General features: G+C 49.7%; 5 protein-coding genes across 13 annotated transcripts; 1 reads left to right on the top strand and 4 right to left on the bottom strand.

Moving 5' to 3' along the window:
• Nucleotides 1-3,720: 3,720 nt before the first annotated feature.
• Nucleotides 3,721-36,761, bottom strand: Catsperg (cation channel sperm associated auxiliary subunit gamma). 4 transcript variants are annotated; one of them, XM_059276451.1, is made up of 29 exons: nt 36,664-36,761; nt 34,197-34,480; nt 34,032-34,085; nt 29,348-29,492; nt 29,106-29,232; nt 28,860-28,956; nt 27,689-27,844; nt 20,453-20,624; nt 19,315-19,452; nt 17,453-17,512; nt 17,220-17,339; nt 16,666-16,716; nt 16,426-16,555; nt 15,139-15,250; nt 14,738-14,896; nt 14,537-14,646; nt 13,568-13,781; nt 12,636-12,698; nt 12,346-12,544; nt 12,132-12,250; nt 11,868-11,948; nt 11,729-11,785; nt 7,994-8,150; nt 7,749-7,812; nt 7,551-7,646; nt 7,239-7,328; nt 4,418-4,510; nt 4,210-4,309; nt 3,721-4,125 (listed from the first exon to the last, which is right to left on the bottom strand). In XM_059276451.1, exons 2-29 carry the CDS (start codon nt 34,467-34,469, stop codon nt 3,868-3,870), a joined length of 3,495 nt encoding a protein of 1,164 aa, XP_059132434.1. In that variant the 5' UTR covers nt 34,470-34,480; nt 36,664-36,761; the 3' UTR covers nt 3,721-3,867. The 4 variants fall into 4 exon arrangements, with proteins under 4 accessions (XP_059132434.1, XP_059132440.1, XP_059132449.1 ...); XM_059276457.1 differs by lacking the exon at nt 34,197-34,480 and having other exon boundaries at nt 36,664-36,682; XM_059276466.1 differs by lacking the exon at nt 4,210-4,309 and having other exon boundaries at nt 3,974-4,125.
• Nucleotides 36,762-40,697: 3,936 nt separating this feature from the next.
• Nucleotides 40,698-49,963, bottom strand: Kcnk6 (potassium two pore domain channel subfamily K member 6). The gene is made up of 3 exons (XM_059253386.1): nt 49,642-49,963; nt 42,047-42,442; nt 40,698-41,830 (listed from the first exon to the last, which is right to left on the bottom strand). The coding sequence occupies exons 1-3, from the start codon at nt 49,961-49,963 to the stop codon at nt 41,607-41,609; spliced, it is 942 nt and encodes a 313-aa protein (XP_059109369.1). The 3' UTR covers nt 40,698-41,606.
• A 96-nt stretch (nt 49,964-50,059) lies between these two features.
• Nucleotides 50,060-66,936, top strand: Yif1b (Yip1 interacting factor homolog B, membrane trafficking protein). 5 transcript variants are annotated; one of them, XM_059276402.1, is made up of 9 exons: nt 50,060-50,138; nt 56,456-56,647; nt 62,964-63,202; nt 63,281-63,385; nt 63,477-63,555; nt 63,667-63,724; nt 64,600-64,755; nt 64,829-64,922; nt 66,646-66,936. In XM_059276402.1, the coding sequence occupies exons 2-9, from the start codon at nt 56,593-56,595 to the stop codon at nt 66,799-66,801; spliced, it is 942 nt and encodes a 313-aa protein (XP_059132385.1). In that variant the 5' UTR covers nt 50,060-50,138; nt 56,456-56,592; the 3' UTR covers nt 66,802-66,936. The 5 variants fall into 5 exon arrangements, with proteins under 5 accessions (XP_059132385.1, XP_059132394.1, XP_059132412.1 ...); XM_059276411.1 differs by lacking the exon at nt 50,060-50,138 and having other exon boundaries at nt 56,360-56,638; XM_059276429.1 differs by lacking the exons at nt 50,060-50,138; nt 56,456-56,647 and adding an exon at nt 56,658-56,764.
• On the bottom strand, nt 66,924-67,710 carry C1H19orf33 (chromosome 1 C19orf33 homolog). The gene is made up of 4 exons (XM_059276439.1): nt 67,689-67,710; nt 67,452-67,564; nt 67,232-67,306; nt 66,924-67,095 (listed from the first exon to the last, which is right to left on the bottom strand). The coding sequence occupies exons 1-4, from the start codon at nt 67,708-67,710 to the stop codon at nt 67,003-67,005; spliced, it is 303 nt and encodes a 100-aa protein (XP_059132422.1). The 3' UTR covers nt 66,924-67,002.
• Nucleotides 67,711-75,519: 7,809 nt separating this feature from the next.
• Spint2 (serine peptidase inhibitor, Kunitz type 2) lies at nt 75,520-97,944 on the bottom strand. Of its 2 annotated transcripts, XM_059276386.1 has the most exons (7): nt 97,400-97,944; nt 82,473-82,643; nt 79,536-79,595; nt 78,571-78,624; nt 77,609-77,770; nt 77,330-77,368; nt 75,520-76,035 (listed from the first exon to the last, which is right to left on the bottom strand). In XM_059276386.1, exons 1-7 carry the CDS (start codon nt 97,503-97,505, stop codon nt 75,869-75,871), a joined length of 759 nt encoding a protein of 252 aa, XP_059132369.1. In that variant the 5' UTR covers nt 97,506-97,944; the 3' UTR covers nt 75,520-75,868. The 2 variants fall into 2 exon arrangements, with proteins under 2 accessions (XP_059132369.1, XP_059132374.1); XM_059276391.1 differs by lacking the exon at nt 82,473-82,643 and having other exon boundaries at nt 97,400-97,936.
• Nucleotides 97,945-101,494: the final 3,550 nt, after the last annotated feature.

Genomic DNA, 101,494 nt, shown 5'->3' with positions numbered 1-101,494 from the left:
CTGGTCTACAGAGTGAGTTCCAGGAAAGGCTCCAAAGCTACACAGAGAAACCCTGTCTCGAAGAAAAAAAATAAATAAATAAATCCCTAATTTATTTTGGAGAACGAGCTTGCCACAACACTAGTATCACTGGACAAAGTAAGAGAGATGGTTCTCTCTTTCTGTCGTGCAGGTTCTGGGGATCAAACCCAGGCTGTCAGCCTTGGCAACAAGTACCTTTACCTGCAGAGCCATCTCACCAGCTGGACTTTTCCAATTTTTATCTCAACATCCACTTCCTCCATTGGTACATAAATACCCACCCACCCCGAATTCTGAAACCCTCCCAAAAGAGCCCTGTATTAGTCTCAGGGTAGGGGCTGCTTGTCTCTGCCTCCCACCCTGAGTAGTGCTGGGGTTATAGGCCAGACCCTTGTCTCTGCCTCCCACCCTGAGTAGTGCTGGGGTCATAGGCCTGACCCTTGTCTCTGCCTCCCACCCTGAGTAGTGCTGGGGTTATAGGCCAGACCCTTGTCTCTGCCTCCCACCCTGAGTAGTGCTGGGGTTATAGGCCAGACCCTTGTCTCTGCCTCCCACCCTGAGTAGTGCTGGGATTATAGGCCAGACCCTTGTCTCTGCCTCCCACCCTGAGTAGTGCTGGGATTATAGGCCTGACCCTTGTCTCTGCCTCCCACCCTGAGTAGTGCTGGGATTATAGGCCTGATCATCACATTGCTTTCTGTTGATCCTTTCAGACAGCCAATTTCTTCAGAACTGCCATTGCCCACACGAGTAAAGCATTAGGTCGAGATTGGCCACCTAGCATCAGGAATGGGATATGACCGACTTAAACTTGAAACTGGGGCTCCTATCTCGGCACTGCCCTGTGATTGGTACAGTGGTGACCTTGAGATCCGAATCCATATAACCAGAGGGACAAAATGACTTTCGGCTGGATTTGTAGAATCCTCATCCCTTCGTTCTCCGGACAATATGGCATGCAAATCACAGCCGCAGAGGGTGAGGATGGAAGTCTTGAGGTCAGAGTCCACATTCAGAGGGGAAACTACAGAGAAACGGAACCAGATTTCTGCGGACACTGAGGAGTGTGGGAGGGAAACCAGTGATCTCAGAAAGCTGGGAGATGGAGGGAGGGCGAAGGATCAGGGTTTCGAAGTCATTCTTCGGTTACATAACCAGTTCAAGGCCACGCTGAGAGAAAGAAGGGGGGAGGGGCAAGCCATGGAGGGACTGGAGATATGGACTAGCCACTAAGACCACGTGTTGCTCTAGTAGAGGACCCTGTTTTTGATTTCCAGCTCCCACATGTCAGCTCACAACCACTTGTAATTCCAGTTGCAAAGGATCCCATACCTTCTTTTTTGTGTCCATTGGCACCAGGCCATAATGCATGTATCATATGTGGTGACATTTTGTTTGTGATCTAACAAATAAAGCTTGCCTGAAGACCAGAGTGCGGAGCTAAGCCATTAGTTAGCCATAGAGGCCGGGCAGTGGTGGCACACACCTTTAATCTCAGCACTTGGGAGGCAGAGGCAGACAGATCTCTGTGAGTTCAAGGCCAACCTGGGCTACACAAGATTGATACAGTCTAAAAGAGAAACAGAGTCAGGCAGTGGTGGCGCACACCTTTGATCCCAGCACTAGGGAAGTGGAGACAGAAAGTGATATGGCTGGGCAGAGAGAGGATTATAAGGTGGGAGGAGACACGAGCTCAGTCTCCTTTTGGACTGAGGATTTCGTAGAGGTCAGAACTAGTGGCTGCTGCTCTGCTTCTCTGATCTTTCAGCTTTCACCCTGATATCTGGCTCCAGGTTTTCGTTATTAGGATTCTTGCTACATGTGTATACTTGCAAGACCTCACACATACACATAAAAAAATCCTTTTTTACGAGAGAGAGAGAGAGAGAGAGAGAGAGAGAGAGAGAGAGAGAGAGAGAGAGAGGAGAAAATAAAAGCCAGGCTTAGTGGTGCATGTTAGGAACTCTGCATTCATGGAGCAGAGACAAAAGAAGCACCCCAAGTTTGAGGGCAGCTTGGTCTCCTCAGTGAGTGCTGGTTGGCTCTGCTGCACAGAGACCTGAGAGGGAGAGAGAGAGAGAGAGACAGAGACAGAGACAGAGACAGAAGGAGGGATGGAGGGAGGGAGGAAGAAAAGAAGGAAAGAAGGAAGGAGAGGGAGGGAGGGAGGGAAGAAGGAAAAAAAAAGAAAGGGATGGGAGTATTAGGATCATGTGATTAAATGTGCTTGCCACCAAACATGACCGATTGAGTTGGAATTTTGGAACTCACATGGTAGGAGAAAATCTATGACTGAGTTGTTCTCTGACTCCCACGTGTATACTGTGGCGTGTGTGCTCCCACCAACACACATAAATAAATGAGTGTAGTGAAAAGAAATCAACAACAAAAGCCTCATAAATTGCCAGTCGGCAGTGGCGCACACCTTTAATCCCAGCATTCGGGAGGCAGAGGCAGGCGGATCTCAGTGAGTTGGAGGCCAGCCTGGGCTACAGAGTGAGTTCCAGAAAAGGATCCAAAGCTACACAGAGAAACTGTTTCAAAAAAAAAAACAAAACAAAAGCCTCATAAATAACTACTTCTATGTAGAATACTCAGGTGCAGGTTTTACTGTTTGCAACTAGTACAAAATCCTTTCATTGGGGCTGGAGAGATGGTCCAATGGTTAAGAGCCCTGGCTGCTCTTCCAGAGGACCGGGGTTCCATTCCCAGCACCCACATGGCGGGTCACAACTGTAACTCCAGTTCCAGGAGATGTGACATCTTCATACCAATGCACATAAAATAAAGTTAAGTAAATTATTTAAAAAACAAAACAAAACCCACAAAATCCTTTAATTGCCCATAAGCCACTAGACAGACACTGGCACTCAAAATACATACTGGCTGTTACAACCAGGACACCAAATTATCAGAACGTGATGCAGGCAACAGAGAGAGAACCCAGTGTGGGTATTCAGCTTGACCTGAGTGCAGCCAACTGGAATGATGTCAGCCATAATTGCCTGTTTTCCGACAGCCATCCTGAATAGCTTCTCAGCAAAATCAGAGTGGAATTTGAAGCTTTACAATTGCTTCCCAGCACCAGTACCGGGAACATGCTTGACTTTTTAAATCATTTATAGTTTAAAGGCTCTTTCTTTTGTAGGCTAAGCCAGCCTGGAAGTACCTGAGTGACCCAGACTGGCCTCACATTCAGAATATTTCTGTTCCCTCAGGCTCCTAAGAGGTCAGATGACAGTTTGAGCCACCACACTAGCCAGCATTGTCTTGTTGTTTGTTCTGATGGGTTTTTGTTTTGTTTTGTTTGAGACAGGGTCCATGTAGATCTGGCTGGCCTGGAACTTGCTATGTAGACCAAGCTGGCCTCAGACTCGGAGTTCCACCAGCCTCTGCCTCCTTCCTCTGCTGGGATCAAAGATGCACACCTGGCTTAACTTCAGACATTATTAACGTGTGTGTGTCACACTCCTTTTTTGTGCATGTTCACACCCCATGCATGTTGAAGTCAGGACAGTTTCAAGGACTCAGTTCTCTCTTTACACCATAAGTCCTGCGACCAAATCCAGCCTGTCAGGCTTGGCAGTAAGCTCCAAAGTCTGCGCCATCTTGAAAACGCAGATTCTGGTCTTTTAATGGTAACTACAGCTTTACTGGTACAAACCAAGCAACACGTGAACCCTCCTGAAGACTCAGGGCTGATTCTGAAATTGAGGCTTTTATTTGGGTCTGAATGAGACATGAACATTCTAGCAAACCAGAAAATCCTGGGTAGGTGGCAGGCTGCATTCCCACTAGGAGAGGCCTAAGGGTGTACAAGGAAGGGTAAGGGTACAGATGAGAGACTCAGGCCACCACTTCCTTCTCTGATGCATTATCCACTCTGGAACCTGCAATGGAGGGGGCCTTGAAACTTGGCTCTGAGACTGTCTGAGACTGGAGGCTGAGGGCCGCACTGGAAGTGGCGTATGTGTAGAAGGACTCTGCTGCCATGATGTTGTTAATCTTCCAGCGTAATGAGACCCAGGCCTTCACTATGTGGGGCCACAGGAGGCAGAACAGGATGTAGAAGATCACCAGGCCCACAAACAGGCTAGTGGACACCTGCAAGCACAGGACACGTCATGGGTACACGGTGTTGGGTGAACCCCTGTCCACCCAGTAGGGAAGCCTTTGACTGCCACTCACAAGGACAATGAAGAGAGACCGCTTGGCGCTGAGTGGAAGCCCATGCAAATGCAGTATAAAGATGAGCTGGTAGTCACAGTATGAACTAGTGTCTACTCCTCTGATGAGGGAACGGAGTCCGGATTGGGTTAAGTAGTGGGGCATCTTCCCATGGAACAATCTCAAACTCTCCCCCGCCCCACACACAGAGGCTACATGCCTAGCTTACCTATTGCTCACCAACAACTTGAGGAAGAATTCAGGTGCAAAGATGCTTCGGGGAGTGATATCATGGCATGGGGAGTTCTCTAAACACAGCCACCTAGGAAGGAGTCCAAGTTTAGGCAGCTGCACCACTAACACTCCAGTAAGTGCCAGCTAAGTACAATCCATCTTCCGCAGGCTCTTTGTTCCTTTTGTAACACGGTGTTTCAGACTGAACTCATGAGAGCGAGCGAGGTGAGCTCTCGAACTGTGAGCCAAGCCCCACCCTCGGCCTTCAATAGTGCACTCCAGGCAAGTGTTCTCCCCCAGGCCTTCACTGGTGAATGCTAGGCCAGCGCTCTCCCACTGAGCCACACCCCCAGTCTGTGGTCTCTGCCTTCTCTTGCCTACTCAATCCACTGGAACAGTGATGCTGTCTGAGCACCTGCCCTGGAGCAGGCTGTTCACTCACTGCCCGCTGCCTCCCTGCCTCCACCTGCCAATCCACCCACATGTTGGGCTAAGCACGCACTGGGTGCCACCCTCATCCCACAAGCACAGTCTGAACACAAGCTAGGCACAAACTCACATCTTTTCTCACTTACTCCCTCTTGATTTTTGTTCAATAAACCTGAACTAAACACGGACTTGTTGGCTGACTTGTTCATTTGCTGCCTTGTGGTATCATGGTTTTCCTTTCATTGAATCAAAAACCGTTATCGAGCCCTTACATACTAATGAACTCATTCATACTAACGAACTTCATTCATTAACATCTCCATTTAACTGTCAATGAATGCTGACTATGCATTAATCTGTTCATTCTTCACTAAAAAAAAAAAAGGTTGTATTGTGTCTATTGTCTATTTAAGAGCTGTGCTATAGAGGAGAGAGACCGGTCCCTCAGGAGACCGTGACAGCTTAGAATGGTGAGGACCAAAGTGTAAGGAGATATGCAGGCAGAGGGTCAGGGAAGGGGGGGAGGTACAGGCAGAGGGTCAGGGAAGTGGGGAGGTACAGGCAGAGGGTCAGGGAAGGGGGGAGGTACAGGCAGAGGGTCAGGGAAGGGGGAGGTACAGGCAGAGGGTCAGGGAAGGGGGGGAGGTACAGGCAGAGGGTCAGGGAAGGGGGGGAGGTACAGGCAGAGGGTCAGGGAAGGGGGAGGTACAGGCAGAGGGTCAGGGAAGGGGGGGAGGTACAGGCAGAGGGTCAGGGAAGGGGGAGGTACAGGCAGAGGGTCAGGGAAGGGGGAGGTACAGGCAGAGGGTCAGGGAAGGGGGAGGTACAGGCAGAGGGTCAGGGAAGGGGGGGAGGTACAGGCAGAGGGTCAGGGAAGCGGGGGAGGTACAGGCAGAGGGTCAGGGAAGGGGGAGGTACAGGCAGAGGGTCAGGGAAGGGGAGGTACAGGCAGAGGGTCAGGGAAGGGGGGGAGGTACAGGCAGAGGGTCAGGGAAGGGGGAGGTACAGGCAGAGGGTCAGGGAAGGGGGGGAGGTACAGGCAGAGGGTCAGGGAAGGGGGAGGTACAGGCAGAGGGTCAGGGAGGGGGGGAGGTACAGGCAGAGGGTCAGGGAAGGGGGGGAGGTACAGGCAGAGGGTCAGGGAAGAGGGGGAGGTACAGGCAGAGGGTCAGGGAAGGGGGAGGTACAGGCAGAGGGTCAGGGAAGGGGGAGGTACAGGCAGAGGGTCAGGGAAGGGGGGGAGGTACAGGCAGAGGGTCAGGGAAGGGGGGGAGGTACAGGCAGAGGGTCAGGGAAGGGGGGGAGGTACAGGCAGAGGGTCAGGGAAGGGGGAGGTACAGGCAGAGGGTCAGGGAAGGGGGAGGTACAGGCAGAGGGTCAGGGAAGGGGGGGAGGTACAGGCAGAGGGTCAGGGAAGCGGGGGAGGTACAGGCAGAGGGTCAGGGAAGGGGGAGGTACAGGCAGAGGGTCAGGGAAGGGGAGGTACAGGCAGAGGGTCAGGGAAGGGGGAGGTACAGGCAGAGGGTCAGGGAAGGGGGGGTACAGGCAGAGGGTCAGGGAAGGGGAGGTACAGGCAGAGGGTCAGCGTGGGAAAGGCATGTGGGAGTCCAGAGAAGCCGGCTGCCCATCTGGAAATAAAGGGCATGGTTAAGCCCTCCTAAAGGAAGGAGCATGTGTGCCAAGGCCTGAGGACAGAGTAGAAGGCCCCAGACTTCCAGGAGAGCCTCCCTATACAAAGGCTAGCCCTCCTTGGGAAACACAAAGACAATTAATGTGACTGACTATTGGAAGCTTCTCAGAGGCCACAATGGGCCAGAGGGATGCCGGGAGACTTGTGCCAAGAGTGTGTCTGTAACCCCCGAATTTCAGAAAGCAGAGAAGGACAATCTTAATTTTGAAATGAGGCAGAGCTACCTAGTGAGACTCTGTAAAACAAAGCAAAGTAGCCGGGCGGTGGTGGCGTATGCCTTTAATCCCAGCACTCGGGAGGCAGAGGCAGGCGGATCTCTGTGAGTTCGAGGCCAGCCTGGTCTACAAAAGTGAGTTCCAGGAAAGGCGCAAAAACTACACAGAGAAACCCTGTCTCGAAAAACCAAAAAAAAAAAAAAAACAAAAAAACAAAAACAAAAACAAAAACAAAAACAAAGTAAAACCAACAGGCTAGGGGGTGCTGGGATGTAGCTCAGTCGGTAGAAAGCTACCCGGCCTAGCATCCCGGTGTGGTGGCGCACACCTGTAATCCCAGAGCTGGAGAGAAGGAGAAGAACAAGGGCATCCTCGGGTATGTAGCAAACTCAAGGCCAGCCTGGCAGACGTGAGACCTGAGCATCCAAACAAAAACGAACAAGGAACCTGGAGGGCAGAGAGCTCCCGGGACTCGTACTCACTCGATCCCTGGGCTCTGCTGCGACATTATGTAGAACTTCTTGTCCTGAGTGGTCCTTTCAGCCTTCGTTTTCCAGATGAGGCTATTGGTTCTGTGCAGACCCGAATAATGTCAGGGTGGGCTGAGCGCAACAGTCATCACCACCCAAGGGCATGGTCCTGGTGGGCGGTGCGGGAGCCTAGGCCTCACTGTAGGGGGGTCTGGGGCACTGGGTGGGTGAGGTTTGCAGTAAGAGTCCCCTGCTTAACCGGAAGTGGGAGAGGAGCCCCGCAGGCCAGACCCACCAACTGTGGACAGGGCCCCGAGGGATTACTTGTCCAGCGGGCTGTTGTAGCGGTAGATCTCCTCTTCTGTGTAGTCTCGGATGGTGTCCATTGTGGGACCTCCGCCCACCACCTTCAGCAAGTAACTGCAGAATGCAGAGGCAAATATGGACCCCTGTAGTCTTGAACCGTGCATTTCCCCTCTCCACTGGTCAAGTACTGTCAGCCTCCAGCCAGTCTTTCCTTACCTGCCTAGGAAACGGCCAGAGTCTCCCGTCACCATGTCTTGGACTAAGAAGAAAGGCTGAAACACTGTGGATTGTGAAGGAGAGGAGGGGAGGAAGAAATTAGTTTTGTCCAGAGAGGAGCAGGAGGAAAGTGGAGGGACTCAGGGTCAGAGCAGGTGATGGGCTGTGGCAAAGGGAACATGGGAGGGAAGGGAAAATGGCCAGGCCAGGAGGGCAGTGAACTTGGGAGGAGGGATGGGACACACAGTCACGAAAGAGGAAGCACGGCATCTCGGAGTTGGACACCACACAGTCGAAATAGTGTTTGTTTAGCTGCTGGGAGTGCAGAATCGTGTAGGTGACATCGAAGGCCAGGCGCTTGCCAGGGGGACAGCCGATTAACAACGGCACCATCAAGTGACCCTGGGTAGGAAAAAGGCCTGCTGCTGGGGGATTGCCGGATTGCCATGAAGGAGCAGAGAGAAAACCTCCCCTCTATCACACACTAGACTACCAGGCCCCCTCACCAGCACAGCTGGCCACATCGAAACCTGTAGTGACACATCCTTGCTGCCTGCCTGCTTTTTCTTCGCAGTGCTAAGGTTGGAACCAGGGCCTTCCTTGAGTGCTAAGCAAGCACACTGCCACTGAGCTACATTTCCAGCCCTTGTTTGTTTGTTTGTTTGTTTGTTTGTTTGTTTGGTTTTTCGAGACAGGGTTTCTCTGTGTAGCTTTGCGCCTTTCCTGGAACTCGCTTTGGAGACCAGGCTGGCCTCGAACTCACAGAGATCCGCCTGCCTCTGCCTCCCGAGTGCTGGGACTAAAGGCGTGCGCCACCACCGCCCGGCAGATTTTTTTTTTTTGGTTCCAGCCCTTGTTTGTTGTCAGTGTTTTTAATATTTTATTAAATTTTAGAATTTCGTAAAATATATTTTGATCATATTCACTCCCCTTAACTCCTTCCAGATCCAACCACACTTCCCTGCGCCCCTCAACTTCATGTTCTTTCTTGTTGCTTGAGACATGGACTCCTTGTGAAGCCCTGGCCAGTCTGGAAATTACGACATTGACCAGGCTGGTCTTGAACTCACAGAAATCCTCCCGCCTCTGCCTCCCAAGAGCTGGGAGGATTAAAGGTGTGCGCCACCAGGCCCAGTTTCCTTCGTTTTTGAGATAGAATCTTCTAGAGCCCAGGCTGTCCTTGAACTCTCCACCCTCCACCTCCCCAGGAATCAGTCACGTCCCACCACACCCAGCTAAACAGTATTTCTGATAAATGCCAAGGCCTGTGTAGCAATTCCTATGTACAAGGCATTGGGTGATGTTCTAAGAGCTTAACATATTTTCTTAAGCCTGTGTGAGTTGTATGAGCCCTATATGGTACAGACTATTACTATGCCTCATTTTGTTGTTATTTATTATTGTTTATTTGAGACAGGATCTCTCTGTGTAGCCCTGGCTATTCTGGAATTCACTTTTGTAGACCAGGCTGGCCTTGAACTCACAAAAATCCATCTGTCTCTGTTTCCAGAGCACTGAGATTAAAGGTGTGTAACATCATGCTAGGCAATATCCCCCATTTTAGAGACGGCAAGCCATGTGTGATGGCACATACCTGATGTCCCAGCACCTAGGAGGTTGAGGCAGGAGGATCTGGGATTTGAGGTCAAATCCCGGGGTTATATATAGCAAGACCCTGTCTCAAACAACAGCAACAACAAAAACAGATAACAAAAGTGAGGGGCAGCCGGCTGTGGTGGCTCAGCCTCTAACCCCAGCATTTGAGAGACCAATGCTGGAGAATAGCTGTTCAAGAGTTCAATAGAGTTCAAGGTTAGTCTAGGCCACACAGTGAGTTCAGACCAGCCTGTGTTACAGACTGAGACCCTGTGTGTGTGTGTTGCAGAGGGAGACTTGTGGGGGTTTGCACGGTAATCTCAGTACTTCGGAGGGGATGCAAGGAGGATCAGGAACTCAAGGTCATCCTGAGCTACATGGCAAGTTCCTAGAAAGCCTGGGCTATTTGAGACTGTTTTATCAAAAACAAATAGACGGGAAACTGGACATGGAAAGGCCAAGTTACTTATTCATTCGACAGAGCTGCACAGTAGTAAGGTACTGAAGCAGAGGGACAGGATCCACAGACTGCTAGCAACGCTATGCGAGGCCACTGATGTCTGCACCTGCACACCAACTTCTACTACATCCCACAGGTCTGAGTTTGGACTACAAGCCACCAAAAGGAGTACGTGATACCGGAGGGAAGTAGAGCCCAGAATGAGTGCCATGGGTCGGGGAGCCCTCGTGACATTGTCTTCAGAATGAAGGCACTCTCTAGGCCCATTTGGGGCTAGGTCATGACATCCAGAGATTGTGCCCTGAGCTTGGTGGGTGTAGAGTAAGCATCTCCCGAGCCAGACCAGTCACTTTGGATGAATAAGCCAGCACTCAGGAGGCTGGTAGACATCTAAAATTCAGTCTATACAGAACTCATCTTAGTTAAGGGACTTCCATGTCTCCCAGATGTTCATGTGGAAAAATTTTGGCCCTAGGCTATGAATGTAGCTTGACCCTATAGAACACAGGCCTAGGATTCACAGTGAGGTGCTTGAGGAATATGGCTCAGCTTCTGCCTCCTCAGTGCTGGGATACAGGCATGGTGGCAGCCATGCCTGCCTAGCTTCCTATTTCAACCCTTCAGAACAGATCCAGAAGGCTGGCACACAGCTCATCGTACAATCATGATTAGCGTGTGTGTGTCTCTGCATTCCTTCTCTAGCAACACAAAAAGGAATCCGGCTAAGGGGGCTGAATCAGGAGGGTCAATATGGCTTGAAGCTAGTCCACGTGGCAAAGTGAGACCCTGTCTCAAAAGGAAGGAAGGAAGGAAGGAAAGAAGGAAGGAAGGATGGAAGGAAGGAAGAAAAAAGGAAGAAAAAAGGAAGAAAAAAGGAAGACCATACCTAAAACCTATCTATTTTCTCCCCTAAATCTCAACTTTCTTCCCTTCTCCCTTACGATTCTGGAAGACACACACACACACACACACACACACACATCTGTTCCCAGCACACAGCTCCCTCTTACTCATCCTGTCCTCCGAGGAGTCTCTGCCCATCACACCCATTTCCCACTGCCTGCGGCACTCCAAACCAGCAAAGAGGAGCACCGAGTGAGTTTGCTGGTGGGTGGACAGGAAAGTTGTGGAGAACAAGGACTCTAGGACCTCTCCAGACTCTCCAGGCCTCAGTGGCTAACTGGATGCAAGGGGGATAGCACATGTGTAAGCAAGAGAAGAATCATAAAACAAAAGGTGAGAACAAAGAACATTTGAGAGAGAAAATGTAAAACAATGTGTGAGGGTGTGGGGGGGGTATCTTAGTGGTAGAGTGCCTGCCCACCATCCTCAAAGGCCTGAGTTCAATCTCTGGTACTGGAAATGGGGGCATGGAGGGGAGCAGTGTGTGCAAGGGCTGGCCATGTTCTCTATACGCTACACGTGTGTCAGTTGGGCAAAGAAGCCAATGGACATTTCCTTGCGATGAAATACAACTGTAAAAGCACACAGGCATGTGTGCAGCCTACAGAGCTGTGAGGACAGCCGTTTCAGAAACCCTTCCTGAGGGGTGGGGGCACGAATGAGGATCACAATGAGAAAGGGAAAATCTGAATGCAGGGACTGGAGACGTGGCTCAGAGGTTAAGAGCACTGGCTGCAACTGCAATTGCAGAGGACCTGGGTTCCATTCCCAGCACCCACGTGACAGCTCACAACCATTTGTAACTTCAGTTCCAGGGGATCAGATGCCTGCTTCTGGCTCTGCAGGCACCAGGTGCACACACATGGTGAACAGTCATACATGCAGGCAAAATACCCAACACATAAATTAAAAACATGAATGCATGTGTGGTGTTCCCAGGACAGCAACGGGAACCAACCCTGTGGCAACTCAACCCAGCCCTCTACTCTCAATGCCATACCCAGTACCCAAGTTCTAGTACTTGCGTGCTTGTCCCAAGGTATGTGGTCTGGAAGCATTTTCCAGAAGATCCCAACACCTGTGGGTAGGAGAAGGTGATGTTAGGAACCCAAGGGCCAGTGTTCTCTCCCCACACCCTCCCCCTCAAGCTTGGACCATACTTTGACCATCATGGAAGTCTTCTTGAGGTTATGTCCACTGATGCCCTGATCATAGCAGACTTTTTTGTCCTTGATTGTAATCTGAAGTAGAGGAAGGAGACTAAAATAAGGGGATATCCAAATCTGTCCTAGGATCCAGAGACACTCAAAGACCTGATAACTGGGCCTCAGAGGGGCTAATAAGAGCTGTGGTTTTCCACTGACTGTGCAGAGGACCAGAGGGACAGCGGCCAAGGCCCTGTAGCTCCTCTCTGGCCTTCTCACCTTGTAGAGCACTGCTTTGCGATTAAGAAGGACATCCTGCTTCACAGTTACGTCAAGGCATTCGGGATCCGCAACAACCACAGCCACTGCTAGCTTCTTCTCCACCTGGTAGCTGGAGCCTAGCAGGGAGAAGGGAGGGGCTTGATGCCTGGGATCCACCCCCGGAGGGTCCGGGACCCGCCCCTCGGTTGCCAATTAGGACCCGCCCACAGACCGGAGCTGGCACTGAGCTTGAAGGTGTCCTCATGCGCCGTCAGGAAGACGGTGAAGCTAAATGAGGTGCCCTTGTCCAGGAAGACCATCTCGGGCAGCCCATGGTCGTGCGAGATGTTGTAGAGCTTCTGGTAGCTGCTCATGTCGATGTACACGCCTTCCGCCGCCAGCCAGTTGCTGGACAGGTAGAAGTAGTAATCCTGGATGCACCGGGGTGGTCAGTCAGTGGATGCTGGACTGGACAGAGCGTCTCAGTGCTGCCCTCCACCAACTCCCAACCTGTCCACCTACCTTGTACCGTGATTTGTGTTCCCACCAGCGCCAAGTGGGATCGTGCACGGGGTCTGCGTAGGGCTGTGGGAGGGTCAGACACGGGGAGGTGACAGGGAGGAGACAAGACAGCTCTAGGACTGGGTTCAGTTCATAGCCCAAAGTAAGAGATACACACCGCAACCTGCCCCCAAAACTGGCTTCCTGTGTCTGTGTGAGCTTGTGGAAGCCAGAAACCTTGCTTGTGTTTCCAAAGAAGTCACACACACGGAGTTCTCACTGAAACCTGGCCTGATGGGACTAGACTGGCTGGCCCGTGAGTCTCACTGATCAAACCTGTCTCCACCTCCCAGAGCTGGGATTACAGGCCCAGCCCTCAAACACAGCTTTTTCTGTGGGTACTTCGATTTGTACTAAGTCCTCATGTTCTGTGCATCTCTCCCCAGCCCTGGATTTGTTTTGTTTTTTGTTTGGTTTGGTTGTTTTTTATTGATAAAAGGTCGCACTATATAGCCCTGGCTGTCCTGAAACTCACTATGTAGCCCAAGGCTGGCCACAGACTGGAGTTCTGTCTGCCTCTGCCTCTAGAGTGCTGGGGTAAAGACATAAAGGCTGTACCATCACACCAGGTGCCCGCCCCGCAACACCCCCCCCCCCCCCACGCAACGCCCTTTTTTATGGCAGGGTCTCATGAAGCCAAGGCTAGTCTTGAACTCCTGATCTTCCTGCCTCCACCTCCCAAGTGCTGGGATTATAGGCATGAGCCAGCAACTGTAACCTAAACTTGGCTTCCTGGCTTTTAACCCAAGGGTCTCAAGTCCAGCTCAAACCTGCTGCCTCCTGCCCCTTCACCCTCCCCACATCTTTGAACTTCAGGCTCCACTCTGGCTGCACTACCCCCTCAAGCTCACCCCTACAGAACAGGTCCCTTTCCAGTGCCCCCAGGTGCCCACCTTGTCATATTTGGAATGCAGCCACAGCAGGTAATAGACAAGGCCTTGATAGACAGCAAGTGTCTTATTATTGTGGAAGCCCAGGGATTCGGAGACCAGAGGAGGTGGAGCATGGTAGAGCTCTTGACGTGCAAGATGCTGTTTTTTGGGTAGGTCACGTAGACGCATCACCTTGAAAGGGCAGAGGTTGGTGAAGGAGGGCGTCCAGAAGTTCCTGGGCAGCAGTGGGCGATGAGCATGCAAGGGGAGAGAGATGCTGACTCCTGTGGAGTATCGGGAACGTCCCCAGACCTACGTTCACCACTTCTGAGGTGCTGATTCCCCAAATTTACCCTGGCTTATACCAAACTCAGCTCAGCCCCTTCATGCTCAGCAGCCTTTGGACACACTCTGGTGGCTGTCCCTCAGACATCCCTCCACATCTCCTCCCACTTGCTCTCCACTGGATGTCTTCTCCCCCCATCCCAGCCAGGTCCCTTGCCTTGCTTCTGCCCCCACCTCCAGCTGCTTTTCTGGCTCCACCCTCGGCAGATGTCCAGAAGTTTTTCTTCCCCCACACAGTCTCACTAGGTAGACCAGGCTAGCCTTGAATTGAAAATTCTTCTCCCTTAACCTCACAAGTGCTAAGACTGCAGATGTGGGCCATTGCTGGGGTCTGTCAGTCACTGAACACCTGGTCACTGTTCCTCCTTAGGGCCTTTACTAGTAAGGCTCCCTTGTCTAGACACCCTTTCCCACTTCCTCCCCACCCTCTCACTAACACTCCCACTTCCTCCTCACTAACCCCTTCTCCCCCTCTTGTCAGAGCGCCCCTCCTCCCTGCTGGCCCAAACCCTCCAGCTGCACCACACTGTTCCTTTGAGCTCTGTTCCATGCTGAGCATACCCATCACCAGCTTATCCCTAGGGCCGCTCTTGGTCCCACCCCTGGGCTGGGAGCTCTCAGACTTCATGGTCCCCATTTTCTCACCCTGTGGTCACCAGTGAGTAGGGGGTGTTCTGGTCATACAGCAGCAACTGTGCCACAGGCAAGACCCTCTTGACCAAACGTTCATACCCGGAGTCAACAAGGTATATCAGCTGGAGCCAGAAGCAGGCAGGTAAGCTGGTGGGAACCTCCTTGTAGCCCCAACCTGCTCCTCATCTCCACCCTACCAAGCCTTCATGGCACCTGATAGAGTTGCCCATCTTCATAGAAGAGGGTGACCAAGAACTCTTGGTCCGCAAAGAGAGAAGAGTGTTGCAGCTTCTGCAGGCTGAAGTAGATGTCCCAGCCTTTGGATGGGACCAGCCGGTATACATCGTAGCCACCTTCCAGAAAGTACCAGATCTGTGGATCCAGCGGGCATTATATATGGGGCTATGGTAAAAACTTCAACCCTTCCTACTATCCCACTGTGCTGTGACAGGCTTTGGAAAAGTCTCCTACCCTCTCTGAGTTCCAGGGCCCTGTTTCGGATAGGGCTTCTACTGACATTATTTTGGGATCCCTTAAGGGTGTTCACCCTAACAGGGCAGGAGGGATTGGGGGATGAACAAGGAGGGCTTGGGGAGAAGAGCATCGTAGCTCACTTCTTCTCTTTCTGTGACAAAAGCCATGTCTCCTTGGTAAGAGTTGACCATGTATTTGATGATGGAGTCCTTGGGGAAGTCGGCCAGATAAATGAAGTGTATCCTATTGTAGCTGTAGAGGCAGAGAGAGGGAGCTCAGAGGATGAGGACAGCCCAGTATCCTTAGACATCCATTTCTCCCATTGCAACCACAGTACAGCATGGGACTCACTGTCTGTCTGTCTGCTGGCACTGTAAACAATGGCAGAGGGGCCCTGTAACCCAAGGTTCAGTTTCCACCACTCCTTGGAGTGTCCTTGTGCCCTGGATCCCTATCTCCCCTTTTCTGATGTTTTTGGGACCCCAGGACTCAGCCCTCTGGCCTAGGATTCCAGTGAAAGCACCATCTTGCCTACAAATGAAGTCCCAATGGCAATGCCCTGGATCCAGACATGCCTGAAGCTGGAGCTTGATATTTCTAAATGTAAGTCAATAAATTCTTTGTGCTTAACTGGTTTTTGAATTAGGTTTCTTTCTTTTAAAACCAAATGGATCATGAAAGAGCAGTTTGCCAACTGTCCATGAAGATGGCATCGGGCCCCTGAGATCATGAAGAATAAGAGGATAGATGAGCAGGAAGACTTCTGAAGTGTCCCCGGGAAATGCTTCCTATTGCTCACGTGTTCAGTCCAGAAAGTTTCATTTTACACAAGGCTCCTCGAGTTGGGCTGGGGTGACTCATCAGAGAGTGCTTGTTTGTCACCAGTGGGGGGCTGGATTGTGGCTTCCCCGTGGACTACTTGCCTAACATGAGCAAGACCCTAACTGGAACAACAACAAAAGCCTGCTGAAGGCCCTGGAAGGGTGGCTTAGAGGGTAAGGGCATTTGCTGCTCTTACAGGTAGGTTCCAAGCACCGTACGGCTCCAGCTCCAGGGTTTCTAATGCCCTTCCTCCATAGATACCTGCACTCCTGTGTACACCACCACACAGACACACATGGGTACCATAATTAAAGTAAAATAAAACTTTACTGGGCATTATGGCATATGCCTTTAATCTCAAGCATTGGGCAGAGGCAGAGGCAGAGGCAGATGGATCTCTGAGTTCAAGGCCAGCCTAATCTACATAGTGAGTTCCAGGACAGTGAGGGCTACATAGTGATACCTGTCTCAAAAAACAAACAAAACAAACAAAAATTATTTATATAAATATATGTGTGTGTGTCACACACACACACACACACACACACACACACACACACACACACGCATGTGTCTGGGTCACTGGGGAGATGGCTTATGCCTACCTTTGCAGGATGAAGTTGCCCCAAATGTACAGCATATTGTTGAATGTGTTGAAGAACAAGCCCTTGGGTATCATGGCAGTTCTGGTATAGGTCTCTGTCCCATGTAGCACCAGGAAGTCCAAATCCTGAACTGACCATAGCAGAAGAGGAAAGGATGTAGTGGAGAGGAGTAACGGTCGGTCACCTGGGCTCTTCCTGGCCACTGCCCACCTGGAAACTACCCTCGCGCTCTGGTCCTACCTTCTGGGATAAACTGTGGTATTACGTAGAGAATATCCAGTTGCTGCGTCCCTAAAGGTAGGAAAACAATACCCTGAGAGCTGAAGAACTCTCAATGTCTGGAAGCACGGCAAAGCTACCCACTCTCCAACCTTCACATGAGACTCTGTTGGCAACTGGGCTTGGTCTATATGGCTGAGTTCCAGGACAGTTAGGACTACACGATGAGACCTTGTTTCAAACAAACAAACAAACAAACCCCACAAATCCCACCCATCTTAAAGACTCTACTGCTTTCCATTTAGGACTGACAGAATACCTTCCTTGACTTATTACATGTTTTGTGTGTGTGTGTGTGTGTGTGTGTGTGTGTGTGTGTGTGTGTGTGTGTGTGCAGGGCCTTCCAGATCCGGCTTCTCTTCTCCCCTTCAGCCTCCCCACTTGTCCTCTGTCTCCCAGACACACTGGCTTCCCCAGCTCACTCTAAGAGCTAAGAGTGGAGTGTTTGGGGTGGACATATGGTCCACAGTCCAGGCTCCTGCACATTCCCTCCTGACTCCAGGCAACCTGATTACCTAAGTTAAAGTTGAGTAGGTAAAAGATCTTAACTAATTTCACGGAGAGCGTCTCCACCAACAACAACAAGTTCTTCTCATCAGCGATGTATGTAGCCCAGTTAATGGAGCAGTTTGAACCTGTTGGGGAGAGCAGAATCTAGAGCAATCTAGACCCTGACTTCTTCCTCACAACCCTCTCACCCTTCTCAATGGCCTCCACCCTGCACCCCAGACCCCCCAAAAATGAGTACCCGGTAACTTATCACATATTGACCAGCTATCCGGCATCATCTTGAAGGACACACGACCATCTATGGATCAAATCAGGGTCCATGCTCAGGTCCTTTTTAGCCCACCACCACCTGTAGGGTTATCCCACCCAACCAGCACCCCATGGGGTCCCCACACCTTGAACCTCTTAGCCCAGGGATTCTAGGGGTTAGGCCAGCCTTCCATCTTTCTCATCTCTACACTTGGCCTAGGATCTTAGATCTGGTGATGTGACCAACAGAAGCCAATCAGAGTGCATGCTGTGGCTGGGAGTTAGAATTAACGAAGCAAGGTGTGGTGGTACACACTGGTGATATCAGCATTCACTCACTGGTAGATTCTGTACAAGTTCTCTAATGCTGAACCAAGCTCTGGCCCTGGTTTTATCTTTTTTAGTTCACATGGCTTCCAACTCTTGGTCCTTCTGCCTTAGCCTTCCAAGTGTTGTGACTGCATGTGCATACCACCGTGTCCAGTGTATTTATTTAATCTTTATATCAACCCAAAGAAACAGACTAGTATAGTATTGTCATCTGGTCCCATTTTACAGGTGGAAAAGTGAGATCAGTGAAGTCATGTTATGTCTCCAAAGCCACAGAGCTAGGGTCGCATGGAGCAGTCTGTGGAGTCTGTGTTATATTTAGTCATTATGGGATGCAATAATAGGGACTTATCGGCACTTTTGCAAACAAACGAACAAAAACCATAAAAAACAAACAAACGTGTCTTTCCAATGGGGCCTGGCAGATGCCTGATGGGGAACTAAAAAGAGACAAGCCCTGAGTGCTGGTACAGGCCTTTAACCCGAGGGGCAGACAGGAGAGTCTTCCTGAGTTTGAAGCCCACTTGGTCTACACAGTGAGTTTCAAGACAGCAAGTTACATACTGAGATCCTGTCTCAAAAAACAAACAAACAAACAAAAGAAATGAAATGAAAGTGTAGAATGATGAAGCACCTCTTCGTATGTTTCTTTGACTATGGAGAAATTTGGGTCAGATTCCTGCTTAACAATGCCTGTGAGCATGCCGATAACTTTTTATTTCATGATTTATTTCTGTTCTGTGTGTGAGTGTTTTGCATGCCTATATGTATGTGTACCACCTGAGTGCCTGGTGCTGGAGGAGGCCAGGAGAGAGCCTCAGACCCCGGGATGTGCTTATGAGCTGCCACATTTAGAATGTGCTCTAAAGTACTCTCGGCTGCTCAGCTGTCTATCCCTCGCTCTGCTTTTCGAGAATGGGTCTCACTGTGTAGCCCTAGCTAGCCTGGAACTCCCTATGTAGACCAGGATGGCCTCAAATTCCTACATGCTATGCACATATGAGGGGGTCAGAGGGACAGCTTGTGGTATTGGTTCTTTTCTCCCATCATGTGAGTCCCAGGGACTGAATTCAAGTCCTCAGGCCGAGCAGCAAAAGGGCCTTTACCCGCTGAGCCATCTCACTGGCCTTGACCTTTATTAATTTCTTTAGTATGTGAGTAGTCTCACCAGCCTGCTTTTGTGTTTCATTTTGAGATAAGGGTCTCATTGTAGCCTGGCCTGGCCTTGAACTTGCGATGCTCTACCTCCCTTTCCCAAGTGCTGGGAATGCAAGCATCATACCATCCAGCTTTGCTGACCTGATTTTTGAGTTGGGTTTCTGCCCTTTAAAGCCAAATACATCATAGAAAGTATCTAACACTGTTCAAGCTGGATCTGAACCAACGCATATCCATGTCCATACACATGGAACAATCCTGAGCCTGCCACCTCTCCTGAGGACACATGGCAAGGAACAGGAGCCCTAGGTGAGAAGGTGTAGACAAATGTCTCCTGAGCTTCCAGATCACATAGGCTTTTACCTGTAATGGTCCCGATGTGAATATAACCTTCATTCTTGCCAGTGGTGAGGGCTAGGATGTACTCAGAGCCATTGCCATTGACGAACACTGGGCACAGCTTCTTGATGCACTCGCTAGCCAGGACACGGACCCAGCTGCCTAGGGGGGCAAGCGTGCGGACTCAAAACCAGGTGGTCAGGCTGGTCCCTGGACCCCAGATCTCCTTCCTTCTAATCTTACAAACCTGTTACCTGTCCTCTTAGCCTGGAGCAACATTGCAGTGTGGTATTGGGGGGCCTCTAGAGCAACGCTTGTCATTTCTGTGACCCCCCCCCTTACCTCTGAGTTCTAGTCTGTTGTGACTGGCTTCGGTTTTATGAGACAGGGTCTTACACTGTAACCCTAGCTGGCCTCAAACTTCCTATGTAGCCCAGGCTGATCTCAAACTGTCCAGCTTCCTGCAGCAGCTTCCCAAATGCTGGTGTGTACATCAGGTATGTGTCATCACACAGGCGGCCCGTGAGGTCTAGGTGGGTTCACACTTCTCTTGTGCTCCCCTGGTTCTGACCTGAGTTTTGGGCAGAGTGAGGCAATTAAGAGACCCTTCCAGCTTGCAGCCACTAACAAAAAGGTTCCCTGGGGAGACTTAGGGACAGAGGAATGGACAGTTGCTGGGCAAGAATCACCATGAGTCAGCACGGAGACCAAGAATTACAGTGAGTCACTGGATAGATACACCTATGCCTGAAGCCAAGATGGCTCATGGGTTTCTCATTCAGGTATGCCAATAAACAGGAAGACCCACTTTTCTTGTCTGTTTTTTAGAGAGATGGGGGTGAGGCAGTTCTCACTAAGTTCTCCAAGCTTTCTGGAATCTAGTATGTAGCCCAGGGTTGCCCTAAACTAGAGATTCTCAAGTGCTAGGATTACAGAGGTGTGCAGCATCCCCCCCATGTGTCTTATGTACCTAGATCCACACAAACTTGCTCTATAGCTGAGGATGACCACGATCCCCTGGCCTCTGTGTCACGGGTGCTGGGATGACAGGTGTGCAGCACGGTGGTGCCTGGACTTTCTCCTCTGGTTATCATCCTCCTTGGTTTTGTTTCTCTAAGGCCCACAGCTAGCCCACCCCTGCACCCCGGCCCAGCTTTCTCACTGCTACTGTAGCTGCTGCCGAAGAGTGCAGAGTAACTGCCTGTGAAATAGTAGACAAGCTGGTTCTGCCGAATGAAGAGCGTGCTTTCCGTAGAAATGGCGTCATGGATGGTGGCTGAGAAGTTAAGTATGGGACAGTAGTAGGAGCCGACCCAGCAACTGTCAATGCTCAGCTGCAGGAAAGCAAAGACCAGGTGAGCAAGTGCTTGAGGCCTCGGCCTCCAAGTCCTGCCTGGGGTAAACTGTCCTTATTCCCCCCCCCCCCCCCGAGATGTGTTGTGGGATACTTGAACACTGTGTGAAGATGTGTTGCTGTGATTGGTGTAACAAAAAACTGAACATCCAATAGCTAGGGAGGAGAGTACAGGTGGGACTTCCTGGCAGAGAGAGAACTCTGGGAAGAAGAAAGGCTGAATTTGCCAGGGAGACACATAGAGGAAGCAGGAGGTGCAGTGTAGAAGAGAGGTAACAAGTCATGTGGCAGGACACAGATTAAAAAATATGGGATAATTTGAGTTATAAGAACTAGTTAGGAAAAAGCCCAAGCTAAGGCCAAGCATTCATAATTAGTAAGAAGGCTCCATGTCATTTGGGAGTTGGATGGTACTACAAAGAAAGACCCGTTACAGATGGTGCCCAACGTGGGGCCACATAGATCCACATAAGTCCTAAAAAAGCTTAAAAAAAAAGTTTTGAGCATGGAGTGAGACATGGCTTCCTGGCCTGGTGACCAATATCTCTCAAGTAGGCTTGGTGCTTGTGGCTTACAGAGGTGTGGCTCTTTTAAGAGGCCCTGCTATGGCCAGGTGGTGGTGGTGCACGTCTTTAATCCCAGCACTAGGGAGGCAGAGACAGGCGGATCTCTGTGAGTTCCAGGACAGTCTGGTCTATAAAGCAAGTTCCAGGATAGGCTCCAAAGCTACAGAGAAACCCTGTCTTGGAAAACCAAAATAAAATAAACTAAAGAGGCCCTCTTGCTATGTAGCAGAGCACCAAATGACATCCAACTGGTGGGAGACCAGATAGAAATGCCTGTGGCAACGCGGACACAAGTTTCCCAGAGCTGGGACGGTTAGGCGGGCCCAAAGAGGGCAGAGCCAGCCATCACCACCATGTGCTGAGCTAGCCACGCTGCAGAGGGCCTGACAGTTTAAGTATAGCCCAGGGAGTATGGACTTTGTATGGTGCTTGGCTAATTTTAATTTTTTTAAATGCTAATGAACAGAAAACGGCAAGGCTGAGAGACATTAGATTGTGAAAGGACCTGCTAAATTAAACCAACTTACATACTTTAGGAAGTTATGACTTCAAAATAAAAGTCAGGATATGTGTTGCATTATGGGAGAGGTTGTGCTTTTGGTTTCATGGGAAATGAAAAGCCACAGATTCCTTCAAAATTAATAAAGATCAGACCTGAGGAGACCTCCTGAGGATCTTGGCTAGACATAAGGGGAAAAGCCAAGAAAGACTACAGGACAGGTGACGTATATGGTGATCCCTCTATATGGGAACAGCTCTGAGACTGGATGAGACATGATAAATCTTGTTGGCTACAGAGTCCTCATGACTTATTATTACATGCCATCCTTTCATATAGATGGATAGAGATTTCTATTACTGTTCAGTTATGTAGTCCAAACGGACTTACAAAGTTGACAGATGCCTTTTACCTTCTCAAACATAGAACAGAGAATCATCTTTAGCTGATTTGTGCACATGTACATTCCATACTTCTGTTAATACAGATATGCATGTTACTTTTAAAAGTCAGTATTTTTTTTTTTTTTTTAAGGATCAAGACATCAATGATGAAGTAGCCCAGGTGACCCAGCCTCTCAGATGCCTCTGTTGCAGTTTCCTCAACAATCTGCATCCAGAACAACTTCAAAGCAGCTAGCTGAGGTGATCCAGCCTCACAGACTACTCCTGCCAGGACTTCAGATAAACCGTGTACTTTCTCATCACACAGAGACTAAACAAAAAATAATACAGCTAGCTTTCCCAGGACTTTGCCCATTATCCCAATTTTCTCAGGGTTCCCTAAAGATGCCATCACCCCCAGACCATAGGAAGCGGTCTAGAGAACATGACACCGATATTCCCAAGAGGTGGGGTGGGTGGTTTTTGGTCATTTGGTGAGTTATGAAGGTTTGTCATTGTTTGGGAGGGGTTGGTGCAAGTGGCAATTGGTCATGATCAGGGAGGAAACTAAGCAAAGGAGATTAGATTCAGGGATTTCGTTCTGAAAAGAAAAAAAGGGGATATAGGAATGATAAGAAAAAAGGATAGATTATTGAATCTACTTTTAAACTAAAAAAAAAACTACTAATCTCAAATATTTTACATTGGTATGGATTTTTGTATATTGATACAAATGTAAGGTTTTTGTTAGAACATACTGTATATATGTTTCTACTCTTTTTAAAGGTATTGTACCTATGCAGCTCATTTAAAAGTGTAATATAAAGTTTTAGTCCTTGAAAATTATTATTACAAACTATTTAAGATAATTAAGAAATGCAGGTTAGTAGTCAGCCATCTATAACAATCAAATTTGTGGCCATATTAGGTATGTTTTCAAGATCAAACAGAAATATAGTTTAGATAGATAGATGGTCTTCAAACACTTCAGAGATCTACAGAAAATGGCATTTGAGATGTTTTCATAACATAAGGCTTTTCATGACACGTCTACTCCTACAGCACCAATCTACTTCAAAAAAGGATGATGGACATCAAAGACTCTGCACATGGAATTTGCTTTCATTGTGGCAAAGTTAGACACTGTGCAAAGAAACTGCCCTTGCCTCAACTGCTGACAATATGTTGTCTAAACTGGACAAGTAGGCACAAAAAAGGTGACTGCCAAATTTGCTAAGACAAAGTAGGATAGTCTTTCAAAATTCCTGCTTCACAAAAAGGTCTGTCAGACATTCTAGGCCTGTAGGCCAAAGATGGATGCCCCAACATTGCTGAGGAATCTTGGGTGATTGTCCAGGCAGCCAGATGTCTCTGTTGTTTCTATAGTTTTGGAAGTTGTTTTCTCTGTACTTCCTGTTTATTAAGGTAATATTATATCCATCTCTGGTCTTTGATGGGATTAAAGACTAAATATTTATAGTTACAGTTTTACTTGTTACCAAATTAAAGAAAAAAACTCACAAAAGAGATATAAAATGTATAAGGTTAAGAAACATAAAAGCTTAAATTGTTTATCTAAAAAATGTTTTAAGGTCTAAAAGGATATTTTGGGACTGATAAGTTATGATAAAAAATGACTTAGGTATAAAACTTTGGACTCATCAAGATTGAATAGATAATTTCTCCAAATTTGCCAAATACAAATAGACTAGACATTGTAAATGTAATTCTTACCTGATAATTGTTCTTATTGTATATAGTTTTACTGTGTTAGAGTTAAAACCTTTCCTTTTTATTTATACAAAAAGGGGGAAATGTTGTGGGATAGTTGTACACTGTGTGAACATGTGTTGTTGCTGTGATTGGTGTAATAAAAAGCTGAATGGCCAATAGCTAGGCAGGACTTTCAGGCATTGGGAGAACACTGGAAAGAAGAAAGATGGAATTCCCCAGCAAAACACAGAGAGGAAGCAGGAGGTGTGGTATAGAAGAGAGGTAACAAGTCATGTGGCAGAACATAGATTAAAAAGTGTGGGATAATTTAAGTTGTAAGAGCTAGTTAGGAACAAGCCTAAGCTAAGGCCAAACATTCATAATTATTAATAATAAGTCTTCATGTCATTATTGAGAGCTGGCTGGTGGTACAAAGAAAGACATGGTCTCTCTGTGTAGCTCTGGCTGTATTGGAATTCGCTCTGTAGACCAGACTGGCCTAGAACTCACAGAGATCCACCTGCCTCTGCCTCCCATGTGCTGAGATAAAAGGCATTCACTACCACCACCTGGCAAAAGCTACTGTTCTAACTGCTTAGATAGCCACACTCCCCCAGTATGGCCAGTTTGGGTATGGTACACAACCTGGAGTTAATAAGTGTACAATGTATTCACACAATCCCTGTGCCTCTATCAGAGTTCTGCTCATATGGATAGAAAATACCCCATGTTGAGTCCAGAGAGACAGCTTAGTGGTTAAGAGTACTAGCTGCTATTATTTGGCTTAAAAGGGCTTATTGGGAAATGTTATCGTTTTTATTATTTTCTACAGAGAAAATATTTTCCAGTTTCAAATAACTCTGGACTTTTGAATTATAACCTGTTTTTATGTTCAAGCTATCTATGTATTATTTCTCTTGCAGTTGTGCATAAAATGTTTTTACATGTAAAAAAAGGACAAATACTATAGAATTGTATTACATGAAATATATCGGGTATACAAATTCACAGAGACAGAAAGATTAGACGTTATCTCAAGATGGAGAAGAAAGGAATATAGAGCAATGATTTCCTAAGTACAGAATCTCTGTTTTGTGTGATGGAAAAGCCCCACAAATGGACAGTAGTATCAGGATATAATGTCATGGATGTAATAAATCAATACAATTAATGTAACTAATTAAAAAAAAAGACTGCAAAAAACATTAAAAAAAAAAAAAAAAGAGTACTAGCTGTTCTTCCAGAGGACACAGATTCAATTCCCAGCACCACCTGGGACCTCACAACCATCTATAACTCCAGTTCCAGGGAATCCGGTGCCCTCTTCTGACCTCTGTGGGTAGATCAGTACACTTAACTGCTGAGCCATCTTTCCAGCCCCATGTGTGTTTTAGAAAGAGTGTTACTCTGTTGCCTTGGCTAGCCTGCAACTCACTTTGTAGATCAGGCTGGTCTCAGACTCACAGAGATCCCCCTGCCTCTGCCCCTTGAGTGCTGGGATTAAAGGTGTATGTCACTATTCCTGGTTCTCTCTCTCTCTCTCTCTCTCTCTCTCTCTCTCTCTCTCTCTCTCTCTGCATATATATATTTCATTTTTTATGTGTATAGGTGGTTTGCCTGCATGTAAGTCTATGCACCACGTGTGTGCCTGGTGCCTAGGGCAGGTGATATCCATGACTTCCAGGTCAGTCTCGTCTAAATATCAAGTTCTAAGTCAGTCAGGGTTAAATAATAAAACCTTGTATTTTTGTTGTTGGTGGTAGTTTTTCAAGACAAGGTTTCTTTGTGTAGCCTTGGCTGTCCTAGAACTAGCTCTGTAGACCAGGCTGGTCTTGAATGCACAGAGATCCGCCTGTCTCCCTCCAGAGTGCTGGGATTAAAGGTGGGCGCCACCACCACCTGGCATAAGGACCCCTTCTTACCAAAATAAAACAGAACAGAAATGTAATTGGCCAACAACTTTAAAAATATATTTCATTATTTTAAAGTGTGTGTGTGTGTGTGTGTGTGTGTGTGTGTGTGTGTGTTAGAGAGAGGGATGTAGGGAGGGAAGGACAGAGAGTTGATTTGTATGTGAGTGCAGTGCCTGTGGAGGACAGAGGCACTGGATCCCTCTAGAGCTTGAGTTGCAGGTGGTTGTAAGCTGCCTGATGTGGGTTCTGGGACCTGATTCTCCTGCTTAGCTACAAACTAATTGTAAGGCCAGTCTGTGGTGCCTGAGACCCTGACTCAAAAAACCAGTCAGGCTAGACCAGGACAAGAGCATCACCATGATTAATATTTTATATTGAAAGAAGTTGGGGTGGAGAGATGACTCAGCAATGAAGAGCGCTCGCTGCTCTTCCAGAGGAGCATGGTCAGGTCACCTCACCTCAAAAGAGGGGGCAGGGAATAAAAGAAAAGGAAAAGGAATAAAGAGGCAATGCTTAGAGGCCAGTCAGAGCTGCAGAGTGAGACTTTGTCCCAAAAACATAAACACAAACAAAACAAACAAAACAAGAAGTAAAACAACAGGCTGGGCTCTGGCTCGAAATGCAGCACTTGCCCAGGATATCCCGGGAGAGGCTGGACGTCACTTGGCAGGAGACTGCTTGCCAGGCATGCGACAGGTGCTGGATTCAATCCTACACACACACACACACCACACACACACACACACACACACACACACCACACACACACACACACACAACCACACACACACACACACACACACACACACACACCACACACACACACACACACACACACACACACACACACACACACACACACGAATTTGAACCTAGAGCTTGAGATGTGGCTCAGTGGTTGAGAGTTTGTACTGTTCTTGCAGAGGACTTGAGTTCCATTTCCAGGACCCACACTGGGTAGTTTGCAAGCACCTGTAACTTGGGCTCCAGGAGATCCAGCGCCCTCTTGTGGTCTGGAGTACTCACTCACGCAGATACATGCACATTTAAAAAAAATGGGTTTTCAGAACCAGGGAGGCTACATAGCAGGGGGGACCCTAGGATGACTGTGGCTTATAATAAGTTTTAGTTTTACTCAATCACTGGGCAAGCCTCAGTGAAACATTTCACTATTAGGATAAGAATTTGCATTGTATCAAGCTGATAACAGAAAAAAAATAAATAAAAATTTAAAAAATGTGGAAATAAGTATGGCAGTTTCTCAGAAAACTGGGAACCGGTCTATCTCAAGACCCAGCCATATACCCAAGGAATGCTCAATCATACCACAAAGATACATGCTCAACTATGTTCATAGCAGCACCTGTAATAGCCAGAACCTGGAAACAACCTAGATGCCCGTCAACTGAAGAATGGATTAAGAAAATGTGGTATTTATACACAATGGAGTACTACTCAGCAGAGAAAAACAATAACAGCATGAAATTTGCAGGCAAATGGATGGAACTAGAAAATATCATCCTGAGTGAGGTAACCCAGACCCAGAAGGACAAACATGGTATGTACTCACTCATAAGTGGATTCTAGATATAAAGCAAAGAACAATCAGACTGCAACCCACAGAACCAGGGAGGCTATATAGCAGGGGGGACCCTAGGATGACTGTGGCTTATAATAAGTTTTGGTTTTACTCAATTACTGGGCAAGCCTCAATCAAACATTTCACTATTAGGATAAGAATTTATACTCTATCAAGCTGATAATAGAAAAAAAATAAATTAATAATTTAATTTTTTTTCTTTTTTTAAAGATTTGAACCTGTTTCCTAGCAGTAAAATTTTTCTTCATTACCCTGTTGCTAGAGACTGGCTTATCTTTGGGGTCCCATTCTGTAGCCCCCGACTCCATTCGGGGCCTAAGAGCCAGCACTGTCCAGAGCCCAAACCCTGCCGTCTGCAGGCATCACTCACCTCCACCAGAGAAAAGTCTTGGAAATTAGTGTCTGAAAGCAAGATGGTCTTCTCATCTTCAATGCCCCCGAGGATGAGCACAGGTGAATGGTTCTGCGTGTACCACAGGGGTCTCGATTTTGAACGCTTAAAGTGATCACTCTTCAGAGCAAAGGTCTGTCAGAGGAGCAGAAATTCCATTCAGCCCTCCCCTGCCCCTCCATCTTAGCCGCAAGCCCAAGTCCTCACCCCGACTACAAAGCCTCTGCAGTTTGGGGGCCACCTCCCTAAGCTCGCCCTAGCCCAGTCCCATCAGGGGCCTCTTCCTTTCCCGCTCACCCCAGGGGCTTTGCACCGCTGTCTCCTTATTCCTTTCCTTCCTTTCATCCCCCTTTTCTGAGGTGAGGTGCACGAACCCTAGCAATACTAGCACATACTCTGAGCTACATCCTCATGATGAGGACACACTTGCCGCTGAACACACAGTGAACTCAGAACATGGGTGGAGGCTGGGATTTAGCTCAGTGGTCGAGTTGCTGGTCTAGCATGTACAAGGACCTGAGTTCAAGCCCTAACATCAGAATGATGGAAGAAGAGATTCAGCTCCTGGAAGTTGTCTTCTGACTTCCACATATATGCCACACGTGTGTCTCCACCACAAAATAGATGGATGTAACAGAAAAGCTGAAACGAGCATCTAAGGCCAGGCTCATATCTTTGATTCTAGCCCTTGGGAGGCTGAAGCAGGAATTTCACAAAGCTTGCCTGGTCTGCAGAATGAGTTTGAGACCACTGTGGGTTATATTGAGACCTTGTTTCCATAGGACATTACAGAGGGGCTGGTGAGGTGACCTGGCAGGTAACGGCTCCTTAAGTTCAAAATAATAATGGAATGAAAAAAGTGACATAAAATCCAATGAGACAATGGTGAACCTGTTATGATCCCGTGATTGTGTTTACCTGGAAAGCATGAGGATCTGCTCAGTCCCCAGCACCTGGGGTGTGTGTGTGTGTGTGTGTGTGTGTGTGTGTGTGTGTGTGTGTGTACCCCTCCCTTCCAGAGTCACTCTGAAAAAGGAACCAAATGGTACATTTAGGAAAATGGTACCTGAGACTTGGAGCTCAAGTAAGTGTCCAGCAGGGATCTGTGCTGGTTTGGGGGATACCAAGGCCAGGTGTGTCTAATTCGTACCTTCTCCCCTGTGGCAGCCGCCACCTCATATCCAATGGTGAAGATGGGGTTACCACTTACATCTCTCTTCATGTAGCCATTAATATTCACATAGAACCTGCAAGCAGGCTCCAGTGAGGAATGCCATGTCGGGGGTACTTCACAACCCACAGCCACCTTCCCCTGATCCTCCCTTTTGCCTCCCCTGCTTTCTTTCCACTGGATTCTGGGGGCTAGCATTCCTGAGTGTGCCCTGGGCTTGAATACCTTCTGGGGGGAATGTAGGGCCCCAAGCCATTGCTGCGGATGTCCACGCTCATAACCACGCTGCCGTTTTTGGTGGGCATGGGTACGTACCAGTTCAAGGCACACATGACCTCTGCTATGCAGAACCCTGCTGGTCAGATGGGGCACTGAGGCACTAGAGACTTCCAGAAGCCCCTACAGGCCTCAGAGCGCTCCCAGACATCCCATCTCCACTCACCACCACCACCGGCGGTCTGGCCCACCTGTGCTGCGCAATGGGGCAGCCTCCATTTGAATCTGCAGATTTTCAATCTTCCAGCGATAGAAATTGACTGGGTACTTGTAGCTGATCAGGATCACGGGTCTCAGTCCCATGAGGTGGCCCTTTCGGACCAGCTCCTCATCATTCTGAGGATGAAAGGGCAGCCCTTAGTCTGGGGATCCATCCGTCTGGAGCCCCCTGTCTGAGCTGAGCAGGGACGGCAGGCCTTCCACCATGGGAGAATAAAAGAACATGGCTGTGCTTGTTCCCAGCACTCCGGAGGTGGAAATGGCAGGCTCTCTAGTTCAAGGCTAGCCCAGGGGGTGGGGGGTACACGACAACACTTAGGGAGTTGGAAGTCAGCCTGGGCTATAAAGTGAGAGTGTCCCAGAAAAAGAAAAATCTAGATGCCAGGTGTAGTATCGCTCACCTCTCACCCCCGCAGGAGGCTGAAGCGGGAGATCACCACAAGTTTGAGGTCAGCCTGGTCTCTAAGGGAGTCCTAGGTGAATAAGGACTGTGTATCTATTTCCATGGATTTGTATTCTCTGTCTCTGTCTGTCTCTGTCTGTGTCTGTCTCTCTCTCTCCCCAATACCCTCTTCTGGAATCTGTAAGCATCAGGCATGCATCTAATATACACATGCAGTCAAAACACCCATACACTAAAATAAAAATTTTTTTTTTGTTTTGTTTTTTGAGACAGGGTTTCTCTGTGTAGCTTTGCGCCTTTCCTGGAACTCACTTGGTAGCCCAGGCTGGCCTCGAACTCACAGAGATCTGCCTGGCTCTGCCTCCCGAGTGCTGGGATTAAAGGCGTGCGCCACCACCGCCCGGCTAAAATAAAATTTTTAAAAAGCAAAAAACTTTTGAGTGGAGGGTAATGACTCATATCTGTAATTCCAACACTCAAATAACAGAAACAGAAGAATCAATACAAGCTCAAGGCCAGCCTGATCTAAGTAGTGAGTTCTAGGCCAGCCAGGGCTCCAAGTAAGACCTTGTCTAAAAGACACAAAAACAACCTTTTAATCCCACACCTTTAATCCCAGCACTGGGGAGGCAGAGGCAGGAGGATCTCTGAGTTTGAGGCCAGTTTGGTCTACAGAGAAAGTTCCAGGACAGCCAGGGCTACACACAAAGAAACAAACCCTGTCTCGAGAACCTTAAAAACAAAACAGAACAACAACGACAGAAAACAAAACAAACAAACAAAAAAGCTGGGCATGGTTGTGCATACACAGACTGCCAGTACTTGGGAGAAGGAGGCAAGACAAAGATCCTGAGTTCAAGGACAACCTGGGACACATAAGACTCTATTTCAGACAAACACAAAAATAAGCACATGTGACTTGTGTGACCGCCCAGCCCACGGCTCCTTATAGTATATTCAACCCACTTTTATTTCTAAAAGCAAATTAATAAATATTTTTGTGGTATTTTATGGTGAGTGAATTATATCTCAATAAACTTAAAACTTTTTGTTAGTGTTTTGAGAAAGGACCTTCCTACACAGCCCAGACTAGCCTCCTTAGTGCTGTAATTAGAGACAGGCACCACTACTTCTTTTCACTTCTTTCTCTTTTTAGATTTATTTATTTTACTTAATGTGCATAAATGTTTTGTCTGCATGCATGTATGTATCCCACATGCATGCCTGACGGATCCCTTAGAACTGGCGTTATGTATGGTTGTGAGCCACTAAATGGGTCTTAGGAATCAAACTCTGGTCCTCTGCAAAAGTAACAAGTACTGAGCCAATGAGCCATCTCTCTAGCCCTGTTTTCATTTTCTTTTCTTTTTTCTTTTTTTTTGTTTAAGATTTACTTGCATATACACCTGCATGCTGGAAGAAAGCAACAGATTCCATTATTGATGGCTGTGAGCCACCATGTGGTTGCTGGGAATTGAACTCAGGACCTCTGGAAGTGCAGTCAGTGCTCTTAACCACTAAGCCATCTCTCTAGCCCCTGTTTTCATTTTCTTGATGATATCTTTTAAAACACAGACGTTATGGAACTGGTATGTAGCTCAGGTGTTAGAATGCTTCCCTAGTATACATGAGGCCCTAGGCTCTATTTGCAACAGCTAATGAAACCGAATATGGTGGAACACACTTGAAATTCCCATGGAATGGTGGAGGCAAGACCAGCAAAAGTGCGAGACTATCCTCTGCTACACGTCAAGTCAGCCAGCCTGGGCTTTACAGGACCTTGTCTTAAAAACACTAACAAGGAGGGGCTGGAGAGATGGCTCAGAGGTTAAGAGCACTGACTGTTCTTCCAGAGGTCCTGAGTTCAATTCCCAGCAACCACATGGTGGCTCACAACCATCTGTAACAAGATCTGGTGCCCTCTTCTGGCCTGTAGTCATACATGCAGACAAAACACTGTATACATAATAAATAAATCTTTAAAAAAAAAAAAAAAAAAAAAAAACACTAACAAGGAGCCGGGTGATGGTGGCGCATGCCTTTAATCCCAGCACTCCGGAGGCAGAGGCAGGTGGATCTCTGTGAGTTCGAGGCCAGGCTGGTCTACAAAGTGAGTTCCAGGAAAGGCGCAAAGCTACAAAGGGAAACCTTGTCTCAAAAAAAAAAAAAAAAAAAAAAAAAGAAGAAAAAAACCCCACTAACAAGGGTTGGAGAGATGGCTCAGCTGTTAAGAGCACTGGCTGCTCTTCCAGAGGTCCTGAGTTCAAAACCATTTATAGTAGGATTTTATGCCCTCTTCTGGCATAAAGTTATATACGCAGATAGAGCACTCACATAAAATAAATCTTAAGGGGCTGGAGAGGTGGCTCAGAGGTTAAGAGCACTGCTTGTTCTTCCAAAGGTCCTGAGTTCAATTCCCAGCAACCACATGGTGTCTCACAACCATCTGTAATGAGATCTGGTGCCCTCTTCTGGCTTGCAGGGATATGTGCAAACAGAACACCGTATACATAATAAATAAATAAATCTTTAAAAATAAAAATAAAAAAAAAAATCTTAAAAAAACAAAAAACAAAAACCACTAACAAAATGGAGTTCTAGCACTTGGGAAGCAGAGGCAGGTAGATTTCTATGACTTCAAGAGCAGCCTGGTCTACATAACAAGACCCTAGACCCTTTCTCCAAAGAGAGAATGAACTCACAGGATAGTACATACTGTATTAAATGACCACCATCCCAAATATATATGCAATTTTTACAAGTCAACAACGAAAAGGCAAAAAACCCTTCATTTTAAAATGAGCAAAGACCGGGCAGTTGTGGTGCACACCTTTAATCTCAGCACTCAGGAGGCAGAGGCAGGAGGATCTCTGAGTCTGAGGCCAGCTTGGTCTACAGAGCAAGTTGCAGAACAGTCAGGGCTACTCCGAAAAACCCTGTCTGGGAGGGAAAAAAAAAAGAAAAGAAGGCATGTGCCACCTCTGATCCTAGTACTTGGGAAGCAGAGGTAGACAGATCTCTGTGAGTTCCAGGACAGCTAGGGCTATATAGAAAGACTCTGTCTCAAACAAACAAACAAAACCCAAAATGGGCAAAGTCCGGTTGGCATGGTGGCTCACATCTATAATACTAGCACTTGAGAGGCAGGGGCACAAGGGTTGCTGTGAGTTCAAGGCCAGCCTGGGTTTTGTAACACTATCCTGTATCATGAAAGAAAGAAGGTAGAGCTGGGTGGTGGTGGCGCACGCCTTTAATCCCAGTACTTGGGAGGCAGAGGCAGGTGGATCTCTGTGAGTTCGAGGCCAGCCTGGTCTACACAGTGAGATCCAGGACAGGCACCAAAACTATACAGAGAAACCCTGTCTCAAAAAAAAAAAAAAAAAAAAAAAGAAAAAGAAAAAGAAAAAGAAAAAAGAAAAAGAAAAAGAAAGAAAGAAGGTGGGGCTGGAGAGATGGCTTAATGGTGAAGAGTGTGTACTGTTCTTCTGGACAATCAAAAAAGTATGGTTCCCAGCCACAATGGCCTGTAACACCGATTCCAGGCATCCATCACCCTCTTCTGACCTCCATAGGCAATTGCATGCACATGCATATACCCACTATATACACATAATTAAAAATAAAATAAATTTTTGAAAAAAGTTTACAATGTTGTTTATCTCTTTAATTCTTTTTTTCTTAAGACTTCTATGTATACAGTGTTCTGTCTGTATATTTGCCTGCATGACAGAAGAGGGCATCAGATCCCATTGTAAATGGTTGTGAGTCACCATGTGGACGCTGGGAATTGAACTCAGGACCTCTCAAAAAGCAATCAGTGCTCTTAACTGCTGAGCCATCTCTCCAGCCCCAATAAATATTTTTTTAAAAGATAACTGTTAATAGACACAGGGTTTTTGTTGGGTGGGGGATAATAAGAGTGTTTAGGACAAAAATAATGACGGTTGATGTGATTATTTGACTGAGAGTAGCCCCATAGGTTCATATGTTTGAATGCTTGGTCCCTACTTGTGGGCCTGTTTGAGAAGGATTAGGTATGACCTTCTTGGAGGAGGTGTGTCACTGGAGGTGGGCTTTGTTATAGGCCCCACCATTCCCAGTTAGCTCTCTCTGCCGAGTGGGAGAATGAATGAATCCTTAAGACCTTCAGGGTTGGTGGAGTCTACTATTAAAGTGTTTGGGAAAACATTACTGAAAATAACGGGGAATCGGAGACTTACTGAAATCGCCACACTCACACTGTAAACTCTCACCTTTCCCATACAGGAGAAGTTGACTTTCAGGTAGTACGGAAAGCCCATATATTTCTGTAAGGAAAGGTGGGCGAAATATCCAGTCAAGAGGTGTACTGACTCAGGATCCCTCTGATATTTACTGACCGAAGATCCCTTTGATACTCTTGACCCCAGTTCCCTCACCTCCCGCGGGTCGATTGGTGAGTCTACCAACTTTTGGAACACCTCCGTCACTGTATCCATGGGTTCTTGATCCATAAATCGATCCTTAGAGAGGAGCGCACCCACTCTGTCGAACTTGTTCAGGACAACAAGCCAGTGGCAGTTTTGGAAATAATTTTCTGCCCACGACTTCCACGACAGCAGTAGCACTAGCAGCAGTACCCAGAACGCCCATAGATTTGGTTTTCTTGGCCACACAGGGCTGACAGGGCACATGGCTGGCCAGCACACCATGCGGCTAGAACCTGGGGAATGTGGGGGTCAATACCAACTTGCAAGTCTGCTCGCTGGGGCTGATCTCTGGGAAACCGCTCAGTTCTTGCCTTTCTTCCCGCCCCTCTTCCTGGCTCCACTTTTGATCAGGCTTCGAGCCCCCGCCCTGTTCCTGCCTCTACTCCTGCCCTTACTCTCAACCCTAGCCCTGTTCTTACTCCTGGCCACGCCCTTACTCTTACTCTCCGCCTCGCCCCTACTAATACTCCTGGTCCTGCCGGTTCTCTTACTCTCAGCCCCTCCCCTACTAATACTCCTCACCACGCCCCTGCTCTTGCTCTCGGCCCCGCCCCTACTCTTACTTCTGGCCTCGCGGCTCTTTTCACCCCGCTTGCCAGTCGCTCTCTCTCTCCTTGCCCTACCCTTGCTCTTCTCTATGCCAGCTCTTAGAACTCCGACTCTACTCTTTGCCAATTCTCTCTTTTTGTTTCTTGCCTTGCCCTTCTTTTCCCCACCCTTATGCCCCTCGGCGATCACGGACTTGTTCCTGGACTTGGCTCCGCCCTCACAGGCTGTCCCGCCCTCACACCGCTCTTCGCCACGCCCCTTTCTCTTCTCTCCTGCCCTGCTCAAGAGCCGGCTTCTAGTCTTGGTCTTGTCAGTCTGTGAGTCCTTGCCCACACCTCCGTCCACGCTGCGCCCCCTGCCCTGACTCCGGCGCCGAGTCTGGCCGGAGACCGGCTTTTCGCGGGACTTTCCCTCCTGACTACGCGCCTTGCTGCGGCTTTGGCGCCGAGTCTGGCCGGAGATTGGTTCTCCGCTGGACTTTCTCTCCTGGCTACGCCCCCTGCCCTGACTCCGGCGCCGAGTCTGGCCGGAGATAGGCTTTTCGCGGGACTTTCCCTCCTGGCTACGCGCCTTGCTGCGGCTCTGGCGCCGAGTCTGGCGGGAGATCGGCTTTTCGCTGGACTTTCCCTCCTGGCTACGCGCCTTGCTGCGGCTCTGGCGCCGAGTCTGGCGGGAGATCGGCTTTTCGCTGGACTTTCCCTCCTGGCCACTCCCCTTGCACTGGCTCTGGCTCCGAGTCTGGCCGGAGATTGGCTCTTCTATGGACTTTCTCTCCTGGCCACTCCCCTTGCTTTGGCTCTGGCTCCGAGTCTGGCCGGAGATTGGCTCTTCTATGGACTTTCTCTCCTGGCCACTCCCCTTGCACTGGCTCTGGCTCCGAGTCTGGCCGGAGATTGGCTCTTCTATGGACTTTCTCTCCTGGCCACTCCCCTTGCTTTGGCTCTGGCTCCGAGTCTGGCCGGAGATTGGCTCTTCTATGGACTTTCTCTCCTGGCCACTCCCCTTGCTTTGGCTCTGGCTCCGAGTCTGGCCGGAGATTGGCTCTTCTATGGACTTTCTCTCCTGGCCACGCCCCTTGCTGTGGATCGGGCACTGAGTCTGGCAGGAGGTCGGCTCCTCGCTCCTCTTTCTCTCCTGGCCACGCCCTACGTCCTGGCTTCTTCCCCTCCCTGGGTCCTGGGCAACCTGGCCCTCCTGCTTCTGCTCCGATCCCCGACCCCTCTCCTTCTCCCGCCCCAGTGGTTTCTCCTCGGCACCCGCCTGCCCCTCCGCGCCAGCCCTCTCCTGGGCCTGCGCCTTCTCCTTAGGGAAGCTTTCCTGGTCGCGGGGCCTCTCTACTTCTCGAGATCTCCCCTCGCCCCGGGATCTGTCTTCGCCAGGCGGTCGCTCCTCGTCCCGGTCCTCCCGTTTGGCTCTCTGTTCGCCGTGCTCCCTCTCGTAAAAAACTCTTTCCTTGCCCCAGTATTTGTCTTCGCCTCGACTCTGCTCGTGATTTCGGAGATTCTCCTTGTCATAGACCGTCCTCTGGCCGCAAGACCTCCCGTCGCCCCACACCCACGCTGACTTCGCGATCCTCACTGTCCCCACCGACACCTTTTCCCTCCACCTTTTCTCATCTGTCCTGTCCATGCCCTGAACGTCAACCGGTTCTATGCCCCGCCTCTTCTAGCCACGCCCATACACATCGGAGGCTTCAGGTCTAAACGACGTTGGCCGCGCCCCGCCTTTGCCACGCTCTCTTTGCCTGGTCCCTGTGCTGGATGCTCCTTCGCTAGCCTTTCCTTGCCTTGCCTTCCCACCCCTGCCCTCCCCTTCCTAATTCCCTCCCGCCCCCCTCATCCCCTAGGATGGCACCGCCCCGCTGTACCAGTCACTTGGTTAAAACCGGTCAACCGTTGCTTGTTCCACCCCTCTTGCCAGCTCTAAAAATGGCCGCTCGGACTTCCACCTTGCGCGAGGCACGCCTATGTGGCGTGCGTGTTTCCATAGTAACACGCATTCCCAGCAGGCGGCTAGAGCTTGAGCGCTGGCCTTGTGCAACTCTGGCTCCCAGATGTGTGGCAGGCAGAGGCACTGGAAATGTAGCTCTGTGCTAAGAAAGCCCCCGAGAAATTTATAATGGTTGTTCTAGCAGTAACATTGCGCCTACTTGACCTCTAGATCAAAAATCCTCCTGAGAAAAAAGACTTTGCAAAAGAAAAAAGAACCTTTGGGAGAATGAGCTGTGATCTGGAAGTGGGTTCCAATAATTAAATTAGGCAGCTAGTTTAAAATGAGCCTACTTAAGAGTTGGGGCCCTCTAGTCAACAGCCTGTAAAACAAATGACTAACAGGCAAGACTTTAATTACTGTTCAGAAGAATGGGACCTAAGTCACGTCTCTGATCTGCTACATTGTGAACTGGACAACAATCTTCCCAGGCACTCAAATGGTGCACATTCATACACATAAATAATTGTTTTAATTAAAAAATTATTGCTTAAGGATCCAGTATGGTGGCGCATGCCTTTAATCTCATAGCTCAGGAGTGGAGGCTGTGAGTTCAAGGCCCGCCTAGTCTACATAGCTAGTTCCGAGTCAGCCAAGTCTTCTGTCCAACAAAATACCCCATACCTGAAGAGGGAGGCATGGCCAGGTGTGGAAACGGAGGCAGGAGAATCATGAGTTTGAAGTCAGCCTGGCAACACAGGGAGCACATTGCTTGGCCTGAGTAAACATTCAGTAGGTTAACTATTTTCCTTTGTACTCTGGTGTCTACCAGTTAAACACTGCTTATTATAATATATTGGAGGCCACTCTTTACTCTGAGCTCCAATACTCACTGTGGCCAACAGACAGAATGACTCATGTTGACATTCTACACCACCAAATTGTTTATCTAATATTCTGAACAATCAGGAGAAGGAGACAACAGCCAAACCTCCAACGTGGCCAGTTTTAGCTGTAGGTCCCTCTGGTTTAACTTTTTTAAGGAAAGTAACTTTCAGACAATGTATCTGGGTTTTGTTCTGTGCTTTTCTGTTTCTCCGCCTTCCCAATCTCTTTTACTCAGACACTGGCTGGCCTGGAACTGGCGATATAGACCAGGATAGCCTCAAACTCAGAGACTGCCTGCCTCTGCCACTTGGATATTAGGACCAGCAACAGTCCACACTCAACCTTGAGCTCTCCAGCCCTAGTTTTCTGTTGTTTGAGACAGGGTCTTAATGTATCTAAGGCTGGACTAGAACTCACCATGTACCTAAAGATAGGTTTGAACTCCCAATCCTCCTGTCTCTGCCTCCAGAGTGCTGGGAAGACAGGCCTGTACCACCACATTTGGCTTATGAGGACTTTTTTTTTCTTTCTCGGAACTGAGGACTGAACCCAGGGCCTTGCTCTTTCTAGGCAAGCACTCTACCACTGAGCTAAATCTCCAACCCAATTATGAGGACTTCGGAGACTGGTCTTACTCTAGATCTAGACTGGCTTCAAACCCATGGCAATCCTCCTGCCTCAACTTGCTGATTCCAACTTGGATCATGAATTTATTTGTTTTGCCATACTGAGAATTGAACCCAAGACTCTGTGCATGCTGGGAAAGTGCTATGCTGCTGAAGCAAGCCCTCAGACCTAAATGAAAATTTTAAGTGATTACATTTATTTATTGACTTGGTGTGAATGTATGTGTATGCATGTGTCTACGTGTTAGAGGAAAGCTTGCAGGATGGCTTAGTGGTTAAGAGCATGTACTGCTCTTCCAGAGGACCTGAGTTCTACTCCCAACACCATGTCAGGCAGCTCACGATTGTCTGTAATTCCGGGTCCAGGGGATCTGGCACCCTCTTCTAGTCCCCATGGGCACCTGCACACATGTGATATACATAGACACACACACACATAGATAAAAAATTTTAATAAGAATACAATAGGACATGTTATTAAAAGCATTTCTATCTTAATCGATCTTCCTTATTAAGGAGCAGAATTCAGAAAGGAGGGAAGAGTTAGCATGTGACTGACTCCCAGATGGTGCCCTCTGGGATTTGGAGACATTAAATTGCTGACTGTTCAAGTCCATGAGGTAGAGCTGTACAAATCCCATTTCACAAACAAGCAACCTGAGGCACAACTGAAACACAGGGACATCAGGGTTCAAACTCACCCAGAGGGCTTTGCCTCCGGAGCCGGCAGCCATCACCACTTCCCAGTCTAGTAGCACCCCTACAAGGTGGAAGATGATGGATGGCAAACACGACTGTGTACTTCATGCATAGACGATACGCAGAGAGGCCTGGGAAGTCTACTGACACAGTTGTACTTGTGTGGAGGTCAGAGGACCTTCTACGACAAGGAATACAATTTGGAGAGTTGCTTCTCTCCGTCCCCTGTGGGTTCCACGGATGGCACTAACTCTGACCGTCAGGGTTACTCAGCAAGCGCTTTCCCCCAGGAGCGATTTGGCTGGCTCAGATTTTTCAATGTGTGTGTGTATGTGCCCGCATGTGTGTGCGTGAGTTTGCATGTGGAAGCCAGAGTTTAATATCCAGTTTCTTCCTCAATAATTTTCCACACTATTTTTATTTTTTCAGTTGTGTTGAGGAGACAGGGTCTCACTGTGAAGCTCTAACTGTCGTGGAACTCGCTCTGTAGACCAGGCTGGCCTCAGACTCACAGAGATGCACCAGCTTCTGCCTCCCAAGTGCTGGATTAAAGGGGTGTGTCACAGGGCCCAGCTTCTACCCTAATTTTGGATGCTGGAGCTTTCACAGAGCCTGGAGCCTACTGATTTGCCCTGAGGACCCCCTAGCCCCACCCCCTCCAGCACTGGGATTACAGGGTCCTGCGTAACCACATCTAGCATTTTTTCTGTAGGTGCTGGGGATAAACTCAGGCCTTTGTGCCTGCCTGGCTGAGCCATTTTCCAGCCCCTATAATGGTAAATTGTTTTGTTTAGCTCCTCGGATAGACGTGCTCCACCACTGAGAACATCCCAGCTCCCTTTGGAGTTTGGCGTTGTCGTTATTTGTTTTTAAGTTGCCCTGGCTAGCTTCTCTAGCCTTCAGCCTCGGCCTCCACAGTGCTAGGACAACAGGAGTTGTGCCACCACACCTCGTTTCCTTGTGTGACTTTCTAGCAAGAGCTGATGATGAGCTAGCCTTCCTCTAAACTCTCAGTCCACCGGCTGAACTTTCCACTGCTTGCTCTAGAAAGAGCATGTCTGGTTTCCACGCCTAGGTCTGTGGCAGCCATTTAGACACCAGGAGGGGAGCACAAGTGGGAACTAAGCCTTCAGTGGACAGAAGCAGAAGAGAAAGGCCGAACCCAGGGCCAGCAGGCCCTCCATAACTGTGCAGAGCATCAAGCCGGTGGCTCTCCCCAGGCATATTCTGTCCAAGTACAATGTAACCATTAGGTTATCTCAGACAGCCCAGTCAGGGGTGGTTACTTACAGCCAAACCCTTCCCAAGTGATACAAATGTATAAATACAGTAAGTCCCAGCCATGAGGACTTGTGCCCTTCTGCAGCCTACTCTCACGTCCCTTTAGCCTGGCACTATATTCCTTTTGCTTATATGTATTATTATTATTTTATTACTTTGTTATGTATATTATTTTTATCACCTGGCTCCTGCTGTATATCCCAGCCTGGGCGGGAACTCTTTTTTTTTTTTAAATTAAGAAATTTTTTTTTTTATTCATTTTACACACCAATCAAAGATCCCCTCTTCCCTCCTCCTGCCCCCCTCTGGGCTGGAACTCTTAAGCCTCCTGCCTCAGCTCAGATTATAGGCACGTAATACTGCACCTGGCTGATGTCATCTTTTGGAGAAGTATTATTATGGTCACCATTTAGCAGACACAGGGTCCCAGAGGTAGAGTGACTGTTGAAAAGCCTGGGCAGGACAGATTGGCTCCAGAGTCCAGGGCCGTCAGTTAGTGCCCAGTGAGCAGACAACACAGCATGTCCACGGGGCTATGCTAAGGGGCATCTCTCATGCTACTTGGATCTGGGCTCATATCCTCGATTAGTTCCTTGCCTGCTAAGCCATTGAAGGAGATGCTGGCCTATCCCAGGGCTCTTCCTACAGGTACTATGACCCATAGACACCTGAGAAGAAGGGACAATCTTCTCTCTTGACTGGCAGGTCTGGGGTTAGTTCTTGTCCCTTCTTCCAGGAAGCCCACCTGGACACTTCAGGGCTGTTCCTCAGTCCTAACTACTCTGCCTCTTCCAGTGCCTATTGAGGCTGGTCACTGTGCAGGGACAAGTAGGTGAGTCAACCTCGCTGGCCAGTGAGCCCCGTAAGAACAGGGCCCACGCCACTCCAATACTGTGTGCCTGGCACAGAAGAGCAGGACAGAAGAGAGGGTCTGTGGATGAGTTCAAATAGTCTTCGCATCAGACAGCTGAGGCTATCAAGGTTCAGAATGGGGAAATCATTTGGCCAAGACACAGCCACTAAGACAGTGACTGGAGTGAGGTCCAGGCCTAGAGCCCAGAAGAACCAGCAACTGAGGTGTGACTGACACTTGGTAAGAGAATGAGAAAACAGCAACCACAAAACGCATTCAACCACCACTCACCAATGACGTCAGAAAGCCCAAGAGCTCAGAGTATGAGAAGAAATGAGAGAAAAGCGGGGAGGAGGCTAAAGTGACTGTGGTAGTTCCCTGAGGAGCCGAGGACATGGGCACAGAGCACCTCACCTCCCAGCGGAGTGCTGTGAAAGACAGGAGTGCGTGTATGGGCATTCCTGTTGGTCCACTCTAGTCACGTGGGGCCCAAAGCCCAGGCCAGGTGTGTCCAGGCTGAGAGCACCTTCCCAGCTACCTGGAGATGGAAGCGTAGTTAGCGTGGGAGCCAGCCGAGAGGTGCTGGTGCAGATCTGTCTGGGTGTCCAGAATGTCCACCTGGTCGTCCTCATCCTGGCTGAGGCTGGCAGGGTCCGGATTGGGCAGCAAGATGAGTTCAGTGAGGCCATGGAGGTCAGACACATGGTGGAAAGTCTGCAACACCAGCACCATGGCAACCAGGCCCAGGAAGAGGTATGCTGCAGACATGGGGGAGGGGAGACAGGTAGATGGCAAGGTGATGGGCCAGCTTCGGACTCAGATTCCAGGGCGGGGATGTGGTCCTATAGGTGCCTCTCCCCTGGGACAGCTGGGTGGCTCTTAGGACCCCTTCAACACCCCTTAGGACAGGGCCACTTCTTCCTGAGAGCCCCCCTCTGCCAGCCCACAGATGCCCAGCCAGTTATACAGCTCACCTGTAACAAGCACCTTGTAGAGGGCCCGGTAAGGCTGGCCGGGGGCTTCCCCAGGCACGTAATCCCCCAGGCCGATGGTGGACAGAGAGATGAAGCAGAAGTAGAAAGCATCCAGAAAGCTCCAGGCCTCCTCAAGGTAGGCGAAGACCGCAGCGGGCACCAGGAAGAAGACTGCCACTATGACCACCAGCAGGGCCACTAGGTGCCAGCGGGCTGCCCGCTGGGGGTGCCATCCCCAATGCAAGCTCAGCCAGGACAGGGGTGCGCGGGTGAGCAGCAGTGACAGGCGCTGGGCCGACGCAGTCAGAAGTAGCATGGTGATGGGCACGCCCAGGAGCGCAAAGACGATAGAGAAGGCTTTGCCCGCGTCTGTCAGTGGGGTCGTGTAGCCATAGCCTGTGGGGAGAGAAGGAAACCTGCACACTGGCACCTCCACAACCTGAGGCCCCAGTTCCTCCCAACCCCACTGCTCCCCCATCCTCCCTGTCTCCACTGGTGACAGCTCCATCCAAGAGCTGTGGTTTCTGTTGAAGTCCAGGGGAAATCCCATAAATAAACCCTCGGGCCTCAGCGCACTCGCTTTGAGTTACTCACTTTAAAAAAAAACTTTCTTCCCTAGTGCAGGAGGTTAAAACCCATAGCCTGGTGCAGCCAGGGGATTCTAGGCACTGAACAATGCCCCGAGTCCCTCACTGAGGGATTCTAGGCAGGGGCTCTACCACTGAGCCACACCCCAGCCCCTCACTGGAGGATTCTAGGCAGGGGCTCTATCACTGAGCCACACCCCATCCCCTCACTGGGGGATTCTAGGCAGGGGCTCTACCACTGAGCCACGCCCCAGCCCCTCACTGGGGAACCCTAGGCAGGGGCTCTACCACTGAGCCATGCCCCTCACTGGGGGATTCTAGGCAGATGCTCTACCACTGAGCCACACCCCAGCCCCTCACTGGGGATTCTAGGCAGGTGCTCTACCACTGAGCCACGCCCCCAGCCCCTCACTGGGGGATTCTAGGCAGGGGCTCCACCACTGAGCCACACCCCAGCCCCTCACTGGGGGATTCTAGGCAGGGGCTCTACCACTGAGCCACACCCCAGCCCCTCACTGGGGGATTCTAGGCAGGGGCTCTACCACTGAGCCACGCCCCCAGTCCCTCACTGGGGGATTCTAGGCAGGGGCTCTACCACTGAGCCACACCCCAGCCCATCACTGGGGGATTCTAGGCAGGGGCTCCACCACTGAGCCACGCCCCCAGCCCCTCACTGGGGGATTCTAGGCAGGGGCTCCACCACTGAGCCACACCCCAGCCCATCACTGGGGGATTCTAGGCAGGGGCTCCACCACTGAGCCACGCCCCCAGCCCCTCACTGGGGGATTCTAGGCAGGGGCTCCACCACTGAGCCACGCCCCCAGCCAGCTACAAGGACTGTAAACCTTGTATCTTTCCCTTGGAGGACTGCTTCTCATCACCTATTTCCTGTCTTCAACACACTGAGACTGCCCAAATCAACAGGTGCCAGGTCTTTGAAATCTTGGGCTTCAAGCTGGGTGTGGTGGCACATGCCTTTAATCCTAGCACTGAGGAGGCAGAGGCAGGTGGATCTCTGGAGTTCAGACTGGTCTACAGAGTGAGTTCCAGGACCACCAGAGCTACACAGAGAAACCCTGTCTCAAACAAACAGATAAACAAACAAAAAGAAGAAGAAAGGAAAAGTCCTGGATTTCTAGTGAAGTGAAATATACCATTGGAAGAGGGTTTTTTTGTTGTTGTTTTGTTTTGTTTTGAGACAGGGTTTCTCTGTGTAGCCCTGACTGTCTTGGAATTTGCTCTGTAGACCAGGCTGGCCTAGAACTCACAGAGATCCACCTGCTTCTGCCTTCCAGGTGCTGAGATTAAAGTGTGTGCCATCACTGCCCTGTAAATGTGAACTTTGCTTTTGGGTTTTTGTTTGTTTGTTTTTTGAGACAGGGTTTCTCTGTATGGCCCTGGCTGTCCTAGAACTTGCTTTGTAGACCAGGCTGGCCTCAAACTGATAGCGATCCACCTGCCTCTGCTTCCCGAATGCTGGGATTAAAGGTGTGTACCACACTGCCTGGCAGGGAAGAGGCTTTAATGATGTTGAATTTGTTTCATTTTCCAAGGTAGTACGGACTCGCAGCTTGACTCTCAATGATCGTGCTGAATCGCTGGAGACATCCATGACTACTACAGCTACTCACATGGCCAGACCCACCCTCCCTTGCCACTGTAGTCTTTTGAGCACTGTTCTCCATGAGGCCATTTTAGTGAAGTCCTCACCTGTGATCTCACACTCGGTTTCTACCATATATCCCACTCGGGCAGAAAGACTCCTTGGGATGCTAGGCATGGCGCTCCACACCTGGAAGCTCAGGACACAGGAAGCTGAGGTGAAGGATTGGAAGTTTGAGGCCAGTATGGGCTATAGAGAGACCCTGACTTGAAAAAGAAGAATCTTGTTGGTGTAGGGTGTGGACCAGTGGTGGAGCACTTGTCTAACAAGAGTGAGGCCCCAGGCTTTAGGGACCAGGTGGAGAGAACATTCTTAAGCCAAGTTTAGTAAGAATTCCTTTTTATGCCTCTTATTATTATTATTATTATTACATGTATTTTGGGGGTCTGGAGAGATGGCTATGTGGTTAAAAGTGCTTGTTGCTCTAGCAAAGGACCCGTGTGATTCTTAGCACCCACACAGTGGTTCACAATTATCTGTAACTCCAATTCTGGGGGATCCTGGCCTCAACCTCACAGAGATCTGCCTACCTCTGCCTCCTGAGTGTTGGAAATAAAGGCTCACACCATGCAGCCTGACAGGATCCATCATCTTCTGACCTCTGGCACCAAGCATGCATGTGATGCACACATGTGTGTGCAGGCAAACCCTCATAAAATAATAAGTCTAACAAATCACAAATAAAATTTAAATTACATATTTTTAAATTGCATTTATTTATTGTATGTTATTTATTATATGGCTGCTGTGCCCACAATGCACTGAAACTCATGATCCTTCTGCCATTCTCCTCAAGTGCTGGGGTTACCACATCTGGGCTTATTGTACCTTTCAATTAGGGTATATTAACTGTATAAAATAATGGGTTTTATGACTATTTCTTTTTTCTTTTTTTTAAGATTTATTTATTTATTATGTATACAGTATTCTGCCTACATGTGTCCTTGCAGGCCAGAAGGGGGCACCAGATCTCATTATAGGTGGTTTGTGAGCCACCATGTGGTTGCTGGGAATTGAACTCAGGACCTTTGGAAGAGCAGTCAGTGCTCTTAACCTCTGAGCCATCTCTCCAGCCCTTATGACTTTTTCTAACATATATTTAACAATTTTTTATTTGTCTTTTGGGGGCTGGGTCATTCTGGATAGACTTGAACTTATAGCAATCCCTGCTTCAGACTTAAAAAAACCTTATTTATTTTAGTTTTATGTGTATATATGTGTACCCGAATGTATGTGTGTGCGCCACATGTGTGCAGGAGTCTGTGGAGGTCAGAAGAGAGGCCAGATCCCCAGGACTGGAGTTACAGACAGCAGTGAGCTGCTTTGAGGGTGTTCAGAATTGAACCCGAGTCCTCTGCAAGAGCAGTAAGTGCTCTGAAGCACGTTCTCCAGTCCTGGCACCAGACTCCTGAGTGCTGAGATTGCTACCATCAGCCACCATGGCAGCATTAGCATTCATTCCCTGTCACCCTTTCTTGTGCCCCCCCCCCAGCTCTTCTCTACCTTATCTTGATGTTTCATTTTAGTAATTTTCCATCACTGTGCGATTTTGATACATTCATGTGTTAAATTCTTTTAGACACACACACACACACACACACACACACACACACACACACACACACACCCTTCCTCCTTTTCCAGTGCTGGGGATGGAACCTCACACAGGCCAGGCAGTGCTCTACCACACGCACGCACGCACGCACGCACACCCCACCACCACCCCACCCCCCGCCACGTCCCTCCCTGGTGCCTTTTCCGAAGCAGCTCTACTGCTGCCCGCGTCAAGTGGTTCCCTGGTACATCCTAGGCAAGGTGCTCTCCGCTGAACCCCACACCTCTTTAACTTCCTAGTTTGAGACAGGATCCCACTGAATCTCCCAGGCAGGCCTTGACTTTGGGATCCTCCTTCATCAGCCTCTTGATACCTGGGACTACATGCCTGTACCACCAGGCCTGGCCACAGTACCTTTTTTGCATGCCAAGCTATATGCATGAGCCCTAAAACGGAACTTCCTTGTTCCCACTAACTGTACAGGCTGGCTTTCAGAACTGACCTCAAAAGACCTGCACAGTTTGGTGGAACCAAAAACCTCAGAGCAGAACACGGGGGGAACAAAACAGACCCCCGTGTCCCAGATCTGAAACTAGGGGAGCCACCCACAGTGGCAGAAGGGATCAGATTTTCCCACAAGCTCCATCATGTCCAATGTACCTGATAGAGATTATTTCACCAAAACTCGTGATGGAACCACTCAGTCTGCTATTTCCCCAGCTGAGAAGATTTCTTAGCTGCTGGAATTGTGGGAACAGATCTACCTGCCTCTTTGTCAGCTGCCTTTACTAATGTTGTTTATTTGTTTGTTTTGAGACAGGGTCTGACTATGTATGTAGCTTTGGCTGGACTGGAACTCATAGCAATCCCACTGCTTCTGCCTCTGGACTGCTAGGATAAAAATTGTGTGTCACCATGTTCTACACCACCCTAGTTATGTGACCATGTGCAAGTTGGCCAGCTTCTCCGGGCCTTAGCTTCATAGATGATAGATAGATAGATAGATAGATAGATAGATAGATAGATAGATAGATAGATAGATAGATAGATAGGTGGGTGGATGGATAGACAGACAGACAGATAGACAGATAGGCAGGCTGTGCCTGCGGCATGTCTGTCTCCCCTCACTTGTCCATCTACGAGTGCCAAGGGTGACCTGCCAGAAATCAGACTGTGGGAGGAGAAAGAGAGAGACACAAGTGCCTGCCCCCCAGGGAAGTCCAGAAGCAGGTCAGGCCGGCTCAGGAAGCTTGGGGAAAGCTAGCCTCGGGGGAGATGGGTTCATTCTTTTCTGTGAAGAGTCACCCAGCTCTGTTGCCAGTGACCTCAGTTTGCTGGTCACACACAATGAGGGCCCCAAATGGGGGACAAAAGCCATGCACGATTGTGTGATGCAGCCAGCTGGAGAAGCAGTTAAGAGTGAGGCTCAGCCTCTGTCCTATTTGAAGTCTTCAAAAGAGGTCACCTCACGGCCAGGGAGGGGCTGTAGAGCAGTAGAGCCTGGCCTCTGAGGGTTTTCCCAGGTTTGTGGTGTGAGGATGGAAGGGACTTTCCAGGAGGAACTTCCCAGGGTTCTTAAGGGCTGGGGGGTACAGGTAGGGGTGGTCTCAAAGAACGGTGCTAATGTTTGTGTATAGGTGGTGTTTTTTCTTTATTTTATTGTGTGTGTGGTATGAATGTCTGTGCACGGTGTATCTGTGGAGGCCCGGGGGCCAGAGGAGGATGTCTGAGGTCCTGCTCACTCCCTCTAGCCTGTCCCCTCAAGCAGGGTCTCTCACTGAACCGGAAGCTTGCCGATTCAGCTCTGCAGCTCCCGAGAATGTGCCTGTCTCAGCCCCAGTGCTGGGGTTACAGGCTTGCACAGCCACGCTCAGTGTTTACATGAGTGCTGGGGTTCTGGTAAGCACGGAGTCTTCTCCCTGTTTTGTTTTGTCCAGACAGGGTCTCATGTAGTCCAGGCTGGTTCTCTGGCTTTGCTTCTGCCTCCTAAGTGGTGAGGTGTATACCACTACGCCCAGCTGGGGAGTCTGTAACCTTAAAGCAAGACCAGGACCCTGGGTTCAAGGGAGATCTGTGGTCCTGGTGCCCCAGGACAGAGGAACAGGCACCAGCAGGTTCCATCTGGTTGGGGGAGGAGCTCTCATGCAGCCAGCACTCTTGGGCCCAGGGTATCCCAAGGAAGGAAGGAGGCAGACATTGCAAAGGTCCTTGCTGGGTGTCAAGGATGGAGTGAGGAATGCTCTTGGTGTGGGCATGGGGGAGGGAGGACTCTGTCATAGAGTGTCCCAGGTAGAGAGAATGGCCTGACTCAAACAGTCTGGGGCAGGGCTGGGTGGCAAGGGAAGTTTCTGCTGTGGGGTGTGGAGGAGGTCCAGGCCCAGGACATCCCCTCTGCTTGGAGAGTCCATAGTGAGCCTATGGGTCACGGGGTGGGGGTGGGGGCAGCAGGTGGAGAGAGTCAAGTCTTTGGACTGTGTCCTGGGGTGGGGATTTGTTCTCACTGAGCAGGGTCACAGTCTGGAGAAGGGATGGGAGTCCCATTCATGGGTTTAGGTGTTTGGGTTGTTGTGGTACCTCAAACATGCTAGGCAAGTGTTCTGCTGCTGAGCTATGCCTCAACCCTCCTCACCTATAGGTTGAAAGAGACCCCCAGGGCTGGTCCTTTGGAAAGGGCTAGAGGTTTTGCTGGAGGTAGTTTGGGGCAGGAGTCTCGGCTTGGGGAGCTTCAAGCTGGACAGCCAATGAGTCTTCGTGGAGAACACTGAGCTGGTTCCCTTTTCACCCCCTGCTGTTGGAGCTGCTGATCCAGGAATCCTGAGTTAGAGTGGAGGACCATTGGGAGAAATCCTGGCAATACAGGGGAGGTGGGAAGATGGGTGGAGTCCTGTGTCAGGGTGGGAAATATGGGGACAGGAGAGAGACGGGTGCCTTTGGTCTGGGGCCCTTGCTAGAGAGTGCTCAGAGTGGAAGGGATCCCAGAAGAGGTCTCAGGTCTCCCCTGAGATGCTGACTAGCATGAGGGCCTGAGTTCAATCCCCCATCCTGCATCTCGGTGCTCTCCGGGAAATTAAGTCCAGGAGGAAGCTAAAGTGGGCTGTTCCAGGAAGGACCTATCTGGAGTCAGGAGACAAGGCTGGAGGAGATGGTTGTGCAGCCCTGATATTGGATACAGCCTCTGAGGTCAGAGTCCCAAGGAAGGTCTCAGGCCCTTGCGGATTATGGATGATAATCTTAGCCCAAGAGGGTAAAGACAGGAGTGGATGGTGGTGCACCCCTTTAATCCCAGCACTCGGGAGGCAGAGGCAGGTGGATCTCTGGGAGTTGGAGGCCAGCCTGGTCTACGCAGCAATTTCCAGGACAGGCTCCAAAGCTACACAGAGAAACCCTGTCCCGAGGAGGAAAAAAAAAGACAGGAGTGGAACCAGTCCTGATGGCCCACACCTGTAATCTCAGCATTTTAGGAGGCTGAGGCAGGGAGATGAAGCTCCAGGCCAGCTCGGGCTCCAAAGGAAGGTGCTGTCTCAAGATCAAACAAACCAAAGGCACCAGAGGGGTACCCAGATGCTGTAAGAGAAGTTGTTATGAGGCGGTCTCTACTCCGAGGGAACCGGGGTGTTTACTATTGAGAGGAAGGCTTGACATGCAAAGGATTCTCCAAAAGGGGCAGCTGAGGCTAGTGTGGGTCTGTTTCCGTGCTGGGAAGAGGGGTTGTTCTGAGACGATTTGGATGAAGGTGTATCTTGAAGGACCCGGACGCCGGCCAGGGAGTGGGAGGATGGCACTCACTTACCCACGGTGGTGACCAGAGTGCTGGCGAAGAAGAGCGCCGAGGCGAAGTCCCAGGCGGGGTCCGAAGCGTTGGCTGCTCCCGAGGCGTTGGCCAGCACGGCGCGTCCCAGCCGTCCGGCCGCCAGCACCCGCTCCACGAAGGAGTCCAGGGCGGCCGCCGCCACGCACGGGCTGTGCCGCAGCAGCTGCTCCCGCAGCGTCCCCAGCTCTGCCCGCAGCCGGGCTTCGTGCGGCCGCTCCAGCTGAGCCACCAGCAGCGCGCCTAGCGCCAGGTACCCGGCGTAGACAGCCAGGGCACCGGCCAGGAGCGCGCCCCGCCGCATGGTGCCCGCCACCCGCTGACGTGGCCCCCGCCGGCCCACCGCCCGAGGTCTGCTTTTAGTTCCGGGAGCTCCAGGCGGGCCACCGACGCCCCGAAGAGGAAGAGGAAAAGGGGGAGGAGCGGGGCTGGCGGAACGCCCTACTACTGGGAAACTGAGGCACGCCCAAACACCAGGTGTGAGTACAGGACCCGGGAGGGTGGAGCCCGACGCTCCCGGATCCGGGAGACCGACGGGGTGGGAAGGGTGGCGGCGGAGTTCTTCCCTGCCTGACGTTCCTTCCAACTCTGCTCCTTGGGGGAGTCGCAGCCTCTTAACTCAGAATTGAAGCTCTCCTCGGGAATGGGGGCTTCTACCTATAATGTTAGCACTGGGGAGGCCAAGGCAGGATTGCTGCGAGTTCCGGGCCAACACGGAGCAAAGTCAGACAGGCTTTTAGTGAGATCAGGCCTTACAGCACTTGCCTTAGCATCTCCAGTACTGTGCTGGGACTTTGCTGTGAGGCACTAGGATGTGGAAGAAGTTGTGGGGCAGATGTGGCGATGACTTGGGAACAGCTGACCAGGAGTCGGGGGAAACTGTTGGAAGGGACTGCATGACTGTGTCTCAAAAAACCGACAAACTAATAGATAGCTTTCGTGGTGGCTCACCCCTTTATTCCAGCACCCAAGAGGCAGGGGCAGAAGCAGGTATATCTCTATGAGTTCGAGGCCCGACTAGTCTACATAGTAAGTTTCAGGGCTCCATAATATGACCGTGTCTCAAAAACAAAACAAAACAAACAACACAAAACACAAAAAAGCAAAACAAAACAAAAACCCCAGAAGATTAAGGAATAAAGCTCTGGTGTGAGTGTGGTGGCTTGCAGACTGGACGATCACCACCTCTAGGCCAGCCTGGGCTAGCTAGTGAATATTTGTCTCAAAAAGGTGGAGTGGAATGGCTGGAGAGATGGCTAAGTGGTTAAGAGCATTAGCTGCTCTCGCAGAGGGGCCTGGGTTCGATCCATTCCCAGCATTCACATGGTAGCTAACAACTGTCTGTAACTCCAGTTCCAGGGGGCTCCAGGGGATCCAATGACCTCTTTTGGTCTCCTCAGACATCAGGCATTACTCATGGTGCACAGACATACATGCAGGCAAAACACCCATCCACACGGAAATAAATAAACTAACAGGCCAGGTGGTGCTGGCGCACGCCTTTAATCTCAGCACTCGGGAGGCAGAGGCAGGCAGATCTCTGTGAGTTCGAGGCCAGCCTGGCCTACAGAGTGAGATCCAGGACAGGCCCCAAAGCTGCACAGAAAAACCCTGTCTTGAAAAACCAAAATAAAATAAATAAATAAACTAACACGTATATTTATATATAAAGTCAGGAATATCTCCTAGGGACCCCTACCCTGATAGAGCCACCAGACCCAGGGGCTAAGATGTTCCTGTATACATTAAAAAAATTTTTTTAAGCTGGCCGTGGTGGCACACACTTTTAATCCCAGCACTCGGGAGGCAGAGGCATGTGGATCTCTGTGAGTTTGAGCCCGCCTGGTCTACAGAGCAAGATCCAGGAAAGGCTCCAAAGCTACACAGAGAAACCCTGTCTCGAAAAACAAAAAAAAAAAAAAAAGAAAGAAAGAAAATTTATTTTGATTTTTTTCAGAGCTGAGGACCGAACCCAGGGCCTTGAGCTTGCTAGGCAAGTGCTCTACCACTGAGCTAAATCCCTAACCCCACATTAAAAATTTTAAAGGTGGGGGAGCTGTGTGTAGGAAAATTCTGTCCCCAAAACAACAGCAACAACAAACCAGTAAGTAGCCTAGAGGGTAGCTCATGCCTTTAATCCCAGCACTTGGGAGGCCAGTGTGGGATACAGAGTGAGTTCTAGGTCAGCCAGTGCTACAGAGTGAGACATTGTCTTGAAAATAAATAAGTAGGTAAAATAAAAGAAGGGGTTCCTCCATTTTTCCCCCATGGATTCCCCTCAGACCTCTACAGCTTGAACTCAGAGCTCTCCTTCCAGCTGAATGGAGGGCAGACCAGAATCCTGCCCACAACCAGACCACAGCTCAGACACACTCTATTTATAAAACTGTGGTAATTCTTGGGACAGAGCCCAATTTGGGGCTCTGTCTATAGGAAGAGATGCTTGATAATAAAAACAGTAACAATAGCTACAGTGTTCCAGGCTCAAGTCAGGTCCTGTGTATGGTACACTTTTTAGTGAGTCCTCAACACTCCTAGAAGAGTCCCAATAAACACACGAGAAAACTAAGGCTTAAAACAGTGCAGGGACAAGCCAAATGGCTCAGTGGCTAAAAACACTCACCAACAAGCCTGAAGACCCGAGATCAGTCCCTGGGTTCACATGATGGAGGGGAGAACCGACTCCTGTAAGTCATCCTCTGTCTTCCACGGGCACCCGGGCACTCTCAATGCCCAAACTCACACACACATATACATGCACACGCATCGTACACAAACACACACAAAATGGAGTACAAGGCAGGAATGATGTGCATGTCTGTAATCTTAGGACTCAGGAGGCTGAAGAATTGGAAGTTCTAGGTCATCCTCAGGTACATAGGGAGTTCAATGTTGTGGAACAGAGTATTTGTTAACTATGTAAAGATGTGTTGCATTTGTTTGTGTTGCATAATAATTGTTTAACTATGTAAAGATGTGCTGCTGTTTCACCTTGTCTACCTAAGGTACCTGATTGGTTTAATAAAAAGCTGAATGGCAGCCGGGCAGTGGTGGCACACGCCTTTAATCCCAGCACTCGGGAGGCAGAGGCAGGTGGATCTCTGTGAGTTCGAGGACAGCCTGGACTACAGAGTAAGTTCCAGGAAAAGGCGCAAAGCTACACAGAGAAACCCTGTCTCAAACAAACAAACAAAAAAAGCTGAACGGCCAATAGCTAGGCAGAGGAGGGATGGGGGACTTATGGGCAGAGAGAAAAGGGGAGCCAGCCAGCCAACCAGGGCCCAGCCAGCCAGACACAGAGAAAGCAGGAAAGCTGGATGGACAGTACGTAGATGTCTGTAGAATGTATGTAGATGGACAGTAGCATATAGATTAATGGTAATGGGTTAGTTTAAGTTAAAGAAAAGAAGCTAGCTAGAAACAAGCCTAAGCTAAGGTCAAGCATTCATAATTAATAATAAGTCTCCATGTCATGATTTGGGGGCTGTGGCTGTTGGCCCAAGAAAGCCTGCTACAGTTCAAGAACAGCCTGGGTTGTGAGAGAGTCCTGTCACAAACAAACACACAAGGAAACCAAGTGCAGCCAAGCGTGGTGCTGCTCACTTGTAATCCCAGCAGTGAGGAGGGCGAGGCAGGAGAATTACAGAAGTTCCAGGACTGGCCTGGCAGTGACACACGCCTTTAATCCCAGCACTCAGGAGGAAGAGTCAGGCGGATCTTTGTGAGTTCGAGGCCAGCCTGGGCTACAGAGTGAGTTCCAGGAAAGGCACAAAGCTACATGAGAAACCCTGTCTTGAAAAAACAAAACAAAAAATAAAACAAAAAACAAAACAAAAAAAAGTTCCAGGTCTGGAGAGATGGCTCAGCAATTAAGAGCACTTGCTACTTTTGCAGAGGACCTGGCTTCAGTTCCTAGCACCACATGGCAGCTTACACCCAGAGGATCTGGCACCCTCTTCTTGCCACTGAGGGCACCAGGCACATATGTAGTACAAAGATATACATGCAGGCAAAATATCCATACACAGAAAATAAAAATAAATAATTTCTTAAAAAAATAAAGCAGAAAAGAACAGATATTGTTGGGTTCTCACCATTCATGTCACATGGCTTACGACTCTAACTCCAGTTCCAGGGGATCTAATGCCCTCTTCTGGACTCTGCAGGCACTGCACCCAGATGCGAATGCCCCCACATATTTACACACACAGCTGAAAAATAAAAATAAGAGCCGGGCAGTGGTGGTGCACACCTTTAATCCCAGCACTCGGGAGGCAGAGCCAGGCGGATCTCTGTGAGTTCGAGGCCAGCCTGGTCTCCAAAGCAAGTTCCAGGAAAGGCGCAAAGCTACACAGAGAAACCCTGTCTCGAAGGAAAAAAAAAAAAAAGAGGGGCTGGAGAGATGGCTCAGCGGTTAAGAGCACTGACTGCTCTTCCAGAGGACCCAGGTTCAATTCCCAGCACCCACATGGCAGCTCACAACTGTCTGTGATTCCATTTCCAGGGGACTCTCACACAGACACACACGCAGGCAAGACACCAATGCACATAAAATAAAAAATTTTAAAAAAGGAGTCTGTACTCATTGTGGACAGATATTTTCCAAGTATCCCTCCTATGTTTTTCATTTGTGGTGGTAGGGATAGAACTCAGGGCCCCATATACGCAGGGCAAGCAGTCTACCAACTGTGCTATAGGCCTAGCCTTCACGTCATTATTTCCTAAACAATACAGAAATACAACTATTTACATAGGACTTATCGTATCAGGGATCAATAACATAGAATGATTTAAGGGGCTGAGTAGTGGAGCTCTTGCTTAGCTCACATGGAATCCTAAGTTTGATATTCAGCACCTAAAAATGAAAAAAGTATTATATATAGACATATATATATATATACATATCACGTATATATAATGGTTTAAGGTATAAGGAAGGATTACACATGTTACATACAAATACTAGCCCCATCTGGCCCTGAACTTTTTTTTTTTTTTTTTTTTTTTTTTTTGGTTTTCCAGGACAGGGTTTCTCTGTGTAGCCCTGGCTGTCCTGGAACTCATTTTGTAGACCAGGATGGCCTCGAACGCACAGAGATCCACCTGCCTCTGCCTCCCAGTGCTGGGATTAAAGGCATGCGCCACCATGCCTGGCTAAGCACTGGCTGATCTTGAAGATGACCCATGATGGGCTGTAAACTCTTGATGCTGTGCCTCAGTATCTGGAGTGCCACACATCATGCAGTATTATACCTTGTTATTTTAGCTTTTTTTTTTTCTTAGAAGGGATTTTAAGTAGACCAGGCTAGCCTTGAACTCAATATATAGCCAAGGGTGGTCTTGAATTCCTGATCCTCCTGCTACCACATCCCAAGTGCTGGGGTTACAGGTTTGTGCCAACACATCTAATATATTCTATAAAGGACGTGAGCATTCGAGGTTTTTGCTGTAGGTAGGATCCTGTTATCAACCTTCAACAGACACCTGACTCTATTCACCAAAGAGACTCACAGCAAACCCAAAACATCAAGAGAAGATGAATCTAGACAGGATGAAGGAAGGGCTGAGGATGAGAAATGGGGTAGTGCCTAGGAGTCGGAAGTTAACACAGTGGCAAAACGGTGTGTCTCAACACTGCAACTGAGGCAGGGCTCCTCCCGAGAAGCCAAGTTCAGCAGAGGAAGGGGAGGCCACAATGACAGGGTCACTTGTGAACCACCTCCTCTGGAGTGCTATCACTTCAAAAAAGTCATTTCCTCCCATTTTTCTTTGCTTGAGATAAGTGGAGGAAAGAGGGCCAGCCCTTTTCTGTCTGTAATCCCTGGATTTGGACAGTAGAAGTAGGAAGGTCAGGAGTTCAAGGTCATTTTTAGTTTAGTGAGTTTGAAGTTAGACTGTGGGAGACTCTTTCTCAGAACAAAGAGGTGAGGACACATTAAGGAGGAGAGAAAAAGAACACCCAGGGACACAGAGAAGGAAGTTAGTCTTCAGGGCTCTCTGCTAGAAGGTGCACTTGTGTACATTCTGTATGCATTGTTTTTGGTGGACAAAAGTTTTGAAGGAAAAGATACCATGTGAGAACATTTTTATGGATTTCTGGGAAACTGCTTAAAGGAGCCTATGAAGAAAGATACACAGTACTTCTGCCCTAATATGGCTCTCGAGTGTCCCTTTTTCAATCTGTCTTGTTTGTTTATTAATTTTTGGTTTTTCGAAGACAGGGTTTCACTGTGTAACCCTGGCTGTCCTGGAACTCCCTCTGTAGACCAGGCTGGCCTCGAACTCATGGAGATCCGCCTGCCTCTGCCTCTGGAGTGCTGGGATTAAAGGTGTGCGCCACCACCGGCCCCATCTTTCTTCCTTTTTTTTTTTTTTTGAGACTAGAGCTCATTATGTTCGAAGCTCAAAGTGGCTTTGAACTCACGGCTTTACTTCAGCTTCCTCAGTACTGGAATACAGAAGTAATCCACTACTCTAAACTTCGTTCCTCACCCTCAATACTTTGGTAAGGAGTGCCGCTCTGGTGTAAATGGCCCTTACAACTGTGAGCATCATCCTTCACCCTTCTTCAGCTTCCCTGTGCTCTCCCCTAACCCACTCGAGAGCCGGCCTGGAAAGAACTACATTTCCCGTCGACCTCTGCGCTCTACACCAGGACCATCTTCCTTCCGGCCTGAAGCCTTCTACTCCTCGGGTCGTACCAGTTTCCGCCCCGCTGCCCCTCAGGTTCGGCCTCTCCCCTTACGTCCTGAGCTCCAGTTCCCTCCTCTTACGTAAGCCCCCGCCCACTCTACAGGCCTCCCCTAGAGGGCGTAGCTCTCCGCGCCATCGTGAGACCTATTGGCTCTTCCGCACCACTAGGGCGTGGCTACGGGACCCGGGCGGGTCCATTCCGAACAGCGGCTGAGGCGTTCGCGGTGGTGGCGTCGAAGCATGCACGCGGCAGGTTTGGCGGCGCCGGCGGGGACGCCCCGGCTGCGTAAGTGGCGTACGTGGCTGGCTGAGGAGATCGGGCGGGCGAGGGTGTGGCGGGGCCGTCGCGGCGGTTGGCGAGGTCACTCCAGGTCGGACGGAGGTCAAGAGATCCAGGACCTGGAGATTCTAGGTGTGCACAGCGCAGAGATGCCAAGTCCGGGTAGGGGGCGCATTGCGGGTAAATTCCTTTAAAAGAAAGCAAGTTGGAGTAGAATTTAGTGTGATGTTCAGAGAAACGCGACTTCCATTCATTTGCAGTCAGCGATTTGCCCTCCTGTGCTCCCCACTTCTCAGAGGCTCCCTAGTGCCCACGAGCCGTCACCCACGCTCCATAGTACTGCCGCCTGGGCACTCCGTGTGCGGACAGGGCCATATTTACACCCCATTGACGATCGGAACTAGTATTTATCGTCCTGTTAACCTCCTTTTCCCAGCTGCGGATTTGAATTCCTCTTTAAGTTCCTCTTGGGGTCTCGGTCTCTCTCTCTCTATGTGTGTGTGTGTATATATATATATATATAGTGTGTGTGTGTGTGTGTGTGTGTGTGTGTGTGTGTGTGTATGTATGTATGTCCTGTTTATTCTTCTAACATATCTTGCTCCAGTGAACCTTATGCCAGGCTGGAATTTGGGCACACACTAGTAACCACCAAAGCCCTGGTTCTTGCTTTCTTACAGCTAGAGTTCAGAAAGAAGACATCTAACTAGGAAGCAAATGTGTCAGTCAACAAGAGTAGTTGAGTAATAAGTAGAGAGTAATCTGGGATATACTAGGGCCTGAGGAGGATCTGTTTACCCCTTCACTCTAGCATCAGTGTCTGGCAGGCCGGTGATGCGTGATGCAGGGGGATCCAGCAGAGGCCAGCTAGCACTTGTTCCTGCCCACACGGAACTGCCAGTACAGAGCAGAGGTCAGGGACAGCCTGAAGCAATGGAGCTGCTGTGGCAGAAGCAAAGGGAGTGAGGTGCCGTGGTGCACACCTGTAACCCCAGCACTTGGGAGATGGAGGGAAGAAGATTATGGGTTCAAGGCCTGCCTGGGCAACATGGTGTGACTGTCTTTAAAGAAAAAGGTGGGGATGTCAGGAGTTAATTCTGAGAGATGGCTCCCGTTAAGAGTACTTGCCACCAAGCCTGACTACCTGAGATTGATCGATCACCTGGGCCACATGGTGGGAGGAGAGAACTGACTCCTAAAAGTTGTTTTCACACACACACACACACACACACACACACACACACACACACACACAGAGTTAAGAGAATTAGTTCTTTCTGAAAAGAATGCTGAGCAGATGGTGTTGTGGAGCGCACGGGCTGGGATGGAGCTGTGGAATTCACTTGTTCAGGATTGAAGTATCGATGCTTCCTTGGAGAGGCATACCTGATGATGAAAGCCTAGGGGATTCATGGAGGGAAAGGCTATGGAGTCCTGTGCCAGGAAAACAAACAGCTAAGTAGATACGGAAGAGGGGCAATAGGACCCTGGGCATTATGAGAGGGAATGAGTGAAGGAGGTCAGGAGAAGGGCACACTGAGCAGAGTCCTGAGTGTGACATTGGCAGGGTGAAGGGTGTTCCAGGACGATAGCGTTGCATGATGAAGCGGGGGTTTGTCAAAGTTGGGACCTGAGAGGAGGCCTTGGGGCTGGGGCCAGAGTGGCTGGCAGGGCTGTTTGAACTTGGTTCACAGCACAGTGCTCCCTGATCTCAGGCAAAAGATGAAAAGGTTTATGTTCATTTAAAAGGATCATGCAGGTGACATGGACAGGTACTTGTGAGGCAGAGGCAGGAGGATTACCTGTGAGTTCAAAGCCAGCCTGAGCTACAGGACGAGTCCCAGAAACAGCAAGAGCTACATAGTGAGACCTTGTCTTAAAAAAACCAAAAGAGCCAGGCGGTGGTGGCGCACACCTTTAATCCCAGCACTTGGGAGGCAGAGGCAGGCGGATCTTGGTGAGTTTGAGGCCAGCCTGGTCTACAGAGTGAACTCCAGGAAAGGCGCAAAGCTACACATAGAAACCCTGTCTCGAAAAACAAAACAAAACAAAACAAAACAAAAAGATGTGAGTATCACAGAGCAAGGACTGGTGATATAGGCCTATAATCCTCGCTGCTTGGGAGGCTGAAGCAGATCTCAAGTTCAAGGCCAGCCTGGCTTACATAGTTAGTTCCAAGTCAGCCTGGCCTAAAGAACTTAGACTCTGTTTTTTGCTTGTTTGTTTTGTTTTTTTTTTTCTACTGAGACAGGTAGCCCTGGCTAGCCTGGAACTCACTCCGTAGGCCAGGTTGGCCTCAAACTCACAGAGATCCACATGCCTCTGCCTCCTGAGTGCTGGGATTAAAGACATTCACCACCACACCCCAGGAAGACTTTAAAAGAAAATAAAAAGAGGGCCAGTGATGCAGCTAAGTGGTGGAACACCTGCGTAGCACGCACAAGGCCCTGGTTTCCAATGCTCCATACTTCAAAAGAAGTATCTAGCTGCCTACTGGAGACTCCTTCAGGGGGACTAAGAGTAGGCAAGGAGCCTGGCATAGTGGTACACAACTATAACCCCTCCACATGAGTTTGAAGGTAGCCTGAGCTACATAGCAAGGCCCTGACTCAAAACACTGGAAGGAAAAGGAAACAGAAGTTAGACAGGACCAAGTGAGATGCTTAAGTCCAATAGGCAGTGATAGGGACAAGGGGAGGGTAAGAGGCACTGTGTGAGAAGTAGGGACTGTTGGCTGGATGTCAGAGTGGCTGGGTGGGCAGAAAGGTGAAGCCTGGAGGTAGAAGACCTGAGGCTGGACCCAGAAGGCCTCAGATCAGCTGGAGATGGAGCTCAGATGCCAAAGGCACTGTGGATGTGAGGCTGATCGTGAGCAAGATTGCATTCAGTGAGGAGGAGAGGAGGGCAAGGGTGGAAAATTGGGTCACCCATTTCTGAGAGCTGGAAAGGACCCAACCCAGAGGAGGTCCAGGAAGGCAGGAGCATTGGCTGTCTTGTCTGCTGCTACGTCTACAGCAGGGGCTCATGACACAAGTCCTAGCCAGATGTTCCTGGGGTGGGCATGCGAGGTGAGTCAGTGGTTAGAGGTTGCCACCACCTGGGTGGACGGCACCAAATGCTTAGTTAGAAAGGAGTGGAAGAGTGAGCTGGGCCTGAGGTATAGTCCTATTGTCCTAGGTACTTGGAAGGTTGAGGCAGAAGGCACTTGAGTTCAAGGCCAACCTGGGCCAGCTACACAGTAAGACCCCGTTTTTAAAAAGGTGAGGGAGGGCTGGGAAGATGACTCAGTCAAGGGCACCTTGCTCAGGTGTAAGGACTTGAGTCCCTGGCACCCACGTAAATAGGTGGGCATGGCAGTACTTGCTGTGATCCCAGCCCTGCGGAGGCCAAGACAGGATTCCTAGGGCTTGTCCAGCTCGCATAGCCAGATCAGTGAGCTCCAGGTTCAGTGAGCGATCCTGGCTCAAAATATAAGGTGGAGAGGATCTGAGAGACAACTAGTGTTGACCTCTGGCCTCTGCACACACATGCACCCTGAGTGCACACACATGCACCCTGAGTGCACACACAAACATATACACCCGGGGTTGGAGAGACGGCTCATCAGTGAAGAGTGTCTGTGGCTCTTTCAGGACCTGGTTCTGTTCCTAGCACTCCCATGGTAGTTCAACAGCAGTCAAAACTCATCCACATTAAATAAATAAATCTCTCAAAACAAAAGATAACACGTTTATATAATCCCCCTGCCTCAGCCTCCTGAGTGCTGGGATTGCAGATGTTAGCCACCATGCCCAGCTGGAAGTTTATGGGAGTATCATGCGGCAGTTTGATAGACCACAGAGGAGACAGTTGAAGGGCAGGTTCACTCATGGTCCGATTGCTCCTCCTGGTCTTGCAGTCTTATGTACTTAGTTCTCTGTGCCACAGCAGTGCTAGCCTGCTCAACAGTCAGGATCTGGAGCCCTGGGGCTAGCCCCATCTCCCCAGACAATGCCTCCCACCCCTGCTTAGACCAGTCTTGAGAAGGAGGGGATTCCTCCACTTCCTCTCCACACCCCAACCCAGCACAGCTTCAGCTTCATGTCCTGCCCCCCCCCCCCACTCTGTAAAAAACGGCCACTTTCAATATCCCCACCCCCAGCAATGGCCTCCCTGCTCTCTAGCCTGGCCCACTCAGCAGCCGCTACTCTTCCAATGGTTTCCTGCCCCCACAAAGTCAGATGGAACTTTCACCAATTATCTTGGGGTTTTGTTTTTGTTTTATGCCATGCTGGGGAACTGAACCCTGTGTCTTGGAGCGCAGTACCTGGAATATGCTTGGTTAGCACTCTACCAGTTTTTTCAGTGGGGAAGGAGAAGGGTGTGCTTGTTTGTGTGTGGATGTGCCTGTATGTGGATGCTAGAGGTCAGCCTTGGGTTTCAGTCTTCAGATACTAGCTACCTAGGGCTTGGTTTTGTTGTTTAAAATATTATATATATATATATATGGTGTGTGTGTGTGTGTGTGTGTGTGTAGGCTAGGAGCAGTGTTCCCTTCCCTGGAGGTGACTTTACAGGTGGTCGTGGGTGCTGGGAATTGAACCCGGGTCCTCTGGAAGAGCAGCAAGCATTCTCCATAGCAGAGTCATTTTCCCAGCCCCTCCACCTTGTTCCCTCGTTTGTTGCTTTGGGGTTGTTTTGTCTTCTGAGACTGGAGTGCTGGCAGCCTGCATGTAGTCTTCCTGGTTGTCCTAGAGTTCCATCTGTAGACCCGGCTGGCCTCGAAATCAGAGATCCCGGAGTACTGGGATTAAAGACGTGCAGTACCATGCCTGGCTGAGCAAGCTCTTGAAAGGGAGCACTGTCTTGTACTATCTGAGTGACTTTGAACCTCAGCTGCTGCTTCTTTTTTTTAATTTCATGTGGTGTTTTTGCCTGCATGTATGTCCATATGAGGGTGTCAGATCCCCTGGAACTGGAGTTACTACAGACAATTGTGAGCTGCCATGTGGATGCTGAGAATTGAACCCAGGTCCTCTTTGGAAGAGTAGCCAGTGCTCCTAACCACTGAGCCATCTCTCCAGCCCTAAACCTCAGTTTTTTTTGGTCTGGTTTTTCTCCTCTATAAAATGTGGACAATAGGGGCTGGAGAGATGGCTCAGAGGTTAAGAGCACTGACTGCTCTTCCAGAGGTCCTGAGTTCAATTCCCAGCAACCACATGGCGGCTCACAACCATCTACAATGAGATATGGCGCCCTCTTCTGGCCTACAGGGATACATGCAGACAGAACACTATATATAATAAACTAATAAGTCTTTTAAATAAAATAAAACGTGGACAATAGTATTCTGCCTTGAGAAGCCCATAGCCTCCCCTGGGTACATCTTACTTTCTGTGATTCTTCGAGAAGCTCACACCATGCTCTCAGTGTGTCTTTTTTTTTTTTGAGAGCCTCTCTTAACCCTTGTGCTTAAGCCTATATTGGAATATCTTTATTAAATCCCAACTCTTGTCTTACTAAAAATACGTTTTAAGTGCTAACAGCACCAATTGAGTCAGGCTGGTTGTGAGTGGATGAGCGGAGCTATCGTGTTGTACACGCGGTGTGGGGTCGGTGCTCCCTCAGGGTTCAATGGTCATAGCACTTACGAGCCACTCTTGGCTGCACACCGAGGCTGGGCTTTGGTTCTAGCCGTGTGCCTGGCTGGGCGTTACTTTCCATGTGTCCGATAGGGCGAGTGCACAACCTAAGCCTGTTCGAGGAGCTGGGTGAGTCCGCTGTGAACAAGGTGCTGTTCGCACCCTGGGGTGCGGGTCCTTCCAGTGAACAAAAGGAACAGGTCACCTGCAGCTGCTGCTCAGTGGAGGAGGGATTGGTGGGTGCTGCCGAGAGAGGTACACTCTCTGCAGCAGGACCTTGGGGAAGAGAGGAGAGAGCCACGAAAGTGTGAGGGAGAATGTTCCAGGCTGAGGCAGGGCTAGAAGAGAGGCCCTGAGCTGAGTCTGTGCCCAGTGTGTCAGGGAACACTGAGAAGCCCAGCGGGGCAGACTAGGGAAGACGGTGTGGGTGGAGTAGGAAGAGGGCCCTGTTTGTAATGGTGGCACAGGACTGTGTACCAGGACCACGGAGCTCACCATCACCACCCTCATCCTGTGTCTAGATAGGTGAAACACGAGGGGTGAATGGGGGGTGGGTAAGGAAAAGATGGATGATGGACAGAGGAACTGATGATGGCAGCCCATCTGGCATCATAGCCAGGGCTATTTTGGTGACCCTTGTCCCAGCTGTGGCTGGAGCAGGAGGTGGAACCTGTGCAAAATGAATGAGCTCCCTCCATTTTCTTCCGCAGCCTCAAAGCGGAGGGTCCCGGTATCCCAACCAGGCATGGCTGATCCCCACCAGTTTTTCGACGATACGAGTTCCACCCCGAGTCGGGGCTATGGAGCCCAGCCGTCACCTGGTGGTCTGGGTTACCCCTCCCCTTCCTCCTCTCCTGAGACAGCCTTCTTGGCTAACCCCATGTCCAACATGGCGATGGCCTACGGGAGCAGCCTGGCCGCTCAGGGCAAGGAGCTGGTGGACAAGAATGTGAGTAGACCTGGCTGGTGGGCTGTGGGCAGGGGCCACAGGGCCTCAGGCTTGAGCTTTGCCTCCTCCCCTCCCCAGATCGACCGCTTCATCCCCGTCACCAAGCTGAAGTATTACTTCGCTGTGGACACCGTGTACGTGGGCAGGAAGCTGGGCCTGCTCGTCTTTCCCTACCTACACCAGGTCAGCACCTCCCGCTCACTCTGCGCCTGCCCGGAAGCAGGGTGGGGGACCTCAGCCTGGGGTCCTGCCACTCCCCCAACTCTCTCCACAGGACTGGGAGGTACAATACCAGCAGGACACCCCAGTGGCCCCCCGCTTTGACATCAATGCTCCAGACCTCTACATTCCAGGTTGCACCCTCCCACCACTGCCTGGGCGTGTCTGGGACAGATGTGTGGGTGCCTGGGGGGCCAAGGAGGGCTTCTCCTCCTCTGACAAGTGTCTGTGTCTGCCTTTCACAGCCATGGCTTTCATCACCTACATCCTGGTAGCCGGCCTTGCACTGGGAACCCAGGACAGGTAAGGATCCTGGAGCAGGGGAGTGGGTGGGGATGGTCTCTCCTGTCTTAGAACCTTGCTACTACTTGGTTGAGACAGTCGTCACCTCAATGACATCCTTCACCCACCCACATGAAGCCCATCAGACCCTTTTGTGCTGGGTGACCTTCTAAATCCACCCTTCCTTCCTTGTGGCCTCCACCCACAGATCTGCCCTTATGTTCACAGTCCTCTAGGTGAGCTGCTCCCCACCATCACCCCGTGTACTCTTGCTCTAGTAGCATCTGAAAGGTATAGTCTGAGAGGTGATCCTGGCCCGCCCCCCCCTATTCCGTCCACCTGTAAGCCCCTGATCCTTCCCACCTCCTTGCTCACCCTGCCCTGCTGGGGCTGCCTCAGGGCCCTTGTACATCCAGTTGGTACCTTGATTCAGGGATGTGCTCTTCCCCTACATGTGCCCAGCACCTGCTCATTCACTGTGGTTCCCATCCTATGTCACTTCCTAACGTCCAGGCTGAGTCAGGCCCCACCCCTCAAGCACAGCTGCCCGTTCCTTCCCTTCTGTGGCCCTGAAAACAAGTGTCAGCAGGAACAGTGGGTTCACTGCTAAGGCTTCAGGGCAGAGACCAAGGCCCTACCCCACCAGCTCCTGACTCTTTAGGCTTCAGCCCCTCTGTCCCTTCTTTAAGGAGGAGCCCTCCTGGTACCCCTCACAGGGCTCAGCGGCCCTCCATTCAAGCCCTGACTCAAGTGTCACTGTCTGGGTACAGACCCGCATCCTTGTTGGTCCCTGCTCCATCTCCAGGGGCCCTCGACACAGGGCTGCCCCAGGTGATGTTCAGAGGGTGTCTACGTTACCAGCCCCGTGACAGAGCAAGTGTTGTCACTTCTGGCAGGTTCTCCCCAGACCTCCTGGGACTGCAGGCGAGCTCGGCACTGGCCTGGCTGACCCTGGAGGTTGTAGCCATCCTGCTCAGTCTCTACCTGGTCACTGTCAACACCGACCTCACCACCATTGACCTGGTGGCCTTCTTGGGCTACAAATATGTCGGGTGAGTGCTCCTACCCTGCCTGCCAGCCCCAGACCTTGGCCTCTTCTTCATCCGCTTTCTCCTTCACTCTCAGGATGATTGGTGGGGTCCTCATGGGTCTGCTCTTTGGAAAGATTGGCTACTACCTCATGCTTGGCTGGTGCTGTGTGTCCATCTTTGTGTTCATGGTAAGTGGGGCTTGGGGTGGGAAAGACAGAGACCACAGGCCTCCTGGACAAACTTGGGGAGGTCTTTAGAGCACCCAAGTACACAGAATTTAGATCAGTCATATTGCTGAACTGGGAGGGCTTAGAGTGCCCCAAACCTGGAGACTAGGAGCCCTCCTGGAAGAGGGGTCTCCTGTATGGGTCCTCTGGGAAGGGCCAGAACCAGTCAGGTGCCGGGGGCCAGGGTTGCCCAGTACAGAGGCTCTAGGTTCGGTGCTCACCCTCACTTCTGTTCCTATATCCTGGGCTCTCTGCCAATACGCCCCTGCAAGGAGGCTGAGTCCTTCCAGTACTGACTGAGGGCAGTAGGGACCGCCATGCTTAGGTTGGCCCCTCGCTGTACTCAGGGTGAGTCATTTCCTCAACTTAAGCTTTTGTCTCTTCTGTAAAATGGGGTGCCTCGTGACTGTACCTCAGGGTCTTGGGAGGATTTAGACCCAGCATGAATGAGAAGCAGAGGGCAAACACTGGGATTGTCGGGTAAATCTGACCCACAAGCCAAAGTCTTGTCATCATTTAAAAGTTCGAGGAGCTGGGGGATGGCTCCAGCAGTAAAGAAGACCTGAGTTAAATCCTTAGACTCCACATAAAAAAAAAAGAGCTGGGCAGTGGTGGTGCACGCCTTTAATCCCAGCACTCAGGAGGCAGAGGCAGGCGGATCTGAGTTTAAGGCCAGCCTGGTCTACAGAGCAAGTTCTGGGACAGCCAGGGCCACACAGAGAAGCCCTGTGTCAAAAAAGCCAAAGAGGAGGGAAAGCCAGGAGTAGAGGTGAACCCTCATAATCTCAGGGCTGCAGATGTGAAGACAGGTAGGTCCCTGGGGCTCACTGATCTGCCAGCCTGGCCTACTTGGTAAATGCCTGGTTAATGAGAGACCCTGTCTGGAGAAAAGAAAAAGGGTAGACACCCAAGGGTGTCCTGTAGCCGCCACAAGTATGTATGTACACGCACATGCACATCCAAAACCTGAGCATTCGGGGGCCTGTGAGATGTCTAAGCAGGGAAAGGGTCCTTGCTGACAACTTGAGTTCTACCCCTGGTACCCAGAGTGGAAGAAGAGCACTGACTCCCACAAGTTGTGCCAACTTCCGTACCAGGGCTCCAGTGCCCCAACCCCACAAAACAAATACATAAATTAAAAAAAAAAAGCCGAGTGTGGCTCAGGGCTGTAATTCCAGCACTGAGAAGATCGAGGCAAGTGGATCGCCACAAGTTTGTCGCCAACTTTGTCTACATAGAGTTCGAGGCCAGCCAGGACTATGTATCAAGATCCTGCCCTCTACCACCCTCAAAAAGAGAACGCACCTAAGCATGAGCAAAAAGAAAAGAGCTCTTCCAGCTTGTCTGAAAACGTGTCTTCTGGGGCTGGGGGTGTTATGCAGTGGTAGGGCAGTGACCTAGCATGGGTGGGGACCTGCCTTGCATGAGGGAAGGCACTGTCTCCTGGTAGGCGGAAGCTGCTAGGCCACGCCCTTCAGGTCGGATCTACAGTCCTGCTGCTCACCCTAACTACATCCTACAGAACCTCACCTGGCCTTTGCTTCTGGAGCCCACAGTGGTTTGCTCACAGGCCTGGCGAAGTAGCAACTCAGCAGAGCCTTCCAGGAGAGCAAGCTGGAGGCCGCAGAGGGGCAGGGACCCCCACACTGACCCATTTCCCCCCATCTTCCCCCGTGGTACACAGATCCGGACACTGCGGCTGAAGATCCTGGCCCAGGCGGCGGCCGAAGGGGTACCGGTGCGCGGGGCGCGGAACCAGCTGCGCATGTACCTGACCATGGCGGTGGCGGCCGCGCAGCCGCTGCTCATGTACTGGCTCACCTTCCACCTGGTACGATGAGCGGCCAGCCTCGCCTTCCGCTGCCACATTCATCTCAGCCGACCCGGGCCCGTCTCCAGGCCCGTGCCCCTCCCTCCCAGCCAAGGTGCTCTTGTCGCCAGCTGCACACCCGCAACAATAAACCTGATGGGCTCAGCACGGCCTCCGCTCCTGACCGGCAGGGGGCGCTTGGGAGCGGGGCGGGCTGCAAGCTTTAATAGGTTAGTGGGGGGCCGCCTTCTTTTTCTTCTCCTTCTTCACCTTGGGTTTCTTGGCCTTGTCCGAGGAAGGTTCATGCTTCTTGGTGGCGTGCTTCTGAGGGCCGAGGGCGGTGGGCGGGAGAAAGAAGAGGGCCCGGTTGGGAGCGGAACTGGACCTGCCCCACCCACCGCAACAAGGGTCCTAAGCTGACCCTGACCAGGGTCATGCAGGGAGAGGGGCAACCTCTTACCTTTCCCTCCCCCTCTGAGTCGCTGGAGCTGCTGCTGCTGCTGCTGCTGGAGGCAGAGGAGCTGCCGGAGCCATGCTAGATGGGGTGGGGGGTGACAGTAAGGGGGTGAGGCAGCTCCCAACCCAAGCTGAGCGGCTGAGGTGTGGCCGAACACCCAGGACAGAAGCCAGTCCCCATCCTGGGCCCTCGAGTCGCGATGCCCGGTGGTAAGGTGACTTACCCTTGGCTTGTGAGCAGCGCCTGCCTCTGGTCGGCCCGGAGCTTTAGGGGGACAGTGCTTGGGGTTTCCCACTTGACCTGTCCCCTCTGGCTTCTTAGAACCAGGGCCCAGGGCTGCAGAGGAAAGAAAAGTTAGATGGTTGTGCAGGCAGCTGAGAGAGTCCCTTCGGTGGGAGTCCCTGGATTTGAGTCCGGCCCCCACCTCGCACCGCAAATCCACCACTCCGGGGAGCATTACCTGCGGACAGGTCGAAATCCATGGCGATGATCGCTGTCTGGAAGGTCAGAAGGCTTAGGCAGTGCCTGGGGCAGGGGGTGGGGCCGCGCGGCCTGCCCCCCTCAGGAATTCTGCGAAGCCCCACCCTCCGGACCTTTGCACCCCTCAACTCAGGCCCTGACTCACTCATTGCACTGCCGCTCCCAGCCCCACCCAGACTTCCCTCTGTGGGAAATGGGGGTGGGGGTGGCTGTGGGTTCTGGGGAAAGGGTTGCGGCCTGTCTTTCCATGTACACTGAACAAAGTTAAAGACCATCCTGGGAGCGGGGGAGCTCGGGTTCCTGGCCCCTCTGGCCTGAGAAAAGTAGTGTCAGGGATTTGGATCCCAAACTAGTGCAGCTTGGTGGCAGCTGGAAGGAAGAAGGGCCTCAGCAAAGTTGCACCCTGGGGTGATGGTGGAAGACAAGGCAGATGGGTGAAATTCCTAGACTGGTGCCTGGCAGAGTAAGTGCTTGTGAAATGTGTTGTTTTGATAAAGGCAGGTGTCTTAATTGGGGTTGTTAAAACAAACACAGCAGGTAAGTGGCTTGAACAGTAATTTACCTTATAGTTGTCGAGGCTGAGAGCTTGGAGCCAGGCAAGAACAGAGACAGACCCCTAGTATGGAGATGGCCTGCATCCTGCCAATTTGTCTTGGTTTTTCTTATGTCTGGATGCAGGCTCTCTTCCTAATGGCTCTAATCCCAATGGGGAGTTTCACTCTCAAGATCCTATTACTTTCAACAGTACCTCCTCAAAACCATCACATTTAGGACTGGGCTTCACCATCTAACGTTTTTGATCACAAGCATTAGCTCCAAGCTAGGCACAGTGATGCAGGACTGTAATTCCATTCTTCAGGAGACCTCAGGAGGATTTAAAGTTCTGCTATAGCTTGGGCTACATAGCATGACACAGTGTCATGGCACATACCTTTAATTCTAGCACTCGGGAGGCAGAGGCAGGCAGATATCTGAGATCGAGGCCAGCCTGGTCTACAGAGCGAGATCCAGGATAACCAGAGCTACAACCAGGGCTCTACCTGTCTCAAAAAAATGAGGCTGGTGAGGTGGCCCATTGGGTAAAGACACTTGCCAGGGCTAATGAGCCGAGTTCAATCGCTAAGACCCACATGGAGGAGAGAACTAGCTTCTGCAAGTTGTCTTTGGACCTCCACAGGTGCACATCCGGGCACATGCACACAAAATGAGATAACTATAATAGAAAAATATTAAAAACAAAACGCCTACTCTTATCTGCAGAAGCGAGCCTCTGGGCAGGATCTTAAGAAGCACGTGCCGCTCCAGATGCCTGCTTCAGTGTCATTTTGCAGAAATGCCTGCCCTAGTTGCTGCAGGCCCCGTCATTCCAGCACAAGTTTGGTGCTTATCATTATCTGGAATACTTGTTTTTTCTTGTTTTTATGAGACAGTGTTTCTCTGCGTAATACAGGCCTGGTTGTCCTGGAACTTTTCTGTAGACTAGGCTGTCCTTGAACTCACAGAGATCCACCTGCCTCTGCTGCCCCAGTGCTGGGATGAAAGGTGTGTCACTATGCCCCGCCTCTGAAATACTTTTTAAAAAGATTTTAAAAATTTTATACATGTGTGAATGCTTACATGTGTGTGTGCCGGTATCTGTAGAGACCAGAAGAGGGTTGCCATCCCTTGGAACTGGAGTTACAAGTGTTTTTGAGCCACCGTGGGTGCTAGAAACCAAACCACACTCTTCTGCAGGAATAGTAAATGCTCTTCACCACCTCCCCTCTTTAAAATTTAAATTCTTATGTATATAGCTGTTTTGTCTATGCATGCCTGGTGCCTGAAGAGGTCAGAAGACAGTGTCAGATCCCCTGGAGCTGGAGTTACAGTTGTGAACCACCATGTGGGTGCTGAGATTCGAACTCATGGCCTCTGGAAAAGCAGCCAGTGCTCTTCACCATTTAGCCATCCCTCTAGTTCCCCCCCTCCCCTTTTGAGACAGGGGTCTCATGTAGACCTATCTGGCCTGGAAACTCATATAACCAAAACTTGTGTTAACATAAGTGGACTCTGTATCCAAAACCTAATACCCATTCCACCCCCAGGAATAAAAGCTGAGGAATACAGTAGAGCAGAGGAGCACTAAGTGTGTGGTGTGCTAGGCAGAGGGTAGATTTCCAAGTGGAACCCTCACTGGAGCTGTGGTTGGTTGCCTGTTGTTGTGAGGCTGGGTTTCCAACAGTGGGGACTGGCTTCAGGCTTGCTGTGTGACTGAGGTGATCCTGAGTGGAGGCAACACAGGGGCCAGCCTCTGTTGTGCAGTTTCAAGACTACAAACAAGGCCTGCCTGGACTACAGAGTATGTTCCTGGCCAGTCTGTACACCTTGGGGAGACCCTGATGGTGGTGGCTGGGGGTTATCTCAAGGGTTGATCACTTGCCTACCATCCAAGCGGTCCTAGGTTAAATCCTCAATAAAAATAACAGTCTTATAGATAGAAGTAAATGGGGCCAGGCATGGTAACACAGGCAGAGGCAGGTGGATCTCTGAATTCGAGGCCAGCCTGGTCTACAGAGCAAGTTCCAGGACAGCTGGCCCACACAGACACACAGAGAAACTGTCTCAAAAACACATGAAAAAAAAAAAAGATAAAAGTAAATGAAGATAGGAAGGGTGTTGTACACACAAGGTTCAGAGGTTCAAAGGCCTTGAGGCAGGAATGATGTCCAAGCATCTTTAAGGAAGTCAGAGTGGGAAGATAAGAGAGGCCGATTAGGAGGGAGGGTGGGGACCTTTGGCCTGTGTCAAGGGGGTGAGGGTGGTGTGAGCAATGATGGCTGAGGTCACGCTCATGAAGGTTAGGAGGGAAAGTCTGTCCAGGCAGAAGACAAATTCCGTGAGGGTGGAGACCCTGCCTGCCTTGCTCCTCACCCAGACATGTGACTCACAGTGGTGACGCCTGACGGTTTACCTGACTGGGGAGTGCCCACAGGTACACCTCAATTAGCCCCCACTAAGCACTCTGGACCTGTTTTCTCTTGTGCAAAGGTGAACAAGTGGCCTGTAAGTCAAGCACTGGAAAAGGAGGGTGGTGGGGGATTACTAATTAGAGGTCAGTCTGAGCTACATAGTGAGACCTGTCTGAAAACACCAGTGAGGGGCTGGAGACATGGCTTAGCGGTCAAGAGCACTTGTCCTTGCAGAAGACCCAGGTTCAATTGCTAGCACTCACATGGTGTTTTGAAACTGTGTATAACTGTGACACACTTCCTCCATAAGGCCATACCCACTCCAACAAAGCCACACCTCTCCATTCTCACCTGGAGAAGGGCATCCTCGGGGGCTCACTCGAACCCTGGGATTTTGTTATTTCAATTCACAAATATGTTTCTGGTCAACAATTAAGAGTAGGCAGGGAAGGCAAGATGCTGAGGGACCCAGTTGTTGGACAGCTATATGCCTGAGGTCCCTCCTACGTGCTTGAGGTCACGTTTGACTGGAAAAGTGAGTATGAGGAGGGCTGGTTTAGTCTCTCCTGGAGTTTCCATGAACAGAGGCCCAGCTCCTATAAACAACATTATCCCCATTCAGCCACATCCAGGCAGCTGGATGGACTCACACACGTAGAGACCGTTTTCTTTTTCACCAGACTGAAGCACTGTACTGGCCTGTGACTACCATAAACAGCGGTGGCCCCTGAGACACTGATCAGCAAATCTGGGAATGTGCTAAGGGGCCAAGCTGGGCTTCCACTCAGTTACCAGTCCAGAACTTATTTCATTCTGCTTCTAAGTTAACATCCTAGCTGTTAATATCTAGATGCTGGGCCAGAAACTGACATCAGTGTCTTTGCTCACAGAACCCCAGAAGACATACATGCCCATACAGTGGGTTATGACAGGAGGAACATAAATAGGTGAGGGTATAGCTAAATGGCCCGTCAATTGCCTCACATTAACAAAGGGGTGTTAGCCGGGCGGTGGTGGCGCACGCCTTTAATCCCAGCACTCGGGAGGCAGAGCCAGGCGGATCTCTGTGAGTTCGAGGCCAGCCTGGGCTACCAAGTGAGTCCCAGGAAAGGCGCAAAGCTACACAGAGAAACCCTGTCTCGAAAAACCAAAAAAAAAAAAAAACCAACAAAAAACAAAGGGGTGTTATAAAGCTTGGAAAACCTTCAGACAGCTTTATATCTGAGATCTCCCCTGCTCCCTAAACATGTGAGATGCAAACACAACCCTGAGGAATGACCTCCATAGTGCTCAGGATCACCTGGTCTTGAACTTTGAAGCCCTAGGGTCTTGGGTTCCTGGACCAGGAATGGTATGTTCCCATTCTAGGAATGGCTTAAACAGCTTCCTCTTCTAGTGCCAGCTGATCACCACAGAGCGTTTGTGGAGTTTGATGCAAGTACAAGTTTTGCAAACTTCCGGGGAGCAGAGACCCACGTAGGTGGACTCTGCTGGCAGTCCAGTTCCCAGCCCTAAACCATGTGGGCTTCTACAGAGTATGTGGCTCCACTCAACACTTTGATCAATCCAACCAATAGAGGGCAACTCCTTCACCTTGTTTCATCCCCAGGCAACAAAGTGAGGCATCCTCAGTGCACCACCCTGAGCCTCAGGCCAGGGAAGGAAGAGCACATCTTACAAACTCGATGTATCTAGGGCTCTATCATCCATTGGACCCACAAAGATGGACCAGACTGACCTGTGACCTTTAGGGTTACTGTCAATCACTATCAGGGCCAAAATGGCAACTGGCCCAGTACTTAAATAGACATTAAGACACATAGGGCATTTGGCTCGAGCCATTAATAAACTTGACATGGTCTCTGGGGGATGGTGTGTGTGTGTGTGTGTGTGTGTGTGTGTGTTCTATCATCCTAGCTGGAGCAAGATGTGTGTGTCCACATGGGATGAGTCCATGTCCAGGACCTGCACCAACAGCATCAGGCACCGGACAGAGCAGGCTTCAATGCTGACAATGGTTTACTTTTCCATTTAAATCTTATGTGTATGGGTTTTCTGCTTGCATGCATGTCATCAATTGTGTGCCTGGTGCCCCAAAGACCTGAAGAGGGTGTTAGACCCCCTGGAACTGGAATAACAGATGGTTCAGAGCCACCATGTGGTTGCTGGGAATTGAAATCAGGTCCTTTGCAAGAGCTCCTGCTCCAATGTTGTCTTTGAGACAGGGTATCATTGTATAGCCCAGGTTCGCCTTGCTTCTGAGTCCCGGAATTACAGGGGTGCACCACCACCTCCAGGCCAGAATCTCTTAAAAGTGTCCATATGCCAGAGAAGCAAGGACTGTGGTTACTTCCAGGAGGGTGGTCCAAGAGATGCCAGTCTGCCAGGAACATGCCTCAGGACCTGTGTGGAGGATAAGGAGTTTCCCAAGAGTCCAGAGAGGAGAGGAAGCCCACAGGGAGGCAAGGCAGCAGGGCAAGGCAGGCCTCACTTGGAGCCCCATTCAGCCAGTGCTGTGTTAGATCAACACAATGACCATACGACATTTGACAGAAGTCTGGCCAGGGCTCTAGTTAGCTGCCCTGTGGCCACCTTCAAAGTAGAAGAATGCTGAACCACAAAGGGGGCAATCACAGGGCCAAAGGGTGCTTTCCACCCAACTACCAGAGTTCAATCCCTGGACCCACCCACATGGCGGAGATAACTGATTCCTTTGTCTTCTGACCTCTACACACAGACTGTGACACACACATAAATGTAATAATAATAAAAAAAAGAACAGGATTATTACTGAACCAATATAGTCTTAATAAAACCAAGACTAGGGGCTGGAGGGAGGGCTCAGCAGTTAAGAGCACTGACTGTCCTTCCAGAAGACCCAGGTTCAACTCCTAGCCACCACATGGCCACTAACAACTGTCTGTAACTCCAGGACCTGACACCCTCACACAGACATACATGCAGGCAAAACACCACTGCACATAAAATAAAAAATAAGTTATTAAAACAAAAACAAGACTAGCTGGGAGTGGTGGTGCAAACCTTTAGTCTCAGCACTTGGGAGGCAGAGGCTGTCAGATCTCTTGAGTTCAAGGCCAGCAGGACAGCTTGGTCTACACAGAGAAACCCTGTCTCAAAAAACCAAAAAGAACCAAGACTACCCCCTTTTCACTATGATCTTGATAGGCTGCATCTTAGTCCAGACGGCCCACACTCTCCAAGGTGGTTTGAATGAGAATGGCCCCCTTAGGCTCATAGGGAGTGGCACTATTAGGAGGTGTGGCTTTGTTAGAGTGGGTGTGGCCTTGTTGGAGGAAGTGTGTCACTGGGGATGGGCTCTGAGGTTTCAGATGCTCAAGCCAGGCCCAATGTCTGTCTTCCTGCTGCCTGCCAAGATGTAGAACTCTCAGCTACCTCTCCAGCACCTTGTCTGCCTGTGTGCTGCCATGCTTCCGGCCATGATGATAATGGACTAAACCTCTGAATGCAAGCAAACTCCAGTCAAACACTTCCCTTTATAAGGGTTGCCGTGGTCATAGTGTCCCTTCATAGCAACAGAAACCCTAACTAAGGCACCCTCCACAGTTAAACCAAGAGGTAAGCTCTAGTCCTCAGTGGGTCCATGATTATTCACAAGTGTGGCCAGGAATTTCGAAATATGAAAAAGAGGAGCTGGGGAGATGGCTCAGTGATTAAGAACACTGGCTGCTCTTGCAGAGGACCTGAGTTTGGGTCCCAGCACCCACATGGAGGCTCACAACCATCTATAACTCCAGCTCCAGGGGATCTAACACCTCCTGGCCTTCTTGGGTACCAGGCATGTACATGGTGCACATAAAGGCAGGCAAAACAGTTATACTCATAAAATGAAAATAAATCTTTTGTTGTTGTTGCTTTTTTGCTTTTTGAGACAAGATTTCTCTGTGTAGCCCTGGCCGTCTTGGAATTTACTCTGTAGACAAGGCTGGCTCTGAATTCACAGATCCACCTGCCTCTGCCTCTGAAGTGCTCGGATTAAAAACGTGCCACCAAGCCGGGCAGTGGTGGTGCACGCCTTTAATCCCAGCACTTGGGAGGCAGAGCCAGGCGGATCTCTGTGAGTTCGAGGCCAGCCTGGTCTACAAAGTGAGTTCCAGGACAGGCTCTAAAGCTACACAGAGAAACCCTGTCTGGGACAAAAACAAAAACAAAAAACAAAAACAAAAACAAAACAAAACAAAACAAAACAAAACAAAACAAAACGTGTGCCACCACTGCCTGGCAAAAATAAATCTTAAATTTTTTTTTCCCCCCTCGAGACAGGGTTTCTCTGTGTAGCTTTGCGCCTTTTCCTGGAACTCACTCTGTAGTCCAGGCTGGCCTCGAACTCACAAAGATCCGCCTGTCTCTGCCTCCCAAGTGCTGTGATTAAAGGCGTGCGCCACCACCGCCCTTAAAAAGTTTTTAAGGGAGCTTGGGATGCAGCTCTGTCGGTGAAGTTCTTGCCTGTCACAGAGGAAGTCCTGGGTTCCATCCTCAGTACTGAGTAGTCTAGGTGTAGAGACACACACCTGGAATGTCAGCACTCAGGAGCTGGCAGCAAGCTCACATCCCGTGAGCTCTGTAAGAGCTTAAAGTCAGCTTGGGGCACACAGGACCCTATATGGTACAGAAAAAAAAAAAAAAAGCCAAAAACATAGTCGCTTCTAAAACACAATAAGGGAGCAAAGGCCCGTCTGCAGATGCACATCAAGTTCTGAGATAGACTTGAGCAGATGTTATTAGTAGTCTCTCTCTCTCTCTCTCATACACACACACACACACACACATACACACACACACACACACACACACCAAAAAAAAAAAAAAAGAACTACATAGTAATTTATTTTAAAAGGCCCATTTTATTAAACATATATTTTTTCCTTTCAGAATCCCAATTAAAAAAACTTTATCTACTTAAAAAACCACATAAATCAAACAAACAAAGAAAGCAAGCTACCAGGACTACTAGTGATGCTAAAGGAGGCCATGGGTGGAGAGGCAAAGAGAGCTACTGAGAGGACTAGTCAGGGGATCTAAGCAGCCAAACAGGCCTAGGAAGTGCCTCCCTGACCCTCCTTACCACGGCAACCAAAGACCAAACTTCCCTAATGATCTCACAGATACAAGCAGTTGCTCTAATTTAAGAAGCACGTGTTCTCCCTCCCTGCTTCTCCCAGCATCAGGGCCTTTACAAGACATAGGTGTTCTTCACCAGCTGCTCCTTGTCATCCCCAGTACTCCAGACGGTGCGGAGAGCACGCTCCTGCTTCCTGCGTGCCACACGGATCAGGCAGACCACAGAGGCTCCCAGGAGGAGGATCAGGGCCATCACGAACAGCCCCACCAGGATCACCGCTAGGAATAAGAGGGGACAGGTAGGGTAAGGAGGAACACGGACAGAGAGGGCCCAAGGGACTCGGAAGAGGACCAGATGCCCTCCTCAACCCGGGAATCTGCCTGCCAGGGTGGTCTCCTGCAATGCCACATATATAGAATGGCTCTTGTATTTTATAATTTTGTTTATGTGTGTTTTGCCTGCATGTATGTCTGGGCACCACTGAGGAAGCCGAAAGACAACACTGGACTCCCTTAACTCGTGTTACAGATGGTTGTGAGCCACCATGTGGGTGCTGGGGATGGAACCTGCACTCTCAGATTTGGAGGCGAGGACCCTTGCCTGCTGAGTCATCGCACCAGCCCTATTTTGGTTATCTGAGACAAGGTCTCAAGTGGCCCAAGATGACTTTAAACTTCCTATGTAGCTGAGTCTAGCCTGGAACCCCTGAATGGCGACAGAAGAACCCCTGCCGGTGGCTGCCTGCGCAATGAAGTCTGGCTGGTCAGGGTGTACTCAGCAGTGCTGGGAGGGACCCCAGGATTCCTAATTGCGGGTGAATAACTGCGGCTGCCTCACTGGTCAGTTAAGATGCTTCCTTTCCAGGTGGGGCTCCATCTCAGGCATGTGACTTCCTGTGACATTTACCTGGCTCCCCTCCTGCACTGACTATAGGACCTATCTACCCCTTTGGGGCAATCCCCTGCCTAACTCCACCCACAACCAGCCCTCAAGACCTGGGCACCTTTCCAGCCCCAGCCCTGAGAAGTGGATTCTACTTCTGGAACAAGGTGGACTTGTCGGCCAGGTCTTGGCCCCTTAACAGGGAAAAGAGCAAGAGGCCAAACCAGTATGGCAGGTCCACAGGCTAGCACCCACTGTGCACACAAAGGCTCAGAAGCAGAAGTAGGAGGGTACAGGGTCTCCTCACCAGGCCAGACTGTGACCTGACACCCCTGACCACCTCTTCATGCCCCATGGCAGTTAAGTCCCCTCCAAACCTGGAGTTCCCCTCAGGCTCGTGTGTGGACTCCATAGACAGGCCTGTCTGCCAGACCCTCCCTCCCTGTGGTTCAGTCTGCCTAGGGGTTCAGGCTCGGCCCCTACTTGTGTAGTGTTTACTGTAAGACAATGTCCACAAGTTCCAAGCTGCCTAGCCACTTTCACACAGACACAGCACTCTGCCACAAGGACATTCCAGTGAGGAGTATTATAAGCAGGGCAGAAAACACAGCTGGGCAGAGCCTAGTTAGTCCAGGAAGGCCAGAGACAGGGAGGTGGGAGGCAGGTAGAGAAGGCTAAGAGGCCACTTACCTTTTGTTCCAAGGGTCAGAAGAGGATACACCTGTTTGCCTAAAGAGAACACAACATGCTGAGGTCAGTCCACTGTGCTCTCTATCCTCAGGACTGGGACCACAATGGGTCCCCTCTGCCTCCCGAACACCGGGGCTCTCCCCAGGAGCTCTGGAGGCCCTGAGACCTTGTCATTCAAGGGTCTGATAGACATTCCCAAAGCCCTCATTTTAGGGAGAGGGACAGGGAAAGGGCCTCTCAAGGGCCCCTGTGGTCCAGGGCTGGGGTCCGCTGACTTACCAGAGCACCGTTGCATGCACGCCTCCCGGGAGAGGTAGCTGTTCTTGTTGCCCCGGCACCCGCCGTAGATGAAGCTGTCACAGGAGTTCTTCTCAGCATCATAGTACCAGCGAGGGAAGGCTGCGCGGCAAGGCCCAGTGACAGCCTTTGGGACACAGTACTCTAGAAGCACAGCAAGAGAGCCTCAGGAGGACCAATCAGCAGGGCCAAGAGGAGCAGAGCCAAGCCCAGAAGGCCTAAATGGACTGCTCAGCAGATGGAGAGTGCCAGCGGCATGCTGAAAGGCCTGGGGGTCAGACACGGCCAGTCTGGACCCTTGACGCCAGCTGTACATTCTCTCTCTCTCTCTCTCTCTCTCTCTCTCTCTCTCTCTCTCTCTCTCTCGTGTGTGTGTGTGTGTGTGTGTGTGTGTGTGTGTGTGTGTGTGTGTGTGTGTGTATTGGGGGGGGATGTGTGTGCTGTTATGAAATTGTGTGGTCCAGAGTGATTTTTGAACTCGTGTCTCAAGCCCCCACCCCCAAGTGATGGGATTTCAGTCGCATACCACCAGGGATGGGGCTGAGGGTGGGGGGCTGGATTCATTTTTGGCACCTTGCAGACAACCATGACCATGTTGTCTGTAGCCCACACAGTCCCAGGCACCGCACATGTACCAGGGCACCCTCTCCTCCATTCTGGGACCTTCACTTTACACATGGGAGTCATATACAGGGCACAGCTCCTGTCCACAGCCACAGAGCTGTGACAGTCAAGGTGTAGGTAAATTCTAGAAGCACACAGCCCACTGCCCTCACTCTGCTGGCACATTGATTCCTAACAGCCTGGATACTCACTGCTGCCTGCCATTCCAATCCCAGCTCTAAAGTACAAGCACCTGGCAAGGTTTGGAGGCCCTGCTTAACAAGTTCCTCCTAGTGAGTCTCAATGCCAACCACATAAGGATACAATTTGTTAAGTTATACCTTCATAGCTGAAGATCTCACCAGAGAGGTCCTCAGAGTCCTGCTTTCTGGGAACTGCAACATAAAATTCTGGTTAGGAGGGACACAGGATGATTGGCCTAGCAGGGCTGACTGTAAAGGGCCCACGGAGGGAGCACTGAAAGGGTAGACATATCCCTTGGTCTGATGTCCTCTGGAGCACAGGACACTCTGAATGGACACTGGAGGTAGGTGGAACTCCTGCCCCTTCAGTGGTTACTATGGAAACTAATTGCACCCATGTTTCTGAGGTGATCAAGAATATAGCTTTGTTCACTTCCTGACACTCCCAGGAACTTATATTTACTGGGGAAATTCCCTTCAGAGACAAGCTGGAAATAAGAGTCACCAACCATGCAGGGTCCTACATAGCAGCAACAAGGGCCTGGGACAACTGGGAAGTTCTCTAGCCTAACCCGGGCTCTCTGTAAGCCAGGCCAGCCCCAGCAGCCACCAAACTCCCACACGCGCTCTGATGTCAGACATGGAGGGCCAGGGCCCAGACTGTGGTGAAGGGAATGTCCACTGGGAGGAAAACTGTCCCCATCAGAGGCATACAGTCCACCCTCTGTGAAGGGACCACTCACCCAGGCTCCTGCCGCAGAGTCCCTTAAGCATAAAAGTGGAGCAGGGCGGCTCCTGCCAGCCCTACAAAGCAAACTAACACAAAGCTCTAGATGAAGGGGCAGCGGAGGACAGAGGGTGGGTGACAGAGGACTTCTAGCAGAGGGAGGGAGACAGCAGAGCAGACAGCCACCTGGAGGGAAGCCAGGGCCTGAGCCATGGGTCTGGTGTCTGCAAGCACAAGTCCTCAGCCCTCGTGTAAGTGCACAATGCTGGTACACTGCGGGCAGAGGTGGAAGCCCCTTTCGATTCCCAATTACAAGTGTCCCTTCACAGTCACCATCCGGGCGGCCTTCTTCCCACCTGGCTCTTTGGGAACTTACCACTCAGGACGGAAGAGTCGGCTCCATTCCTGTCCCTGGCCACACTATCAATGGTGTTCTCTGTGAGGGGACAAAACCAGAGAAGAAAGGCACTGTCAAGTGGGCCCTGTGTGCCACAACCAACCCTCATTTCTCCCTTCTGTGGAGCCCCTGGGGTGTCTGAGGGCCATAAGCTTTTGATACTTAGAGGAACCGGGACTGCCTGAGGAATCAGCACAAGCTGGAGCAAAAAGACTTTATAGTCAGGGCTCCCAGGGCCACATAATCTGTTGAGCCTCTCTCTCTCTCTCTCTCTCTCTCTCTCTCTCTCTCTCTCTCTCTCTCCCCGGAAGTAGAGTTGGAGTTACAACATTTTGTTTTGTTTGGTTTTTTGAGACAGGGTTTCTCTGTGTAGTTTTGGTGCCTGTCCTGGATCTCACTCTGTAGACCAGGCTGGCCTCGAACTCACAGAGATCCTCCTGCCTCTGCCTCCTCAGTGCTGGGGTTAAAGGCGTGCGCTGCCGCCGCTGCCACCACCACCCGGCTGAGTCACGACATTTTTAATATAGATCTTTAAATTTAGTGATACTTTAAAAATTAGTTTGGGCGTATGTATGCATGTGTCTGTCATGGGGTACATGTGAAGGTCAGATGACAACCTCCCACCATGTTGGCCTTTACCCACTAGGCCATCTCACTGTCCCCATTTGAACACAGACCTTAAGCAAAGAAATATCAATGGAGATGCTTAGGGAAAGGATAAGACAAAGTGGGTGTGCCTTTCTCGGGGAAGCTGACTCTACATTTGGGGAGGAGGGGTGCCTTTCTTCTAAACATTTATTTAAAAAAAATGTGTGCATGCCTGAATGAACATGAGCTTATATGTACCACCTGCCTACAGATGCCTAAGAAAGCCAAAAAAGGGTACTGGATTTAGGAACTGGGGTTTAAGGTAGCTGTGAGCTGCCTGATATGGGTGCTGGGAAATGAACCCTGGTCCTCTGTAAGAACAGTAAGTGCTCTTAACTGCTAAGACATCTTTCAGCTCCTTATTTTGACTTTTTATACAGAGTATCACCCTGTCCCTCAGACTGGCCTAGAACCGTATAGTCCAACTGGCCTCAGACTTGTAGAAATCCTCCTATAGGAGGATTAGGCATGAACCATCACATCCAGTTTGTATTTTATTTATCTAGAATTTTAAAGGCACAAAACAGTGCAACGTTTTTAATATTGCTGAACCACACATTCAGAATGGTTGAGATGATATACTAAGCATGGTGACATACCTATAGAGCCAACTACTTAGCAGGCTGAGGCAAGGTGGTCAAAGCAGCCAGCCCAGGCAACACACAGACCTTGTCCCAGTAGAGGAGGGTGGGGTGGGGGCGGAGAGTGAAGCAACAAATAAACTTCAAAAAGATTTTTTAAAAATATACTTTATTTTATGTGCACATTTATCTGTGAGGGTGTTGGATTCTCTGGAACTGCAGTTATAGACAGTTGTAAGCTGCCATGTGGGTGCTGGGAATTGAACCTGGGTCCTGTGGAAGAGTAGCCAGTACTCTTAACCACAGAGCCATCTCTCCAGCCCCCAAAAGTTTTTTTTATGTGGGTGTTTCTTTTTTTGACAGACGATCTTGCTATATTGCCCAGGCTGGTCTCTTAACTCCAGGGATCCACCTGCCTCAGCCTCTCAGTTTTGGAGCTGGTAACACTGCCTGGTATCCGATGTAATTTTGTCTCCACCACAAATTAAGAGAGGAGGTGGATATGTCCGGGGCGGGCCTGGCCCTGATGTCATTCAGCAGTCACTTCATAAACCAGCTCACCTCAATCTGCCTACCTGTACCCTCATCAGGCCACTTTCCGGCAATTTGCTAAAAGGCTTGCCTATGTAGACTGAATGCAGGCACAGGGACAGTCTGGTCCCCTGGGAGGTTCTAGTTCCCATTACAAGTTAATAAACTGGCATACACCCTCAACAGAACTGGCAAAGGAGTCCAGAGGCCAGTGGCTCTGGCAGTTTTCAGCTTGCCTTACAGATTCCTTCCCATGAGAGTGCCAAGAGACACACAACCAAATGCCCACCAAGAGCTGTCTGTCCGGGCCCTTGCAGCTGGGGTCAGGTTCTGGACCATGTCCAGGGAAACAGTGAGTGCCTTATGCCCACTGTCTCCTGTTCATGGTCACTTCAACTCTCTTCTAAGATGGTCACAGCACATCCAAGGGGAGCAGACAACATTTCCCAACTCTTCCCTCACACAGGAGAGGGAAACGCACAGAAATGACATTTTCTTCAGTTTCCCGATGAACCAGTTACCACTCAAAAGGTGAAGGGCTGGCCGGCACCATCTAAAATCACACCCTAGATAGGCATGGTGGCGGGTACCTATAAGCTAAGCACTTGAGAGGCAGAAGCAGCAAGATCAAGACTTTAAGACTTGCTTGGATGACACAGTAAAACCATGTGTCAAAACACTAAAATCAGTTCCTATCCCCCATCTCTCCAAATTCCCCAGAAAAGCTAACTGTCCTTCCTCATGCTCAGACTTGAGCACTTCACCCCCTGCGAGGTCACTCACTGCCCAGGGCCACTGCTGATTGCCTTCACACAACCTTAAGATGCCTATCTGATTTCTGGATGCATAGCTCAAAGCCAAGAGAGAGTAGCCAGCAAGTGAGGAGACAGAGGTAAAAAATAACCCTAATGCCCAGAGAGCAAGGGCCTGTAGGAGTGAATCAGGAGGCCTGGTGGTAGTTTGACTCTTTCTGGTAAGAAATAAGAGAGCCGGCTGTGAAACCAGTATGGCCATGGAACCAGCACACTGGGCCTGCTTTTGCTTTTGAATCCCACACCATCCCAGGTTCTGAAGTGAGTGAAGATCCAGCAGACAGAAAATACCCACATCCCATCAATGAACTCTAAGCACCAAATTCTCCACACTCCAGCCTTACCAGTGACACCAGCACACTTCTCAAGACATTCCTCCTTGCTCTGGTAGTTATTGCCATTGCCTTCACAGCCTCCATACACAAATGGCTGGCAGGATCCATCAGTGACATTGTACCACCACCTGGGGATGGAAGCCCGGCATTTCCCCACTACCTTTGAAACGCCACAAGACTCTGAAACAAAACAGAACCCATGTGGGTTGATGCGGGCAATCCTAGGGTCAAAGGACACGCACATATTCTATAGGAGAAAGTCCAGGGTCTTCAAGATACTCCCAAGGAGAAGCAAAGTATTCTGGGCATGTCAGTTCCTCTTGACCTGGTCCCAAAGCCTGTGTTGATGCTGTCTTCCTTATATGGAAAGAAACACATCATCTGGCAACCAAGTCCAAAGCACCCGATGCAGCTGCAGGTGGCTTCTGTCCCTGACTTCTTCCTTAACAGAGATGCACAGGTGAGGGCATGGCTCAGCAGAGCACTTGCTAGACACATGCCAGGCCCTAGATTCCAGGCCCTGAATATCCTCCCACAAAGACAATCAGTATACAAACACACTCAAATCCAAGAACCTCAGACACAAGCTTCCCAACTCTAGTTTCTCATCTCTAAAGGGCAACACAGCTCGTGGGTCTGGGTTCCAGGAAGTCCTAAGATTTGCCGCTCCCATCAAAGAGAAAAATACCAACCACGGTATTCCAATCAGACGCATTTGCAGTCACTGTTAGAGGCTGTCGGGGGGCGTGGATAAGGCAAGGGAATCGCTGGAACTAAAGGAGTTTCTATTCTTGGGGGGCCTCAAGAATGGAAAGCCACCAGAACCTGATCACAAGTCCCATGTCATCCTCCGCAGTGGCACACTGTCCCCCCATCCCAGCTCAGAGGCCAATCTGACGAACACCCAAACGACAGCTCTCAAGCTCAGCTGTCCCAGAGCCGTGCACGTGCCCACAGGCTGCCCTTGTTCCTCTCCAGCTTGCTCACATCAAGGTTATTCCACCACAGGAGATAATCTTGGATTTGCGCTTCCACTGCATCTCTCAAACTGTTAGGATGATGGGCACATGGAACCAGATGTTCTCAAAACACCAACCTATAGACACAACAAATTGCTACTGTGCAAAACAAAACCTTCCCCTTCAGCAACTCCCATACATGCCAGTAAATCTCAACTAACTAGCAGAAAAGGAACATTCCAGGGCCAGGGAGATGGCTCAGTGGGTAAAAGGACTAGCACAAGCCTGAAGACCTGAGTTCAACCCCTGGAACCTCCCCAAAAGGCTGGATGCAGTGGCACATATCACTCCCAGCCTTCCTCTAGCACTGAGTTAAAGATGCTTGCAACTATACCTGGCTTTCATTTGGGTGCTGGTCCTCTTGCTTGTGACTTGAACCATCTCCCTAGCAAGGCTCATGGCACAGGTCTGTCATCCTAGCTACTTGGAGCTACTTTCCAAGAGGGATGGAAAGTTCAAGGCCAATTAGTAAGATCCCATCTCAAAATTTAAAAAAATACAAGAAAAACCAGTGACACCTCACTCAGTGGTAACACACTTGCCTAATAAGTACAAGGCTCAAGGCGATCTCAGGAAGAAAAGAAAAGAACCAGCCGGTATACACCTGCAACAGGTGCTTCTGACAATATGCCAAAGGTCACAAAACACAGGATGGATCAACAATGCCCAGAGTAAACACACCGAACAGACTCTTCTGGTTTCGATTTGGCTCAGCCCACACTCTGCCAGGTGGAGGAAGCAGCTCGGCAACAAGAAGACAACATGAAGAGGCCCACAGGACCCAGTCAGGACCCCACACGGAAAACAGGAGGGACCAGTGCTACACAAGTCACGCTGAGCCCAGAGTCCTGGCAGCCACCAGCTGTGATTGTTGCTGCTTTCTGTAGTTCTAGGTACAGTGAGCTGGTGCACACCCATAATCCCAGCTTGTGGGACGACGTAGAGGCAGGAAGAGCCGGAATTTAAAGCTTATCTCACTGGGCAACACAGCGAATCCAAGTATGGCCACAGGACACTGTCTGGAAACAACAACAAAACCCAAAAAAACCCGGAACATTGGCAAGATGATTCAGCACTTGCAGCCAAGCTGGACAGCTTAGTTCAATCCTGGTACCTACATGGTGGAAGAATCCACTTGCAAAAGGTGTCCTCCTCTGACCTCAAGTGCTATGGCATGCTTTTGAGAAGGCACATGCGCACAAATACACGCTAAATAGAAATAATAATAACCGTAATCTTCACAATGAAACAGAATCAACAATAAACCCCTTTGCTTCCAAACAAGGGCACTGAAGCTTGGAGAGGAGACCTAAACTCCCTCTGATCTGCTCAGAGCCCAGGTGCTAGGACAAGGGCTCCTCAGAGCAGAGGAGGTGAAGCTCGACTGACATCAACAGGCAGTGGGAAAACAAAACGGAGCTACTTGGAAACCAACATCCCTTTATCACAATCTGAGAGCTCACAAAGGCAAATCCCCTCCATCAGAAGCCTTTGCTCTCAGTTACGGGGTCACTGCAGTAACATGCCAGAAGTGCTAGCCAAGGCTGAAAAGGATGTGGTTGGACACAATTTCAGCAAGTTATTTCTTAATAAGGGCTTTCACTATTAAACAAAAAGACTGAAAAATGGTTTAGTTGAGTGTTGTGGGGCACACCTTAAGTCCCAGTACATGAAGGCAGAGGCAGGCAGATCTCTTGAGTTTAAGGCCAGCCTGGTCTACATAGCCAGTGCCAGACCAGCTAGAGATCCTGTCTCGGAAAAAAAAGAAAGAAAAACGCCTGGTCTGAGTTATCTGCAGGTAATCATGAAAGGTATGAAAAAAAAAAAAAAAAAAAGAAAGAAAGAAAAACGCCTGGTCTGAGTTATCTGCAGGTAATCATGAAAGGTATGAAAAAAAAAGAAAGAAAGAAAAACGCCTGGTCTGAGTTATCTGCAGGTAATCATGAAGGTACGTCTTTTGTTCCAGTTGTTGGTTCCTTCTCTACAGTGCTGAGGAAAAGCCCAGGGCCTAGACAAGCACTCTACCCATGAACTACACTGTGGCCTCAAGTCCTACAAACCAAGGCACACTTTTTTTTGGAACAGTCTTTACAAGTTGCCTATGCTTCCCAAATGCTGGGGTTACAGGTATATCCAACCTAGAACACAAAATTATTCTATCGCTTCCAAATCCAGTAAGAAAACCAGGAAGGCGGGGCAGATGTGGTGGTCATCCATTCCTAATTCCAGGACTCAGGAGGCAGGGGCAAGGATCACCTCAGACTGGAGCCTAGCTTGGTCTACTCAAACTGAGTTCCAGGCCAGCCAGGAGAACAGAGCAAGCCCTTGTCTGTCTGTCCATCTCCCTTTTATACCTCCTACACCCGCTCCCCATGAACACCAGGAAGAAGCTGAAGGGAACAAATCCTAATGTGACAGGCATTTAGAACATTAGCTGCGGGAAAATTACAGACTGCTGTCCGGGAATGTTGTCAAAAAGAAACTGGTTTCTCTGGTTCTCAGGTCACTAGTTTGAACCAAGACAATCTGCCAATGGTTCCCATGACTTCACCCTACTCTGCCAAATGGAAAGATCTGTTGTCACTTTTTTTTTTGTTTTTTGAGACAGGGTCTCTGTGTAGCTTCCCTACCTTCCTGTAACTCTATGTAGACAAGGCTAGTCTCGAACTCACAGCCTCCTAAGAACTAGGAGACACCAAGCACCACCTGTTGTCACCTTTTACAAAGTCTAGGCTCCTAAGCATTACCAGTCTGGTTACAGGCTTCAAAAGACAGACCTAACTATTTCTACAAACACACAGCTGCAGCTGTACTCACTGCAATGAGAGTTTACTTCAGAAAAACACCAAATATGCTGAGAGATACAGGAGATACTAACGCCAGTGTATGTTCCACATCTAAGCTTAACATTATGCTTCTGGAGCCGGAACCTGGGCCCTCATCTGTTATGTGGTAGGCAAGGCTCTACCACAGAGGCATGTCCCCAACCCTTTCTCATCTTCCCATCTGCTCTCTCCCAATGAAGTAACAACCATCTGGATCTTGGTGTTTTCTTTTTGGTTGAAACAGGTTTTATGTAACTTGCAAAGCTGGTCTTGAACTTGCTATATGTAGCTGTGGATGGTTTTGAAGGAGTGAGCCTCCTGCCTCCACCTCCCTCCCCTCTCCTCCCCCAAGGCTGGGATTCACCACTCCTCCAGCTCTTTTTCTTTTCTGAGGCATTGTCTCACACAGCAGCCCCGGCTGGCTTTGAACTCAAGCCTCAACCCCCTAAAGGCTGAGATTACAAGTGTGCACCTCCATGTACCAGGCTTCTTTCACTTATGTTCCTATGTCCATTCAGTTTACTCTTGCAGGATGTATGCATTCAGGGAATGGAACCCAGGGTGTGTGAAGCAAAACCTCTACCACTGAGCTACACCCCCAGCTTGGGTTGGTGTGGGGTAGTACACACTCGTAATTGTAGGACCTAGTACCCAGCACTCACGAGTCAGAGGCAGGTGAATCTCTGTTGAATTCCAGAACAGCCAGGGCTATATAATGAAACTGTATCTAAAAAAATTAAATAAATAAAGCCCCTGCTCTGAGCTGCTGTACTCTACAAACGTCTGCTGTCTCACTCCCTCTGGGACACCCACCACACAGAAGTAGCACCACCTCCTGGTTTCTGTGAAGCCTTTGCAAGCTCTGCTGTGTGGTGATGGCCTCTAATGGGGGCAGCATCAGCATGGCCAGCTCTTCCGCCAGTGTGGAACTGCACTTCCAAGGTTACTGCTTTCTCTCCCGGGTACATTTGTTTTTCCTGCAGTTCCCTCTATTACTCATTCCTGTAAACTGTCACACAGGTTATCACAGGGATGAGGGGCAGTACAAATCACATGCTCTGCTGTGTATATTAACCAAGTGGAGAATGCCAAGTGGCCAAACAGCATCAGCAACTCCTCAGGCACCGGCTAGCTCATACAGCCATCTCAACAGCTGGGCCAGCAGCTGGGACTGCTCTCCCATCCCAGTACTCACAGCTAATGAACCCTAGAGGCTCACACACGAACCCTACCATAGAGCCTCAGATTACTGAGTAAAACTGGTAATGAAAATTTGGGCATGTGGAAAACTGCCTTTACCACAGGCTTTGTGGATTATATGGTCTCTGGCAATTGCCATCAGGACAGCACAAAAGCTGTCATAGACAATGCATAAATGGATGGCTGAGCTACAACAAACGTTGTTTATGTGCACTAAAACTTAATTTCATATAATTTCCAAAACACAACATAGTGTTCCCTGGATTTTGTTCAACTATTCAAAAACAAACTGTTGGGTGTGGTAGCACACACCTGTAAACCTAGCACTTGGGGGTAGAGGCTGGCATTTTTACAAGGTGCAATTTAGGGCTGGGAGATTGGTGAGATGGTTCAGTGGGCACTGGCCTTTAAAGCCTGAGGACCTGGGTTTGACCCCTAGATCCCAGTGGAAGGAGGTAACTGACTTCCATGTGCATGGCAGTATGCTAGTGCCCACCCCCACACACATACATCACCACACACGCATAAATATGGCAATAAATAAGAAACTAAAAAGATAACATGTTACTTCCTCCTTTGAAGAGTGTCTAGAAAATGTCACTCATCGCCATGACATACTATAACTTGAGAAGGGAGAATCCACAACCCAGACTTTGAAGGTTTGCATCCCTCACCATACACATTCCTCAGTTTATCCTTTGCCAAAAAGCCTAGCCAGTGCAGAAGGCAACTCTGCTCTTCTCATTAAAGCCACTTAGAACTCTAATGGGTAAGGGCCAAAGGGAATGGGGTTATTAGCTACGAAGATCTTCAGATAGTGTGAAGGCCACAAGCCACCCAAGTAGCAAAACAGATTTTCAGCTGGACGTGGTGGCACACAGTTCTAACCCCAGCACTCAGGAGGCAGAGGCAGGTAGATCTCAGTGAGTTCCAGCCCAGCCAGAGCTATGTAGTGAGACCTTGTCTAAAAAAGAAAGTGAGAGTGGAGACAGAAGGGGAGATGAGGGAGAAGGAAAAGAGATCGCACAGAGCAGGACCAGTTGTTACCACATCCACACAGGGCTTGATGCTCACAGATTTACAGCAGCTGAAAAGTCTCACCAACACATCTGTTTGTGCCGGCCAAACAACCCGAGACATCCAGATAAGGGAATACTCTGAGCTGTTAAAAATAGACACGTGTGCGCCAGGGTAGAAAAATGTCCAAGACAGAGGAGTGGAGGGCAGAGTATTTTTTAAAGTTAGAGTTTAACAAATGTAGTTCTGGCTGTCCTGGAACTCACTATATAGCCCAGGCTGGCCTCAAACTCACAAAGACCCACCTGCCTCTGCCTCCCAAGTGCTGGGATTAAAGATGTGCGCCCTTTTTGCTTTCTTAAATCTTTTTGTTAGAAACTGATTTATAAACCAGGTGGCAGTGGTACACGCCTTTAGTCCCAGCACTTGGGAGGCAAGGGCAGGCAGATTTCTGAGTTTGAGGCCAGCCTGGATCGAGTTCCAGGACAGCCAGGCCTAAGAGAAACCCTGTCTTGGAAAGCAAAAAAAGAAAAGAAATAAATCGACTTCTGAGCTACAAACAGTGGCTAAAAACCAAGCACAGGATATAATGAGACAGTCTCAAAAGACATAAACACACAGACACACACACTTTCCCCACTCTCAACTAATTTACAGCAGCTGTGGTGCTACCCGTCCCTAATCCAGCACTCCTCCACACTAGGAAGTAGACAGAGGAGGATCTTGAGTCTCAGGCGGTCTGAGCTACAGAGACCTTATCTGAGAAATACTTGTTATGTAAGGCTAGGATGTAGCTCAGTCATAGTTTAGCATGTGCATGGGTTCAAATCCCAGCCCACAGAAGAGGCTATTTAGGGGTGAGGGTGTGGCTTAATGTCAGAGCAGAGCTCCCTGAGTATTAGGAGGAAAGTGTAAAACGAGTGTTTGGGGAACAGATATTACATGGAAGATGGATGAGCATTCAACTTACTCTGTGAATCTAGAGGCTTGCCAGAACGAAAAGGGATTGTTTTCCCTTCTTTTCTTTTCTTGGCTTGCTCCCTGGCTTGTGTCAAACTCGACACCTTCTACCTGGCCTCCTGGGTGCTGGGATCACACAATCAGGGCCACCACTCCCAGAGGGATGCTCTTCAAGACTGTCTGGAGATGGAGGGGTAGTGTGAATTATTCCCACTCAGGATAAGCTGGACCCACCAAATGGGGATGTGTGCTTGCCCTTATCTGCAGTTAGGCCCAGGCCCTAAGATTTGCATGGACAGGAGGGGGAAAAAAAGCCTTACACAAGAACATTACTGTAACACACCCCAAATTCAAAGGGTTTATTATAAGCCCTATGGGAACAAAGGAAGGGCCAAAGGGATCACAGTGGGATCACTTAGGAGAAGTACATAACACAGATTGCAGAACACCTGGGGCCTGGGAAGGAGGCTGTTCCCGTAAAGGACTAGTAGTGCATTCATCCTGCCTCCAACTGGCTGGTTTCCTGGCAGCTTCACTGACCTTGTGTTTATTTCCTCATTCATATGGGGGGGGGGGGGAGCAGTAGGTGTAAGGATAAGTGGTGGGTAAGGGCACTTACAACCAAGCCTGACAACTCAGTTTAATTCCTGAAGCCCATGTTGGAAGGACGGAACTGATCCCTACAGGTTGTCTGCTGGCATGCATGCACATGTGAGTACATGCACACCCACATCCACAAATAAAAATTTTTAATGAAGGGCTAGAGAGACGGCTCAGTGGTTAAAAGCACTGGCTGCTCTTCCCTAGGACCCAGGTATGAGTCTCAGTATCCACATGACGGCTCACAATATTCTGTAACTCAGTTCCAGGGGATTCAATACCACCTGCTGGCCTCAAGGGCACACATATAGTGCACAGACCAGCATGCAGGTAAAACACCCATGCACATGAACTAGATAAAAATGTGAAAGTTTAAGTCTACAGTAGTGAGATTGAATGCAGGCCTCATACATGCCAGGTGGGGGCTCTACCACTGAGTCACACCACAGCCCTTTCTAGTTTCTATGTGGAGGAAGGGCCTCAGGAAGTTGTCCAGACTGGCCTTCAAGCTACTCTGTAGCCAAGGCTTTAAAGCTTTTGATTCTTCTGCCTCAGTCTCCCTGGTAGTACCACTAGGCCTGGACAAAAAGCCTTGTACTCTTTGGTATAGCAAGCCCACGTTCTCTGGTTTCACTGGCCAGACACAGAGGCATGAGCCTAGATTGCAATGAGGAGGCTGAGGCTAAAGAATCGCTTCACCTTACTAGTTCAAAGCCAGCATGGGTGACACAGTGAAACATGAGCTCAGAAAGCCAGCCCCACCGTTTTCAGTGACTTTGAGGGTAAAGCAAAGGCCTGACTCCCTTTATGATTTATAACGAGGACATGATAATATAACTAGTAGAGCCTGTCTGTGTGATTTACATCAGTTTTGGATCTAGAAAGTACGAAAGTGTTTGGCAAGTTTATTTGCAAGCACTGGCCCGTGACCTTCCTTCAGACTTAGCTTCTGGCTGTGGAACACACCATTAATCTTTTATTCCTTGGTTTGAGACTAGGTCTCTGTAATGCAGGCTAGCCTTGAACTCAACTGCTATGTAGCAGAGGATAACTTTCAATTCTTTCTTGCTCCCCTAACCTCCACTGCCCAGAGTGCTGGAATTACAGGCTGGAATTACCGCCACAGAGCTGGTTTATAGGCATTAAGAATGGTGGAACCCAGGGCTTCAAGTATTTGAGGCAAGCATTCTACCAATTGAGCTGCATCCACCCCCAGCCCCATACCATCAATCTTGAGGCTATCTTGACGAAGTAGAAAGCCAGTTAGCTTCCTCTTCATAGACCCCTAAGATGCATCCTGCTGCCTTGTCCATTCACTCCCTAAAAGTAAAGCAACAGAGAGAGGTTCCCCTGATATGGTCCTGGGAACTTAGGTGCGAAGATTTAGCTATAAATGCTTAAAATAAGCCAGGTGCAGTGGTGCGGCTCTGTAACGCTCTGGGGCCAAGGCAGGACTACTGCTATTTGGCAAAAGAAAGAAAGAAAGAAACAAACAAACAAATAAATAAATAAAAGAAGAAAAGCTTTCAACAAGGAGCAGACACTTTATGAAGGCGGGACTAACCATATTGACGCTGCAAAAATGAGGACGAACAGCAGATTTCACTGAAATTCAGCAAAGCAGAGGAGTGACAGGGACAGAGAGAGAAAGGCAGGACTGAAATCTCCCTGATTTCTTATGTGACAACAGCATGTCTCCAGTGGCCTGGTCCCTTGTCTGCACCATGACACTTTGGTACAGGAGTGCAGATAAGGAGTTAGGAGGCAGGAAGTGAGGGAACTAGGGAAATCAGAAACCCAGACTTCAGCTACTGTCTGGACATCAGGTGTGTTGTTTCTGTTGTGGTTGTCTGAGACAGGGTCTCAGGTAACCGAGGAGGGACTCAAACTCCTGACCCTTCTGCCTCAGTTTCCTGAGATGGGATTACAGGCTTGCATCGCCACACCTGGGGAGGAGACTCATGTTTTTCATGAAAGCAAAGATACTGGACAAGAAGAAACTCAGGGCTGTTTTGCTAAAAACATACTTGTCTATTGAGACTCATGTATGTCAGGCTAGCCTGGTACACCACGTAGCCAAGGATAACCTCTGTGACCTCCTGATCTGCCTCTATCATGCCTGGCCTTGTCCTGTTTTGTTTTAGAGGGGCCTCACTGTGTTCCCAGGGCTTGTCTCAAACTTGCCTCCGTCTCCCAGAACAAAGCTTTAATCCTGAAGTTCTAAAGCTGACAAATACTTCATACTCATCCTTTTCTCATAGTGTACCTTGGCTGGCCTAGAACTCACTCTGCGGAACAAGCAGGCCTCCAGGTCTGAGAGCGTCACCTGCTTCTGCCTCCTAAGTGCTGGCAGTAAAGGCATGTGCCACCTCACCCGGCTCCTTGCCTTACGGTGATCTATAGCCACTTATTTTGGTTAGCTTTCCAGTACAAAGCCTACTAATACCCATCTCCCCTAGGTCTTGGTGTCTGGAATGTGCCATTATTAGAAGTAATTCAGAAGTTTTAAAATAACCCCTGGGTAGTTGTGAGAAAAGAACATTTATAATGACAAGTCCAACTTAAATTACAAGGGTCATAAAATTTTGGTGTTGTGGATTTAAAACTCTGACCTTTTAAATATAAAATATTTAGATGTAAAAGTTTCTATTTTATAAACTATTAGCCCAACGCAAACAACCACTCCTACCGTTACTCCACATTCCTCACTAAGACGGGACTATGAATTCTACCTTTTACCTGCATCCATACCCTGACCTCCATATCTCAACGGAAAAACTTGCATGGAAATAAATCATCTCTTTCCTCTCCGTGGCATATACATGAGTTCCTGTGTGTGTACCACGCTTGTGTGTAGCAGTCAGAGCTCAAGCAGATGTGCTCCTTAATTGCCTTTTTTTTTTTTTTCCCCAGACTATGTAGCCTTGAGCTGCCTGGAACTGCGTATGTAGATCAGGCTGGCCTTGAGCTTGGAGATCCATCTAAATCTGCCTCCCAGTGTTGGGATTAAGAGTATAGATCACCACTCCCAGCCCCTCCACCTTATATTCTGAGACAGGGTCTCTCATTGCATCTACAGTTCACCTAGTCTGGCTGCCTCGCCAGTGCTAGGACCATAGGCCTTCGCTGCAATACCTGGCTTCTTACCTGTGTGCTGGGGGGCAGCAAGCTCTTACTAACTCAGCTGTCTGCCTAGCCTGTTTTGTTCAGTGTTCTGTTTGCAAAGCTACAAGGGGGCCTGGCATTTAGTAGGCACTTAGTAAGTATATGTTGGCTAAATTAATAAGTATTTCAGACAGCCTTGCCCACAAGCAGGACAACCACCTCTTCGACGTGACCCGCTGATACCAAGTCCTGATGCATTTGGCTCCTAAGCTGCTATGCTGACCATCAGGGTCATGACCACCCATGTAATCAAGGAAAGGAACGAGCCAGGGACGAATGGCATGCTCCGGGACTGGTGGAAAGCATGCCTTGCAGTTTAGGTGTTGGAAGCCATAACTAACCCAGGAGGCTGATGGAAACTGACGCTTGCTTGAAAGTCAGCAGAGGCTCTGGAATGAACGATGCTGGGCTCAGCTCCAATGGAAATTCCCAAGAACCATCAACAAAGAAGTCAGATCAAGTAACCATTAACAGCTGATGCCTGAGGTGCAGCTAACAGTTACTGGCGGCAGGAACTGAACTGAAGTGACGACTCTTAAAGGAATTTCCAACTTGGGAAAACTATGTGATCTGACCTTGTAATAATGACCAAAATTATATTATTTCAGCCAAGGTAGGTGGCACAAGCTTATAATCCCAGCTATTCAGGAGGCTGAGGTAAAAGATCCCAAGTGCAAGGCCCACCTGGGCTACAGAATGAGTTCAAGGCCAACCCAAGCAACTTGGAGTCAGCCTCAAAATAAAAAAGCAGTCAGGCGTGACATATACTTATAACCCCAACACTTGAAAAGCGGAGGCGGCACGATCAGTTCAAGGTGATGCTCAGCTATGTATGTGAGGCCAGTCTAGGCCATATAAGACACTGCTTCTAAATAACAAACATAAATGTAAAAGCATACAAAGTGCTTGCCTGGCATAGGTGAGACCATAAACCTCAGCCTTAAAAAGAAAAAACACAGGACCCTTTATATATCAGGATTATCATCTAAGGCCTAAGGAAGTAAAGCATTTGGTAAAAAGGCTTTTCCTCTTTTAGGAAGTAGCATGCCCCTCAAGAACCGTCAGGTGTCAACTACTTCCTTTATTAAAGGGAGCACAGTCCCGAGATGAGGCCACACCCAAGACATACAGAGCAGGCAGGTAACCAAAGGAAAGAAATAACTAGACTTGGAAGTGTCCTGTTTCACAAAGGTTCTTGGCTTTGGCCCATGGGGTGCTATGTGGAAACACAGGCCTGTATTTTGCTAAGGTCCTATCAGACCTTCATACTTTCAGGCAATACCCCCAAATTAAACATTAACATTAAAAATTCCCAACTTTGGAAATCATACAATTATCTTGGGTTGTGAAGGCCTGTGTGTCTCCATGGCAGACTGAGATTGTTCCTGAATGCTAGATAGAAACACCAGGTGCAGGATCAGCTTTCTCCTGCTTGCCTAAGTAACCAGTGAATCTGCCACACCATTCCCACTGCCCTCAGCCACCAATACTGACAATGTCAGACCACAGAACATCAACCACACCTATTCATCGCTCTCCACACACAACCCTCAAGAGCCTGCTCAGTCCCTACCTCCATCCAACTCCTGCACCCTCTCATTTCATCAGTATCTTTTCTGAATCTTTAAAAAAAAATTAAACCAGTTGGTTGTGGTGGCATATAACTTTAATCCCAGCACTCCGGGAGGCAGAGGTAGGTGGATCTGAGTTCTAGGCCAGCCTGGTCTATAGAGTGAGTTCCAGGACAGCCAGGACTACACAGAGAAATCCTAATTTGAAAAACACACAGAATAAATTTAATTTTAAAAGTTTGTTTTATATGTATCAGTGTTCTGCCTGCATGTATATATATGCACCATGTGCACACCTGATGCCTGAGAACATCAAAAGAGGGCATCAGATCCCTTGAATCTGAGGTTATAAATGCTTGTGAGCCATCATGTGGTCACTGGAACTGAACTGATCCTCTGCAAGGACACTGAGTCATCTCTCTCTACCCACCTTGAGCCTTCGTGATACCTTTCTCTAACAGAAGCTAGACCCCTGCTTCCAAACCATTCTACCTCCATGCTCTCCATACCTCTGTAGCAAAAAACATCTATCAAAAAAAAAACAACAAAAAAAAATCTATCATCAGAGTAGAAGGTTGTGCCATCTGCTGACCCAGCGCCTCTCTTCATAATCCTTACCTGGGGTTCACTGCCTGAGGCTGCTCTGACTTGTGGGGGATTTCCAGTTAGACAAATGAGCCTTGTCTTGTCTGTCCTCCAGCGACCTTGTCCTCCATATCACCTCTCAGTCTAACACCTTTCTAGTTTTCTAGGTCTTTCCTTCCACAACCTCAACTCTAACAACCTGTTGGCTCTACCTACCACCTTTCCGCTGCCCCTCAGGTATTGGTGTAGATAAAATTCCATGAACAGCCTTTCATAATCACACCTGTCCACATTCCTTCACTTCCCTTTGTTGGCACTGTGCAGCTGCGGGCCAGAGAAACACCCCATCTGAGTACATGATTTTGCTTGCTGAGAAAAACCAAAGCAAACAGAGAGGACCCCCCCCCCACACACACACACAATCAAAACTGCCTCCTGCCTCAGATCAAGCTGTTGAAGCTTTCAAACAAACAGCACTTGAGATAAGTGAGGGCAGCAGTTCACCCTGCCAGACAGCTGTACTTCAGAAAGGTCAGTAGGCCAGCTGCTGCAGTCAGGCCAGTGTGAACAGAAAAGGACTGTTCAGCAGGACAGGGCCTCATCGATTACCATGGTGTAACCTTCCAAAGGCCTATAGCAGCACCACCACGTCAGGTTGGTTCCAGGCTTAGAGGACACGCAGAAGCTTAGAAACCATAACCAGATGTAGTCACAGGTCAGGTAACTACAGGTGTAAGGCAACAATAATGTCGTCATCTGAAAAAGCCCCTAAGGGCTGCTCGAGGCTGGTTTATGCTACAGTGCTCAACAGCTCATTCTCCTGACTCTGGATCTAGAGCTGGGCCTCTCCTCACTGGCCCTTGGCATTCCCAACTTTTTTCCCCCCAGTCTTCGACAGAGGAATTAACCATTCCTCAGAAGCTACCAGAAAAACAGCCTGACTGCCACACTTCCTACTTTCCCTTTCATCCAATAGGTTGAACAGAAGGCCTTGGGCCATGTGGCTGCTGTCCACTTCTCCCATCTCCTCTTCCCCTTCCTCACTTCTGTTCCAGCCTTGGAGACTGTCTTTCCCTTGATCACAACCAAGTTTACTCTGGACCCAAGGCTTCTGTTCTCCACTACTCCCATAGGACACTGGTCCAAAGGTCTTGTTACAGTTGCCACCTCGTTCTTCCTGTTAGGACTCAGATGTCACCCTCCTCAGACACCTTCCTAGCTAGGCGCCCCTGTTCCCACCCATCTGTTGTTGCCACTTGGTCATTTAATCTTTGGCAAGTACTCGCTCACGGGTCTCTCCCACTGGAATCCAACTCCTATCCACTGTCCTCACCAATACTCAGCGGGCACTCAACGAGTTTGCTGAATCAATGAATTCTTTCAAGAGATCCTTCCAAAGCTGGCTAGTGCTTGTCTGAAGTAGTTAAAGTACTAACAACACTTGAAGAAGCCAACCCCAGCTGCTGAATGCCAGTATCAACACTCTCATACCAGGTGCTCCTGCCCTGGCTGGCACCCTGGCAAAGCTCCTCCCTTCTGCCACCGCTTCGTCCTTCGGAGATCTTTCGGAAGGCTGTTGCCCTACATCCTAACAACAGGTGTCCTAGGAGCGTCTTTCCTGTACTCAAAGCTGCCAACAGGTCAGCTACACAAATCCCCACCTTCTGAGGCCTGGCTGCCCCCACCCTGCTCCCCCGGGCTTTGTTTGGCCTTGCAGTTTCCGCTTCGTTGAGCTCACCCACTTCCTGCCACAGGAGAGACCAGCGCCACGCCTTCCTGGATCAATACCCCCATCTCCCTTCCCAAGGGACACTTTATTACCCTTACACCTCCGCGCTCGCTGTTCACTCCGATGTGTCCCCGACCTTTCCACCCCTCCACCTGCAGGGCCGGCTCCCCCGCACACTTTCACCATCCCAAAGGGCCTGCGATCCCCGCCAGCTGCGGCCTCCTCCACCCGCTCCCCTCCTCCTGGATCCCCGCCCGGCCCTCACCGTGGATGTCTAGGTCTCCGCCGGCCGCCTCGGCCCCGGAGAGGAGCAGCGAAGCTAACAGGGCGAGGAGCGCCCGGCCCCGCCGCGGCCCGCACAGCTGCGCCATGACCTGCTGCTGCCCGCGCCGCCAGCCAGGCCTCGAGCCACCGGCCGTTGGGGACTCTCGGGCAGGTGCGGGAAGCCCAGGGGCGCGCACGCGCACTGGGGGCCCGCGAGCTCAGGTGCGGCTGCGCCCGGAGCGGGTAGGGGACCGCGAGGCGCCCGGGTCCCAGGAAGCCCCTTCTTCGGGCTTCTGGCGCGTACGACGCCTTAGTCGGTTCCCAACACGACCCTGGACGCCAGGCGACACTCGGCGACTCTCCCCCGACCTAGGACTCCACAACGCCTCGCGTCCGGGGGGCGGGACTGCGAATGGCGGACGCTGGGAAGTTAGAGGAGGTGGCGGCCGCGCTGGGGGTGGAGCGCACCTGGCGGGGCGGAGCGGACACGGCGCAGGCGCGGAGGGCGGGCACCTGAGACGCCGCTCTCCCACCTTCACCTGGGACCGCCCATGGCCCTTGGGAAGGGGGCGTGGTTGGCGTTGGCCCCGCCCCCACCGGCCCTGGCGGGAGGGGTGGTCCTGCGGCGCGCCCTCACCCTTCCTTGCTTGTGGGTTTTGGCCACGACGCCTTGGTGCCTTCGCTCTCGCGCTGAGACTAGGGCAAGAGACACACACTTCTGGGAAGCCTGAGGCTTTCTGCCCCCCTTACTTTAGGCTTCTGTTAGGGATTTTTTATTCTGCCTAAATTCAACGCTCATTGAGCCGTGACCAAATGTCCTGGACTCAGAAGTGACCATGCCAGACTGGCCTGTGTGTCGTCAGACAGGCGCAGCCCGGAGTAGTGATGCGGAAGCAGAGGGAAGAGGGATCAGGAATGCGATGGGGAAATCCTAGGGTTGAGTGAGCAAGGGTTGGGACAATGAAAACCAGAGCATGGTAGGAGCCCGCCCACACAGGTTCCCTATTCAGCGCGACAGCCAGCCCGGCAGGGTACTGCCGGGAAAAAGGTGGCACGTCCCGAAAACAGCAGGTTCCCTGGACCCTGTACAGGAAGATAAATACAGTTATAGAGAGGTCTTAGGGCAAAGATCAGAACCTTAGGATGAACAGACCTGAAGCGGGGTGGGGACAAAAACCACAGAACCAAGGTGGGCTTCCTCATATAAACCGGATAAATGGAGCAGGACTGACGGGAGTAGAAGACCACTACCAAGATAATTAAGATGATTACATTATCACTGAAATAGTTCTGTTAGCCGGGAGGTGGTGGCGCACGCCTTTGATCCCAGCCCTCGGGAGGCAGAGGCAGGTGGATCTCCGTGAGTTCGAGGCCAGCCTGGTCTACAGAGTGAGATCCAGGACAGCCAGGACTGTTACACAGAGAAACCCTGTCTCGAAACACACATACAGACACACACACACACACACACACACACACACGAAAGAAAGGAAAGAAAGAAAGGAAGGAAGGAAGAAGGAGAAAAGAAAGAAAAGAAAGAGAAAATGATGCTCTTGGGCCACCACCTGCCCATGATACATGGTGGAACTGACTTCCCAAAGTTGTCCTCTGACCTCCACACTTTAGCCATGGCACTTATCCCACATACATATAGACACACAAATAAAAATAAATGTATTTAAGAAAAATAAAATAGTGTTCTTGTTATTATAAACAAGGCTGGCTTGGTTGCACACGCCTGTATTCCCAGCAGTGGTGGTCGTAACAGGACTGGGATAGTCCAAAGCCAACCCCAGCAACAAGCAACAACCCCTGTCCCTCAAAAACAAAGGGAAACAAAGCCACCCGGTGTGGGGTGTAGCTCAGTTGGTAGGGTGCTCACCAAGCATGCAGGAAGTCCTGAGTTTGATCCCCAACGCCACATAAAACCAACCTTAGTGGCCCATGTCTGCAATCCCAGCACTCAGGAGCTGGAGGACCAGGACCAGGAGGAGTTCAAGTTCATTCTCAGCATAGTAAACTCAGACCAGCCTGTGCTGCATGAAACCCTGCCAAGCAAAAGAGAAAGGAAAGAAAAGAAAACCCTGAAAAGTGGACAGTGCATTTGGGGCTGGGATGGTCTAAATCAAGAGAGCCTTGGAATTGGCAGTGGAGGAAGGACTCAGTGAGAAGTCGCCTCCATAACTGAAGGAAAAGAAAAGGCAAGGAGCAAAGACTGCAAGAGCAGGAGCAGCGGACAGATCTCCTTTTTAAAGATTATTTTATGTGGCTGAGTGTTTTGCCTGCATATATGTATGAGCACCACACCACACGTGTGTGCCTGGTACTCATAGAGACCAGAAGAGGGCATTAAGTCCCCTGTAACTAGAGTTACAGGTGGTTATGAGTTACCATGTGGATGCTGGGAACCAAAGTCCTTGGCTCCTTGTTTGCAGACAGTCTCTCTGTGAAGCCGAGGCTGTTCTGGAGCTCACTCTGTAGACCAGGCTGGCCTTGAAAGCACAGAGATCTGCCTGCCTCTGCCTCCGGAGTACAGGGATTAAAGGCATGTGCTACTGTTGTAGAATATTATTTTAGCCGGACGGTGGTGGCGCATACCTTTAATCCTAGCACTCGGGAGGCAGAGCCAGGCAGATCTCTGTGAGTTCGAGGCCAGCCTGGGCTACCAAGTGAGTTCCAGGAAAAACGCAAAGCTACACAGAGAAACCCTGTCTCGAAAAACCAAAAAAAAAAAAAAAAGTATTATTTTAAGGTGTGTTACTTTTGTTTATGTTACATTTGTTTAACTCTGTGAATCTGTGATACTTTGCCTGACACCTGATGGTCTGATAAAGAACTGAACGGCCAATAGCTGGACAGGAGAAAGGAATAGGCGGGGCTGGCAGGCAGACAGAATTAATAGAAAGAGAAATCTGGGAGAGAAGAGATCTAGGAGCCAGAGGAGGAGGAGGACTCCAGGGGCCAGCCACCCAGCTACACAGCCAGACATGGAGTAAGAAACAAAGAAAGGTATACAGGAATAGAAAATTAAAAGCCCAGAGGCAAAAGACAGATGGATTAAGTTAAGAAAAACTGGGCTGGAGAGATGGCTCAGAGGTTAAGAGCACTGACTGCTCTTCCAGAGGTCCTGAGTTCAATTCCCAGCAACCACATGGTGGCTCACAACCATCTGTAACGAGATCTGGTGCCCTCTTCTGGCCTGCGGTCATACATGCTATATACATAATAAATAAATAAATCTTTTAAAAAAAAAAAGTTAAGAAAAACTGGCAAGAAACAAGCCAAGCCAAGGTCAGGCATTTACAATTAAGGATAAGCCTCTCTGTGTGATTTATTAGGGATCTGGGTGGCGGGCTCTCCAAAAGAGTAAAAAACAACCAACAACACGCCACCTCCCCCATGTCATAGAAAATCTTTTGATTGGATATCTGGGTAGTGTGGGAGCCAGGCCACTGTCGCCATTCTGTTGTTTCCCGGCTCAATACAGGAACATGTGAGTTATCAATACAGTGTCTCCCTTAAGCATCTAAGATAGTTTTATGCCTGCCATCTTCTTTGTCTTGCCTTGAAGTTCTCAGAACTTCAATCCCCACCCTTCCCACTTCCCGCCAGGGTCTAGTTGTGCCTGTAAACATCCCTAAATGGCTGGAGGTCGTGGTTGGGGAGAAAGCACACATTCATTCACTGGACCACTGAAGCATGTACTTGCTCAGCACACATTGTGAGTCAGGTCTTGCTGAAGATGCAGGGAATGTACAAGAGTAAACAGATCCTGGCTTGGTCGGAAGTCACATAAAGAAATGGTCCCTCGATGTTTGATGCTTGGAGTGACACTGTTGGAATACTCCTCAGGTGGGCTCAGTGGCCCAGGCCTCTAAGAAAGGCTGAGGCAGAAATATCATGAAGTGTGCTGGACAGCCTGGGCTACATACCTGGACAGCCTGGGCTACATACCTGGACAGCCTGGGCTACATACCTGGACAGTCTGGGCTACATAATGGAGTCTCAAAAAAAAAAAAAGAAAAAAGAAAGAAAGAAAGAAAGAAAGAAAGAAAGAAAGAAAGACCCAACACTCAGCACTCAGGAGGCAGAGACA

The sequence above is a fragment of the Peromyscus eremicus genome, chromosome 1 (genome assembly GCF_949786415.1).
Source record: "Peromyscus eremicus chromosome 1, PerEre_H2_v1, whole genome shotgun sequence".
Taxonomy (NCBI): Eukaryota; Metazoa; Chordata; class Mammalia; order Rodentia; family Cricetidae; genus Peromyscus; species Peromyscus eremicus.
Note: the sequence above shows the minus strand (reverse complement) of the source record. Positions and strands in the feature narration are given on the sequence as shown.

Bases quoted from the DNA above. Each gene is read 5' to 3' on its own strand.
- Catsperg (XM_059276451.1), bottom strand. From the start codon at position 34,469: ATGGTGTGCTGGCCAGCCATGTGCCCTGTCAGCCCTGTGTGGCCAAGA. The intron at 16,717-17,219 runs GTAATCAGGTTG...TCCTACCTTTAG, and splicing joins CCTACTCAACTTTAACTTAG to GGACGCAGCAACTGGATATT. The intron at 4,511-7,238 runs GTGAGTACGAGT...ACTCCTTCCTAG, and splicing joins CAGCAGAGCCCAGGGATCGA to GTGGCTGTGTTTAGAGAACT.
- Kcnk6 (XM_059253386.1), bottom strand. From the start codon at position 49,963: ATGCGGCGGGGCGCGCTCCTGGCCGGTGCCCTGGCTGTCTACGCCGGG. The intron at 42,443-49,641 runs GTAAGTGAGTGC...CTCTCCCCACAG, and splicing joins CACTCTGGTCACCACCGTGG to GCTATGGCTACACGACCCCA. The intron at 41,831-42,046 runs GTGAGCTGTATA...CCATGTCTGCAG, and splicing joins CTACAAGGTGCTTGTTACAG to CATACCTCTTCCTGGGCCTG.
- Yif1b (XM_059276402.1), top strand. From the start codon at position 56,593: ATGCACGCGGCAGGTTTGGCGGCGCCGGCGGGGACGCCCCGGCTGCGT. The intron at 56,648-62,963 runs GTACGTGGCTGG...TTTCTTCCGCAG, and splicing joins GCCCCGGCTGCGTAAGTGGC to CCTCAAAGCGGAGGGTCCCG. The intron at 63,556-63,666 runs GTTGCACCCTCC...TGCCTTTCACAG, and splicing joins TCCAGACCTCTACATTCCAG to CCATGGCTTTCATCACCTAC.
- C1H19orf33 (XM_059276439.1), bottom strand. From the start codon at position 67,710: ATGGATTTCGACCTGTCCGCAG. The intron at 67,307-67,451 runs GTAAGTCACCTT...CACCCCATCTAG, and splicing joins GCGCTGCTCACAAGCCAAGG to CATGGCTCCGGCAGCTCCTC. The intron at 67,096-67,231 runs GTAAGAGGTTGC...CTCGGCCCTCAG, and splicing joins ACTCAGAGGGGGAGGGAAAG to AAGCACGCCACCAAGAAGCA.
- Spint2 (XM_059276386.1), bottom strand. From the start codon at position 97,505: ATGGCGCAGCTGTGCGGGCCGCGGCGGGGCCGGGCGCTCCTCGCCCTG. The intron at 77,771-78,570 runs GTATAACTTAAC...CTGTGCTTCTAG, and splicing joins TGAGATCTTCAGCTATGAAG to AGTACTGTGTCCCAAAGGCT. The intron at 77,369-77,608 runs GTAAGTCAGCGG...TGTTCTCTTTAG, and splicing joins GTGCATGCAACGGTGCTCTG to GCAAACAGGTGTATCCTCTT.